At 33.8% G+C, this 111398-nt stretch overlaps 9 protein-coding genes, 1 non-coding gene and 1 pseudogene across 11 annotated transcripts; 6 read left to right on the plus strand and 5 right to left on the minus strand.

Annotated features, from left to right (window-relative positions):
• Positions 1 to 10512: 10512 nt before the first annotated feature.
• On the plus strand, positions 10513 to 10616 carry LOC127900468 (small nucleolar RNA R71). Its single transcript, XR_008052651.1, has one exon. It is a non-coding gene; the product is annotated as a small nucleolar RNA R71 (small nucleolar RNA).
• A 4883-nt stretch (positions 10617 to 15499) lies between these two features.
• LOC102621077 (transmembrane 9 superfamily member 2-like) lies at positions 15500 to 24291 on the minus strand (annotated as a pseudogene).
• A 6731-nt stretch (positions 24292 to 31022) lies between these two features.
• LOC102615294 (transmembrane 9 superfamily member 2) lies at positions 31023 to 34634 on the plus strand. The gene is made up of 7 exons (XM_052435039.1): positions 31023 to 31467; positions 31673 to 31713; positions 31847 to 32435; positions 32536 to 32673; positions 32777 to 32933; positions 33039 to 33523; positions 34202 to 34634. Exons 1-7 carry the CDS (start codon positions 31316 to 31318, stop codon positions 34419 to 34421), a joined length of 1782 nt encoding a protein of 593 aa, XP_052290999.1. The 5' UTR covers positions 31023 to 31315; the 3' UTR covers positions 34422 to 34634.
• Positions 34635 to 44004: 9370 nt separating this feature from the next.
• LOC102615776 (non-functional NADPH-dependent codeinone reductase 2-like) lies at positions 44005 to 57927 on the plus strand. Of its 2 annotated transcripts, XM_006492225.4 has the most exons (4): positions 44005 to 44435; positions 44551 to 44791; positions 45027 to 45206; positions 45341 to 45842. In XM_006492225.4, exons 1-4 carry the CDS (start codon positions 44074 to 44076, stop codon positions 45563 to 45565), a joined length of 1008 nt encoding a protein of 335 aa, XP_006492288.1. In that variant the 5' UTR covers positions 44005 to 44073; the 3' UTR covers positions 45566 to 45842. The 2 variants fall into 2 exon arrangements, with proteins under 2 accessions (XP_006492288.1, XP_052291528.1); XM_052435568.1 differs by lacking the exons at positions 44551 to 44791; positions 45027 to 45206; positions 45341 to 45842 and adding exons at positions 57036 to 57276; positions 57675 to 57927 and having other exon boundaries at positions 44021 to 44435.
• Positions 57928 to 65716: 7789 nt separating this feature from the next.
• On the minus strand, positions 65717 to 68413 carry LOC102616078 (zinc finger protein SHOOT GRAVITROPISM 5-like). The gene is made up of 3 exons (XM_025093034.2): positions 67906 to 68413; positions 67357 to 67756; positions 65717 to 66739 (listed from the first exon to the last, which is right to left on the minus strand). The coding sequence occupies exons 1-3, from the start codon at positions 68024 to 68026 to the stop codon at positions 65971 to 65973; spliced, it is 1290 nt and encodes a 429-aa protein (XP_024948802.2). The 5' UTR covers positions 68027 to 68413; the 3' UTR covers positions 65717 to 65970.
• A 5456-nt stretch (positions 68414 to 73869) lies between these two features.
• On the minus strand, positions 73870 to 76061 carry LOC102621636 (PHD finger protein MALE STERILITY 1). The gene is made up of 3 exons (XM_006492242.3): positions 75774 to 76061; positions 75342 to 75618; positions 73870 to 75256 (listed from the first exon to the last, which is right to left on the minus strand). Exons 1-3 carry the CDS (start codon positions 75895 to 75897, stop codon positions 73870 to 73872), a joined length of 1788 nt encoding a protein of 595 aa, XP_006492305.2. The 5' UTR covers positions 75898 to 76061.
• A 5351-nt stretch (positions 76062 to 81412) lies between these two features.
• On the plus strand, positions 81413 to 83553 carry LOC102616365 (protein BASIC PENTACYSTEINE2-like). Its single transcript, XM_006492227.4, has 2 exons — positions 81413 to 81591; positions 82369 to 83553. The coding sequence occupies exon 2, from the start codon at positions 82375 to 82377 to the stop codon at positions 83251 to 83253; it is 879 nt and encodes a 292-aa protein (XP_006492290.1). The 5' UTR covers positions 81413 to 81591; positions 82369 to 82374; the 3' UTR covers positions 83254 to 83553.
• A 1543-nt stretch (positions 83554 to 85096) lies between these two features.
• LOC102621931 (putative clathrin assembly protein At1g25240) lies at positions 85097 to 87357 on the minus strand. Its single transcript, XM_015525136.3, has one exon. It carries the CDS (start codon positions 87116 to 87118, stop codon positions 85916 to 85918), a length of 1203 nt encoding a protein of 400 aa, XP_015380622.1. The 5' UTR covers positions 87119 to 87357; the 3' UTR covers positions 85097 to 85915.
• Positions 87358 to 87830: 473 nt separating this feature from the next.
• On the minus strand, positions 87831 to 89089 carry LOC102622226 (two-component response regulator ARR22). Its single transcript, XM_006492244.3, has 2 exons — positions 88814 to 89089; positions 87831 to 88343 (listed from the first exon to the last, which is right to left on the minus strand). The coding sequence occupies exons 1-2, from the start codon at positions 89075 to 89077 to the stop codon at positions 88170 to 88172; spliced, it is 438 nt and encodes a 145-aa protein (XP_006492307.1). The 5' UTR covers positions 89078 to 89089; the 3' UTR covers positions 87831 to 88169.
• A 2304-nt stretch (positions 89090 to 91393) lies between these two features.
• LOC102622523 (mavicyanin-like) lies at positions 91394 to 92220 on the plus strand. The gene has a single exon (XM_006492245.4). It carries the CDS (start codon positions 91530 to 91532, stop codon positions 92091 to 92093), a length of 564 nt encoding a protein of 187 aa, XP_006492308.1. The 5' UTR covers positions 91394 to 91529; the 3' UTR covers positions 92094 to 92220.
• Positions 92221 to 101951: 9731 nt separating this feature from the next.
• On the plus strand, positions 101952 to 103048 carry LOC107174339 (mavicyanin-like). Its single transcript, XM_015525137.3, has one exon. The coding sequence runs from the start codon at positions 102275 to 102277 to the stop codon at positions 102830 to 102832; it is 558 nt and encodes a 185-aa protein (XP_015380623.1). The 5' UTR covers positions 101952 to 102274; the 3' UTR covers positions 102833 to 103048.
• Positions 103049 to 111398: the final 8350 nt, after the last annotated feature.

Raw genomic sequence — 111398 nt, forward strand, 5'->3', positions numbered from 1 at the left:
AGAGAATTCTATTAAAATGACGTACTTGGTATCTGGATCTGTATCAACATGCATCATGGGCTAAATAATCCTTATTAATGCCAATTAAATCATGAGGGGGGAATCCACACCTCATGAACCACGCTCTAATCAATATGGTGCTAAGGGCTTATCGTGCCAAATAATAATAACCTTGTACTAGAGGGCCGGTGAAACCAAGGCGGTACTAGACAAGATTAGTATTATTTGTTGACGAGAAGTCAAAACATCCACAAAAACTAGAGGGGAAGAGAAAATAAATTTACCAAATAAAACCCATGACACATGTTGAGACTTCACCTTCAACCCAAGCTTGAAAGAAAATTAGCCACTCATAATTGAACTAGGGGCAAAATGGGAATTTATTAAAATACGAAGAAAATACAAGATGGAGAAGGAATTACAGAAAATGGATCCCAAAAATGGATTCAGAGATATCAAATTAGGGGGGAGAGGCCCCCTTTTTATAGATACATGGAGTAAATCATTGCCATCGGATTAAAAACAGTTTGGAAGCTCAGGATTGCGCCACGTCATCAGTCAAGAGTCCACGGTTTGACCACGCGGATGAACAGTAACACGGTTTGACTCGGATGAACAGTAACACGGTTTGGTTGAAAATAATCCTGTGTAATGCATGCACCGTACGCGAGATTTTTCGTCTACTGATATGCTGCCACGTCACCATCAACAGTACATAAGAATTTTAGTCCAACAGGATCGTGACACCTCATCAGTCAATGCCACATCATCGGTCAATGCCACGCCATCATCCGTCTATGTGAACAGTGTCGTGAACAGTAACGTATACAGTACCGTACACGTGAATAGTACCGTACAAGTGAACAGTGCCATTTTTCCTTTTATGCTCCTCCTAAGGTTTTCGACCGTCCTGAGTTCAAAAGTGATGTCCGTTTTGCCATATGATTTCTCATTTATTGTGAAATGACTATGATGCCCCTAAAATACATAAAATACTTAATTAAAATAAAACACATGTAATTAAATCACAAGAAGGTTAAATACATAAAAGTAAGAGTTGTTAGTAAGACTTGAAATGTAAAATGATGGTTTTCTCCTTTATAAATATGCATTTTCTAACACTCAACACACCCCCCAACCAGCTTATTGCTAGTCCCTAGCAAATGAAGCGAAAATAAAATTCAAATTCAAAATGATTTTTTAAAAAAAAAATTTAGAAACACTCGTGTTTATTCAATCAGATTAATGATAGCAATCAAATAAAAGTATAAGCATTATCTCCAGTCTAAAGTAACATCACACCCACATCAACCATCCACATGAATCAGCCTAGTAGACTTTGTTATAGCTACTTTCAAGAATGACATGTCAAACCCCAAAATCTCACTGGAAGTAGTGACACTCTCACAAATAAATTAAACCCAATAAAAATAGTCACGCCAATGAATGATAATTGAGAGAAAATAATGAAGAAGTGATATCACATGCTCTCACCAAGATGAAATAAATATGCCCTCAGCTTAGAAATAATACGATCTCAAGTCAAATAAAATGTAAGTCAACCCACTTTATTTATCTTTTTTTTTTAATTATGCATCACTACATCTTTTTAGCCCATATAACTAGCTTCTACTTCAAACTATAGTTTCCTAAAATCAGGAAGGACTTTTATTAGGATGTAACGTAGGCTAGGGACATGGTTAACAAATAAAGGAAATAAGGAAAACAAAGTGTATGTTTGAGAAAAATGCAGAGAATTTTTTTTTTTTTTTGGAAGTTGCAAGGTGGATTTCACCTATTATTGTTATTTTTATTCTTTTGAAACAACAACTTTTGTTTTGTTGTTTTTTTTTTTTTTTGCTATAACTTCACTAAACAACATAATTATTTACATTTTCTCAAACATAAATAGGTGATGGAACTTATAAGTTATCGGGTAATACTCCAAATCGGAGTGGGTCAATATGATAAGTTGACAAAGAAAATATTTTTTTTTAAAGGCTCAAAAGGGTTAACTATGGATATTTAATAAAAGGGATGGCTAGAAAAGCTCAAACGGATCAAAGATGGCATTTCCATCGTCTTTTAGGGCTCTAAATAACCTTCCATATCTACTAGTTAGATGGGCCTCCAAATGTAGCAACACACTTTTTTTTTTATTAAGGGTTAACTCAAAAGAAATCTAGAAATCGTGTATACAATAATAAACTGTTAAGCTGTATAAAGAATGGGCAAAAGGGTTACTCTCCAAGAAAAATGATAGGCTCAAAAACTCACTTGGTACTTATTATGACATGTTCATTCCTTCAAGCAACTCATATATGTAGAGCTGGCAAAATGGGTCATCGGGTCGTGTTCGTGTCGTGTTAAATTTAGGTCGACCCAAACCCGACCCATTTAATAATCGTGTCAAAATATTGAGACCCAAACCCGACACGGAAAATAATCGGGTTACCCAATAACCCGTTTAATATCTATATATTGAACAAAAGTTACATCAAATATTTACACATTATCATACATACATACATACATAATTTATTTATATTATAAAATATACATATCTACCAATATATTACACATTTACACTATTGAGGTTTTAATTATATATATATATAATATTATATATCAATATTATAAAATATACATGTCTATCAATTTTTACACATTTACACTATTGAAACTCTAAATGTATGTAAAATTTTATAAATAAAACACTGTGTTTATATTCACCCTTTTAAAGAATAAAAAAAAGAAAATCATCTCTAATATTTGAGTTGTAATTATAAGAATATGTAAATTATTTTTAAATAGAAAATATAATCGAGTCATTGATCGGGTAAATGGGTCAAGAATTTTAACCCTAACCCGACACGGAAAAAAATCGTGTTGACCCGAACCCGACCCATTTAATAATCGTGTTAAATTTGACGACCCATACCCATTTATTTATGTTGTGTTCGTGTCGGGTAATCGGGTCGTGTCAAATTTTGCCAGCTCTACATATATGTCTCCGACATCAACATGTAGAGTAGCAAACATAATGTAACATCACTTAAGACCAAAGATAATACAAATACTAAAATTTAAAATTAATCATGTCACTCAATGTTAAAACAAATCACACATTTTTTTTTTTAAACAACATTCTACCCCCAACCTATTCTAAACATGAAAGGAAAATATGCATGCAGAAATGTGAAAATGATACATAAAAACTAATTAGAAAAGTTACACGTAAAATGATAGAAAACGAAAATGATTTTTTATTTTTTTTTAAAGAAGATGCGTTTCTAGAGGAACTACACTCCATATTCAGCCATCTTCGACTCAAAAGTTGGAAAATGTATATTTATAGAGGAGAAATTAAAAAGAAGAAAAATAAACATAAACACATAATAAAGAAAAAGAAAATGTTTGAATTTTTTTTTTAAAGTTTTTTTTTAATTTTTTTTTAAACGATGAAGATGCGTTTCTAGAGTCACTACACTCCATATTCAGCCATCTTCAACACAAAAAGTTAGCAACAGTTAGTTTCTACAACAAAAAATTAGTAAAAACTTAACCAAAATTCCACAATTGTCGACTATTCCCTCCCCCCAACCAGAACGAAACATTGTCCTCAATATTTGAAATGAAAGAAGTAGAGTTTAGAAGACATCACCTGGGTGGTGCAACACAGAAGAAAATATTTACAGGCGGAGAGTTAAATCTAATTTGTACTTCTTACTACTGCTACTGTTACCATTATTATTTGGACGCTCCAACACAAAGGTCCAGGGGTCTGGCTCCGGTCTATAAGCTTGTAACTGATCAAGTAGCTCATTAGCAGTGTAAGCACAAATAAAGAGTTTTTTCACATTAGCGGGAATGAAATAGTTTTTTATTGCATGGTTAAGAAATGCGATAAAGCCATCATAAAAGTTATTGACATTTAACAAACCGATGGGTTTTTGATGGATGTGCAGATGGGCCCAAGATGCTAGCGTGATAAGTGCCTCTACTGTTGCAAGATCTCCTGGAAGGAAAATAAAAGCATCAGCATGATTAAGCATTTCAGTTATTCTTTCTTGCATACCTGAGACGACTAACTCTTCTCCAGTTCATGAGTCAGACGAACTACCCAATGGTTTTAAAACTCTTGGGATGATGCCTAACACTTGACTTCCTCTGATAAAAGCTGCTTCTGAGACCATTTTTGATAACCCTCGATTACCTCCTCCATACACTAAGTGTAATTTTCTCGCTGCTATGCTTCGACCAAGATCTATGGCTGCCTCAACGAACTCTTTATGTTTGCCATATGTAAATCCAGAAAGCACACAAATGTTCTTGAATTGTCTATTGGGAGTAGCTGACATTGTGATACTTCTCAAAAATAATTTGTGAGTGCTTGACAAAAAAGAAATCACATTTAAGAGTCTTGGTGATAGTGGGTCATGGTTGTGTATAAGGTAATATGTCAGTGTCAAATAACGCGTAAAGCACGTCGCTCGCAAGTCAAAAAGAAAACAGTAAAATAAAATTATTAAAGACAATAATGCAAACAATAAGACAATAGTGAAATAAAATAACAATAAAGTAAAAGGATATTTACAGGTAGTTGCGACTGTGGCTCACATCTTCCTCTGGTTTTATGTCCAGAAACGGCTTGAACGTCCTCTATGGGTCGAGGATAGGCTTCCTATCCAGTTTTCTTATAAACTGGCAAACAGGGTCGTTTATAGTCAGATTCCCGAGACTATATCGTGCATGCTCTTTCTGAAATAATGGCCATAACTGGAGAATCGCTCCTTACACATATCCACTGGGATGCGTTTCAAGAGACAAAAGGATATCATCCAATGACTCCTTATTCAAGCCATCCCTAATGAATTGAATCTTATCTTCCCTGTTATCAGACACCATTCCTAAAGAACATGGGTTTTTATTGCAACTCATTCTAGCACACTTATGACAAGCAACAGAAATTCTTCGAGCTCGTCGTTTTCTTGCATAATTTCCTTTACCACAACCAAGCATGTATGCAATAAATTTTGGAGGTAACTCACCTGCCGATCGTACTTTAGCCTCGATTAACCAACGGATGTCAGTAGTTATGTTATTCCTCATGAGTAATCGCATACGTTCGGACCGAGCTTTATAGATCGTAAGGAGGGCATTCTGAGGAAATGAAGGGAATCGCTTGTGAAGCTTCGCTAGAATCTCGTTTCTGTCCATACCTTCGCCTCAGAATATCAGTTATTATGGGAAACTGAAGTAACCGATTTGATTGTTATGGAGTACCGTTATCCGCCACTTCACCGGAGTAACAAACTAAAGCACACAAATAGAAAAACAAATTAAAACACACAATTAAAATCGTCATCTTATTGAATTTACCTCAAGCTCCAACTGGATGTCGTAAACACTTCTTTCAATGTCTCTGAGTTGGCGTTCTAAACCCTCAACATAGGCTACTAACTCTGGTGGTTGTAGAGCCCAAATGCGTTGTGTTTTACAAAATTGAATCTGCCTTTTGAGATGAGTTTTGACACGTTGAAGTGGTTTAAGAATGTTCAGGAGGAATGGTCTAGGTATGAGACTCATGATTAAAAATGATAAGAGAAAACTTAATGGTAAAATAAACACACTTATGCAAAAACAATTTCAATTAGCAAAAGAATAATAATAAAAAGAAAGAAAGAAAGAAAAATCAAATCAACGAAAAGAAAAAAAAATCAATTCAAATTTGGTGGGTCACTCATATTTATTTCGGTGTCTTCTTCATATGGTTGGTACTCTAGATATGGCTTTAATCTTTGACCATTAACTTTAAACGTGACACCATTCTTTGGGTCCTTAATTTCAATTGCCCCATGTGGAAAAACAGTATGAACAATAAATGGACCAGACCAACGAGAGCGTAACTTACCTGAGAATAGGTGCAAGCGAGAATTGAATAAAAGCACTTTCTGACCTGGAGTTAATGATTTTCTCATAATTTGCTTATCATGGAAGACTTTCATTCGTTGCTTGTAAATCTTGGCATTTTCGTATGCATCATTGCGAATTTCTTCAAGTTCTGCCAGCTGTAATCTTCTTACTGAGCTGGCTTGCTGCATGTCAAAATTGAATTTCTTGATGGCCCAATTAGCACGATGCTCGAGTTCCATACGCTAGCCTTTCCATACGCTAGCCTGTAGGGTGACATCCCAATCGGGGTCTTGAAAGCCGTTCTATATGCCCATAAGGCATCATCAAGTCTTAATGACCAATCTTTTCTGTCTGGCCTCACCGTCTTTTCTAATATGTGCTTTATTTCTCGATTGGATATTTCAACTGGGCCACTGGTTTGCGGATGATACGGAGTCGCCACTTTGTGTGTGATTGAATACTTTGTCAAAAGAGCTTTGAATGCTTTGTTACAAAAGTGGGCACCACCATCACTGATTATTGCTCGAGGGAATTCAAAGCGTGAAACAATGTTGCTTTTCAAAAATGCTATCACCACCTTGTGATCATTGGTCCTACATGGAATTGCTTCTACCCATTTCGATACGTAGTCAACAGCAACCAATATGTATTGATGGCCAAAAGACGGGGGAAAGGGTCCCATGAAGTCGATACCCCATACGTCAAAAATTTCAACCACTAAAATTGGATTTAATGGCATCATGTTCCTTCGTGTAATGCTCCCCATTCGTTGACACCTATCACATGAAGAACAGAAAGTGTAAGCGTCTCGAAATATAGTGGCCAATAGAAACCACATTGTAAAACTTTAGTCGCTGTTTTCTTAGCACTGAAATGGTCTCCACAAGCTTGTTCATGACAGAATGAAAGGATATTCTGAATTTCACTTTCTGGGACACATCGTCTAACAATTTGATCCGCACAATACTTGAACAAATACGGGTCACCCAAAAGACATTCTTTATCTCTGCAAAGAATTTAGCCTTGTCTTGCTTGGTCCAATGCTCTGGAAGTTTACCTGTAACAAGATAATTAACTATATCAGCATACCAAGGTAATACTTCCACACTCATTAATTGTTCATCTGGAAATGACTCATTCAATATTAATGTCTCTGTAATTGTGTCAAAATAGAGACGAGAGAGGTGGTCCGCCACAACATTTTCTGTCCCTTTCTTATATTTGAATTCCAAGTCAAATTCCTGCAAAAGTAACACCCAACGAATTAGTCTAGCTTTTGCATCTTTATTTGTGAGAAGATATTTAAGAGCAGCATGATCTGTGAACACGATTATTTTACAACCAATGAGATATGATCAAAATTTTTCCAATGCAAACACTATTGCTAGCATTTCTTTTTCAGTAGTTGAATAGTTCAAATGTGCATCATTTAATGTCATACTAGCATAGTAAATAACGTGGGGAATTCGATCAACTCTTTGTCCTAATACTGCTCCTACTGCATAATCAGATGCATCACATAGTAGCTCAAATGGTAAGCTCCAGTTTGGGGCCTGAATGATGGGTGATGATGTCAACAACTGTTTTAATTTTTCAAACGCCATAAGACATGAATCACTAAAGATAAAAGGTACATCCTTAGCAAGTAGATTGCATAAGGGTCTAGAAACTTTGCTAAAATCTTTAATGAAACGTCTATAAAAACCAATATGCCCAAGGAAAGATCTTACTTCTCTGACTGTTTTGGGTGAAGGAAGATTAGAAATGAGATCCACCTTGGCTTTGTCAACCTCAATACCTTTGGTCGAAATGATGTGACCGAGAACAATATCTTATTTTACCATAAAATGGCATTTCTCCCAATTTAAGACCAAGTTCTTCTCAATACATCTTTACAAAACTAGTGTTAAATGATGTAAACATTGATCAAACGAGTCACCAAAGACAGAAAAGTCATCCATAAAGACTTCAAGAAATCGTTCAACCATATCAGAAAAAATGCTTAGCATGCATCGTTGAAATGTAGCAGGTGCATTACATAATCCAAATGGCATCCTCCTATATGCAAAAGTGCCAAAAGGGCAAGTGAAAGTAGTTTTCTCTTGATCTTTTGGTGCTATGGGAATCTGATTATATCCTGAGTAGCCATCTAGAAAGCAATAAAATTCATGGCCTGCTAATCTATCAAGCATTTGATCAATAAATGATAAAGGAAAATGGTCTTTACGTGTGACAGAATTCAACTTCCTATAATCAATGCATACACGCCATCCTGTAGTCACTCTAGTGGGTATCAATTCATTATCGGCATTGGTAACTACAGTGACTCCTGACTTTTTGGGGACAACTTGCACAGGACTGACCCATGAACTATCAGAAATTAGGTAAATGATACCTGCATCTAATAGCTTAAGGACTTCTGTTCTAACAACTTCTTTCATATTAGGATTTAACCGACGTTGCATCTCCCTAGTAGTTTTAGCATTTTCATCAAGGTGAATGTAATGCATGCAGTCTACTGGGTTTATACCTTTAATGTCTGCTATGGTCCATCCTAATGCTCCTTTGTGCTCTTTTAAAACATCCAACAACTTACCTTTTTGTTCGTCATTTAGGGATGATGAGATGATTACCGGCAGAGTACTTTCTTCTCCCAAAAATGCATATTCCAGAGTGTTGGGTAATGGTTTGAGCTCGAGTTTCGGTGGTGATTCTGATGATGGGATGAGTTTCTTCTCTGATGGTGCTAGTTGCTCAACTCTTGACTTCCATTTATTAGTGTCCATAGATGGTGCTGAGTCAAGCAGGGCGTTGACCTCATCGACCGATCTGTCAATATCAAAATCCAAACCAAAGTGAGTTAAACATGTTTGTAAATGATCATCACTAAGGTTTGAAACAAAAGTATCATCAACTAATGCTTCAATTAAATCCACATCAACAATTCCATCATCTGCACTGTGAGGTTGTTTGGCAATGTTGAAGATGTTCAGCTCCATAGTCATGTTGCCGAAGGACAACTGCATATTTCCAGTCCTACATTGAATGTGAGCATCCGCAGTTGCCAAGAAAGGTCGGCCTAGAATAATGGGGATGTGCTTCCTTAAATCCTGTATTGGTTGAGTGTCAATTACAATGAAATCAACAGAAAAATAAAACTTGTCTACCTGGATAAGCACGTCCTCCACAATACCACGAGGTATTTTCGTGGACCGATCTGTAAGTTGTAACACCACTGGAGTTGGGTGCAATTCTCCAAGTCCAAGTTTCACAAACACAGAGTAAGGCAATAAATTTACACTAGCTCCTAAATCCAACAAAGCATTCTCAATTGTGTGGTTCCCTATACTACATGAGATAGTGGGGGAGCCTGGATCTTTGCATTTTAAAAGAATTTTATGTTGGAGTATAGAACTAACGTTTTCTGTTAAAAATGCCTTCTTTTGAACATGCATATTTCTCTTTTTAGTACAAGGGTCTTTAAGAAACTTGGCATAAGATGGAACTTGTTTAATAGCATCAAGCAAAGGAATGTTAACACTTACCTGTTTGAAGATTTCGAGAATCTCACCTGTGGATTTTCCTTTCGCTAACCCCTGAGGAAATGGAGTTTTAGGAACATATTCTCGTGGGTTTGTTTCTTCTTTTTCCTCCGGTGGTAAGTCCTCAACATTCACAGGTACAATTTGATTTTCTTTTGTCACCGGCATCTCCAATTTGTTGTCGACTTCTTTTCCTTTTCGCAAGGTCATTACTGCTTTGACTTCTCCATGCTACTGTGGTGAACTGGTACTTGCTTCATGTACTCCTTTAGGATTAGGCACTGGTTGACTTGAAAATTTACCTTTCTCAACAGTCATTGCCAAGGTCTGAACTGAAGAAGCAAGTTGTCCCACCATCTTCTCGAGGCTTGAAACTGATTGAGCTTGTGAGTTGAAGCCTGCTCTTAACTCATTTCGTAGTCCATCAATGGTGCGGTTCTGTTGCTCAATCGTAGAGTAAGTAAGATTCTTGAGATTTTGGAATGAATCCTCCCATGGTCTGGGTTGAGAGTAGTTCTGGTTCTGATTGTATGGTCTAAATGGGGGCTGAGAGGCTTGAAGAATTTGAGAAATTTGTTGCATTGGTGGAGCTGGAGCTGCTTGTCCATTCTGTTGGAATCCTTGAGACCATGAAAAATTGGGGTGGTCTCTCCATCCAGGATTATATGTGTTGGAGTATGGGTTGTAATTCGATAGTTTTCTCATTACACCTATGGCATTGGCTTGATCTGAGTAAGAGTCATGGTCATGTGGCTCTGTTGATTTAGTAGTCGATAATGATGCTATTTGTCGAGAGAGACCTTCAATTATCGCTTTGACTTCTTTAATTTCTGAACTTGATTCGCCAATGTGAACCTCATTTACTCCCTTAATTCTTCTAGTATTCCTGAGTGATCGACTCCGTTGTTGGGAATTATCCGCTTGTCGCTGGAAGAATTCCCAAATCTCTGATGCACTTTTTGACATTAACTCTCCTCCACTTGTTGCCATTAGTCATTCTTGCACATTCGGCAATAATCCCTCCAAAAAGTATTGGCATTGGTGCCATTTCTCGTACCCATGATGTGGACACTTCAAGAGCAGCTCATTGAATCGCTCCCATGTTTCGAAAAATTGCTCGTCCTCTCTCTGTGTAAACTCTGAAATTTTCCTGCGAATAGCATTGGTTTTATGCACTGGGAAATATTTATTCAAAAATTTAGTTACCATTTGTTCCCATGATGAAATGCTATTGGCAGACAATGTATTAAGCCATGAACGAGCTCTATCTTTTAAAGAAAATGGGAATAATCTGAGTTTAACATCATCGTCTGAAAAATTTTCATATTTAAAAGTTTGACAAATGGCATGAAAATCATTCAGATGATTATATGGGTCCTCATTTTCTAAGCCATAGAATGTGGGGAGACAATTTAGCACACTAGGTTTTAGTTCAAAACTTCTAGCAGCTACATTTGGGTATCTTATGCATGATGTGCTCAAATTAGCTAAGGGACTAAAATAGTCCTTAAATGGCCTCTCTTGTGGTGCTTGTAAATCTATTTCAAATTTATTTTTAATGTGCTTTTGTGTGCGAAGTGTTTTCTCAAGTTCAAGGTCTATAGGTTCAAGATTAAGTAATAATGACCTACGACCATGCATGCAAGACAAATAAAATAAAAATAAAGAAGAGGGAGAAATTACGATAGTAACCTTATTGCGCTATTACAACCTTTCTATAAATATACACAAAAATAAATACGTGAAATAAATTAACTAAAAATTAAATTAATAAAATAAAATAAAAATTACAAAGAAAAATAAATTGAAAATTAAATTACAAAATGTTAAAGAAGAGAAAAAGAAAAGAAATACTAACCTTTATATGTAGATTCACTTTTTTTTCTTTTTTTTTAATTAAAAAAATACAAGAAAACAAATAAAAGAAATTATTCAAAAAAATTAATTTTATGAATTAAAATTACTTACCTCCCCGGCAACAGCGCCAAAAACTTGTTGTGCAAATTTTAATGTACTCGCAAGCGTACGAATCTATTGTAGTGTAGATCAATAGTGACGAGTGTCGATCCCACGAAGATGAGGATTTTAATTGTGTATAGAATTAATTTTACAAAATGAGTGGTTGGAATTGTGGTAGAAGTGATTTAAATTATCCTAAAATTGGAATTGAAATTGCGATAATAAATTCTAAAATTGGAATTGCAATGACGAGAATAAGTTGAAGCGAAATCTATTGAAATGACGTACTTAGGTATCTGGATCCGTATCAACATGCATCATGGACTAAATAATCCGTATTAATGCCAATTAAATCATGAGGGGGGAATCCAGTGAACCACGCTCTAATCAATATGGTGCTAAGGGCTTATCGTGCCAAATAATAATAACCTTGTACTAGAGGGCCGATAAAACCAAGGCGATACTAGACAAGATTAGTATTATTTGTCGACGAGAAGTCAAAACATCCACAAAAATTAGAGGGGAAGAGAAAGTAAATTTACCAAATCAAGCCCATGACACATGTTGAGACTTCACCTTCAACCCAAACTTGAAAGAAAATTAGCCACTCATAATTGAACTAGGGGCAAAAAGAAAATTTATTAAAATACAAAGAAAATACAAGATGGAGAAGGAATTACAGAAAATGAATCCTAAAAATGGATTCAGAGATATCAAATTAGGGGGGAGAGGCCCCCTTTTTATAGATACATGGAGTAAATCATGGCCATCGGATTAAAAACAGTTTGAACGCTCAAGATTGCGCCACGTCATCAGTCAACAGTCCACGGTTTGACCACGCGGATGAACAGTAACACGGTTTGACCCGACTTTGAACAGTAACGCGGTTTGACCCGGATGAACAGTAACGCGGTTTGGTTGAAAATAATCCTGTGTGATGCATGCACCGTATGCGAGATTTTTCGTCCACTGATATGCTGCCACGTCACCATCAATAGTATAAAAGAATTTTAGTCCAACAGGATCGTGACACCTCATCAGTCAATGCCACGTCATCGGTCCGTCTATGTGAACAGTGTCGTGAACAGTAACGTATACAGTACCGTATACGTGAATAGTACCGTACAAGTGAACAGTGTCATTTTTTCTTTTATGCTCCTCCTAAGGTTTTCGACCGTCCTGAGTTCAAAAGTGATGTCCGTTTTGCCATCTGATTTCTCGTTTATTGTGAAATGACTATGATGCTCCTAAAATACATAAAATACTTAATTAAAATAAAACACATGTAATTAAATCACAAGAAGGTTAAATACATAAAAGTAAGGGTTGTTAGTAAGACTTAAAATGTAAAATGATGGTTTTCTCCTTTATAAATATGCATTTTCTAACACTCAACAACATCCTCCTAACACTAGTCCCAATACTAGATCTAATGGGTTCTAAGGGGATCCCGAGGTCAAAGGCAGGATCGGCGAGCAGACTAGGCAAGAAATCTAACTCGTCGTCATCAATCTCAATGACATTCTCTTTGCCTTTGGACATTTCCTAAACTATAACCAGGGCAGTATCACCAAACACTACCCAAGCAAAACAGAGAGAAGAAATTTTCTACAACTATCCAAAACCGAGGAAATAGGAATAATACTTGAAGTTGTGGCCTAGCTGGATAGAGACAATGATGGAAGCTTTTACGCCGAGGGAGAAGAATGACTCAGTCGCCAGAGAGATAGAAATGGGACAAAAGACGAGTTTCTCTTTTTGGGGTTTTGGGTTCCCTAATGAGGAACAAACTCTTGGGTTGCCAACATTTAACGGCACAAATTCCAAGGGTTTCGTAACCATCGGTTTGAAATTCAAATGGAGGGATAGATTTCTGCCACCTCACCTCCTTCGCAATTAAATGCGACACGACTCCTCAAAGCCTTTTCCCGTCGTGCGCATGCTAGAACTGTTGAATTTCTATTGTTTGTTCACTACGTTACCCAACACCAGAAACTGGGGGACCAATGTTTGAGGAATATATTTTGACAAGACCAGCCATGATGAGCAAGTATCCGGCAACAACATTCCGCGAACATGTATATTCTGCAGAAGACAGGTAGCAGGTGAACACGAGCAGGAATATTCTGCTCGTTCACGAATGTACCCTCCACGGAGCCACAGTGGGAGCCGGCCTCATAATAGGAGGATAAAGCCATTCCTGCTAGAGGTTGAGGTGGGGAGATCCGGTGAATGACAGTTGGCGAGACGTGCACTCCTGCCCGAGAATCAAGGCACGAAGCCCATCCAGCCACGACTACGATAATGAAGCATCCACTTCCGAGAGTTGGGGAGGTGATGGACATGGATTGTGGGAAGGCCCAGATTCAAGGGAAGCCTATAAAAGGGTAACCAACGAAGGTAAAAAGGTTAGACTTTTGATATTAAAACTAAGACAAAAAAAAAGCTCTTGATTGAGAGATTGAAAACGAGCCATAAGATTAGTGGCCGATTTTCCCAGGAAAGTGAAACCTACATTTCTGACTTGAGCGTCGGAGGGTTTACGCCGGAAAAACAACCGGCGTGCTCTGACTTGTTTCTGTGTACGCAAGAATCTGTGGAGAAGAGGTCTTGCAAGGAGGGATCCTGGTCATGGTAGAACTAGTTGAGGAGAGATCCTGGTCTTGGACGAGCAAAAAACCAGAATCTCGCATCAACAAACATCAATGGAGAAAAACCAGCTTCTCTTGCGAGTTGTAAACCAAAATGTAAAGCTTCCGCCTCAGCCACATTAACGTCATTAGAATAAACACGAATGTCAATCCCTGCTAACATGAGTAAACTTTCACGATTGCAGATCACTGTCCCATAACTAACCATACCGTACTGAACATTAACAGTTGCATCGCAATTAAGCTTAAACTAACCAAATCAAGGACCAATAGGGAAAGAAACATCAGCACACAAGAAAGACCGTCGTAAAAGAGCATCAAACTGCCGTTGAGCGCAATAGGGAGAAACAATAGGAGAAAGAAACATCAGCACTCATGGAAGACCTTCGTAGAAGAGCATCAACTAGCTCTTGGGCACAAGATATAACTAAGAAAAAATTAGCAGCAGCCTCGTCCTACAAAATTTTGTTCCTCTGCCCCCAAATCTCCCACGTGAGCAAAACAAAGAATTAAAATTCATCTGAAGAAAAGACTGAACATATATTATCCCACATATCCCTGAAGAAAGCAAAAAATATCCAGAAAAAAGGGATAAATCCCACACATCAGAAGCATGCTTATAAACAAATAAGGCATGCAAGACTGACTCACCAAGGCCACCACAAAGTCTACGTCTTCCTGCTTCCATCCAAATTTGGTCTTGAATGGATTTGAGAGCACGCTTAGCTATATGATGTGCCGCTTCATTCTAAGACCTTGGCGCACAGCTAACCTCGATACTAGTATGATTAATGGACATCTAGGCTCTAACATGTTCAACGACCCATCCCACTTTACGTCTCCAATAAATATTATGATTCTTCAGATTCTGCATTTCATCTAAAGTATTTAAGTCACTACTCAGTCTTCGTTTCTAAAAATTTAGGAGTGGAGCTTCTAACGCCTCTATAAATACCTTATGAAGCCCACTTTTTAGTTTTTATAGCTCTTTCTTTCATAAAATTGAAAAAGAACAAAACAAATATAAATAATTTAATTAAAATTACTCGCTTAAAATAAATTAATTAAATTGTGAATATATTTTTCATAATAAAATTCATATTATTAGGGAATTTATTTTTTATTGTTTAAAAATTATTTTGATCTAATAAAAAAATAATTATATCATATATTAAAATATAAAGATAGAATTGATGATTTGTAAAGGCATTTTATCCTTTCATATTATTTCTTATAGCACCAGGACTACGATTATAAAAATAAAATCTTATACGAATATCAAAAGGGTGTGAAAAAGATTACTCAAAATTTAATTCAATTTGGTCTCAGCTAATAAATGTGGTACAAAGTTGGACAATTGACCTAATTATACCAGACCAGCAAAAGCCCAAGCACAAGAAACATCCAAAACAGAAGCGGGCGAATGAAAACTTCTAGCAAAAATCATAGACCTTTTATCAAAGTACGACGGAAGCGAGTAATATATTCCATCACAAATATGAAAGTATTTAAACAAAAATACAATGGGCAAGTTACAAGTAATAAGAAGAAAGCACAAGGTCTCTTAAACAATACATGAACAAAAATACTAAAATAAAATAGCAACATGATTAACTCTTAAAACCCTACACTTAACGCCTAACATGTGTGTGTAAGTCTTTGTGAGGATCTCTATCATCTTTCTCCATGATAAAGTCAAGAGGCCAAAAAGAACCAAGCCACTACTCACACTTGATCGATCTGTATATATGTCGGACAAATAGCAGAGAGGCTCAGAAACCAATCGTCCCAAGCATAAGAAAGAAGCCATAGCAAATACAAGCCATGTACCCAAAGAAGAATGAGGTCTGCATAAACCCAGACATATCTAAACATGCATAATAATAGTACAAGCAGTATGCATAGATGAAAACGCCAGTAGATCCACTACAAAGGAAAGATCTGTGTCAATATTAAGATTACAGATCAGTTTAAAGGACATTAAAGTTTATTCCAAGTTTGATTAGTTTGGAGAAAAAAACAAAATACATAATAAGTTTGCTAAGTAGATAAAATATGAAGACTAACTGTAAATCCCCTCTCCAAAGTGGTAGAGGCGTAATAAAAATCTGATGTAGCAATTCTAATCCCCAAGCTAGATTCACTCTATAGCTAATATAAAGACAGCTGGAGATACCGCTCTTATTCTACTATTGGCATCAATTTAAACATGATGAAACTCAAGTGTTGTGCTCATTATGTAAGACATGCCTACTTTTCTTATTCCACATGTTATCAAGTACGATAATCCAGAAGGTCATTCTACTCTAGCCTAATTTTGACAAACAACCCTAAAGTGTTTCCCAAATATTCACTATCAAGGACAACCCAGTGATATATATTAATACACACTAGTGCTTTCTAAGATAACCTAAATAGTGCACAAGTTAGTTGGTTAAATGAGTTAAGTCTCTTAGGGTGTTACAGGAGCTCTTCGGATCCTGTGCCACCACATCAGGGTTTGGGAACCATTCGATTACCTTCCAGGGAGGGGCGTAAGAGTGAAATAATAATTGATAAAGATATTGTAGAACATTGAATAACTAAGTTCTCAACCTTTCTACTGATAATATATTTTTAAGACAGTGATGCACACAATTTATGTCGTAGTGGAAGTTTACCTGAAATATTCAACATCAATCATATCTCATGAAATCCTAATAATCTGATAAAATGTTTGTTCCTCCAAATGTATTACTCAAACAAGATCAGGAAGAAAGTGGACAAAGGAAAACAAACCAAAGGTAAACTACTAAGGTTAAACTAACCAAACCAGGGAGCTGAAGTGTAGTAAAAGCATCTAATAACTGAAAAGTATACTTGAAAAAAAAAAAAGCTATCCTACAACTGTTGTAGTTAAGATCTAAATTTCCATGAACCTTCAACAACTAGGAAGCACCTCCAAGAGGTAGTTGGTCTACAAATATGAATAAATAATTTAACCTCAGAATTATATGGGTAATCTTTTAGTCCAATAAGTTAATCCCTACAGAAAGTCAATACGTCCCAAGGTGCAGACTACCAAACTCACTTCACAACAGAATATAGAGGTGATGAACACAATGTATTGAGATTGTACTTTATAACATAACCTAGCATTTGTTGAGTCAAAAGAAAACGATAGATAAATAGATATATTGAGAAATAGATATTGATATGCTTTCAAGACCTATGAACGAGAGAGATTACTGGTTGTAACAACAAAACAACTTTCATAGAGAAAAAAAAAATTAAGTCACTAGTTATCAACTATGACAATTGAAAGCCTTCAGTTATAAAGCATAAATGGGAAATAAGTAGTTAAACATGGGAAACAAAGTTACAAAACTGTAAGAAAAATTCATAATTTCATATTCTGATCATTAACCAGAGAGGGGGGAGATCAAGAGAGCTTATGTACCTCCACCACCATTCATGATCTTCAGCTGCAAATTGGAAGTAGGTCAAAGCCACAGTTATGAAAGTCGTGACAATTAGAAGAATGATGAAGACAATAAAGAGGATGTTGTATATTGTGTACATCATGTGGCCCCAAACACTAGCAAATATATAGTAAAGCTCAATGTAGATGGCACTAAATGGAAGGAAACCTGCCATTGCCATCTGAGGAATGGCACTCTTATACCAAGGCAGCGAAAGGATCTCTTGAGGGTACTTGGTTGTACGGCAAGGAGTCTGGAACTATGCCTTACTGTTTTTTTCCAGCAATACCACCCAACACAAGTAATGGTGATGTGACTAGTGTCCATATAAGAACTATCACTACAATTGTGCCAAATGGCAATGCTGCAGTCGCACTGTAAGCAATTGTAATAGTGTTAAGGAAGCAGAATGTCAAGAATAAAGGACCACAGAAAAGGTATTTGGTCAGCAACAGATTCCTCACTTGTCAAACCAACATTTAAGAATACATTAGTTCCCAACAATCAACTTTAGAAGCCTCAAGCTAGCAGTTGCAAACAAAGTTCATCCATGTGTACCCAATTTATTCATTCAAGCTGACAATAGAAAGAGGCTGTTGTATATCCTACAATCCCAGAAGTGAGAGCATATATGACCACCAGTGTTGTAAATAGAGCTCATCGGTTGTATGGATAAAATACACCCACAAGTGCAAGCATAAAAATAAATACGGTGCTGGAATCAAATGCAATCTAATTAGAAAGTGGGGGCTAATGGTTGGAACAGAAAAGGCATTATAACAAACTGAATGAAACTACATAGATCACAGTCTAAAAGATTCTTACAGAGTAAACAATTGTGTGCCATAACCAAGGGCTGCAGCAAACAACGATTTATATTTAGGGAACCGAAACACATCACCATGGATGTACTTCCATCCAGTCACTTTTTGGTCATCAGCAGCTTCCTCATCTTGGGCATACCTCTCAACAAATGAAATATAAAATACTTAATAAAGGAAAATGAATATCAGCAAATACAAGAATAAATCCCAAGAATGAACGTGTATAGACTTGACTTTGAAAAATAAATCTCACTTCATGAAATCATTCTTCAGAACCCGCATGAGAATCGTTGCAAGAAAACCAGTCAAAAGAAGAACCGTCACACACGAATTTATAATAGAAAACCAATGAATTTCCAAATGATGTGGCAATGAAGAAGACATTGAGTATTTATCCATCCTCTTCTAAAAAAGGGTGTCAGTTTCTTTCCATTTCACGTTGTACATGAAATCCACATCTATCTCCTTGTCCTCAGTCAAGTCCACCAAAAAATGAGGATCCATTCGTGTGCTAATCTCAATCACACGGTCCTTATTGTAAAGAATATCAAATTGGATATGCTTGTAAATAAAGTATTTGTACTCACTCGAGTGAGTCTTCCTTTCCTTGTCAACTTTACCAATGAAACCTCAGATAGGTAAGTCATCATAGTACATTTGGAAATAATAGTCCTTTTCTACTGCATTTCGGAACTGAACAACTTCTTCCTTGCTCAGCTTCTTTCTGCAAACAACAGCAGACTCCTTGTCATCTCTGAAGTTGAGCTTATATGGAGCACTCACGAGACGATCCCCATTCAGCACCTCACCAAGTGCTTCATTTTTCTCTTTAATTATGGAATCTGCAATACAATACAATTCAAAATCATCAATATAATAAACCAAGATAGGAAAAAGAAAGATCTTTGAGCTAAATTAAATATATAGTAATAATTGCAATGACCTCCCTACATGCTACAGAGGATGTTTCTGAGCAATTTTAATTAAACCTGAAGAAGTGAGAGGTATCTACATTTTAGTCAAACATTATTGGTCAATCAAATGTACCTAATGTTGTTTTACTCTTAAGCCTCTAACACTAATTGAAATGAAAAATAAAATTCAATTCTTTTAGCAACAATTAGAGCAAAAGATTAAGAGAAAGAACCTGGGGAACAGAATGGCAGATCGAAGTAGCGATAAGTTTTACTGAAATCAGATAATACAAAAAAAAACAAAATTAGCATCAAAATTATAGCTTTTTTTAAAGGGTATGTTTGGCAGGATATTGGCAGATATTGATAGACCATTTCCATTTCTGAAAGCAAGAATGTATGAAAACATGGGCTCGACCCAAAAATTAAAAGAAAAAAAATCGGAAGGGATCCGTATCTCAGATCCAAGGACAGAACTTAAAGACAGAACAAAGGGAAATAATAGAGTTGCCTGGGGTTGTGGAAAGGGCCAACTTTTTCACTTTTTTTCTTTTACTCTCCTTTTCGTTCCACTTTCGTAGTTTCTTCTTCTTGTCAGTTCGTCTTTTGGGGTAAATAAATTCATCCCTTTATTAATGTTTGATCCGGCTTGATTTGGTTCAATAGTTTAAGAACCGACTAGGTTTTTATTTTTAATTTTTTTTAACTCGGATCGGTTTTGTTATAGATCTAAATATAGATTGAATTTATTCTAAACTATATTTAGATCTATAATAAAAATTTAGATTTGTAATTATTTCAGATTCGTTATGGATTCATATTTTTCGCTATATAACTAGATTTGAAATAAAAGATAAAGATCTTTATCTGCTCCAAATTTAAAAAGAAAAATTAAAATCCAAATCTACTTTAAATCTGTCATGAATTCTAAATCTCAATAATAAGATAGCAATAATTTTTTAAAAAGAAAATTAAAGACTAAAACGCATTGGTAACAATTAAATTATATAATTTGTATAAAAAATATAATAAGTATTGTAGCTTCCACTTTTACACCAAAACAAACAAATAAGAAAGATAATAAAATATTTATAAAAAGTAATTACACGAATATGATCATTGTAATATTTTAATGTCTCATTTACCATCCTGAATATCCACGGCACATCATCATCATCATCAATATATCATTAAATAATAACATATAAGTTAAATATGATTTATTATTTTTATTAAGACTATATTTAACTAAATATATTACTAACATAATTATTTTATAGTTGATAGCCACCACTGATTAATGATTATACAATATAAATAAGATTATGAGAAAATGATAGGAAAAAAAAACTCAAGTCTAGAGATTTTCCTATCAATTAAAGGACTAATCCAAGCATTCAAATGAAGTGGAGGAGCGAGAGTAGGCTAAAGAGAAAGAAAGAGACTAAATTTAAGAGTGAAAAACTTAAAAAAATTGAGCCGGCTGTTCTAATTTTATTTTACACTTAATAAATTTTTGTCTTATTATCATTTAAATACCTTTAAATTTTAAAATTCTTAAATACATGTCATGCCCTACTATACTATGAATAAATTTTATTTTCATTTATAATTACATAATTGTTCAGAAATTTTTAAAATAAAATTAAATTAGATGGTGAGTGATATGGATCTAGATTTAGATTTTAAGATAAATCCAGACTTAGTCCAGATCTACCTTAGATCCACGTATCGATATCCAAATTCAATTCAAATCTATTTTAGTCCAGCCCAAATTCAAATGATTGGATTTGAATCGTATGGATCTTGGGTCAGATCTGATCCATTGTCGTTCATACTTATGAGTTATTTATTAAATAAAATTTTTTGGTAAATTAATTGATATGTGTACTATTATCGTATCCATGATGAAAATGGTGAGAGATGCATATTTATTTGTTGCACGACGTGTTAAGTACATAATGGTTGTCAAAGAATTTATAATTAAGCTCAATCCAATTAAAAAAGAAGAGAAATTTTAATTGAGTTATTTTTTAACCCATAAAATTCATTTAAACTCAAACCTAATACGTATAGGAGGGGAAAAAAAACATGACTCTCACAAATCAAGACATTAGTGTTAAAACAAACAAAGTGAGACAAATGCTCTTTATATGTATTTTAAATGGAAATTAATGAAAAATAGACAAATCAATGTTTGGTCGAGTAAAATAACGAATAAGTATTTGAACTCAATAAAAATATTATAAGAATTTCATTTTCATCCTCAATTATTTATAATTGAAGAAGGCGGTCTTCTCTTTTATGATATACATAACACATATTATGTAAATAATTGAGGAAAACAATCTTCTCCTTTATGGTACATATATATAATATAATTTTACCTATAATTCCATATATGATATACATATAGTAGACTTGTAGATGCATTACATAAAAATAGAATACATGTCCTATATAAATGCGTTACAAATTAATATTATTGAGTATTTTGGATCAAGTGCCAAATACTACAAACCTCTCTCTCTCTCTCTCTCTCTCTCTCTCTCTCTCTCTCTCTCTATATATATATATATATATATATTACACGTGGAAAGTGTATGAATTCAGGAAAAAGACAAAGGTAATAGTAAAAGGGGTTGTTATGCAGAATTTAAAATTTAAACTTTAATATTGCAATAAATAACCAATTTTAAAATTTATTTTAATTAATTCAGTACGTGGCGTTGTTACCAGATCGATGTAGAACTTAATCTGCCTTTGTGACCAGATCTGACTTAGAACAGATCAATATCACGCACGTTCTGTTTTCCAGCCGATATACCCTTTTTAAATTTCTTTACAATCTTTAAGCAGAAAATGTTTTTTTTAGCAAGCCTAGCAACAGATCTAAAGGCTCATAGATAGTATTAGATCTGGATCCCAGAAATAATACTCTGAATGGTTGGAGGGAGAAGAGAAGATACAACAGAAGACAGAGATCCGGTCTCTTTGCTTCTGAGGAACGTAACAATTTATACGGCAGATCTGATACAAATCAGTCTGCAAAGTATGCATAAAAATTTAAATTACTAAAATTTAAATGCTTTAAAATAAATTACGAAAATTAAATTGCAGAAATTTAAACATACAGAACTTTAAATTTATTACAAACTTTAAAAGAAATTACAAATCTTACATTTGATTTTCCTTGCTTTGTTTTTCTTTAAAGGAAAGTATTACAAAAGAAATGGGAAACTAATCTGAAGTCGTCTTCCGATTCCTGATTCCCAGAGAGAGAGAGAAGGAGAAGAATGAAGAAAGAAAAAATAGAATTCAAAATCTGAGGAGTCTAAGTCTTCCTCCCGATTTAAATACAAAGACTGGATCTTTAACTGTAGCGAGTCTGTAACTTCACAACTGTAGCGAAACTGTAGCTTCATCATTGTAGCGAAACTGTAGCTTCATTACTGTAGCGAAACTGTAGCTTTAAAATTATTCGGGTGAAGAGACATGTGCGCTCTCACTTGTGTCCAGAGGACTACCCGGCAAAATAATTACAAACAATTTTACTTTTACTTGTTTTTTTCAACGAGAAAGAAATAGTACAAATATTTTACAAATAATATTTTAGTGCTTTATTGGAGGGAAGATCCCGAAGCAGTCGTCTTCATTGTCGTCACCAAGAGATATAAAGGGCTCTGCACTTTCGTTGTCGGATGAGCTGGCAACAGATGGCTCAGATCTAGATGCAAGCAGCTGTTCCATGACTTTAAAATATTCTTCTTCTGTTTTGGCACTTGCCAATAGAGATTGGGCTTTGGATTTTTGGGTAAGGAAGGTTCCTTGGGCTTTAATATCTTTGATGGTTGGGTGTAGAAGGTTTTTTTAGGAGAGCCAATTTTTAATCATATTAACAGTCAATTTGGACTGTTCATCAAATTTTGACCACCATTTGACTTTAAAGGTTCTTTGTAAAATTAGTTGGGCATCTTGTGGATGGTATCGGAAGTTCCACATCCATACCCAGGGAAGAAAGAAATTTGTACAGAATCAGAGAAAATGAGGAAATCGTTTCTCAGATTCTGTAGGTACATAATGGGTTTTAAAAAGATTTAAGTACTGGATGGCATTTGGGTTGAGGATTTCAGGGCATGGGCCGAAATAATTCCACCACTGCTGGAACCAGTTTGGAAGGCTTTGGACGGTTATTTTTTAGTTGAAGAAAAATAACCAAGAATGGGTTTTCTTTGGGTTTTGGATAAAAAAAATGTGTTAAACCAGGCCTGTTGATAGTCCCAGTAAGAATAGGACAGGCAGTGTGGCAAATGCATTTGAAAATTGGAGGGGAAGGGTTTTAGTTTATGGAGTTGGTCTCCCTATTGTTTTGGGCTCAAAACCTTTAGGATAGTGGCAGTGGAGTAGGTTGGTTCTGTATGGGCTTCCGTAAGGAAGAAATGTTTAAATTTTACAGACTCAGTAGACTTCAAAATGCTTTGATAATAACACTGGGGCTTTGTTAAGTCCCAAGGTTTGAAAAACCATCCCTTAGGGAAAATATTTGAAATTGCTTGAAAAGGATCAGTGTGGTAAAAACCATCTTCCATGGATAAAATATTTTGAAAATGGGCTTTATCATACCAATCCGAAGTTTTCTTTGAAAGCTTTGTTTGGCAAAGAACAATCTGATATGATGAACTTTCTCCAGAAAGAACAACATTTTGTGAAGAGGCTTTAGAAATTTCTTTAGAAATGGATTTTTCTTCTTTAGGGGAAATCTGACTTTGAGAAAAGCTTTGTAATGCAAGCATAAGTTCAGGGGATTTAGAAATGGATTTCATCCATTCATTTACCTGTTCTTGAGAGGCGATGGCTTTAGATTTGGCTTCTTCGTCTTCAATCATATCGATCCATGATTTGATTGGCATGGCTGATGAAAGTAATTTTTCTTTAGGAGGGGAAGATTGGGAGGCTTTAGAAGGTGTCTGGGACACAGGGTCTTTGAGGATCCCTTTCCCTTTGTTGTTCCTTTTAGGCAGCATTTATATGTTTTGAAGGAATTCCCTGGTTAGAAAATCAGGGAGAGAATTTGTATTTCCTTTAATAAACTCAATATCAAAATTAAAAACACTCAAAATGACTTGCCATCGTGCAAAAATCTGTTTCGATGCAATGTTTTGAACATCTTTTTCTAAAACATGTTTTGCAGCCTTGCAATCTATTCTAAGCAAAAATTTTTGATTTAACAGATCGCTTTGAAATTTCGAAATGCACAGAACAATAGAAAGAATCTCTTTTTTTATAGTAGAATAGTTTTTCTGACAATCATTCCAATGAGCAGAAACATATTGTACTATTTGTTCTTTATTATTGTCAACTTGCTTTAGTATCCCACCATAACCTAGGTCAGATGCATCAGTTTCAACTATTTTTGGCAATGCCGGATTTGCAAGAAATAAACATGGAATGTTTTTAACTATGGTCTTTATGTTTTTAACAATTTTTGTATGTTCTTCTGTTAAGATACATTGCCCACCAAATGTGGAATTCGAACAGTCACAACACATGAACCACATGCAGCCACATGAGTCACGCACCTAACATGAAAAAAATCAGCACACCAACTCAATCCCACATTAACAAGGCAAGTTGCAAACCGTTGGAAACAAATATGGCAATCTGTATTGCTCTTGCCAAAGGCTTGCAACAATCATCTCACACAATCCCGTGACATGCACACTCACCAAAGGAAGATGGCCAGCCATTATTCAAGTCTATATTCTCTTCATATCTTAGCCAACGGCTAGTCAACGACTAAGTTTAGAATTAATCCCATAATTTCTGTAAAATGTTTCTTCCATATATAGTTCCTCTACTCATGTATAAATACCCAATCTTGTTCCTTAAGAAGGGAAGTCAATAAAAACTTTTAATCCTTTTCAATACTCTTGAATTTTAGCATGGTATCAGAGCTTATGGCTTCTTCATCCAATATCTAAACCGAGGCCAAACTCTCCATGCAAACTATCCACCAATGTGCCAATCTAATATCTATTAAACTCTCCAGTAACAACTATCTCTTATGGAGGTCCCAAGTCCTTCCCCTGATCAGTAACCTAGGACTCAACAATCACATCTCTGATGACTCACCACCCCAAACAATTTCCAGTAATGGAAAGTCTATTGCCAACCCTGACTTTTCAGTTTGGGCACACAATGATGGGTTGCTTCTTACCTGGTTACGTGGAATGATGATGGAAGACGTCCTTACACTGGTAGTTGGAGGACAAACAGTGAAAAAAGTTTGGCTCTCCATTGAGGAAAATATGCTTCCAGCCACCAAGGAGCGAGAGTCTTGGCTTAAAGACAATCTCTTCTCCTTAAAGAAAGGCTCCCTGAAGCTTGATGACTTCTTGAACAAATTTAGAGGACTGTGTGACAGTCTAGCTGCCATTAGAAAGCCCTTGACGGACGATGACAAAGTCTTTCAATTGGCACGGGCACTAAGACCCAAGTATGCCGACTTCAAAACGGCTATGCTAACCAAGCCACCTTATCCAAGTTTGAAACTATTCCTGTCAGCCTTGCAGAATCATGAGCAGACTGTGATCGCTCAGAAGAATGATGGCAAAGAAGCGGATCCACAGCAAGCCTTCTTTGGGCAACGTGGACGTAGGAAAAGTTTTCAATGACAAGGACAAGGACGCGGCTTCAACAACAATCTTCCACTTTTCCCAGGACAAGGACGCGGCTTTAACAACAACTTTCGTGGAAGAGGAAATTATCCCTCTAACAATGGGCACAACAATATGAATCAATCTTTCAATATGAATCAATCACCCTCTAATAACTCTCTGCCGCAACCAAGGTTCAATAATAATGGCCTAAATCCGCCACTTGCCCCAAAACACTACAGTACAGAACATGTTGATCAACGAAAACACAATTCCAAATCAAGTATAATCTGTCAAATTTGTGGTAAAACTAACCACAATGCTGCAGTTTGTAGGCACAGGTATAACTACTTTACCCCTGAAGAGGAAGCACCGCAAGCCCTCGCAGCCATGAATCTGCAAGACGAGAATGACCCACAACTTTATGCTGATTCAAGTGCTACTGCCCACATGGTAAATAGCACTGGTAAGTTAAAGAAATTTATACCCTATGGAGGTTCTGATAAGATTTTTGTAGGGAATGGCCAAAGCTTACATATTTCTCATATCGGTGATACCACACATGGGAAATTAAACTTGAAAGATATTTTAGTTGTTCCCAAACTTAAAAAGAACCTCCTGTCAGTAAGCAAACTTGTGGATGATATAAATTGTTCTATGGAATTTAACTCTCTTAGTTTTGTTGTAAAGAGCAAGGAGAATCAGGTACTGGCTCATGGAACTAGGCAGGGGGACTTGTACGTGCTCAATGAAGGAGGATACTTAGCTTTTCAAACAATAAGAAGAAACTCAGAAAACCAAGACTTGTGGCATAAGAGACTTGGCCATCCAAGTCCTAAAATATTACAAGTCTTGCGCGCTAATGGGTCTATCAGTATAACTGATTGGATTAAGAACACTAGTATTTGTGTTTCATGCCAATTAGGCAAAAACTGTAAACTCCCATTCAGTTTATCAAATAAAATTTTTGATTTTCCTCTTGATAAAATTCACTGTGATTTATGGGGTCCTGCTCCAATTGCTTCTAATCAAGGTTTTCGTTACTATGTATTGTTTGTGGATGATTGTACACGTTATTGTTGGTTATTTCCCTTCAAATCAAAATCTGATTTTTTTGAGTGTTTTCTTAAATTCCAAAAACAGGTGGAAAATCAGATGGAACGAAAGATCAAAATTTTTCAAAGTGATGGCGGAGGAGAATTTAGCTCCATCATTTTCCAACAACATCTTCAACAGTCTGGAATCATCAAACAAACTTCATGCTCTTATATTCCTCAACAAAATGGAGTTGCCGAAAGGAAACATAGACATATAATGGAGACTGCCCTTACTATGTTATTTGAATCTTCGTTACCATTAAAATATTGTGTGGAGGCTGTTTTAACAGCTGTATATCTCATTAATAAATTGCCACAAACAATTATTAAGATGCACACACCTCATGAGTTACTTTTTAAGGAAACTCCCAGTTACAATGAAATTAAAGTTTTTGGTTGCCGTTGTTTTCCCTCTCTAAGGGATTACAATAAAACGAAGTTTGACAAAAAAACTCTCCCTTGCATTTTTTTTTGTTACAGCCCCACTCACAAGGGATACCGCTGTCTTTTTACATAAAACAATCGAATTTATATTTCTCGTCATGTAACATTTGATGAATTATGTTTTCCTTATCAAAATCTAAAAGATTCTTCTCCTGTGCAGGATGCTTGTAGCGTTCCCACTACTCCAAATGTGTCACAATGGCTCCCAACAACTTGGACAGAGTCCTTCAACAACACTTCTCTTGGGCACACTAAAGTTGCTAATCCAAACTAGGGTAAAAGCTTGTTTAGTCCCTATATTATGAGGTTAGTGTCCATTTAGTCCCTGTATTTTTAAAAACACCTCAAAATGTCCCTGCTACTAAATATTGACACTTATGCCATTATTTTTTATTATTTTTAACTTGTTTTTACAATATTACATTTTTACAATAATGTTTCTTTTTTGGATATTAATAAAAAATTAAATTATCAAATTAAACTCAAAAATAAAATAAAAACAAAAAAGGTATATATTAATTTTTGTGGAAGCTCACGTATGTCTAAAAAATTAATATCGTAAAAAATTACATTATCAATTTTTTAGAAAAATTAATATTTTAACTCAAGAGTGTGTTTCACAAAAATTAATATATATTTTTTATTTTATTTTATTTTTTGGTGTTAAACTGGTAATTTATTTTTTTATTTTTAATAATGTCTAAAAAAATTATTATAATAGGGTTATTTTTTTTCTTTTTAATAATGTCTAAAAAATTATTATAATAGGGCAATATTATAAAAATAAGTTAAAATGAACAAAAGATAATGGCAAAAGTGTCAATAATTTAATGGTAGGGATGATTTGAGGTATTTTTAAAAATATAGGGACTAAACGGACACTAACTTCAAAATATAGGGACTAAACGAGCTTTTACCCTCCAAACTACATTGCCACATCTCCAAATACGAATGAACCATTGTCTCCCACTCCAAACAAAGTTGTGATAATTGAAGACCTTCATGAACCACCCACTTCTTTACCCGAAAGTCCCTCTACAAATTCACCTCAAAAGAGCCCCTCATCCAATAACAAGACTGCTGCTTCTGCCGATAATACACATATCCACACGACCCCCGAACAAACCTTAGATAGTGACAACCGTGCTCTATCTGCCTTAAACGATCTCTCAGGAAAGTTGTTCGTTGAACTAAATATCTCTCCTGTCAAAACAACAGAATCTCTAAATATGCATCATATGCTGACACGCAACAAGCTCAAACAAAATCCTACCTTAGCTCTTCAAACCGATCATGCCATAGTGACCGAACCAAAAACATTAAAATCTGCTCTTAAGCATCCTCTATGGCTACAAGCAATGGCCGAAGAACTTGCTGCCCTCCATCAAAATAAGACATGGACCTTAGTTCCTCGACCTCATGATGCCAATGTTATTGGTTCGAAGTGGGTTTATAAAACCAAGTATAGAGAAAATGGTACAATAGATCGGTTAAAAGCCTGTTTAGTTGCGAAGGGGTACACACAAGTTCCTGGCATTGACTTCAACGAGACTTTCAGCCCCGTCATTAAGCCAACTACCATAAGGCTTGTCTTAGCACTTGCAACTAGTTCTAAATGGCTTATCAAACAGCTGGATGTCCGAAATGCCTTCCTCATGGTCAACTAAAAGAAATTGCCTATATGGAGCAACCACCTGGCTTTATGGATCAAAACCTTCCTGACTATGTTTACTTACTCCACAAGTCCTTATATGGACTCAAATAAGCACCATGTGCCTGGTTTGAATGTTTATCATTAGCACTTCTAGAGCTTGGTTTTACAAGCTGCAAAGCCGATCCTTCCCTCTTTATATTTTCATGCTAACGATATGCTTATTTTGTTGTTGGTGTATGTAGATGATGTAATTATTACAGGAAATAATCCCGATAGAATTCAATCCATCATCAGTCATCTCAGCACTCGGTTTGCATTAAAAGACTTAGGCTTATTGAGCTATTTTTTAGGGATCGAGATTCGGCGCTTTCCAGGAGGCATTTTTTTGTCACAAGCCAAATACACTCGTGACTTATTAACCAAAGCTGCTTTACTAGATTGCACCCCTAATCGGACCCCGATGGCTGTCAAAACCCAACCATATGATGACGATCAAGAACCCATACACGCCACTCACTATCGTTCCCTTGTCGACAGTCTACAATATCTCACATTCACCAGACCAGACATCACTCATGCTGTCAATAAAGTTTGTCAACACTTTCAGAGCCCTACTAAACAAGACCTCGAGGCTATTACAAGAATTTTGCGTTATCTTAAAGGCACTCTGGACTTTGGACTCTGATTCCTTGAACAAAGCTCCAATCAACTGTATGCCTTTTCGGACTCTGATTGGGCTGGTTGCCTTGAAACAAGACGTAGCACGACTGGCTTTTGTGTTTACCTTGGGGCAAACTTAATCTCATGGTGTAGCAAGAAACAAAGCACCGTTGCACGCTCCACTGCTGAAGCAGAATATCGGGCTTTATCTTCCACTACCGCTGAACTAACTTGGATTCTTTCTTTATTGCAGGACATTAGAGTCTCACCATCACACATTCCTCACCTTCTTTGCGATAACACGAGCGCCATCTACATGACTCGCAACCCCGTGTTTCATGCGCGCAGCAAGCATATCGAAATTGACGTCCATTTTGTTCGTGAAAAAGTATCTCAAGGCCTCCTTAAAGCCACGCATGTTCCCTCCTTGCAGCAAGCTGCAGATATCCTTACCAAACCATTGGGCAAAGATCTTTTCTTTCTCTTTCGACACAAGCTCGGCGTTCACTCTATGACCTGGCCGACCTTGAGGGGGGCTGTTAAGATACATTGCCCACCAAATGTGGAATTCGAACAGTCACAACACTTGAACCACATGCAGCCACATGAGTCCCATCTCTGAGGACAGCAAGAATGGAAGTATTTAATCATTCTTTAGTTAAGGGTTTTATGCCGACTTGAATTAAACCGATATGAATATAATTGAAATTCTTTTCTTTTAATTTCTTTAAAGAATGTTCAGAGAACAAGTGAATTGTTTCAAAAGGTTTTGAAAGTATGATATCTCGTTCTTCTGTCTTTATAACACAATCAGTCTTTAAAAAATCAAGTTTTTTCATTTTATAAATCTTATCTTTAGAAACTTTTGGTAAATCTCAATTGTCAATTGCTTTATTAAAATCTTCAATAATGAATTCTTCTGAATTTACCACGTGTTTAGAAACACTAATATTCTCGGAAGAAGAACTAGAGAAAGATGATGTTCTATGCAGTAGAGGATCCATGAAGTTTAAAACTTTTTTTAAAAAAAACCTATATGAATGACTATAGGTATGGTTTTATTGCCCTATACGAAAATCTTTATCCTAAGACGGGACTTACTACCAATAAAAATTCAACAAACACACTGATGTTTAATAAAAAAAAATAAACAACACAGATGCTTTACCAAATATTACAATTACTTTCCCCCCTGGCTCTATATATATATATATATATATCTTTTGGGCTAAAAAAGATAATAATGAATCAGCCCACGAGTTTTAAATTTCCATCACGAAATCTGAAATTCGCATTGTACAATTGCGAACCAAACGCAGCCTAAGCAGCTCGATTTTCTATCTATAATCGCATTTTCTATTTGCTCTTTCTGCCTTAACAAACACTCTTGACATACATCTTAACAAACACTTTTGTTTCTTAATAATCACTCTTACTCAGATCTTTGAGTCATTTTATTTATAAATCCATGTGCGATTGAAAATTGCACTCCTCGTTCTCCTTCCTCAGGAAAATAAAAGAAAAAATTCCAAAAACAATGAGCGATTCCTCTTTTCGAATTCTTATTATCGGGGTTTTGATCGCCTGTAGCTTGACCCATGTGAGATCTGACGCCTCTGATCACCGCTACAAGGTCGGTGACGTCGTCCCTCTCTACGCCAACAAGGTTGGCCCTTTCCACAACCCTAGGTAACTCTTATCATTTTTTATTCTGTTGGTTTTAAGATCTGGAATTGGATCCGTGAGATCCTTCTTTGCCAAGGGCCTGTTTGGATGCAAATGCGATTCATGCATTCAGGTGTTTAGAGTATATTATCATTAATCCTGCCAAACACGCCCTCAAGAATTCTATGCTATGATTCTAATTCTTGTTTATTATAATTTGTGATTTCAGTGAAACTTATCGATATTTTGATCTACCATTCTGCTCCCCAGGTTCTTCCTCTTGCCCCTTTTGCTCTAATTTTTGTGTATTAGTAAAACCTCGGGGAAGGGACGATGGAATTATTCCAATACTGCGTTATGTAGGTGTTAGAATGATTTTCGGGTTGTTTTTTTTGAATGGCAGATGGAATAATAAAAGAGAAAAGGGAAGCACTTGGTGAGGTGTTGAATGGGGACCGACTTGTTAGTGCTCCTTATAAACTCAACTTCAGAGACGAGAAAGACTCTGCTGTTGCGTGTAGAAAGAAGTTGTCCGAGCAAGATGTTGCTCAGTTCCGAAGTGCAGTGGAAAAGGACTTCTATTTCCAAATGTACTATGATGACTTACCCATCTGGGGGTTCATTGGCAAAGTTGACAAGGAAGGAAAGACTCATCCGAACGAGTATAAGTATTTCCTTTACAAGCATATCCAGTTTGACATTCTTTATAACAAAGACCGTGTTATTGAGATCAGTGCTCGAATGGATCCTCATTCTTTGGTGGACTTGACAGAGGATAAGGAGGTTGATGTGGAGTTCATGTACAGTGTGAAATGGAAGGAAACTGACACCCCTTTTGAGAAGAGGATGGAGAAGTACTCACTCTCTTCTTCGTTGCCACATCATTTGGAAATTCATTGGTTTTCAATTATAAATTCATGTGTAACGGTTTTGCTTTTGACTGGTTTTCTTGCCACGATTCTCATGCGAGTTCTGAAGAATGATTTTGTGAAGTGAGTTTTGTATTTTAAATTTCTTACCTTCATTTGCTTATCTACTGATATATCTTTTCTTCCTTAAGTGTTTTACCATGTATGTTTAATTTATTGATAGGTATGCCCAAGATGAGGAAGCTGCTGATGACCAGGAAGAGACAGGATGGAAGTACATCCATGGTGATGTGTTCCGGTTCCCCAAATACAAATCTTTGTTTGCTGCAGCCCTTGGTTCTGGCAGCCAGTTGTTTACTCTGTAAGGATGTTTTACACTGTTGTTTTTTCAAATTTCATTCAGTTTGTTATGATGCCATTTTATGCCAACCATTGATTTTTAATTGAATTGCCTTCATTTCCAGCACTGTATTTATTTTTATGCTAGCGCTAGTGGGTGTATTTTATCCATACAACCGAGGAGCTCTATTTACAGCACTGGTGGTCATATATGCACTCACTTCTGGGATTGCGGGATACACAGCTGCTTCTTTCTACTGTCAGCTAGAAGGAACAAACTGGGTATGCTTGAATTAACTATGTCTTGGGCTATTATAACTTCTAGCATGATCTTTCTAAAAACTGGATGTTGTGAAATAATTTATCTTCAAATTGTTGGTTTGACAGGTGAGGAATCTGTTGCTGACTGGATGCCTTTTCTGTGGTCCTCTGTTTCTGACATTCTGCTTCCTGAACACTGTTGCCATTGCTTACAATGCGACAGCAGCACTGCCATTTGGCACAATTGTGGTGATAGTCCTCATATGGACATTAGTCACATCACCTCTACTTGTGTTGGGAGGTATTGCTGGTAAAAACAGCAAGGCAGAGTTCCAAGCTCCTTGTCGTACGACCAAGTACCCTCGAGAGATCCCACCACTACCTTGGTATAGGAGTGCTATTCCTCAGATGGCAATGGCAGGTTTCCTGCCATTTAGTGCCATCTACATTGAGCTTTACTATATTTTTGCCAGTGTTTGGGGCCACAGGATTTACACAATATACAGCATCCTCTTTATTGTCTTTATCATTCTGTTGATTGTTACTGCTTTCATAACTGTGGCTTTGACTTACTTCCAACTTGCTGCTGAAGATCATGAATGGTGGTGGAGGTTTGTAAACTCTCTTGTCTATTTTGATTTTTTTTCCCCTTTTCCTCTCTTTAATAATCACAATGTGAAATTTTGAACTTGTTATTTCTTGTAGTTTTTTTTTTGGTCTCTTTTTGAATGTTTATTTCCGTTTTTGGTTTGATAACTTGAGGTAGTTTATTTCTCTCAGCAAGCTTTTTCCTCTTTTAATCAAAATGTGGTGTCTCATAATTAGTGATTGAATGTTAGATCAATTTTGTTTTGACTTCACCAAAGTTGGTTGCTATCTCAATGTTTTATTAGGTTGGCACTTATATATCCTCTTTATATACAGACGATCACTTACCTGTGTATATTATGTTATACCGTTAGCATATTAATTAATTTTTAGTGGTTAAGATATTTGGTTCTCAACCAAGTGTTCTGGGATCAGTTTGGGATGTCTATTTGAAATTTATCACATCCCACAAGTTTCTGGGCTATCAAATTCCAGTGTTTGACAATAGCCCATAGTTGTAGAAGTCGATCAACTGGTTTGAGAGAATGAGGTGTGTTTGGGTATAAAATAAGTGAATATCTAATACATTACAAATTTATGTTGTTGGTTGGCTTTCCAAATTAATTTAACTTGGATCAATTTTCAATTGCTACCTTCATGTTTACTTTTTGGACTAATTTTGGGTCTTGAATTTTTCACAGGTCATTTCTTTGTGGTGGATCTACTGGTGCTTTCATCTATGCGTACTGCTTGTACTACTACTATGCACGATCAGATATGTCAGGTTTTATGCAGACCTCATTTTTCTTTGGGTACATGGCTTGCATCTGTTATGGCTTCTTCCTTATGCTGGGCACAGTGGGTTTCCGTGCTTCACTGCTCTTTGTTCGACATATATACAGGTCAATCAAGTGTGAGTAAGGGCTTGTTCTTTTCGGTCCATTAATAGTGCTCACAGGGTTTAGGAGTTATCTTGTTGCTAGTTTGTTCATGTTTTTATTAGGGGACCTTGTGTTTTTTTTCCCTCTTATTTTCTGTTTAGAGCTATACTTGTAACTTGCCTATAAATAGGCCCTCTGTTTTTATTTGATGTAGTAGACTTGATATTTACAAAGAGATATGTTGTTCTTTTTACTTCCTATCCATCCCTCGATTTTCTCTCTCCCAAGATCCAACTTCTATGATCTATCCTCTCCTCCGTTGGGCTGGTTCTTAAAACTTTCTCTAGGTTGTTTATTATGAGGTGCATTGCTTTATCCATAATCACCCGGTTAAGCATATGTAACAAAATATCAATGTAATTATATTTTTATATTATAATTAAACATAATTAAAATCTGAAGGCTTTATGGATGAAAATTTAATGCAAACTTTTTATCCAATTTGAAGGGCAACATCCGTGCTTTTATCCCCTGGCTTTCGGTTTGCTATTATCAAAATTCTCAGGAGACTACTACTTGAATTAGGAATCGTATGTCCTCGAACCGATGTCAAAACGGAAATAGGAAATCTTCTCTATATAAGACTATCAAACTAGACACAGAAAAACATTAAACTCAATACTAAAACTTTCTGATACAACGTTAGTTAAATTAATATTCTCATGATGGCGGAACATGGAGTTTTAGCGAAAGAGACCCCTGAGGAGTCATCAAAGCTGGGGACATTCATTAATGTTCTTAACAAGGCCTGTGAAACAGAATTAGTATATTCCACAGAAGATCATTGTGAAGAGTTGGAAAAATACAAATACATCCTGCGGCGAGCGTTGATTGAATTCAAGCAGCTCATTAAGGAGATTAATACTGCTTATGGTTCTACCACCCAATACGGCGGCAGCCGCTTTTTTAGTTGTTTTTGGCTCTCGCTGTTGGAGTTGGAACTGAAATATTCCTTTATTCGGTTGGTACCCTTTATGAAGACAAGATTGGATGTACCGCACGACGACTTTGTTTCGGCCGTACACGATGCAGACATGTCAATGGAAGGTTACTGTCAGGATATTCATGCAAATTTCAAGGAAAAATTTATTGCACTAGGTCCTGAGATGATTGAATCGCTGGACGAGTTATTCCAGGATGATTGGCCTTGTTCTTTGGCGGGTATCGCTCGGTTTCTATTGAGAGAGTGGGCGTGTACTATACGAGTGAGAGGAGGAGATGTGATTGTTTGCCCTTCTAGTTCTGCATTGGTGACCATTTCATCAGACGCTATAAAAGAGAGTTGTGAAACTGGGATGGAATTAAAGAGATGGATGGACGAGAGAGTGTTTCCTCTGTTGTCAAACAAACTTGCTGAATATGCAGGAAACGTCACTGTTTTCATTGAAACAGAAGAGAAGACAGGAGAGCTGGCGTTTTTGTTGGAGTCAGCATGCCCTGACCCTGCTGTTGCTGCCTGAATGAAGCATTATTAATCTTCAAAGTTTACAGTAATTATTGGCTGGGAGTCATAGTCGTAGTGGTGGCTATAATAAGAAAGAGTTTAGGAAGAAATTTTGCTCTTTTGAATTGGCGATTAGGTTCGTCTTTAGTTTTAATCTAGTCCTAATGTAATAAGAGTACTCAAGTTTGATATATATGTTGTTAAGGTCAAGAATAAATTAATCAAGGATAGATTTTTTTAACTTGATTGTAGACTTAGATCCTCTACTAATCTTTTAATTTTTACTACTCTTTCTATAATCTTTTTATACGTATGGAAATTATGTGTAATACCCCAATTCTCTCTAAGGGTATTTAAATCTTTTTTTAATGATCTTTTTACCCTAGTATAAAAGGGATAATATGTCTTTCCCATTATAAAAAAGAGAGGGAGAGAGAGATCGGCTGAGGAAAAAAAAAAGGAGAGAGATGGATAGAAAAGAAAAGCAAAAAAGAAGAATAATAAAGTTTTCTTCTTGGTTTTGTCATGAGCAACACATGAGATCAAGTTACATCATTTGAATTGGATATTGTTGAGAGAAGATTTAGAGGTAAGTTTTAATTCTTTGTTTTTATTAATTTGTTATGGAGAAGCATGATTAGATATTTGCAACAGAATTAAAAACCTAAGATTTTACAAGAAATATGTTGACAGAGCATTATTACGAAAATCATAGTTATTTGTACAAATTGATTTTTATTTTGATTTTTGGATATGTTAAACTAGACCTCTTCCAGAATGTTTGAAAGTTTTTCCAAGCCAATCGGATAAGATTTGAATTAATTATGATTTTTTGAAGTCAAGTCTAAAAACTTAGAAATTTCTGATTTCAGTGGAAAACATTGATTACGAAATTATTTTTGCCGTGGCTAGACTTCTTCAAAAATTATGAAATTTGGACCAGGGATTTTCATATATGTCTATGTGATTCCAAAAATTTTCATGATTTATGGTAAAATAATAAATTGTTTTGTATTTTTAAAGCAAGCATGTTCAGAATAAAAAACTGTTTGATAGAATTGATGATGTTTGAAACCTAAATTATTTTCAATAGTTTTTGAAAGCATTAAGCTATGAAATTTTTAACAATAAATTTCCAATATGTCAGAATATGCTCTGTAAAATTTGAGATTTTTCCAATAAGGTAATAATTTATTAAAAATCAAAGAACATGAACCGCTCTGTTTTGAGGACCGAATATTGAGGGTACTTGAGGTTGAGTTTAGGAGCTATTTAAAATAAGATATTTGAGAACATTAGAGTTTATGATTGAGATTTGATTATATCTTATGAGGATTTTATTAATAATTTTTAAGTCGATGATATTAGTATGCATTTGTTACATGAAAATGCTAAGAGGTAAGTAAACTAGACTTTTAAATGAATTACAATAAATAATAAATATGTTTGATTTGTCTGAAAAACCTATTTTTGATATAGACGAATATGAGTTTATAAGTCTCTGCCCATGGTTAAGATTTGAATTTATAATTAATTCAAATCTTATCCGACTAGCTTAGAAAAACTTTCAAAACATTCTAGAAGATGTCTCGTTTAACATATCCAAAAATCAAAATAAAAATCAATTTGTACAAATTATTATGATTTTCATAATAATGCACTGTCGGCATATTTCCTATAAAATCTTAGGTTTCTACTTTTGTTGCAAATATCTAATTATGCTTCTCCATAACAAATTAATGAAAACCAAGAATTAAAACTTACCTTCAAATCTTCTCTCAACAATATCCAATTCAAATGATACAACTTGATCTCATGTATTGCTCATGGCAAAATGAAGAAGAAGATTTTCTTTTTCTTCTCTTTTTCTTTTCTTTTCTCTCTTTTTCTCTCTTTTCTCTTCATCTCTCTCTCTCTCTTTTCCTTTATATCCTTTTTGTTTTCCTCGGCCGATCTCTCTCTCTCTCTCTTTCCTATAATGGAAAAGACATATTATTCTTTTTATACTAGGAAAAAATTACAAAAAAAAAACTTAAATACCCTTAGGAGAATTGGGGTATTACATTATGCACTTAATTAGTCATCATTGATTGGCTCCTTTTGATTTCCTTATCTATGTTACTCCCCATTAAAACTATGTTTTGGTTAAAGAAGCAGAGCATCTATATATATGAACCCTAACAAATTTGAGAGATAAATTTCCATATTAAATCATAAATTAAAATTAGGTTCATGTTTGACATAAAATAGAAAAATAGTTGAGAACTTATATTTCTAGTAAAAGGAGGGAGCAAAAAGAAAGAAATTTTGGGAACATTAGTTATAATGCCTGTGGGTCTGTAGCGCCTACTTTAACAAATTTTGTGAACGTAAGATAAGAGCACAAATAATGGCATTGATCTATTGGGTGCTATCTTTTGGGTTGAAACAAAAGATTTGGAATTGGAATCTTGCTCCCATCCATGATGAGAAATTGAGTTATCATAATGTAAATTTTTTTTTTTTAAAAAAAAAAAGACAGTAATTATGGAGATTTTAGTCTCTTCATTTTACAAGAAACAAAAGTAATGATAATTAGGGTAAACCCTTTAATTCAAGATTTCACCCTATTGATAAATCCAACCTCAAATCTAGGAAGAGAAAAATGAAGTTGAAATCTTTTAATGATTGCTCTAAAGTTTGAATTAATATCAACATCACCCCTAAGATTTTGCATAAGTAGAGTTCAGGTGACATTTATTGGCAGGAAGTATCATTTTTTTAATAAAAAAATATATATGTTGAATAAAGTCAACTTTAAAAATTCACAGTTGTTGTAAATATAGATAGATGATACAGGAAGTATAAAGAGGACAACGCAGAAGAAGCATTATGTTAATAATGTATGAGAGAATTATCCCATTCAAACTTTTGGTAACAACATTACAAAGTCTAGCTCCCGTATTTATAGTGCTATTCGTCCAATCATAAATGGTTGAGTTTCAGAACACATGGCAAAATTATCTCCACGTGTGGGCATTCTTTACTACATAAATTTCCATACATAATAAGCTTAGTGTTGTGGACGGCAAGTTAACGATCCCTTGCGGTACTCCCGCATCCCACGGTACGAGAGTAAACCTAAAATAATTGACCATCACGATTGCAATTCGTAATATTAGTCTTCCAAAAATAGCAGTATGCGTAGCTTATTAGCTAAGGTATCCATCAGATCATAATAGACTTACACTAGCTGGAAATATCAAACAAACACTTGTTCAATGCAAATCTTACTTAACTGACCAAATCAGCCAATCACAATGGTGGATAGCCACTAATATCACAACAATAACGAGTCCCGTAAATTTTTACTAGATAATGAATTAAATAATAATAAAAAGTTATGACCTCACAGATTACGAGATAAACAGTTGAAATTAAAAAAAAATACAATAAAAACGAGCTCCAAGATCGGACAATATATATAGATATATATTGCCGATTTCGGTCAATAATAATACCAGTCACATGAATAAATTTTACTCAAAATTAATTCAAATTAGACATTGATTCAGCCTCATAATCTACTTTTTTATAGTGAGAATCTCATCAACAGTAACGCGGCAAGTGGCGGAAGCGTAGAGCTTGTTTTGTAATTTATGCAGAGCCTTTTTTTTTTTTTTTTGGGTAACACATCGATATATATCAAACAAGGCCTGTGAGGCTGATCCATTTGAGAGAGAGGACGTGCTGTGTGCAGACAAGAGTCGAAGGAGAAAAAGAAGAACTAATTTTTTAAATTCTTATTTTTATTTTTTAATTAATGAGTATTTTGAAAGGTTCAACCCATTTTTTCTTTAATTAAAAATTAAATGTTGACAAAAAAAAGTATTGCCCACCGCCTCTGAAGGCCGGTTGAAAATAACAGTTTTACTGCATTTTTATAAATAATACATTTTAAAATGCCAAACACGCTGCTCATTTATTTCAATGTCAAAAAAGGGGAATCATTATTCACCCAAAAAAAAAACACTACACCAACTATGTATAATATTTAAAATTCGATAACAAACGTTTTTTCAGTATTCATAAAAATAATTTCCAAGGAAGTGAAAAAACTTAAATGAAAATAATGCCGGATGAAAGCTTATTGCCTCAAAAAACAAGGTCTTTATTGTAGTATATTTTAATGAATCAAACTACCAAGTTAGAAATGCCAATGATTTACGGTGATCTTCTTATTAAAGATTCTCTTCTAAGTTTTAATATCAAACTTTATATCTGCGTTGAACGCAAGACCTCATATTAAATCAGACAAGAGTCTCTGCACATGGAATATTTTTAATTTTCCTTACTCGTGTTATTTGTTAATCCATACATATATTTTCTTAGTTTTCATTTTCTTGGTTAGTTACATGATTTTATTTAGAATCCGGCTACAATAGAAATGTTCTACCGTATAACAAGAGCAAAGTTACAATATGTATTTTATTATTTATCAATTTAATCGTATAATTATGTAAGAGTGCTCTACAGTGGAGCATCGCTAACATAATTATTACTTTTTGTTTGACATGCATTGATTTCAACGGACTTTTTAAACTTTCTCAGGGATTTCAATAAGAGTGGTTAGTGATTTCCACTTTCTCTACTAATTAATTTGGGACAAAACTACTTTGCAACCGTTGTACCAAACCCCAAATTTAGTATCTGCTTTAAGAGTCCCTATTGTTTTTTGTAAATAATAAAAATTTTAAATTTTAAAAATTTTATGTAATAAGCCCCAATTAAAATATAATAATTTTAAATTTTTAAAAAACTTATTTAGTATTTTCTGTAACAATCCCTATTGTTTTCTATAAATAATAAAAACCATATGTTTTAATAATTTATGCAATTAGCCCCAATTAAAATATAATAATTTTCAAATTCTAAAAAATTTATTCTCTTTTATCTCCTTCTCAAATCAATTTGTCCTACCTTAAATCTTAATTTATTCCTTATCAAACATATAATTCTTCTAAAACATAAAAAAAATAAGAGTCTTCTAACTACATAAATTAGAATAATTTCTAACAAAACCTCAAAAACATAATACTTGCATTTTCTCAAGAGGATATATATTGTGTTTATGTCTTTTTATTTACCATTGTAATAAAGAAAGAGTTATATCTTACTTTCTAAAACAAGATCTAATCAATTAGAGCCTGCTGAATGCGATTAAAGATGGTGGGATAGGTTTACTTTACTAAAATTTAATCTCAATAAGGTGTTTGGTATGAATAAGTAAACTACAAATAATATAACTTAGGCTACCAAATTATCATGTGATAATGATTTTTTTTTCTCTAAGGAGACCCTAAAATGAGCTTTCTAGACTAAATTTTTGTCTTATGATGACAACAAAAAATAAAAATGTTACGTTAGAAGCCTAAAAAGTTAGTTAATTTTAATTGTTTTTTAAAGGTATTCTCCCATAATCTATTAATTCATTCTTTAAAATTTAAAATTTAAGTTTCATTCTTTATAATTTTAAATTTAAGTAATAGAATAAATATTATACAATGCATTTGTTTTCACATTAAATAAATAATTGATCAACTTCGTACATGTGATAAGGTATAAATAATTTTACATAATTTTAAATTTACATATAGAAATTTATTATTTTGCAAATATTATTTATAAACTCCATAATGAAATTTAAACAACTGTCCAACCATTTATTTAATATTTATTTATTTTTCATTTTGATATTGTCAAATTTTTTATAAAACCTTATCCAATTTACACTAAAAACAAGATAATAATATCTCCTAATCATTTTTTTACTCAATTTTAATGTTATATACTTTCTCAATATTATGGATAATTAATTATAGAAGTAGACATGGAAATGATAGTAATAATTAGAGAATTACAAAATATTGATGTACTTGTGGAATAAATTAAGGGATTCGTCTTTCTAGAGTTAATAGACTTTGTTGTATTTAAGAGGTTGTGGCTCTCATGGATGCACAACTAAATCATACATTATAACCACCCAATATCAATAATAAAAAATGCTCTCAAAATTCCCTATATCTTCCTTATTCGTATTATTTAATAACTTAGTCAATAAATAAAAATATTTACTAAAAGAAATTAAAAAAAACAACTAAGATAAAAAAAAAAAACATGAAAGTCTAAATATGAATCACGGGTTGCACGAGAAGTGGAGATGAGGATAACCATTGATGGGGTGGGACGGTAAAATAATATTATTATTATTATTTCTGACATTTTAGAAATTTAGAGGGACTCCAATGTTAATTACCTAAGAAAATACATCCTACCGTTGCTTTTACTTTTGCAGTTCTTTCGTTGGATCTAACGGCTAGGTCACAAAAAGACAAAAAAGGGTGGTACCATACCACTGAGACAACTTAGCTGGACCCATTAATTTGGCGTTATTCCATGTGGCTTTGATTTGAATTTAGTTGTGACTTGTGAAGTATCAATTTCGATTCATTTTTTGTTGCTTTCCTTGCGTAAATTCAAGTCAATACGCGGTTGCAATAGACAATGCATTAGACTTCATCCTTTTCGTCTCAACCGAATTATTTATTAATTTTTACATTACAATTTTTTTAACGGAACAACTGCAAAAGGAAAAAAAAAACAAATAGAAGAAGAAGAAGAATTTGACGAAGAAAAAGAAGAAGATTAAAGGACAGAAGAAGAAGAAGAAGACAAAGAAGAAGAAGGAGAAGACTACAAAAAAATATTTTTTAAAAAAAATTCAAAACTAAATGTATTGATTTACGGGATTGGTTAAGTTACATTTCATGAAACTAACAATGCCCCCAAAACATGCAAAAAATTATAGCATTTAAGTGGGGTCTACTTAAACTTTGCAAGAGCTGTAAGCCTGTAAGTTACACGAAAAAAGACCGTTGGGTTGTTCATTGTTTAATTAAATATTATTTAAGAGATTAAAAATAAATTTTTTAGGGTTTATGGCAAGAGAATTATATATTAAATAGCAAGTATGCTGCATGAATATTCATAATTTTTATATTATGTTAGTTTGTAAGAGAGAGTCCATATTAATAATTCATATGATGAACATTTTTGTAATCAAATAATTTATCAAAATAAGAGTGTTCATAATAATTTTTAAAATACCAGTAACTTCACTCTTCAGTTTTCATCATTGCCATAACTTAATGCAATTTCAAGAACCAAAAGAAATCAGTCCTAATGATACAAATGAAATTTCAAATAATATTATAATCCTTTCTTAATCTGAGCTATTATGAATTTGTAAAGATCTTGAGCTATCCATCTTTTAGTGTAATGAATAATTAAAATTTGGCGTCAATTTGGTAATGCAATAATTTTTTAAATAATTGTTGTTAGTTATACTATAGAAATAATCAGATGTGAAGAGAATTAGTTAAATACTGAGTAAAACTTACTTTTAAAAGTGCCGAGAGTTTTGAAAACGGTTGTATGTGTTTGATAAATTTTACTATTAAATTGCTGTAAGAGTGTAAATGACTAAATTGAATATAATATTGAATAAAATTTATTTGCATATTTATAGACATGTATATAAAATATTTTTTTAATTGTGTAAATATTATAATTAATAACCAAAGTAAATATTTTATGTTATTAGTGTTCTTTATTATCTTGTTATCTCAATATAATTGATGATAATAATAGTAATAATCTCTTTGAAGTTAACAATTTTATTTCTAAATTAATAAGGATAATTTTGAATTTTTATAATATACTTAAAAATATATATGAAATTATATTAAGTATAAAATTGATTTTTAGAATCAATATTAAAAAGTTACTACTTCCTGATTTTTCAAAATTTACTTTAGGATGAAATGATCTTCCTAAAAGTGATTTTTTTTAAAAAAATGATCAACCAACAAAATTAATTTTTATTATTTAAAAATTACTTCTAAACCTCTCAAAAATAATTTTAAAAAAATCCTTAATTATTTTTATTTTTTAATTTATTAACCACTCATCACAAAAATGAATTAATTCAACTTGAAAGATCCTAACCCAGCTTCATAATCCACTTATATGTGTGCTTATATATATATAATGAGAAGCTCATCACCAGTAACGTGGCAAGTGGCGGCCCTTTTGCCCCCTAAGTTATGGTATATATACACACACATACATAAGTGGGCACTGCAGCGCTATGAGCCAAGTGCACCTTGATTCCTCTTCGTTGAAAATGAAAACAATGGTAAGCATCCCAGAGGCTCCTTTGGGCTCCACCGGCAAAACCATACCTCTTGTTGGCTTCGGCACGGCCCAATTTCCGTTCGGAGCAGCCACTGAAGCAGTAAAAGAATCCGTTGTGCATGCAATAGAAGTCGGCTACAGACACTTCGACACCGCCGCAATATACCAGTCCGAGGAGCCTCTTGGGGAAGCAATAGCCCAAGCGTTGCGTCTTGGGCTCATCAAATCACGCGATGAGCTCTTTATCACTTCAAAGCTTTGGTTCGGCCGCGCACACCGTCAACTTGTCCTCCCTGCGCTGCAAACTTCTCTCAAGTAACTAAATTAAATTAATTACAAGCTAGCTCATTGCCTAGCTGCAGGCATATATCATCTATGGTTTAAGGTTGACTGATTGGTTGCTGACGTTATTGATAATTTATTTTTGCAGGAATCTGGGGTTGGAGTATATTGATTTGTATCTGATTCATTTTCCGGTAAGCTTGAAGCCTGGAACAGGGTTCCCATACAATAAAGAAGATATTGAGCCACTTGATTATGAGGGTGTTTGGGAGGCCATGGAGGAGTGTCAAAATCTCGGCCTCACTAAATCCATTGGAGTCAGCAACTTTGCTTGCAAGAAACTTGAGAGGTTACTTGCTACTGCAAAAATCCCTCCTGCTGTCAATCAAGTGAGTCCAATAATCTTAATTAATTATATGTATTTAAAAATTAAAACAGAGCCGTGTAAATATGTTTTGTATAAATTAATTAATTTAATTATATGTATTTAAAATGAAGCTGAATCCCTCCGGCTGTCAATCAAGTGAGTGCAAGTTCTGCAGTGCGTCGGACAGCTAATTTAAGTTAAAAATATTAATCATGAAAATATGCATATAAAATTTTGTTTTCCTTTTATTTGGGTAGGTGGAGTTGAACCCAGTTTGGCAGCAAAAGAAGCTGAGAGATTTCTGTGAGAAGAAAGGCATTCATATTACAGCCTACTCGCCGTTAGGAGCCAAAGGAACAGTATGGGGAACTAATCGAGTCATGGAATGTCAGGTGCTGAAAGAGATTGCAAACGCTAAAGGAAAGTCTGTTGCCCAGGTATTTTTTTTTACCCCAAATTTTTATCCGAGTTTGACAAACATAATTTGGTTGTAAATGCACACGTGGCATAAGATCGAAGGGCATCTTTAATGTTGATCTTGATTATAAGGTTTATTTTGGTGTGCTTGAAGGTTTCTTTGAGGTGGGTTTATCAGCAAGGAGTGAGTTTGGTCGTGAAAAGCTTCAATAAAGAAAGAATGAAAGAAAACCTCGACATATTTGATTGGGAATTAAGTGCCGAGGAGCTGCAAAAGATCGAACAAATTCCACAGTATAGAGGAAATCGCACTGAGGTGCACGTGTCAGAGGATGGTCCTTATAAATCCTTGGAGGATCTATGGGATGGAGAAATTTAATTAATTTAACAATAAAGACGCAATTAAATCATTAAATAACTTAATTTAACGCATAGTTTGTTCCGAGTGACACTAGTTCATACTATGTCTAAATACCTGCGAAGACAATCGTGTTGCAGTTTTTTTTTTCTTTTTTCTTTTTTTTTCCTTTCTTTCCAGGCTCTATGTGTTAATACCCCATACTTGTCCTAATCTTTTCGTTTTTAGACTTTTCACATGAATACGTATTGCATGTTTATCAATATTACATTATAACAAATATTATTTTTTAACTCTACTATTACGCTTCCATGGCATAATAATTTAAGTAGTTTTATTGCCACCGTTTCAACATGCGCCGCCACTGCAGAAAACCGTTTGTGGCAAGGTGAGAAAGTTCTCATTTAGTCAAATTATTTAGACCTGTTAAGTATGAAGATTGGGTAATTATAACTTAAAAAAGTTGCGATATTATAGTGTTTGGTAAAAATTAACTATTTTAATTTAAAAATTAAATAATTTTATCCACCACTTATATGATAAAAAACTTATAATATTTTTATTACTTTTGTTAAAATAACATTCAAAATTATAATATTTTTTTTCCTACAATAGCTGTAACTTAAAAGTTATAACATCTCAATATAAAATATGACTTTAATTTTACCTTCTGATATTCTGATTGAAGTTCTCAATTTATGTTGTGGTTGAAAAAATTATGTGCGCTGATCTGAATCTCATAATGTAAATTTGCTAACGCAAGATTTGTTCTCTGTTAGGCAAAACATTCTTAGGCAGTTTTGACATTCTAAATCTCGCATTTTGAGCATGAAAATAAATTATCTGAGCATACGTAAATAAGACAAATAAAAATTATAATTGTCTCCTAATTTTTTTAGCTTCCTAACCTTAAAAGACTAGTCACTTTGGTCAATAACACATATACAATATATTGTTAAAGTAAGAGTAATTCTTTTTACATCTGTTTAAAATCCTTATATAATTCCGTTTTTAGTTCTATTACTATTAGAAGTTACATTAACGGACAATATGAATTTAAAAAAAAATAAAATCTTTACCCCTACAGATTATGAATCCTCCCATCTTCAAATCCCAATTTATGATATAATTATTTTTGTTTACAAATTCAAAATAGATTTGAGATAATGAAGAAATAAAATTACCTAGTGATAAGATTTTTATTTTAAAAAATTATATTTAAAATTTGATTTACTCCATTATAATGTTTAATCGTTTTTCTAAATTTTTTTACAATAGTAGGTGCAAATAAATGGTTTCGCAACAGTATAAAAGGGTTTTGATTGCAATTAAGATCCGAAGCCGAAAAAGGCCCAAAATGCAAGCCCATTATCATCAGGAGCTCTCGATAAATGAAGTTCTCAAAGGTTTCCAAAAGCCCAATGGCAAGGTCATGTGCAAAAGGCTCCCATTTAAGTCCCTTGCCCGAAGAGAAACACTCGACGGTTCTCAAAATGGAAGGCTGGTTTGTGGCATCTGTTTAAGCTGTCTCACAGCAGGAACCGTGAAGCCAATTTGCAGACGTCAAAAGGGGGGTTTATCATTAAAATTATAGTATGTCAACTCGGAAGTGATGCTGAATTTAGAAGTATTTCATAAATTTTGAGTCTCATATGCAATCCGACACAAATTAAATCACTTTAAACCTAAAGAAGAGAGTAAATAATTAAAGTATTGTAAAGGGTAAGCGAAAATAAATATCTTACGTGGTTAGATAATATTGATATATATTCACAACTCTGAAAGGTAAAAAAAATTGTGTAGCTGAGATGGTGTTCCCCACACTCTATAGATAGGATGCACAAAATCTTTTATGTTAAATAATATAATTTCATTTAATTAATTTGCGGGTTTCAATACTGAGGTGGTGTATTCATCTCATATAAGTTTTCTCTCCTTTGAAAGAAAACAAATTATAAACTTAATTTTTTTTCATTAACAAAAACCAAGAATTAAAACTTACCTCCAAATTTTCTCTCAACAATATCCAATTCAAACGATACAATTTGATCTCATGTGTTGCTCATGGCAGAACCAAGAAGAAGATTTTCTTTTTCTTTTCTTTTCTCTCCATCTCTCTCTCTCTCTCTCTCTCTCTCTCTCTCTCTCTCTCTCTTTTCCTTTATGTTGTTTTTTTTTCCTCAGCCAATCTCTCTCTCCCTCTCTTTCTTATAATGGAAAAGACCACAAACTCTTGTACAAACTTATTTTGTACAAACTGACATTGTATTAATTCATTGGTTGAATAAAAATATAAAATAATAAAAACAAATCATGTGGGACATGTGATATTTAATTCAATCAATCTTATCATGCCACATCAGTTTGTACAAAATAAGTTTATATAAGAGTTTGTAGCTATATCATTGCTCTTATTCTTTTTATACTGGAGAAAAAAATCACTAAAAAAACTTAAACACTCTTAGGAGAATTAGAATATTACATTATGCACTTAATTAGTCATTATTGATTGGCTCCTTTTGATTTCCTTAACTATATTACTCCCCATTAAAACTATGTTTTGGCAAAAGAAGCAGAGCATCTATATACATGAACGCTAACAAATTTGAGAGATAAATCTCCATATTAAATCACAAATTAAAATTAGGTTCATGTTTGACATAAAATAGAAAAATAGTTGAGAACTTCTATTTCTAGTAAAAGGAGGGAGCAAAAAGAAAGAAATTTTGGGAACATTACTTATAATGCCTGTGGGTCTATAGCGCCTCCTTCAACAAATTTTGTGAACATAAGATAAGAGCACAAATAATGGCATTGATCTATTGGGTGCTACCTCTTGGGTTGAAACAAAAGATTTGGAATTGGAATCTTGCTCCCATCCATGATGAGAAATTGAGTTATCATAATGTAAATTTGTTTTTTTAAAAAAAGACAGTAATTATGGAGATTTTAGTCTCTTCATTTTACAAGAAACACAAGTAATGATAATTAAGGTAAACCCTTTAATTTAAGATCTCAACCTATTAATAAATCCAACCTCAAATCTAGGAAGAGAAAAATGAAGTTGAAATCTTTTAATGATTGCTCTAAAGTTTGAATTAGTATCAACATCACTCCTAAGATTTTGCATAAGTAGAGTTCAGGTGACATTCATTGGTAGGAAGTATCATTTTAAAAAAAAAATTATGTTGAATAAAATCAACTTTAAAAATTCACAGTTGCTGTAAATATAGATAGATGATACAGGAAGTATAAAGAGGACAATGCAGAAGAAGCATTGTGTTAATGTATGAGAGAATTATTCCATTCAAACTTTTGGTACAAACATTACCAAGTTTAGCCCTCGTACTTATAGTGCTATTTGTCCAACCATAAATGGTAAAAGTTTCAGAACACATGGCATAATTACAAAACTCACATTATCTCCACGTGTGGGCATTCTTTACCACAAAAATTTTCATACATAAAGGGCATGTTTGGTTATAATATTAAGGGGTATTAAAATACTATTTACATTAGCTTAATACTAATATCATGATTGATAAAATTTTATAATGGATTAAGAGGTATGCTAGTGGGGCAAACTGCCGCATTAGCTTTTGTGCTTTTGCATTTGCTGCTTCTTCTTTTTTTTTTTTTACTTTTGCTTTTGCTTTTTTTAATAATAATAAAAAATAATATAACTTTTTAATATAATATAAATTTTTATTTTCTTTTATTTTTATATCATAATTATTAATATAAATTGATTTTTTATTATTCATATTTTATTTTTATTATATTAAAAATATTACTAAATAATGTATTATTTAATTATATAATAATTAATATATGAAATTAATTAATAAGTACTTAAATAATATATATAAATAAGAATATAACTTGATATTACATTATTTAATTATATTATAGTAATTAATATATAAAAATTTAATATAACTAATAAAAATATTTATATATAAATAAATTTAAATAATATTAATTTAAATTAAATGTTATGTTGTCGATTATAAGGTTATAAGCTTCAATTTTTATGGAAAAATTATTTTTTTAATATTTATACTAAAAAATAATGTTAAATTTCTAAAATTTAAGACTTTTATATTTTATATTTTTCTAGGTACTAATAAATATTATTTTCTAAATATATAATTTAAGTTAATCAAAAAATAATAATACAATACAGTGTAGCACCAAATATTATACAACATTATTATAATACAGTGTTAATGCAATATAACATAATATAATACACTAACATTAAAATAATATAATACAATATAATATAATATAATGTGTCAAACACATCCAAAAAACTTAGTGTCGCGGACGGAAAGCTAACGATCCCTTGCGGTACTCCCGCATCCCGAGAGTAAGCCTAAAATAATTGAGCATCACGATTGCGATCCGTGATATTAGTCTTCCAACAAATAGCAGTAATGCAGTATGCGTAGCTTATTTGCTAAGGTAATAAGGTATCTATCAGACCTATTTGCATCAGAATAGACTTACACTAGCTGGAAATATCAAACACTTGTTCAATGCAAATCTTACTTAACTAACCAAATCGGCCAATCACAATGGTGGATAGCCACTAATATCACAACAATAACGAGTCCCATAAATTTTTACTAGATAATGAAATAAATAATAAAAAAAAAAGTTATGACCTCACAGATTACGAGATAACCAGTGAAATTTTTTTAAAAAAATACAATAAAGACGAGCTCCAAGATCGGACAAAAAAAAAAAAAAAGAGTAGCTGTTGCCGATTTCGGTCAATAATATTGGAGAAGATTTCCCTTCATCATTTGTTTTATCTTATTTTCCTACCTACTACGTTGTCAGTAAATATACAAAAATAACAGCCGCGTCATGTGATTTATTTATTTATTTTTAAAAATTTTGTTTCATGTATTTTTTAATATTTAATATATAATTAATATTTTTATTATTTTTATTTTTTAACTTATTAATGACGAATAACTTTTACTCAAAATTAATTTAATTTGACCATGACTCAGCCTCGTAATCTTCTTTTTTTATTGTGAGAAGCTCATGAACAGTAATGTGGCAAAGTGGCGGAAGTGTAGAGCTTGTTTTCTAATTTATACAGAGCCCTTTTTTTTTTGTGGGGGTAACACATAGATATATATCAAACAAGGCCTGTGAGCAGTGACGGATCTAAAAAAATAATTTACCTGGAGTTAAATTATATAATAATAAAATATATAAAAAATTAAAATTTTAAATATATAAAATATTTGCTAATACATTTATAATTATTCTCTACGCATTTTCATATTTTAAAAATATTTTACAATAGACTCACTATCAATATTATTAAATTTATTGTTTCCTATATTAACAATCAAACTATCATTTATCCCATTCGATTCCAAAGATGATTATTTATGAGTTTCATTAATGAAAACGTTCGTTCTAGTATTATTATAGAGATTGGAAGAATTAATCATATTTTTGAGAATAGAAAATATTTTAAGTGTTGGACTATTATTATTTTTAATTAAAATATAAGTTTTTATAATTCTTAAAAGTTAAATTTCAAATTTTATAGGGGCTTATAATTTATAGTGATTATTTTAATAAATTTTTTATGGGGACTAATTAGAAAATTAAAATATTTTTCTTTTTTAATTTAAAATTTTTTTTGGCCAGTGGGGAGCTCAAGCCCCCACTGGTCGCATGCTACATCCGCCCATGCTTGTGAGGTTGATCCATTTGAGAGAGAGAACATGCAGAAAAGAGTAAAAGGAGAAAAAGAAAAACTAATTTTTTAATTAATGAGTATTTTGAAAGTTTCAACCCATTTTTTCTTTAATTAAAAATTAATTGTTGAAAATAAAAAAATAAAATTTTTATTGCCCACCGCCTCTTAGGGATAGCAAAATCCTCCACGGGTTTGGGGCCCCATGGAGCCCCACCCCAAATGGAAAAAATTTTGAATAATTTTTGGGGAATGGGGTGGGGAGTGGGGGAAAAATAATCCTCAAATTCTTAATGGGGTAGGGTTTGGTTTTGTACTCCCCACCCCAACCCCACCCCAATCCTCATTATATATAAATATGTTTTTAATTCTTGTTTAATAATTTTTATTTTATCAATTATAATGTCAATTAATTTTTTTTAAATTTTTATGCAATATAAACAAGATACGAATGAAAGAAAATCTTATAATATTTTTCAACTCTGAAACATTGTTATATTTTCTTTTCTCTTTTAAGGTGATACGCTCTTTAAATATTTTTCACTTTTAATATCATTTTAAGATATTGCTTCAAACTTTTAGATTTTTTTAAAAGAATTTAAATACTTTATAATATGATGATGATTTTATTTTAAGTCTCTAATTTTTAACTTACTAAAATAATATATTTATACATATTATAAAATAGATAAATGAGGAATGGGGTGGGGATGGGGAAATCATTCCCCACATGGGGATTCTCCATCCCCACCCCACTAAATTTACTGGGGAATGGGGTGGGGAATAGATGCAAAAATTTCTAACGGGGTGGGAAATGGGGTAGGCCTCCCCACCCCCACCCCACCCCATTGTCACCCCTCTGAAGACGAGTTGAAAATAACAGTTTTACTGCATTTTTATAAATAATACATTTTAAAATGCCAAACACACTGCTCATTTATTTGAATGTCAAAAAAGGGGATCATTATTCACCCAAAAAAAAAAACACTACACCAACTATGTATAATATTTCAAATTCGAAACAAAAGTTTTTTCAGTATTCATGAAAATAATTTCAAAAGAAGTGAAATTATCATTGCACCATTTTTTTTATCTTATGTTCATCCAATTACTACAAAATTCTAAAAAAATTTCTGCACCAATTTTTTTTTTAAAATATATATCAATTAGTCACTTTTGCACTAACACAGTTAAATAATTTAAATGAAATAATAATTTTACCCCTAAATAAATTAAAAGACTATTTTATCTTATACAAACTTTGAAAAATAAAAAAATTATAATTAAAAAAATACCCCTAAATTTAAAAAAATAAATCCAAAATAGAGGTGCTCAGTTGATTTTTATTAAATTTAGATTTTGTAAAATTTTAATAATTATTTTTATTAAAAATTATAATTTTTCAAAATTTTAATAAAAATAACTGAATTTATTTATTAAAAAATTATAATTGTGTAAAATTTTATTAAAATAACTGAAGTTATTTATTAAAATATAAATCCCAAAATTTTATTTATTTAGGAGATTTTTATTAAATCTCAAAATTTAGTAATTATTTTCATAATTATAATTTTTTATTAAAATAAGTTTTATTAAGAGTAAAAAATCTAATTTTTGGATTTATTTCTTTATTAAATGTAGGGGTATTTTTAGAATTATAATTTTTTTATTTTCAAAGCTTTTACAAGATAAAGTAATCTTTTAATTTATTTAGGGATAAAATTATTATTTTGTTTAAATGTTGTGTTGAGAACATGTTAGAATTTTATGATAGTTGGATGAACATAAGGTAGAAGAAAGGTGGTGCAATGATAATTTTTCAAAAATAAAATGCAAACAATGCCGGACGAAACCTTATTGCCTCGAAGACAAGGTCTTTATTATAGTATATTTTAATGAATCAAACTACCAAGTTTCATGTGCCAAAGATTTACTGTGATATTCTTATTAAAGATTCTTTTCTAAGTTCTAATATCAAACCTTGTATCTGCGTTGCACACAAGTTTCTGTATTCAATCGGATAGGAATCTCTGCACACGGAGTATTTTTCATTTTTCGTACTCGTGATATTTGTTAATCCAGACATATTTTCTTGGTTTTCATTTTCTTGATCAATTATAAGATTTTGTTTAGGATCCGACTATAATGGAGATGCTCCACCATATAATACGAGCAAAATTATAATATATATTTTATTATTTATCAATTTAATCATATAGTTATGTAGGAGTGTTCAACAGCATAGCATCTCCAACATAATTATTACCTTTTGTTTAATATGCATTGATTTGAACAAGTTTTCTAGGGATGGCAATGGGGGCAGATATAGGTTGGATCTACTCTGCTTCAGATCTAAATCCATAAAAAAATTAAGATCCGTATCTACTACAAATCTGTCATGAATCCATATTTTTTGCTCTATATCCGGATTCAAAAAGAAATAAATATCTATATCTGCTCCAAATAAAAAAAAAAATCCAAATCTGCTCTAGATCCGTCATGAATTCTAAAACTCAGCAATAAAAAAGTAATAATTTTTTAGAATGAAAATTGAAGGCCAAAATGTATTGATAACAAATAAGTTATATAATTTTTCTAAAAAATATAATAAATATTGTAGCTTATACTTTTACACCATAACAACAAATAAGAAAGATAATAAAATATCCTTCAAAAGTAATTGTAGGAGTAAGATCAATATAATATTTTATTATCTCCTTCATTATTCTAATATCCATGACACACCCACCCTTATTCCTACAACATTAGATAATGACATATAAATTAAATATGATTTATATTCAATACTTTATTATTTTTATTATGGCCATATTTGACTAAATATATGAATAACTATATTCCTTAAAAATTATTTGGCTAATAAAGTAAAATAAATTGACAGGTTATATTACTTGACTTGCAATTTGAATATTGCATATACATGCTTTGGGGCTGGCTGATATTTAAATGTACAAAATTAACTTTTACGTTTTAAGAGTTTAAATGCGTGATAAATACCACTAATATGTTATGAATAAAATTTATTATATTATAATTCCACAATTGTTAAGAAACTTTTAAAATAAAATAAAATTAAAAGATGGGCGGATATGGATATGAATTTGGATATTAAAATAGATCTAGACTTGCTTCAGATCCGTCTTAAATCCAAATATCGATATCTAAATCCGATTCAAATTCATTTTAAACCGACGCAAATATGATCCGATTGAATTTAAATCATGTGAATGTTAGATCAGATCCAATCTATTGTCATCCCTAAGGTTTTTTAACTTTTCCAGGGATTTCAATAAGAGTAGTTAGTGATTTCCTCTTTTTCTAGTAATTAATTTGGCGTTATTTCATGCGGCTTTGATTTGAATTTAGTTGTGACTTGTGAAGTACCAATTTCGATTCATTTTTTGTTGCTTTCCTTGTGTAAATCCAAGTCAATACGCGGTTGCAATTTTGTCTTTTGCATTCAATTTGGCCTATTAACAATGCCTTAGATTTGACCTAGATTTGATCCTTTTCGTCTCAAACGAATTATTTATTATTTTTTGTCTATTAAAAGATGTGTTCAAAATTGATTTTTACATTTTAATATTTTAACATAACAACTGCAAAAAGAAAAAACGACAAATAGAAGAAGATGAAGTAGACGAAGACAAAGAAGAAGATTAAAGGACAGAAGAAGAAGGAGAAGACTACAAAAAATACTTTCTATTTTAAATAAAAAGTAATACAATATACTAAAAGTATTGATTTCCTGGATTTGCTAACTCACATCTCATGTAACTAAGAATGCCTCTAAAACATGCAAAAAGTCATAACATTCAAGGGGGATCCACTTGAACTTTGCAAGAGCTGTAAGTTACATGAAGGACTCATTGTTTAATTAGCTATTGTTTAAGAGATTAGAAATAAATTTTTTAGGGTTTATGGAAAGAGAATTATATATTAAATAACAAGTGTGTTATATGAATGTTCAGAATCTTTATATGTTAGTTTATAAGAGAGAGTACATATTAATAATTCATATGATGAGCATTTTTGTAATAAAATAATTTATTAAAATAAGAGGTACTCAGAATATTTTTAAAGTACAAATAAATTCACTCAAACATAATTTAGTTTTTTTTTTCCTTCTGAAACTCACTCTTCAGTTTTTATCACTGCCATAACTAAATGCAATTTCAAGAACCTAAAGAATATAGTCCTAATGATACAAATGAAATTTCAAATAATATCATAATCATTTCTTAATCTGAGCTATTATGAACTTGTAAAAATCATGAGCCATCTATCTTTTAGCGTTAATGTATAATTAAGATTTAGGCCCAATTTGATAATTTTGTAATTTTTTTAAATAATTGTTATTAATTATGTTATAGAAATAATCAACTATAGAAAGAATCAGTTAAACATTTAGTAAAATTTACTTTTAAAAATGTTGTGAGTTTTAAAAGCAGTCATATGTTTTTGTAAATTTTACTATTAAATTATTATAAGAATGTAAATGACTAAATTAAATATAATATTGAATAAATTTTATTTATGCATTTATAAATATGTTTATAAATTATTTTATTATTGTGTATATATTATAATTAATAACCAAAATAAATAGTTTATGTTATTAGTTTTATTTATTATTTTGTTATCTCAATATAATTGATGATGATGATAATAATAATCTCATTAAAGTTAGTGATTTTATTTCTAAACCAATAAGAATAATTTTGAATTTTTATGATACATATGACAATATATATACAATTGTTTTAAGTATAAAACTGATTTTTAGAATCAATATTAAAAGCTACGACTTCCCGATTATTCAAAATTTGTTTTAGGATGAGGTGATCTTGGTAAAAGTGATTTTTAAAATTTTTATCAGATACTAAAATTAATTTTTATTTATTAAAAATTACTTATGAGCTTTCCTAAAATAATTCTAAAAAAACCCTTAATCACTTTTATTTTTTAATTTATTAACTACTCGTCATAAAAATAAATTTACTCAAACACACACACACACACACACATATATAGCTACAAACTCTTTTATAATTTTTTTTTACAAACTTACATGACATGTTTTAATTATTTAGATTAAATATCTCTTGATTCGTATGATTTATTTATTATTTTATATTTTTATTCAATTAATGAATTAATATCAAATTAATTTGTACAAAATAAATTTATTTAAGAGTTTGTAGTTATAAGATCGGTCAATGTGTTTATATATAAGTGGGCACTGCAGCCTCGTATGCCATGTGCACTTTGATTCCTCTTCTTTGAAAAATGAAAATGAAAAAAGAGGTAAGCATCCCAGAGGCTCCTTTGGGCTCCACCGGCAAAACCATACCTCTTGTTGGTTTCGGCACGGCCCAATTTCCTTTCGGAGCAGCCACTGAAGTAGTAAAAGAATCTGTTGTGCATGCAATAGAAGTCGGCTACAGACACTTCGACACCGCCGCAATATACCAGTCCGAGCAGCCTCTTGGGGAAGCAATAGCCGAAGCGTTGCGTCTTGGGCTCATCAAATCACGCAATGAGCTCTTTATCACTTCAAAGCTTTGGCTCGGCCACGCACACCGTCAACTTGTCCTCCCTGCGCTACAAACTTCTCTCAAGTAACTAAATTAAATTAATTACAAGCTAGCTTATTGCCATTGCCTAGCTGCAGGCAAGTATCATCTATGGTTTAAGGTTGACTGATTGGTTGCTGACGTTATTGATAATTTATTTTTGCAGGAATCTGGGATTGGAGTATATTGATTTGTATCTGATTCATTTTCCGGGAAGCTTGAAGCCTGGAACAGGGTTCCCATTCAATAAAGAAGATATTGTGCCACTTGATTATGAGGCTGTTTGGGAGGCCATGGAGGAGTGTCAAAATCTCGGCCTCACTAAATCCATTGGAGTCAGCAACTTTGCTTGCAAGAAACTTGAGAGGTTACTTGCTACAGCCAAAATCCCTCCTGCTGTCAATCAAGTGAGTCCAGTAATATTGATTAATTATATGTATTTCAAATTTAATTAAAATAGAATTGTTTAATTATGTTTTAAAATGGAAGTTGAATTCCCTCCGGCTGTCAATCACGTGGGGCGGTGTCACTATGTTGCCATGTTCAGCCATATATTAACACTTGGAAGGAGAAATACATAATATTAAGGTTGGCATTAAGTTACGTTGAGTGTAATTTGCGCCTCTCACAGCAACAGTATCCGGTCTCATTATTGGTACTGTTGTTGTGAGAGGCCCATAAGTTACACTCAACGTAACTTAGGACCTCCCTAATATTAACGTTGAAATCAAACTGTACGGTATAAAATATTTCTCCTATGGCAGCTGATTTAAGTTAAAAATATTAATCATGATTATTTGGGTAGGTCGAGTTGAACCCAGTTTGGCAACAAAAGAAGCTGAGAGTTTTCTGCGAGAAGAAAGGAATTCATATTACTGCCTACTCGCCATTAGGAGCCAAAGGAACAAGATGGGGAACCAATCGAGTCATGGAATGTCAGGTGCTGAAAGAGATTGCAAACGCTAGAGGAAAGTCTGTTGCTCAGGTAATTTTTTCTTTTTTTCAAATTTTTATTCGAGTTTGACAAACATAATTTGGTTGTAAATGCTCACTACGTGGCACAAGATCGAAGTGGCATCTTTTATGTTGATCTTATTGGGAAAAATCAGGTTTTTAAATTTTTATAAAACCTTTTGAGGACCGCTCTCATATAATATATAGGAATACGTAATCCAGAAATCGTACCTTGAAAATCTGAGTTGGGTTTTTCCGCTGAAGTGATTTAGGCTCCTAGATCACGATCCGCCACCACCACTCCTGTTAAATCACGATCCGTCACCACCACGCTTGTTGGATCACGAACTGTCACCAATGATCTTCCAGGTTATGACTCAGGTTCGATCTGCACTTGACGTGTGGGCGCCTTTATCACTACCAAAGCAACTAGCACGAGAAAATTTTTCTCTCAACAATGGAGAGAAAAATCTTATTCTCAGATCTGTATCAAGTGGCTTCTTTTTTTTTCTTTAGAGAAAAATAAACCTTATATATTTCCCTTTAGTGAAAACCCTAGGCTCCAAATAATGCCCTAAATAAAACTCACGTTTATTTACTTTTTCAATAGGGGACCTACCTTGTAAAATAACATAAGGTCCCTTATACAAAAGCTAATTAAATGGAGCCTCCCACTAAATGATATATTTAGACTTTTGACCCAAATCGCTAGTTATCTTACTTATTAGTCCAGTAGTGGTGCAGTCAATTAAATGAGCTAACCCGGGGATCATTTGGGAACATACAATAGTGGCTACAATAATTAGGCTTGTAATTAAACTAGCCCAATTATTTAATTCCAAATCTACTCCACTAAAAGATTGGAACTGACTTCCATAATTGTATGCTCGAATAATAATTCGTCCCAAGCCACATTGATTTCTTTACTGCACAATCCTTTGTACCACATCGTTAATTAAATTGATATCTCAACTGTCCAATCAATTTAATAACATCTTATTCCTTGATCTTTACTGGTTTTCTCTAATGATCATTTTCAACATACTAAATATGTTGACACACTCTGGCCAGAGAATTCTATGATCAAGTGCCGAAAACCCATCAAGAGATGTGTTGTACAAATTCTATATTGTTAATCCATAACTTCAATACTCATAATTGCTCCCACCAAGATACCGGGTAATCTTGACCACAAGGATGTGTCGTGCCCATTGGTAACTCAAATGGAATAACAATTACAATCATGAAATCATAATTAACTCAAGATTAAGATTACAGTAAAATCAACGCCTATGAGATTTAATAAGTCTGACAGTTATTACAAAGTTAATTAAATCTCATATGTGATCCTGTTCAATGTAGTCGTACTACATCAATAAATTCATACATGATTAAGACAAATCATTCAATGAATTTATTACAGTCTATACCTAAATAAAGTGCCCAACTTTATTTATCAACTGCGAACTAAATTTATTTAATCATAAGATAACTTGTATTTATGTCTTCTGTGAATCCACATGGTGATCACATAAATACATATAATATGATTAAATGGACTTTAATACAAGTATTAATGCAATTCAGATATTTGAATAAAATATCTCATTTATTTTATTAATCAGAAAAATAATTTATTACAATTAAATAAACACATATGCTTTTAAAGAGCATATTTTCCCAACAGATCTTGACTATAAGGTTTGTTTTGGTGCGCTTGAAGGTTTCTTTGAGGTGGGTTTATCAGCAAGGAGTGAGTTTGGTCGTGAAAAGCTTCAATAAAGAAAGAATGAAAGAAAACCTCGACATATTTGATTGGGAATTAAGTGCCGAGGAGCTGCAAAAGATCGAACAAATTCCACAGTATAGAGGAAGTCGCGCTGAGGTGCACGTGTCAGAGGATGGTCCTTATAAATCCTTGGAGGATCTATGGGATGGAGAAATTTAATTAATTTAACAATAAAGATGCAACTAAATCATTAAATAACTCAATTTAACGCAAAGTTTGTTCGAGTGACACTAGTTCATATTATGTCTAAATACCTGCGAAGATAATCGTGTTGCAATTTTTTTTTCTTTTTTCTTTTTTTTTTCCCCTTCCTTTCCAGGTTCTATATGTTAATACCCCATACTTTGTCCAAATCTTTTCGTTTTTAGGCTTTTCACAGTAATACGTATTGCATGTTAATCAATATTACATTATAACTAATATTATTTTTTAATTCTACTACTATTACGCCTCCATGGCATAAGAATTTAATTAGTTTTATTGCCGTCGTTTCAACATGTGCCGCTATTGCAGAAAACCGTTTGTGGCAAGGTTAGAAAGTTGTCATTTAGTAAAATAATTTAGACATGTTTAGTATTAAGATTGAGTAATTATAACTTTAAAAAGTTGTAATACTATCGTGTTTGGCAAAAATTAATTATTTTAGTTTGAAAGTTAAATTAATTTTATCCACCATTTATATGATAAAAAACTTATAATATTTTTATTATTTTTGTTAAAATGATCATTGAAAATTCATATTTGCTGTATATTATTAATTTTTATTTTATAATTACAATTTTTGTTTCCTACAATAGCTATATCTTAAAAGCTGTAACACTTTAATATCAAACATGCCTTTAATTTTGCCTTCTGATATTCTGGTTGGAGTTCTCAATTTATGTTGTGGTTGTAATCATTATGTGGGGGTGATTTGAATCTTCATAATGTAAATTTGCTAACGCAAGATTTGCTCTCTATGAGGCAAAACATTCTTAGGCAGTTTTGACAGTCTAAATCTCACATTTTGAACATGAAAATAAATTATTTGAGTCTACGTAAATAAGACAAATAAAAATTATAATTGTCTTCTAACTTGAACTTCTTTACCTAAAATTACTAGTCATTTTGGTCAATAACACATATACAATATATTGTTAAAGTAAGAGTAATTATTTTTACATCTCTTTAAAATCCTTATATAACCCCGTTTTTAGTCCTATTGCTATTAGAAGTTACATTAACGGACAATATGAATTTAATAAAACTAAAATCATTACACCTACAAATTATGAATCCTCCCATCTTTAAATCCTAATTTATGACATATTTTTTTTTTACAAGTTCAAAATATATTTGAGATAATGAAGAAATAAAACTACCTAATGATAAGATTTTTATTTTAAAAAATATATTTAAAATTTGATTTACTCTATTATAATGTTTTATCCTTTTTCGTAATTTTTAATAGTAGTAAGTGCAACGAAGAAAATTACGGGGTTTCGCAAGAGTTTAAAAGGGTTTTGATTGCAATTAAGATCCGAGGCCCAAAAGGGCCCAAAATGTGAGCCCATTATGCACTCGACAAATGAAAGCTCTTAAAGGTTTCCAAAAGCCCAATGGGAAGGTCATGTGTAGGGCTCCCATTTCAGTCCTTGCCCGGAAAGAAACACTCGAAGGTTCTCGAAACGGAAGGCTGGCTTGTGGCATCTGTTTAAGCTATTTTACGGTAGAAACTGTGAAGCGAATTTACAGATGTCAAAATAAAATTATAGTATGTCAAATCGAAAGTGATGGTGAATTTAGAAGTATTTGATAAATTTTGAGTCTCATATGCAATCCAACACAAATTAAATCACTTTAAACCGTAAAGAAGGGAGTAAAATAATTGAAGTATTGTAGAGGGTTAAGCGAAAATAAATATCTTGCATGGTTAGATAATATTGATATATGTTCACAACTCTGAAAGGTTAAAAAAAAAATAAAAAAATGTAGCTGAGATAGTGTTCCCCACACTATAGATAGGACGCACAAAATTTTTATTTTAAATAATATAATTCCATTTTAATTAATTTGTGAGTTTCATTACTGAAGTGGCGTATTTGTCCGACCTTTAAAAGAAAACAATTACTTTACGTGGAATCAGGATTTTGTTTTAGTTAGGGTTGTTGTGCATAAATTATAAACTTAAGTAGCCTATAACATAAAATTAATAAAATTGAGAAGGCCGACCGGCCAACAAGGCAAAATTGATACTGTAGGACCATAATGGGGAAATTATTTACAAACTTAGGTAGGCTATAGAAGAGTAAATGTAAAAACTAGGGAGCCATACATGAAAATGTACAGAAGTTTTTTAAATTTCAATACAGTCACTCAAGTTTTTTTGACATAATAATAATAATAATAATAATAATAATTACGACATATTTCAGCCTCCCGTGTCTAAGCCAAATAAACTTCAAGATTATTTTTTGGCAAAATAATTTTATACGTACAGGGCTTTAAAGGTCTTATAAGTATCATTTTTGAAACCTTAGAACTCCATCCATCCCTTTTCCTTAATTCAACGAACAAAACAAGTAATTTAACTTAATCTTCTAAGGACGGTATTATAAAAACCACATAAAAGACTAATCAATATTTTCTCACATGTTTTAGGATAAAAAAGATCTTTTTAGAGGTAATGCCACTTTTCAAAATATTAGGAGATTGGAAGCATTTGTTCTAAGGGTTAATTTTGATTTACCCCTAATAAATTGATTATCTTCAAAATATTTATTATATTATTGTACACTTCAACCTATCCTTAATTACCATTGAAAATATAAGAGCAAATGGGGCTCATTGAAAAAAAAAATCACAGCAATTATTGGTCGTAAATTGAGTTTTCCAAGAGTTTGAAGATATTCAATTTATTAAGGGGTTAAATTAAAATTAATCGTGGTTTTAATGTAAAAGTATATATACAAATTTGTGAGAGAATACACTTTCATAAAATTATAAAGACAACATTAGAAATTATCCTTTATTCTTTTAGATACATCTTTAATTACTTTTGAGAATTAAAAAATAAAATTCACTTGGTTAGATGATTCATGATTCTTTCTCTCTCTCTCTTCTTTTTTGTTTTTTTTTGGGTGTCGAAACTGTACATGTGTGCATAGCTTTATGAAAGTAGGGTAGTCTTTTTGTATCCCTCCTTTGCTTGCACTGCATGTGGGAAGAGATTTCGTAGCCATCAACTAATGGAGATTAGGGCATAGCGACAAGGTCACTTTTTGTATATATTTTTATCGAGTTTTCATTCTATGGGTTGGGGGGATATGTTGAGGGCACAACTTTTACCTGGCTGTCAAAGCTGAAAGCAGAAACCTTTTTCTCTCTTATTATGTAGTTTTATTACTCACCTTTTCCCCCTCTGTTTCAAAAGTAGTAAACCCCTCCACCTACCTTTTGCGCAAGCAAATATATATATATATATATATATTAACAAGTGTATCAATGATGTCTGTAATGTGATTGAGAGATCAGAGTATTTTAATAATATATGTAATTAATTTTCCACTTCAAATGAACTCCAAACACTTCACCTTATCAAATTAACCCAAGAATTAAGCCCCTTTAAAAAATAAATAAATAAATTCAGAGACAGTGCCCACGTGGTCTTGATTCATTTTGGTACCACCACTATATAAAAAATCCATGTTCTCGAACTCTTTCTGTCACTTTTGTTTGGCAATTTATCTAAATTTTGCACCCTAAAAACCACTTGCAAGATCTTGGCAGATGCAGAATGCGCCATTAATGAGGATTCGACCGATCACAATTCACAAACCCCACCCAAATGTCATTCACTCATCCCCTAATGTTTATATATGGTATTGGATATATATCCATATTTTTATAAAAATCTTTTAAAATGTTGCTTTCTGTAATTATTTGGACAGCATCCTTTTTAGCAATATATGACGTTGCAAATTCCATTGTGATACGTAGCAATTAATGGTACTATTAACATTCAAGATTGTGGAAGCTGGACATATATCCATCCATCAATCACGCTGTACCACATATCTAATAGACTGTCCAGATTATCAAAATACTCTCTTTTGAGATTAGGCAAGATGTGTGTGTGTGTGTGTGTGTGTGTGTGTGTGTGTATTATAATTATAATTGAAAAAAAAGAAAATTGGTCAGTCACGATGTAGAAGCACAAAGCATGTACAATTATTTACACGATTGTCCAACAATTCACATGAATTTAAAGAGAAGATAGTTATTTTAGCTCAAATTGTAATATTTGAATTCATTGATAGTTATTCGTATGATTTACATAATAAAAGAGAGTAAAAATTACCTGGGTTAAACTAAGTATAAAAGTCCAAACGAAAAGTTAAAAAGAAATTAAGTCATATAATTAAGAAGTGTAAGGTTACACATTATGAAAGATACTTTGGTGCGGATGATCCATATTTGAAAAGAAAAAAAATACACAAAAATAAACTCGCGTGCGTTAAAAGATAAACAGAAATGTTGAATGAGAGTTCGTGGTTTATGTTGTTTTAGCCCGGTCAAATCACTAGATAGCTTATGTTATTTCGCTGATTTGGTTCATTTTAAATTCAAACCCTTCAACTAAATGAAACCAGTGGACACAAAAAGCAAAATATAAATAAATAAATAAATAAATAAAAAGGGCTGCATTAAAAGGTGAAAGAAAGATGAGCACACACATGGTCCCAAAAATTGCAAAAAGGCAAGCGAGAAATGGAAACACTTTTTGTGCACCTTCATTCTGACTTCGCTTTTGCTTTGGTTCAAATCGTGAAACAATATCAACAAACCAAACACAGCCTTTTACACTTATTATAAATGTATAAATAATCAAAGCAAACCAAAAACGCATGTATGTGTATATAAATATATATTTCCTCTTTTCTTTTGAACGTGAAAATGGATTCAACTGAGAGTAATTAAATTTGTATTGGCCTTTAAATTGATGAAAGAGTCATTGTATCTGAAACCCTCTCTGTTTGCAGACTCTGCTGGAGCTGCCTCTTTCACACATTCTGATAAAGTAGTGTTACTGAATTTTGAGAGAGAAAAAATGTTTTTTTGGTGGGTTCTGAAATTTTTGTGTATTGTTTACGTTTGAGAGGGACTATAGCAAGCCTGTAACCATTTCAACTGTGGCACTGAAAAACATGGCGTTTTTATAAGCATTTAAAGAGACAACAAATGCTATGAAAATGACATTGCCCTTTTCCTTTTTACACTCACTCTATTTCTAGGCTCTATATATTTTCTTTTCTCTCTCTCTCTCTCTTCTATAGCATTGAATTTGAGTTGAAATACCATAGGTCAGCATCTTTGAATGGTTCTTCCTATATTTTAGCAAAATGGTCCCGGATAGGCTAAAGATGTTGAACAAATCTATATAGTCCATGGGTCATTCATTTATGCTTCATTGGAAAAGGTCCTGATCTAGCTTAGCATGCAGCTATATATAAAAGAACATAATTTGAAACCTTCAAACTACGATTTTCTTTTTTTAATTTTTATCATTTGGGTATATAAAAAAAAAAAGCATTATAAGTCTGAATAGTAGGCAGCATCATATATATTGCAAATGTACGAACAAGAGGGTTTATGCTTTTAATTCTTAAGTATCTTTCAAAGGGTACAGGTTCATAATTACTGTATTAAAGCATTTAGGTTTGCTCCCTCAGTGTTTCATGATTGCACTTTCTGCTGAAACAATCATTAAAAAGAAAAATAGATGACCAAATTAAAGTTGCATTAATTCAAACTTAACGGTCCAAAACAAAAAGAAAATAGTTCAAAGATGGCAGAAAGGCATGCATTTTTATGTATAGAAGTGATTATGCTGCTCTAGGATTCTTCTAATGATTGATATTTTCTTTTCTACGGTAAGTAATTTTCCTCATGGGGCGAAGAATATATTCTTTCATTTTCTATCAAGTGTTCATCATTATATGTTGTCTCCATTCTCATTCAGCACAAAAGATAAAATTTCAAGCTAGAGGATTTTACAATATCACTATTCACTTCACTGCGGCATCACCAATATTGAAACCCATTATAAGGCTCTTGCTTCTACATCCACTAAAGAAATGAATTTATATAAATCAATTGAAGAACAGCTTACAGCCCCATCTAGCTACTTGAAATCTCCACAACATACTTATTTGGTCAGAATAAGTACTTGCAATAAGGCAAGAGAAAATGAACAATCATACACAAAAACAAAGGTTATATAAGAAGCCTGTTGAAATAATAAGGAACTTATCTTATCTTTTTTCTTTTTTCCTTTTTTTATTTTGAGAGTATATGGTTCAAGACAATTTCTTCATCATCACTCTCCTTCTCCTTCGGTAGTTGCTGAGGACATGTAACTCATGGCAAGAGAGGTTTCATCACAAGGAGGCGCCATCGATGTTGATGCTTGAAATTGATGCTTGCAAGCTTGGCAAGTAACTTGCATGATAGTAGCACTGATCTTCTTTGTAGCTTGCTCTTTCAAAGCTAGAGCCTTTTCAAGTTCAGATTGTGCTTGTTGCCTAATCCTTTTAGCATTTGCAAACTCAAGCTCGGCCATCTCTATCTGCCTCTTGGCTTGCTGTCTAGCCTCTTCAGCATATGCCTTTTCAGCCATGGCTAACTTTAGCTGCTCGTTAGCAAACTCTTTCAATTTTTTTGCTTCCAACGAAGGCTCGCAGGCAGTTGCATCCGAACTGATGAGCTTATTTGATTCACTGTTTTCGCCGCCGCTGTCACTTGACCCAATAGAAAGCTTCAAATGGGTTGCATAGTTTTCATACGAAGTTCGTGTTGCATTGGAGTTCGATGATGATGGTAGCAGCTGAAGCTCAAGATTGTGTTCTTGTTGATGATCAGAGATTGAAGCATTGCTTCGACTAGAGTACAAGAAAACGGGCTCTCCGGGCTTTTGCAACGGCAGTCCTGGCAAAGCTGGTGGTATGCTGAAATTGGCATCACTCGATGGACTTGTACTTGAAGCAGTTCTTGATGAACAAGCCGGCTGAGCATGCATTGCCTGCGATTCAGGCTGCTGGACTCGCCGCATAGTGCAAGCATCTTGGTGTTCAATGAAACTTTCAACCCTATAAAAGACAAAAAAAAAAAAGAAGAAAGAAAAGAAAAGAAAAGGTTGATTGAAAGTGATGATGGAATTTTCTTATTGCTTTTAATAATCAAATGACCAAGTAATGGAATGGAAGCAATAAAGATTTTTCAGGCTAGCACATGTAGGGTTACCAAGAAACAAACAATATAAAAATGATTAAAGATCTGTAGAATAGATTATGCGACTACGTTTACTATAAATATTAAAATAAAGTAAAAGAGATTATGAAATGGGGTCTGTTTGTGCAAATGCGACTGTTTAATTTGTTCTCTGTGGAACTGGCTTTTATATGGAAACTGTTAGAATTATTTAGAAATAGTCATGCAGCTAGTACTGCCCCTTGAACTTGGATTGGCTGGCATATGTAGATCACACCACACAAGAGGCAAGAAAACATGAGGTCCAGTGTACTAACGAAAATCTTTCTTGGATTTAGAACAATTAATTACTCTAGCTCCTTTAAAGATAACAAAACAGAAGCTTTAACTTAACTAAGAGCCCTGGTGAATCGAGATTTTGGCACGATTTCGTTAGGATCTTAGGGTTTGATTGAAAGAATAAAAAAGGGGATAAATTTAGGAGAAAGAGAAGGACCTGGAAAACACTCGGCCACAGTCACAAGAATGGCCTCTAGTACCACAAGTTTTGAGATGTGCTTTGTAATCAGATTGAACAGCATATCCTTTATTGCACTTGTCACAAACCCACTGCTTGTGGTTGCTGTGCTTCCTTCTAAAGTGCTTTTTGATACCAACAAGATCTCCCAAAGCATGACAAGGGTCATGGTGCAAGCAGCTTGGCTCTGGACAAACAAAAACCCTCTTCCTCACTTCTTGTGTTTCTCTCTTCAGCAACTTCCATGGCACCTTGTGCCTTCTTCTATGCATTTGCAGGTTTTGGTCTCTTTGAAACCCTTGGTTGCAGATCTCACATACATATCTGTCTGATTCTAACAAGGTCTTGGGTGATAAAGAAACCACCTCTGCATCCGGATCTATGCGTGTGTGTGTATAAATATTATATATATATATATATATATATATATATATCAAACAAAAAACGAAAAAACAAAAATTAAAACTTGAAAATTCACCTTATTAGAATTGAACCCATATACGATAGAAAACTGAAAAAGAAACCTACCTGGGGTGCCTGCTGGTTTTCTTTTCCTTTTGTTATGAATAGCGAGAGCACCATTTTCTGAAGAGGAGAAAGGATCAGAAGATGAAGAAGGAGCAATAATATTGATGTTGTTTTCTAACATGGGGTTAGAATTTTTGTTGACTAGCAAGGCGATACTACAAAGTGGTGGTGATGCAGGAATAGCGGCCTTTGTTTTTCAGCTTTACTGATAAAAAGAACAAAATGGGTGGAGAGGAAGGGGGGAAAAGAGAAAGAAAAGAAGAAAGCGTTTTTTTTTTTTTTCCTTTTCTCACTTTAAGTTCTTTTCACAGAGAGAGAGAGAGAGAGAAGATGAAGAGGGGGAGAGGAAGCAAAAGCTCTTGCTTTCTTTCTGCAATCAGCTTTCTTTAATCTTTTAAGCTTTTAAGCTCTTTTAAATTAAAAATAAAAATTGGAAGCTTTTTTTTTTTTTTTTTTTCATTGACTCCTCACCCTTCTTCACCTTGTTTTAGTGTTTGTGAGGCTAAGTAAGTAGTCCAAATTTTTTATTATTTAAAAAATAAAAAGCATTTGTTATTTTACCTCAACAAATACTCTACAGAGAGAGATGCTGTAGCTGACCCAATCAGAAAAGCTTGAAACTTTAAGCCCAGTCCCACTCTCACAGATGGTATTTGGACAGAAACAACAAAAAAACATCCATTCCCATAAGAAAACAAACAGTCATTATTCAATCACACACTGTATAACTTTGCATGTATAACTGCAGGCCCAGTGTCACCTCTCTCTCTCTCTACTCTACTCTACTTTTACTCCACTGCACGTGACCTCACTTCCCCCTCACGTGACCTTATTCCCCCTCCCCCCTCCCTCCCTCCCTCTCTCTCGAACTCAAAAGTAAAATCTCAAAATGATGAGTACTAGCTTACTGCATTTGTTTAATCATTATACTGAAGTAAACCCTGATTAGTTTTTTTCACATTTTCTTTTTGAATTATCGGCTTTTTCAAAAGGTAAAGGAAGCACGATTAGTCACTTTCAAGAGCGATGCAATCATTTCTTAAAACCAAAGAAAACGTTAACAAAAAAAATATTTTACTCATGATTTTCATTTTTTCCGTTGGGGTAATCAAATCTAGGCACATATTGCCTCGTACGTTTGTTTCTCTAGATTAGGCTTCAATTTTTTTTTTTTTTTTTTTTGCGGTAATTAAACTTGTAGGTGATCAATGGAGAAAGAAGAGAAAATGAGTAAATAATTTTGGGGCCAATTTCAAATGCTTTGACAATTTTTTTGTTTAAACATTTTCTTTTTTGCTTTAGACTAATTAGCAGTATGGTTGGATTGTAATTGATTATCAAATAATATTGTTACACTTACAATCTTATAATGTAAAATTTGTGTGTAACTGTGTGTGAATTTTGATGCTTGGGTCCTCGCATATATATCTCCTCATGGAAGTAAAATAATAAAATGAATAAACCACTTAACATATAACAATTTTTTTTATAGCGTTGCACCATATGTTATGGTTGTTTCTCGAAGATTGCTTAGTGTTAAAAACTTAATTTTATCCTGATTTAAATAGGAAACATGAATACAAGTGGATTTTGTAGTCCAATAAGAAAACTTGTATTATGAAAATTAAGGATGGGTAGGTTGGAGTCCCATCACGAATAAAAAGTTAAGGTTAAGATTTTAGTTCCTTTCTTATTAATGAGTAGTTTATTAAAATAAACAAGGTAAAATAAGAGCCACACTCACTAATTTATTAGAATCACCATCAACGTAAAAACATTTCATTGGAATGATTGCAATAATAATAATGATAATAATAATTATAAATAATAATAATAATAAATATCGTCCTAGATTTTATCTCTAAAAAATTTTCTCCGTTACTTATGCTGTTAGCTATTTTAGTGGGGTCATTGCCAACTACATCTTTCATTTCTTTCCAAATGAAAACTATTTGGCTTTTCCGGTTATAAAGAATAGAACATTACTAATTGGAAGCCTTCATATTCCTCTCCTATTATATTGCTAATAGAAAATACAAATGCTCAAGCACAAAAGAAGTAATTGCTTCAAGACAACAATAAGAAGCTTCACTGAAGTTACTACTCATTAAGTACCGCAATTTATTATTATTATTATTATTATTATTATTGGTTGTTGCCCATGAGAAGAAGAGAAAGATTAAAGAAGTTTCATAAGTAGTCTTAACTCTTGTTATAGATACTTCTATGGTACGGTATATTAATACTTGATCGTATGCGATATTCATGTTTGACCTCTGTTGACATTCACAGTGAAACCGCCGATGATTATAAAGTTCATGAAAGAATATTAATTCTATTCACATACCCAAATAGTTAAATAAATAAATTAAATATTTGACGATTTTATAGTTTTTTTTTTTAAAAAAAAAAACGAATAATTAAACAAAAAGTAGAAGATGCTTATACCTGATGTCGAGCTGGAAAGAATGGGAAGATGGGATTCCCACACATGCTGCTGAATCGAAAAAGGTAAGTAGGCGGCAATCATCCCTCCCAAGTGCTGTAGATTCCAAAATCTAACAAAGTTTTTTCTTAATCCAAAATTAGACATTGAAAGCAGCCCCCATTGGAACAGAAAAAAAATTGTGTGGACTTAGGCTAAAAGTTCAATCAGGTTATGCTCATTTCAATGTGGCTTCAACTTTACTCTTCAAAATTCACCCATTTCTGGTGAAAGCAACCAACATCCAACAACACCATAAAGTTTGTCCTTGTAATATTTTACTGTCACGTCCTATTTAGTTACTCATATAAGGATCAAGATTCCACCTAATCAATGTTTTTTTTTTTTTTCTGAGTAAGATATTAGGTCTTTATTGATCGTTATTTAAAAAAAAAAAATTAAAAGAGAACAAATTTTAATAGTAAACAATTAATAATGCATATGCCACGAGTAATTTTTTTTAATTACATGAGATTAATATTGATATATTTACAATTAGACAATTAAGAGAACTAGTTTTACATTAAATTTTATATAGTACTGCTTAGATTTTAACAATCTCTAATATTTGAGGGAACGTATGCCCTATTCATATTTTGAAAGGGAGAAAATTGCCTCCACCAAATTATTTTTCATATTATACCACAATCAATTCTTAAAAGTTGAAGAGAGCTAAAATTATGAGAGAGTTTTAGTTTCCTTCATACATACCAAGTATATTCTTAATCGTCTAGGCTCTCTAAAACTGCATACTAGTTGAACAACAATCTATATCATTTGTGGGAAGATAGTTGAGCTCCCCGTCTACAATGATATGTGTTTTCCTCTAAATATTAATGAAGAGTTGATTGAGTTATTTGAAATTCGAATATTTGATAAAATTAGCTTAAGGAACTCTTAGTCAAATGTAATATTCGAAAAACAAATCTGGCTAAAATATATTTTCCTTGGATGATAGAGGTTAGCTTTTCTACCAAAGGGAATCATATCTGTTTGAATAATGGTTGGTTATTATTGCAACTATTTATAACGCCCACAACTTCAGTCATGTTTGTTAATGATCCTTTTTTTTATTTTTATTCTTCTCTTATTTTTATGTGACACGCCAGCTTCTGCTTTTGTTTGCACAAATATTATTCAAACAATAAAAATAACAAGATTCGGATATGATTTTTTTTATTTTCGTAACCAAGAGGAGATTAATTTTGAGAATAATTATGAAAAATCCGAAACATAATTCATGCATCCCTCAATAATGTCATGATGGGCTCTGCAAAGCAATGGGGCCCGTTGTCATTGCACTGAAACCTGAGGCCTTTGTCTGGTTTAGTTTTGTTGGTATCCAAAGACATGAAGTCATCCATAAATTGTACTCACTGAAACCCAAAAAAAATCAAGAAAAAAAAAATTATAAACAAAAGAATTAGATTACAAGATCCCATGACAAATAATATATGAATATATATATATATATTCGCTAAATGCTCCACACACAAACACCAAAGCGTTGGCTTGCATTTGCGGCATAAATAGAGAAGATTTGTTTGTTTGTTTGTTTCTCTAACCTTCATGGAACTTTCACTTTTGTTTTCTAGGCAATTTTTGGTTGTTTGTTTTTGAAAGAAAGGGAGAGAGAAAAAGAGAGAGGCTGACAATTTGTTTGGTGGGTAATGTCAGAGGCTCTGAAAAGCAAACGTGCCTTGCGTAATAATAAAAATAAATAGCCAAAAAGATTTAAAAAAAAAAAAAGAAAAGAAAAAGGTTACTTAAAACTTAAAAGGCCAAAAAAAAAAAAAAAGTTGTAAAAGGAGGAGGACGATAAAGTAAAAATAAAGACAAGACAAAATTGCTTGGTAACATGATAGCCGAGTTCCCGGAAAGTCAATAAAGTACCCTTCAAAAGTTTTCAGCTGATCAAACTTCACAGAGACAAATATACCCCATTCAGAGACCCTTATTTTAACTTGTGTAAGAAACATAAACCACTCCTTTCCCAAAAAAGATAAAAAAAAAAAAACCATAAACCATTTTCCTATCCTCTCTATCAAAGATTTGCAGCAGGCTTGGTAATATACAGTCCGGTTCGGTTTAGGTTGAGAATCGAACCGAAATCAAAACTGAAGTTTAAAATAGTACCAAAATATTTCAGTTCGGTTCAAATTGGTTTTGTTTTATTTAGTTCCCAATAAGTTAAACAATCTTGATTCATTCAACAATTTTTTTCAGAAAAAAACCCAACAAATCTAGTAATCCCAGCTCACAAAATAAATATAATTAAGGAAAAAAATAATTCAAGGAACAACAAATGAATATATAAAAAGACAAATATTGCTCAACGCAAGTTACACAACTCACAACACGACGGCAACGGCAGGCTGGTGACGACACAACCGACAACAAGTGGGAGGCGAGGCTACGAATAATGAAAGCCAAGGCTGCAACGACACTAGTGCGACAGGCTAGCTGAGGCGATGATGATGATGATGATGACAGCGAGATGAACGGCAGAAGGGATGGCTGACGAGTAACAGTGGTGGATACTGTGTGCCACTACCCGCGCGAGTGAGAGTCTGAAAGAGAGAGAGAGTGAGATGTGATTGCTTAGATTTAGATTTTAATTTTTAGATTCTTTTTTTTTTTTCAGTTTACTTGTTTATGTTTTTAATTTGAAAGAAAGATTTTTAATTTTATTGAAAAAAACTAATCGGTTTATGGGTTCAGATTGATATTGAGTCGAATCGAATACAAATCAATTGGATTTTTAAATTATGATTTGTTTGATTTTTGTCCTTATAATCAAATAGAACCTAGAAATTTCAATTTCAACCGGTTCAATTCAGTTAAAAAAAAAATCAAACCAAATATGCACCTGTAATTTTCAATCTAAAAGAGTTAAGAATAATGTTAAACATCTCAAATTTTTTATTTTAAATTTTATAATCATTAATTAAGTGATTGATAATTTTTTATAAAATTTAAATAAATTAATTTTATTATCTTATCAACTAATCGATAAATACCATATTATTTGAGATAATTTTTTTTAATAAAAAAAATTAAAATATATAACATTACTCAAAGTGCTAATACCCATTGACACACCAAAGACTCACTTTTTATCTTAATTTTAAAATTCTTTCTTTCAGTGTTTTTGTTGGATCTGTAAATAACCAATGGGCCTGCATCATGGGCTGGAAATGGGCCAGAAGAATGCGGATCCTAAAGAAAGGTGTGAGATCTCAGATGCACCCTATATGTTCCTAATCACAGCCATTTTCTCCAGCTTTAATTGTTCATGAATCATCATGACCTTGATTGACATTCCAAATTCGATTCTACAAGCAATCGCAAGCCAAAAAGGCATAAATTATGATGAAGAGAAAATAAATCTAAAACTGGATGCTCTTTGATGCCGAAAAAGTATGAATCAACATTCTTTCTTGTATTATGGCTTTATTATTTTGCACATTGTATATGGGCTATGGTAAAGAAGATAGATGTACAATCTCTTGCTCGCACCGATTGCAAAGAAAAATATGGGGAATTTCCTCATTGTTAGGAATGCGAGCACACCGTGTGTGCTGCCAAACTTCACAAATATCGCAAGAAACCATTCTTTCACCATCATCCTCGTCAGCACCGCAAGCACATTCTACAACACAATTTACCATCCCATTTTCATATATTTGGCCATAAACAATTCCTCTCTCGCTGTTGCTTCCTTCAAAAACAATTCTTCTACCCACTTCAACAAACCCACAAACCAAATCTGTGCCAGTGGCATTCACATTCACTATTGATTCGATCACGAAACTCCTCAATCCCCAATACAATTCTCTAAAGTTCCTTTGCACTTCTAGCTTAAGCTCATCAAATGTGGCATTGTTCTTTATTGTGACACATTCGTACGGCTGCATTGCGCTATTGTTTCGTCCTCCATTTGGATTTTCACTGTCTCTTAATATAACCGTGCAATAGAGCTTTAATTTCCCTTCCAGGTCCAATCCAGGTTTAGTAGAAGAAACCTGGTCTCGACAACATTCTTTAACAAAGTATTTGGTGTCAAGAATTATCCTGGAAGCCACTGATATCCCACTGAAAATTCCTGAGCTCGTTGCCGGCTTTTGATCATGCAAAATAAGCTTGTACAAAATGCGCACGTCCTTCATCAATTGAGCCACTGAAATCTTGTACCGAGTCTTTGTCTTTGAATTGCCGAGCACCAAATCCTGTTCAGGAAATACATTGGAAATATCTTCCAAGCAATACTCAAGAACTTTCGTCACAGGATTCAAGCTGCGGCGAACCAAATATTTCCCCACTATGTGGTTTCCAAGAGATTTCAGCACGAAATCTAGCAATCCTGTGTCACCAACATAAGAACGAGCAACATCCCTAACTTCTTGCCTGGAAACCCACCTGGATTCAGCTCTTTTCAGTGATTCAACGATCACTCGAGTAGCCATTTCGACTCTCTTGGCAGACCATCTACAGTTAGTTTCCACTAGGATTCCAGGATTGTAAGAACCAAAATTACAATTTTCTTTCGGAAGCCTGGACTTGAGGTCCAGCAAGAAATGGAAAAGATCACCAAGCGTGGCCAAAAAATGGTCCGATAGTGTCTGATATCTTGTGAAAATGAGTGGAATGTCTGGATTCAAATGTCCGAGGTGATTAAGAAGCAAGCACAGAGGCATGCCCCGCATTGCTTCTATTGCTTTTTGGTACATGGGTTGAGTAACACCAAAGCTGCCACGCCCAAATTTGTAGCCCCAATGACCAAACCATGACTGGCTATATGCAACTACATGAAGAAGCCTCAATTCCATGCCTTTCTTCCTTGAAATGTCATACAAACTCACTTTCCTACCATGTAAATGATTATAAATTTTCATCAATCTTATCACCAAAATGATAAAAAAAAAAAAAATTCATAACACCACGATCAAACCTTGCTTGTAATCCACTACACAAACGATCCCAGAAATCCATGATCTGGTGTCCGGTCAAGTCCGAACCCGTTTCAACACCATTGACACACAGCAAATGCCCGAACCCGTTTGAGTGGAAAACACCATGCATGGCATGGCCCTGTAGTTGCATTAAATTCGACAACATACCAGCATCTTCACCTTCATTGCCTTGGAAGTTTAAATAAGCAGCAGCCATGTTCTTTGAGGGCAAAATAAAATGATACTTCTTAATACAAACCATATGGTGTCCCCAGCCTGTTGTATGATTCAAAAACTTAAGTGGTGCGACATAAACAAATGTTCATAATGAAATAGAACACTTAATATATAACTATTAATAAAGAGAAATAATATAAGAAATGCAAAATATACGGACGGCAACAATATTAATTAAAGAATTAGGACATCACCAACGTAGCGGCAGTGCTTGCATTGATGATCCATTGACGCCTCAACTGGTTCCTCGATGACAAATAAAAAGACATGGAATGGAGGATGGCCACGGACTTCAAGTTGAAATGACCAACATGGCATTCCAATACATAAATTTCTGTGTATTTGTCCAAATTCTAGAAGAGCTTCCACGTTATGCCTAAATGCCTCATCAAACTCAACTGGGTAACCATTGTCACCAAATTTCTTGAACCTAAACACCCTTGATTCTCCTCTCTTCCTCTTCTTACTGTCAAAATTCGACATCCCGATAGAGATTAAAGAAGAAGAAAGAGGAGAACAAAATGAAGCTAAAGAATCAAGGGAGACCTTAGCCTTAGATATAATGGCTAGTACTTAGTCACACACTTAGTGCCAAGAAATTAATAAAATTGGATAGGAACGAAATGACACCATGCATCAATCTTATCAAATTGAGATATGGATGGGTCACTATTTGCATGAGTTCTTACAAAATAGCCTCCCATGCAAATCTATCGTGCCTATGTATGCAATGACATGCATTTTTTAATTTGATAAATGGTATCATGCTTTGATCATGCTACCATTTGACCAATTTAAATCATTTTATGGCCCGGAAAATTCTGTGGTCAGCTGGGTTATGTTGATTTATTTTTTAAGAGAATGATAAACGCAACACTTCTTGGCTAACTACTCGACGAAAATAAAGTTTTTATTATCAAGTTTTCGAAGCTTGTTCTATGAATCACATACATTACATTAATTTAACGAATTTTCTGAAATTCAAAAATTAGTTTAATAAACTAACTAACGAAACAATAAAGAGAACTAATTTATAGAACTTTCTTTTTCGATAACTTGGTCGTTTTGTTTTGAAAGAAAGAGGCTGATCACAATTTGTCTTCCGAGTTCTGTTAAGGTTTGAAAAGCAACGAGGCTTGAGTAAGTCGTAAAGTGGCAAAGGCTCTACTTTAGAAGAAATTTTACTATATATTAGAGATTTTATATCACAATCTGATGTGGAACTACGAAATAATAATATTAAGACATATGGCAATAAAAAATTTAAAATATTTTATAATAATTCCCTCTTTTCATTATCCCCAAGATTTTCAAAGTAAGAGACAAAATATTAAAATATTTTGTAATGGCTGCTGGTATGGGTGTATAGAATTTTTTTTTTTGGGGTGAATTGTTAATTAATTTAATACCAATTTAATTTGCCTAAAGAATGAAATTAAAGAAAACAATACATAATGCACCGAAAAAAAAAAGCAATATAAGTTTTTGGTCATTATCCTTGGTGTTGATTTGGCTTCAAAATGGGGCTGGAACTGTAAATTGAATTTTCCACTTTGCCATTCGCCTCTTCCCTAAGGTTCAAGGAATGAATGAAGCTATGATTGTACCCGGATGGAGATGATGGTCTCCCTTTGATGTCTCCAAGCTGCCCATAATAGAATAGAATGGAATAGATAGACGAAGCAGCTAATTAATTTGAGTTATTTAAAGGAATGGGAGGTGTAGGATCTGTACGTATTCCCAAATCGAAGCTTTATACCACAAGATAATGGAATTTCATGAGGTTTCCCCAACAAGTAGAAAGAGCAACAACAGTGGAAAAATGATGCAGTAATTGGAATGTTTGACACTAGAATTCCAGGAGAGTTTGAAAGTTTTAATAAAAATGGCAGCACTCATATTTCAAAAATCATCTTCCGTCAACAGAAATCTTCTCCTTCCTTCGTAGTGTAAAAATAAAAATAAAAATAAAAAATAAAATCATCTTCATCAATTAAAAAAAAAAATCCAAATGAACATGTTTAAAAAATGGCAGCGACTAGAACAAAGATGATAGATAAGATTTAGGGGGGAGAGAGAGAGAAAGAGAAAGTATAAGATTTAGTTAATTAGGGGGGGGGGGGGGAGAAAAATTTAAGGTTTGTTACTTTCGAAAATTAAAAATTTTTATATCAATTTTTTTTTTCAGTTTCTATTGCCACATGTTTAGAAATTATTAGTAATTAGTATCATATCAGATTATGACATGAAACCTCTAATGTACTATAATATTTCTCTTAGTTTAGACTGTTTCATTATTTGACAGGAGTAGTGATATTTGAATTTCTGGAATAATTTCACAAGCCCCATTTTTTAATTAAAAGTAAAGAAAAATAAAATAAAATTAGCAAACGTCTTAACTAACTCGGTGATGGTTTTTTTTTCTTTTTTATCAATACTCGACAATGAATTAAAAGGTATTTCATTCAGTAATGTCGTCAATGTCATCTTAATATTAAATTAGGCCAAAAATTAAAAGAATTTTAACCCATTGCGACAAAAGTAGGGAAAGGGACTCATAATCAGTCAAGCAAGGAGCTACCAAATTATCATAAGAGCCGGGCATTACGTGCATATATGTATGCAGTTGCAAGAATCACACAGGATGCAAAGGATTTCAGTTTTCACGATCATAGGCAAATCCTTATATATGGGTTACAACGTGGGGAATGTGCACGCGTATAATGATAGACATCACAATGTTTTAAAATAATAAAAATTAAAAAGCAATTAAAAATAAAATGTTGTTTAATACAATGATTAATTTGGTGATGATGTTGATGCCTCAAAAAAATGAGAGAGAAAAGGAAAAAAAATAAATAAAAAGACATGTTTATTTTTATTTTGTTCGTAAGGATATTTTTGAAGATAGATATAATAAATTAAAAAGTTGGGGCCATTGAGATAAATCGAGAGTTCAAATAGATTGATTGGTACTATTGCCACCCCTAAAAATTCTTCATAAAACCCCGCTTCATAAGATACTCGTTTGGTTATTTTTAAAAGTACAACATCTCTAATAACACCTATGTCATTTTGTCGTTGCCACCCCAAAAGTTCCTCATAAAACCTCGCTTCTTAAGATACCCCATTTGGTTGTCTTGAAATATACAATATCTATAATTACACCTAATTTATTTTGCTATTGCCCGCCCCGAAAAATATCTCATAAAACCTGGCTTTTTGAGATACCCCATTTGATTATTTTGAAAAGTACAACATCTCTAATAACGGCTATTTGGTTTACTATTATCACCCCAAAAAGTTCCTCATAAGCCCCGGCTTTCTTAAGATACCCTATTTCGTTGTTTCGAAAAGTACATCTCTAATAACACTCATTTTAATTTCAAAAATAACTCTGCTCGTTTATTTTTACAACAAAATTTCAGAATATATATTTTCTCCCTCTAGAAAGCTGTTGACACTTTCACTTTCTACATGACTTCCCCAAATTTAAACAAGAACAAGAACTCCAAAAAATTATAAACATCTAGAGTTATTTTCCATTTATTCTTCAACCTCATCCTTCTCTTTTACATAGGTGCTTCTTTGAAAAAAAAGTAGTTTGATACAAGTTTAAATACTGCTTTGTTATTGAAAATCTCTTGAACAAGACTACTTAATTTTGCAGGACATTGAAGAAATGAGGTTTATTAAGACATCTTTTGCGTTTAAATATAATTTCTTTAGAGTTAATATGCATCTGCGTTGAAGAATTGGATGTAAAAGGCATCTTGCCCCCACACCACCCCACCAAATATAATTGTTAGTAGGGTTAAAATAAAGTGAGGGATTTTTATAAGAAGTTTGTAAGGTAGAAAAGACGTAATTAATTGATGAAAGAGAAGATATGAGTATGAAATAGATTGTTTTTAGAGAATAAATTTTGGTAATTTTTATAGTGAAAGTAGAAACAACTTTCAGATAAAAGCAGGAAAAGGAAAAAAAAATCTCATTCTAATACTTTTGATTTTAAAAGAATAGGATCATAAACATATTTGACATGTTATTCGTAGAGAAATTATCTAATAAGGGATTTCTTATTTTGTTAAAGTAAGTGATAAACTGGAAGGTAAGGAAAAAAAAAGTATGTTAATGTAATGGGTTTTGTCTTGTAATGTATTAAAATTTATATTATATTTCTTTTAATTTAGTCCTAACCACATATGAAGTAGAAAATCCTTGTTAGAGGTGGACTCATAATAAATTTTTGTTAAGTGTATATTCACCACAATAAAATACTCATATATGATAGTCATTACAATCAGAAAACTAATCATACGTGATATAAATTTATTAGATAAATATTCTAAAATTATATTGTTGTGAGCTTTTTCTTGCAAAAAATAAATAAATAAACTAGTACAAAAGAATTGTGTGTCTTTGTTTTAGACCTTTAAAAGTTGTAGAATGGATTTAATCATTTAAAAGGAGTCAATTTTTTATAAGGCTTGGAAATAAGACAACCTTTTCATTACAACTAATCAACAATCTTTAGTGACCTTTAAATCTCGAATAACTTATCCACAAAATCTCAATCAATTGCATTATATTCTTTGCTTGTGTTTGACTTTATGAAGAGTCCGATAAGAAATGCTTGCTTTTTTGCTTTCTTTTCCACAACACTTCAAAAGTTTCCCAATGTAGAGGAATTTTAACAAACTCGGAAAGCCCATGGTGGAAAGGCATGATGCATTGACACCAATGCCCACTATTTTAACCACAAAGCCTATGAGGAACTCAAAATCCATTTACAATCTCAGTGGTAAAATATGTCTTGTCTATAAGTTTACTAATTCAAGCCCAACCCAATATTATATATGACTTTCAATGCTTTTCAACATATTTATTGTAGTTTATTTGATTAAATTGATGTAAAATTTATTTAATTTGAATTTCTCAAAATATTTTTTCTTATAAAAAACAAAATAGATTTTTTTTTTCAATTGTTAGAAGCTCTTTTTTTTTTTTAGTTATTGTAGAAAATTTTGCTGGTAGTAAATAAATTCTTTTTGACCGATAGAATTAATACATAATTTATCTTATACAAATAAATTTAAATTTGTATTTACTCTTTTACTTGAAAATATTAAAGCACCTATATATAGTATATCATTTAAGGCCTTTGAATTCCAATCCTCCAAGGTAAATTTTTATCATTCATATCATGAAAATTCAGCTCAATCGATTGCCCAATTTGGGTTTCCACCCTTTTGAAATTATTTATTGCTCAAAAACAATATACCAATAAATTAACTTTCTATTTGAAGAATATTATATATCTTACCAAAAAGTAAATGACAAAATCCGAAAACTAAACAACATTTTTTCGATTGCTTTTGAACATTTAATATTTATTGATCCAAAATTTCACCGTAACAGCTAACAACTCTCCAATCTTAATCCAACTTCAGTCAAGCAAGAAAAAATATACATAAAACAATGGTCTTATTTGACTAATTGATTGGAATACCATGGATGTCCATGTCATGAAAAGATAAAAATCCCCAAATTTGTCAATGATGTTAAAAAACAAAGAAAAAAGAATTAAGTGGGCACCTCAAATTTGCTAGGGAAAAAGGATAAGAATTAGCCCCCTTTTGTCTTTGTTGCTGTTTGGCAAATAGGATATGGCATCTGTGCCCTACAACACAATACAACATTGCTTTTCAGATAAATAGATAATAGATAAACTCTCTTGGATTTTCTTAATTTTTTTTTTAACAAGTTGATAAAATAATAAAAATGAAAAATAAAAAATGAAAAAAATATATAAAGAGGTATACCAAGGCTTGACAGATACATATTTTTAGGTCTCTCTCATTCTCTTTCTTTCTCACTCTCTCTCCTCTGTCTTTCTCTTTCTTAGGTTTGTTTCTCTCTCCTCTCTCTTCTCTCTCCCAATCTCAAAGGTTTCTCTCTCCTCTCTCTTCAGAAGGGCAAAACCCTAAAGAGCCGTTTACAACACCCCAAGTAAGTTTTTTCTCTCTCTCTCTTTCTTTATCCTCCTCTCTTTCTCTCTCATCCGCCCTCTTTCTATAATTTGAATATATGGGTCCTTTTGTACTGTTAAAACTTCCATTTTTATACCTATTTTTTTCTTTTATTTGTTTGTGTTCTTATTTACATGCTTACATATTTGGAATGCTATTTTCTGACATGAACATGCTAAGATCTATGATTTTGAGTCTCAGATTCGGGGGAAAAATGTCTAATTTGTAGAAACTTTTCAATTTTGGAGGCTATATATTGCAGATCTGCCGATGGGTTTTCATTGGGGTTCTGTTTGGTTACGGGGAAAATGTGGGAAAATAGGAAGTGGTTTGAATCTGAAAGATACCGTTTTTCTAACCGGAGTCTATTTGTTTGCCATTTTTGTTCATTTGGGATCATTGAAGTTTCCATTTTGTTGTGGATCCAAGAAAATGGAAACTATATTGACATTTTTGGATCTCCATTTTGGCTTTCTTAAGGAAATGCAACTTTCATGTGGGTGAAAACTGTTTCCTTTGGCTGATTTTTGTAGCTATGGTTTTTTTAAATGCTAATGTTATGTTGGATCCGAGTTTGATAAATATTTTCTTCTTGGATTTCACTTCACATTTTAGAACTTTATTTGATGTCTTGGCTTTCAAGCCTCTGTTTTCTTTTGCATTTTATTAATATGAGGCTGACATCTTCAATGCTAGATCTGTTAAGATTGTGAGAAAATCTAATTTCTTGCACCATATTGTTGCTGTAAATTTGTAGCTTTTCATGGATGATGATGCGTTGAACATGCGCAATTGGGGTTACTATGAACCGTCCTTTAAAGGGCATCTCGGTCTGCAGCTCATGTCGACAATGCCTATGGTAGACCGAGACACCAAGCCTTTTCTACCTGGTCGGGACCCTAATATTATGATTGGTGCCAATGGTGCCTTTCATCCTCGGGATTGTGTGGTTTCCGAGGCATCTATTCCCATGAACTACATGAGGGATAGTTGGATCAGTCAGAGGGATAAGTTTTTGAACATGCTACCTTCGAATCCTACTTTTGGGGTTCTTCCAGAAACTTCTGGAGCTCACTCCTTGCAAATGCTACAGCCACCACCCAATATGTCAAGGGATGACAGATTGGCCCCTGATAGAGTGGCACCCGACAGAATCGTGCCTAAAGTCGAAGAACCAGTTGTCAAAACTGAAGGTGCTCCACTAAAGAAAAGGCAAGGTGGGGGTGCCTCAAAAACACCGAAAGCTAAGAAGCCTAAGAAGCCCAAGGATAATAATGGCACTGCTGTGCAGCGTGTGAAACCGGCTAAGAAGAGTATGGATGTCGTTATAAATGGGATTGATATGGACATCTCGGGAATTCCTATTCCTGTCTGCTCATGTACTGGAGCTCCTCAGCAATGTTACCGATGGGGATGTGGCGGTTGGCAATCTGCTTGTTGTACGACAAATGTGTCAATGTACCCTTTGCCAATGAGCACAAAAAGGCGTGGTGCAAGGATAGCTGGACGTAAGATGAGTCAGGGGGCATTTAAGAAGGTCTTGGAGAAACTTGCAGCTGAAGGGTATAATTTTGCCAACCCAATTGATTTGAGGACCCACTGGGCTAGACATGGTACCAACAAGTTTGTGACAATCAGGTAGATTTACATTGCCTGTACCAGTAGTGGAACCCCTTTGGCATTTGGTCTGTGTCACCTGTATATATTTCTGTGGCCTTTTGCGGGGACTTGGCTGGTACTACTGGTACAGGAATTTGCAGTCGTGGTACATGTTCTTTTAAATTCAGACATATGGGATCTTGGAAATTGTTGTTTAGATTTCTTTATGCTTTTGTTATAAGGGTAACAAGTAATTTCTAGTCACCAAGAATTAGAATGTGGATGAGTTTTTATTTCATGGATTTTGGATAACATCAATTCACCTTTCATTTAATCTTTTCAAGGGGCAATTTTCTTATGCCATCTGTTCTTTTACTGAGCTGTGAGATTACATAGTTTGATTCTTTTCTGGTAATAGTATCTGACGTATTTAAGTAATGCATAATTCAATTTCACGTGGCATTTTACTGTGGTTATTAAGTGCACAGATTTGGTCTCCTTACCTTATTATGATGAGTTCTTTTTAAGTAAGAAGTTTCGAAAACTTTTTAGAATGCAATGTTTTAATTAGCATCAAACTTTCTTAGTGGAGTTCTACTGCAGAACAATTTTGCATTTAACCATGCTTGGAGTACAGGTAACAATAATCATCTATAGACAATTATGAGCCCTTAGATCTAATCATAAAACATGGTTGGGCATTTGGCAGAGATAGGAAGAGTCCTGACATGATTTAACTATTTTGCAGTCTATAGAATGTTCTTCAATTTTATATAATCTCAGGGCATCTGATGTAATAATTATTTGTTAGTCCCTAGTCCTTGCTGTATGAGCCATCTTTTGATGAAGTATCAATACTGGCAGTTTCTATATCCCTTGGACCTCAATGCCCCATCTCTATCATTGTTTAGTAGGTTGAAGCAGATGCTAATGTGATATGGAAAGTGGAAACTATCTTTGGCCTTATATTATGCTGAAACCTTAAAAAGTAAATCAACCAACCAAAAGTTGAACATTCGTGCTGCTTACTTTTTTTGGAAATGTATGAAGTGTCACCTGTAACTTCAAAGTCTCCAGTGCAGCAAATTTCATTTGTGACATTGGGAGCAAGATCAAGTGGTGAGTTTTGGTCTAATGAATCTTTTGATGGATAAATTAGTTGCTAGGTAATTGGGGATTATTTTAACTACTTGCTCAGGCATTGATAGATGTATTTTTTCCCTTCACTAATTTCAGGTTAGTCTACTCAGTTCTGAGATTTTTGCTAGTCTAACATTAATTTTTTTTTTCCATGTCAGTTCTGAAATTTGGGAGGTAGTCTAATATTAACATATTTTTTTCACTTATACTTGTTATGTCTTTTCTGAATGTATATGAATCTTTGGTGGGGCCTATACATTTCTCTTCGTTGGCATTATGATTATCCATCCTGTGAGCTTTAGGCTTGGTTTCAGCCATAGATAAGGGAAACATGCTGTTGATGTCGTTAAGTATTTCTAATTCAATGATCTTGAGGCAATTTTCAGTGGAATGTTGAAATATCGGGAGTCTAGGAGATTATTATATCAATAGGTCATGTTTTTGTTGGACGACTCAGCATGGGGACACTATTTGGCCAAGTGTCCTTCTAATGCTTGCTGATGAAATAATCCAGAGGTGCTTTGAAGGTTGGAATAGGAGTTTATTGATCGGTTAAATCTTTGCCCTATAGTATTTATGCTCTGCTGTATGTCTCCCCTTGGAGGGCAGAACGTAGGTAACTGTCTTGGATGTCATTTCTTGAGATGCTACTGCTGGAAAGATGCCAATGACTGAAGTTTCAATTGAGGGGTCTGCGGATATGCTACTATTGTGTGGTCTCCTTTCAGAATGGGAATTATCCTTCATATTTTGTCTGGGCTTTTAGTAATGCCAAATTGACATTCACACTTGGATTGGTAGTGTAGTTACAGGATAGAGGTGTCAATTGGACTGGCTAGGAAGCAAGGCTGGATTCATACAAATTGACCAGGACCTATCAAGGGCTTGGCATTTTCATCCCTTCTTTGCGGGGGTTTTATTTTTATTTTATTTTCCTTTTTTATTTATTAAAATTTCAAACAATCCCTCAAAGTTGCATCATAAATATTGTCAAATAATTTCTGTTGATTTTTTTGTTTTATTTTTGAGAAAATTAATTAATTTGAATTTTATGCTGATTTTTGGATCATAAATACATAGGTATATTATTGTGAAATGCGCTTGTGTACAGCTCAAACTCAGAGCCCAATTCCACTTTCATATCCACGTTGACTAATCAACATCGTGCGGTACAATAACATTGTCTTCAATCTTTCTTTCCAAAAGTCAAACGTAAGAATTTTTTTTCTCAAGAAAATAAAAAAAGAGACAATTATACACATCATTTTTTTTAATGTGTAAAATTATCATATATGGTAAGTGGTAACCTGCATCCATATATCATCTCAATCATTGCAGCCAAACCAGCATCAGAGTTAATTGATCAGCATTCGGGGCAAAAAGCAGAATTAGACAAGAGATATAAGAAAATAAGATAAATACTAACACTTAATAATTTCTAATAGATTTTTTTTTAAAAAAATAATCTATACAATGACCTGAAGTATGTATGAAGCTCCTCGACGGGAAAATAAAAATTAGCAAAATAATCCAATTAAATGACCTTCGTTGTTAAATCAAAACTACTAGAAAAGAATTAAATCTGGAAGATCATTCTTGTACGCAGGTACAGGTACAGGTACAGGCACAAGGGGAAGTATATTTGCAGAGTCCAAAAATGGATTATTATTATTTCTTGTTTCAAAATTTTGATGATGATTTCCTTCATTGCCCTCATCAAAAACTTCCCATTTGTCTGTTATTATTGTCGTCAAAGCTTTATTGTTATTATTATTCTTCAATTTCTCTTGTTCTTGATCACTCACCGCTATGGCGTTTTCTTTTTCTTCGTCCGCAAAATTATCAAAAAATTCTTTGCTCTCTGTATCTTCATATTTCGTCTCTGCATCTTCTTCTTTGCCCTCTGGATTAAACCCATCAATGATTCGCTTGAGATCTTCAATGTCTTCTTCAGGAATCTGGATGACTTTGGGTATCTCCATCATATTCAGCACACCAAATTCTCTGCAGAATTCGAAGTACGAAGAAAGTTCTTCGCCCTGTTCTGTTGCCTTTTGAAGAGCCTTAAGCGCCATTACAACCTCAGGTTTCTCCGCTGAGTAAATTCCCAAAAGAACCCTGGCGACCCCACTGCAAATCCTGCTATACACGTCGTATATTTCGATTATCAGACAATCCATAGCTTCAAGAATCAGAGCCACCCTCATGCTTTTAGATTGTGGCTTGATTTGAAGCAACAAGTCCAGCAAAGATTGCCATTTTTGCAGCTTAAAAATCTCTTGTACCATCGGTGCATCGTTGCGTCTGCTTTGTTGTTCATACAAAAAGGCAGACCTATGATCAAGAAACGCATAGTAAGCGCGTATAAAGTTATTGAATCCCCATGAAATGCTAGGCCTCGTATGTCCATCTTGGAAACCGGAAAGATCAAATGGCAGCCGTCCGATCTTTTGCACGGCTGGGACCTTACAACAGAAGACACCATGCATGAGAATCAACCCTTTGAGCGCAACAATCCAGCTTTTGGTCTTCTCCATACGCTTGGACAAGGCCCACACAAGAGGTTTCAAGCTAGACGGCGTCGTTCGGATCCATGCAAAGACTCTCTGAGCGTTTCTGTAATCGACGTGCAACTCATCGTGGCTTGTGGCCTTGATGATTGCGGCTTCGAGATTAGGGTTACGGTATGAAGACTTTCTTGAAAAACTGGCCGCCCAGATGCTGTTCTGGTCCTTGAGAGCACCGGCGGCTCTTTGCCATAGCTTCATTTCCTGTTGTTTTGCCCCCAGCAGCTTGTCCCATCATTGCATTTTCCCTTTTTTAGATTTAATTCCGCTTCTTTTTCGCGTCTTGTTTTGGTCTTTTTTTAGGTAAAGAAACTAATTTTCAGTAATTGGACGTGTAGGTTTATGAATGCCAAAAATTGCCGTCCAAATTAAGCATATTTATGATCAATTCTGCTGTACGTACCACTAATTATTTAATAAATTAAATTAGTTGTTTAATAATTAATTTGGGAAGAAACAAATTAACAGTTTCATGATTCTTGTTTCATGGTTATTAATTTACAGATTTAAATAGCTCTTATTGTTGACTTTGTCAGTCATGATTACCGTTTATAATTGTTTTTATGATTATTTGTTTTGATGATTATCTGTCGTGCACATGCTCAACGTACACGGTTTTAAATACAAGAAATATTGGATTAATTGTTAAGGAACACGCTCGGATAAATAATTTCTTGAAGAATAATCGTGGCTTATCTTTTGTTGGCTTGTTGCGACGGTGATCATAGGAGGATTTAAATAAAACAGATTACATTTCAACGTGACCGCTTTGTTGGAGGAGGCATGCATGCATGTTATAGCACTTGTTATGGTCTAGCAATCAAATTAAAAGACAAATGAATATTAAAACGCATTTAAATTAATAACCAAAATTACAAATAAAAAACAGGTTTTATTCTTTATAGCTTTATATCAGAAGGTCATAGCGGACATAGACTGGTGACCAAACAGAAACTAAAATAGACCTTGACCAAACACAGACTTAACTTAGACCCTGACACCTGCAAAGAAAGAAATAAAATAAAAAAGACTTCGCACAAAAACTTTATTCTTGGCTAGGCAAAGTAAAGCTAGACTAAATAACTTCAGCTAGCTCTTACTTGGACAAACACGACAAACACTAGATAGAAATCATCTGCAAAACAAGACACCCATACATTGACTCATATATAAGGTCTAGAAAATCATGAAGCCATGAAATTCATTGACCGATGAGATCGAGGATGATATGGTGTCGTTTCTTTGATGATGTTTAGTTCTTTTGTAGCTCCTCCAGCAGCGGAACGATCTTGGCCATAGTGAGTGGCTTTGTGTAGCAAAGATCAAGACCAGCTTGCATGAAAACCTCCCTCTCAGTCTCTGAGTTGCGAGAAGTGACCCCCACAATTTTGCTTTCAACTTTCATGGCTCGCATTGCTTTGGTTGCCTGTTTTAATCATACCGCAAAGGAGATATATAGGTCAAGGCATGGCTAACTTGATCTTTTTGGGGAAAAAAAAATTCACATTATTGTACCACGATTCTTACCGTCGAAACATAGTTCTTAAGGGATATGTAAAGTTAATTAGCTGATTGGGATCTTATTATTTCATTTTTATCATCCTCAATGGCTTATTTTTCTATCAACAAATTAATATTGAATTCACGTGTACGTAGTCATTAATAATCATTTGTTCAAATTTGATAGATTAAGTTCATGCACAGTAATTTGAATCAACAAATTTTCTTAAATATAATGCAAGTCATCAACACCTTATCATATAAAAAGTAGTTTTGTAGCATGGCTATGACTGGTCTATTTCAATATGAATAAAGTTTTAAAAAGAAGTTATTTCCAATAAAAAATTAAATAAAAAAAATTAATAATAATATCATGGTACTAATTAATATATATACCTCAATTCCATCCATGACAGGCATTTCCATGTCAATGAACACAATATGAAATTTGGCCCCAGTACGGAATAGATCAACTGCTTCTTTTCCATTTTCAGCTACTTCAACTTTAAATCCAACAGATTTCAAAATCATTGAGTGGATTCTGCGAATCATTGGATCATCATCAACCACAAGGGCAAAGTAAGGCCTGTTCTTAGACACAGGGTTTTCTGAGATCCTCGCTTTCTTTGAACTGGATGCACCTTCTGCTCCAATCATCATTTTTGCAACTTAATTTTCTGCAGGGATAAAAACTAAATAAATCAATACATTATAGTAATCTTCTTATCAATGCAAAAAAATATAGTTTCAGTCATGCATGAGCTTGTGTTTGGAAGCAGTCATGATTTAATGGGATGATGATGTATTAGCTGAAAAAATAATTCAAAGTGGTGCATATAGCTATTTTAAAGGGGGGAGAATTTTAATCTTTTAAGTAAATACAAGTACTATGTTGATGCTAAAATGATAATTATCGTAGTATGGAGAACATATACAATGAGAAGATTTAAATAGCAAGACGTAATAAGAACTCAACAAATAGAAGCTAGTTTGAAATACCTTATTGCTTGCTTAAGAATAATACTCTTTGCAATGCCAATATCCACAGCTAGTTAGGGTTTATATAAGTAAGAAAAGGTGATAGCTTTCTTATCTTGCATTTAAGAAAGTAGGATGTATTTAGATTTTGCAATTTGTAGCTAGATACGATGCTTATTGTTTAGCTAATAACTGACAATTCTTATAAGATTGAGAAAAAAGGTCGTTGAAAAAAGAATGTAATATGAGATATAGAAATTTAGATTTTATATCATTTAAAAATTCTATTGAGATATGGAAAAAAATTAAAAAAAAGTTATATTTTTCCGAAAGTTCTGACAGAACTATTAAAAGTATCACATCCAGATATGCAATTAAGAGCGCAATCTATTCTGCAGATTCGGACATACTCATTAATCGTTATCATGTGCCGCTCACAGTTTATTAGTAGATAAAACTGTGGTCCAGTATATATTTTGACTGTCGTTTATCAACTCTTACACGACTATAAAATGTTTAATCAACACGTCAGACAACCCTTGCGTCAATATAACGGTATAATCGAAAAATTGTACAACTTTTATGCTGGCGTAAAGGATTCAAGGGATTTAATATTCTTTTTAGAAAAATAGTTAAATTTTCTTGAAACAAAATAATTTAAATTTTCTTGTAGCAATATAATTAAAAAGAAGTCAATGCTAATCTTCTTTATTGCTTTTATTTTATTTTTTCTCTAATCTACGATAGAAATAATATATTCTCTCACTTAAATTTAGTTAAACACATTAACATACACATTCTTTTGTACATGTTTTTTTAAAAGTAAGAAAATAAAAATACTTGAAAACTACTCGATCAGGAACTTAATGTCGGTTTATATATCTTTATTGGTATAATTTCTATCTTTTTAGTTTTTATACCATTTTTATATGCATTATAATCTTTAATAACTAAGATGGTATAATTTAATATTTTATAGTTTTTTTCTAGTATTGACATGTACACGTTACTACTATTACAAATATATTAAATAGCCTAGCCCATACATTTATTGGGAAACCCTAGCTAAGTGCAGTTAAAAAAATTTTACTCTCCTTTCAAACAAGAGCAATGATTCTCCACCTTAAAAATAAGGTGAGGAGATACACACCACTCGACCTTTTAAGGACTCTACTTGGTTCCCTCTTCATACTTCATAGAGTCTAAACCCTAAGAAGCAAAACAAAAACAACAAACAGCAAATGCGAGAAATTTTACTCAAAAAGTAATTTTCCAAGATATTAACTACGAAACTAATACACTGCACCAACGCTTAGTTCTATATACAGAATGCAGCTCATATTGACTTTATTTCACGGATAGACAAATTTACAATGTTGATGGTGCCATATGCTTTGCCATAAGCCTAATAAGGGCAATTTTGAAATTGTACCGAAATATTTTTACATTTTAAAAGGAAGATTGACTGTTTCCTTACTAAAATTAATATACGCTACTTATTCCTTTACTGTTTTCATAATACCCAATAACCTTAATTATAAAATATTACCCTTATTTTTAAAAATATTTTTATTCATATTTACTACAAGTTAAATAAAATATGTAAATTGAAATTAAAATAAAAAATTTAAATACTAAAAATAATATATATAGGTTTTGGTGTGAATAAAAAATTAACAATAATATATTTTTCTTGTAATTTTTTATTTTTTAACTTTTATTTCTTATAATAAATAAATATTATATATTTCCAATATCAAATATCAATTAAATAAACCATTTACTCCTATTTTCTTTTTATTTTTTTGTGCCAATAGTATTATTGAATACTATAAAAATAATAAGGCAATAAGTAGTACATATTAACTTAAATAAAGGAAATATTAAAAAACTCACATTTTTAAATAGGTTGTATATTTAAAAATGAAGTCTCATCAGCGAATCCAATAGCTTCTTAGAAGATATTAGTCCAACAAAATCCAGAACTTGATAGGAAACCCTTTCAAGCCAGGATTCGGAATAGCAAAATTTTTCTACATAAGGCACTAATCACCTCGCTACTCTCTTGATTTCTCGCTCTCTTATATCGATCTTCTAATTTTTCCATCCTTGTTGAACATTTGGTTGATCACGGATGGCTTTTACAAAGAAAATACTAGCTTTCTTGCTGCTGGCAACACTTGTTCGCGTGTCTCTTGGTGCTGTTCACAAAGTTGGTGACGCCGCTGGATGGATTACATTGGGCCACATCGATTACAACCAATGGGCTTCTTCCAAGAACTTCCATGTTGGAGACACAATCGTATTCGAGTACAATAACCAGTTTCATAACGTGAAGCAAGTGACCTTCCAAGATTTTCAATCTTGCAACGGAGCCTCCCCCATAGCGACCTTCTCCAGTGGCTCTGACTCTATCACCCTCAAAAGGCCAGGCCACTACTATTTCTTGTGCGGTGTTCCGGGACACTGTAAAGCAGGACAGACACTTGACATCATGGTTACTCCAGCTTCTCTGCGCCCAAGTGCAAGTCCATTATCAGCTCCTAATTATAGTTCATCGCCATCGTCATCGGGCTCAGCATCTTCACCGGCACCTTTGCCGAACCCATATCAGAGCAATGCTTCTTCTCTCCAAGTCCTTTCGGTTTGGCCTGCTTTGATCAGCCTTGCAATTTTTGTCATTGGTTTCGCATACTAGGCAGAATTTACACTAATTTACCTTTATTTCTCTTTAATTAGGTCTTGTATTAGCTTTCTTTATATTCATCGCACCGACGTGGTAACTCTTAAATCAATTAATTATAAAAAGTGAGCAAAATCAATAATTTCTAATTCTTTTGTTGGCCAAGCACAAGGCGGGAGATACATTTTGTTTCTTCCAGTAAATCTTTTAAATTAAATCAAAGTTAATCGACAATTTCCCGCGAACAAAAGATACAGAATTTTCCTATATTGTATCTATGTTCTGTTAAATACGTGGAAAGTTTATATATGAATGAAGGTGATTAATATATGAGTGGGAAATTTATATATTAAATGTGGGGGTACAAACATAAAGAGTACTTAATTTGGAAATTTTAATATAAAGAAGAAGAATTTATGTATGAATGAAACTGATTGATTGAAAATATTGATTAGCAGGGAGAAGAAAGTTTTGGATGCTCATTCAATTGGTATATACAATTTCATCCATTTGATTCTTGGATAAATAAATAAATAAATATTAAAATAAGTATAATTAATCAAATGGGCTCTAATTTTTTTATATATTATTTAAAATTTAAACTCACATCCTCATAATTTATGTAGAACTTAGTATTTTTTATTTATTTTAAATCACCAATGAGGTGGTGGGTTAGGCATAGACCCCTACCTGTAATATAAATTAGCAAATGATAAAATACATGCGGAGAGGGATATATGTAGAACTTAGCATTTATTTTTGTTAATTAGAAAAATTTGATTCACCTATAAGTTTTTCAGTGAAAAAACCAACGGTCTTTAAAGCGCTCCAAATAATAATAATGTTTTAAATCCAAAAGCTAATTGAAAAAAAAATTAAGAAAAAAGTATAGAAATGGGAAAATTAAAAATTCCCTCTCTAGATTGGCTGAGAAACACTTACCCTAAACTGAATGAAACTGCTACACACTTCCTCCTACTTTCAAAACATAACACTCTTCCCCAATGCTAACTTCCCCTACTACAATCTGCTTACTTCTAGGAAGAAGTCTATAATGCCATTAATTCAATTTAAGTAACTTTGAACTTCAAACAGGTGAAGAAATGGAATATCTCTAAGTCAACACTTGAATAAAACTGTACGAGAGAACCCACCCATAAATGGAAACAAAAACCATATTTTGAAAATAAAACTAATTCACTTCATCTATCTTATAAAAAAAAAAAATCAACTCATCTATCATCTTGTATAGGGCTAATGTGAATTAGTTGAACCACGTAACCATCTTTTTTTTTTGTTTTTACAATTCTTTGATTCATTTTTTTCCTTGATTGCTTCTGTAAATCATCATCTTATGTAATCACTCTATCTTGTTCAAGCTTCAACCATATCTTCTTTACAGCATCTTGCTGATCTTGATTCAGGATCTTGGGCGGTACCAAAAGGCAGGGGCGGATGCAGTATGTGACTAGTGGGGGCTCAAGCCCCCATTGGCCAATAAAAATTCTAAAAATAAAAGTGAAAAATATTTTAGTTTCTAATAAGCCCCCATTAAATTTATTAAAATAGTCACTATAAATTATAAATTCCCATAAAATTTAAACTTTAACTTTTAAGAATTATAAAAACCTATATTTTAATTAAAAATAATGATAGCCCACCACCCAAAATATTTTCTATTCTCAAAAGTAGAATTAGTTCTTCCAGTTTCTATAATAATAGTAGAACAAACATTTTCAGTAATGAAACTCATGAAGAATCATCTTTGGAATCGAATGGGATAAATGATAGTTTGGTTGTTTATATAGGAAACAATAAATTTAATAATATTGATAATGAGTTTATTGCATAACATTTTTAAAATATGAAAATGTGTAAAGAATATGGGTTATTTAGCGTCAGCCCCCACAAGTTTCGACCATTTGCGCTGCGCACCCACAAGTTTCGACCATGTGCGCCGCGCACCCATTGCTGTTAAAATAGCTGTTATCTGTTACGGTGGAGGGGTAAAAATAGAAACAAATGAAGAAATATTTTAAAATCTTGTACTTTGAAGATCCGAATACGAGCTGTCATTTCAACCTCTGTGACTTCACTCTTCCTTCATCATGGCAGTGAGCTTGCTTATACAAGATGCTCAAGTAGTGGAAATTGGAGGGAAATCGAAGACAAAGAAGAGCAAATGGCGGGAAAAGCATCCATCGTCACCCACGACAGTCATATATATTAAGGAGATAAAGTTATTACATTGTGTTATTCAGAAAATGCACTAAGGAAACAGATGTTTGAGAGCTGAACCAATCACACGTTCTTGAAGAAGCTTAAGTGAGTGAGAATACTTCTTTATTTAATTTTTGGTAGCTATATTGATCTGCATTTCGATTCCAGTAATTATGTTTTGTGATTTGAATCTATAGAGTTATGATTATAGATTTGATTGTATTATAGATGGTTATGGCTCAATTCTGTTGCTATTGGATATTTGGTTTGTTGGTCATTGATTATAGCTTATTTGGAGAGTGTTGAGATGGTTGTTGATAGTTTGTTAGGCCGATGTGTGTAATCGATGAAATTAACAAGGGTTTATTTGTTTAATGGTCTGGGTAAATGCTATGATTTAATGAATTGTGTGTGCTATAGGTTTTAAGTTTTTATGTTGATTGAGATTTATATTTATTTCATGAAAAAAAATCTCTGCATTATAAAGTAGGTACTGTCATTACAGGAATAATGGATGGAGATGATGATACCACTATGTTTGTAACTTACAAGGATAAGACACATAACCTTGGTATTGTTGATCGAGACAAATTCAGTAGGGTGTCTGTGATCAACAAAGTTATGGTGAGAGTGTATGGAAGGAAGATGTTGTTTGATGAGAGGTTTAATATGAGTATTTGGCAGCCGTGGGACTGTAAGAAAGCACAGATTGACACTGATACAGACCTCATCTCGCAACTAAAAGAGCACAACCATCATCTAATCTACTACATGCAATTATACCTTGATAAGATACCCCAAAACCATGACTCTACAACAAAGAGAGTGTTATTTGAATCTTTTAAACCAAACTCATCTAGAGATCCAGACACCAACAATCCAGCAACCTTAAACCTCAATGATCCAATTACATTACCCCTGCATGTGTCGACAAACCCAATTGAGTTTTCAAATGAAAAACTCTTGCCTGAATTAAAAGCTACAATTCCAATCACTGTCACCACCAATATCATGAAATCTTTGGTTGCATCCGATTCCATTCAATCTCAATCCAATTCACAAAAATCACCACTTCCTTTTATAACCAAGATTCAGAACAAAATTGATGCAAACTCTGACCTATTTGAAGATTTTATGGACACATACTTCAGGTCCCCTACACAAAACCAAACAACAATTAGAACACAGACCGAGGCAGTGACCCAAACCCAAACCAGTGACACAGAGCATACAGATGAAGTCAGTGATAATAATGGTGACAATACTTCATGTTACACTCCAGAAAGTCCATCTCAGCAGCTCCCACAAAACTTTGCCCAATCTCGAAACCTATCTCTTTTGTTGAATGATTGTCCATCCTCTCACGAAGAGACAGACAAAGCATCTGAAGCTGCCTTTATATCTCTTGACCAAAATGATATGGTTTCCTTCCTACAAACTCAGAATCCTGAATCCCAACCTATTTTTGCTTCTAATCCTTTCAACAATTCATCTGACCATGGTAACATACTCAACTCCAAAGCAGCAGTGGGTGCTGAATATGACTTAGACGACAATGTTTTCAGTTTGATTGACGGTGATGAAGATCCAGAGCATCCATTCGGTACTCCTAATGTCATTAAGCCACTTACAAAGATTGTGTTGGAGTCTAAAATGGCTTGTGTTGTTTCTGATGATAGTGATGGAGATTATATCCTATCTGATTATAAAAGTGGTGATGATGACTGTGGCCTTGTTTCTGATGATGAAAGTGATGGTGTTTTGGCTAAAATGGAGGCTGTTATTAGAGAGAACTTGTACATTCCAAGTTGGGATTTTGTGACTTTCAGAATAGGGATGTATTTTCGAAATTTTAGAGAGCTTGCATGGGCAATCAGGCAGCATGCTGTTGAAAACAAATTTAAAGTGTATAGGCATAAGTTTGAAAGGGCTCGAATTACTGTTGGTTATGCATACTACAAATGTCCATGGTTTCTACATGCTGGCAGGACCAGATTTGGTAGTGTTTACCTATTGAAGAGACTGCATAATGTGCACACATGTTCACGAGAGCTGGACAATCCTGAATGTACTGCTGAGTTTATAGTTGTGAAGTATGAACAAACCTTTCTAGATCACCCAGACACAAAGGTTGATTTCATTATCGATGAGATGAGAAGAATATATAGTTGTAAGGTTAATAGGTTCAAGGTGTATAGGGCAAAGAAAATGGCATTGCAAAGAGCAGGTGCAGATCATGAATCAAGCTACAGGCTGATCAGAAGTTATGCTCAGATAATACTAAATAAGATGCCACAAGCTCTGGCCTTAGTTAGTGTTATTCGGTTCTCAGGGGAGCAGTCTCAAACTCATTTTGATAGATTTATCCTCTCATTTCCAGCACTTAGAGATGGTTTCAAAGCTGGTTGTAGACTATTCATTGGGATTGATGGCTGCCACTTGAAGGGTCCATATAAAGGTGTAATGTTGTCAGCTGTAGCACTTGATGCTAACACTGGAATATTTCCAGTTGCTGTATGTGTTTGTAGTGTTGAAAGCACAAGTACTTGGACATGGTTTCTAGGTCATTTAAAAACATTTCTTGAAGATGCAAGGCAGCTAACTTTCATATGTGACAGGCAGAAAGGAATCCAGAATGCTTTGGCCCTTGAGTTCCCAAATGCTCATGTGAGGTTTTGTGCGAGACACATTCTTGCAAACTTGAAGACAAAGCATCGGCATACAAACTTCAAGGCTTATTTCTAGGCAGCTGCAAGGGCATGTAACAGTAGGGATTTTGATGTAGCAATGACTAATTTGAAGAATATAGATGAGGGTGTTTACGAGACACTAAGAAGGTTGCCACCAAAATTCTGGGCTAGACATGCTTTTGACAACAGTTGTAAGAGTGACCACTGCACAAATAATATGACAGAATCTTTTAATGCATGGCTTGGTGTTCAAAGAAAAGTCCCACTGTTGAATATGCTTGAATGGATGAGGAAGAAGCTAATGAAGAGGCTGGTGAACAGAAGGAAAAAAGCTGAGGCTTGGGAGTCTGAGATTCCAAAGAGGATTTATGATAGGATGATGAATAATTTACAGATTGGAAGTCCAAACCCTGTAGCTCAAGGTAGTGAATGGCTATATGAAGTAGACCACAACCACAGGACTTATATAGTTGATCTACAGCACCATGTATGTGACTGTGGTCACTGGCAACTATGTGGCATCCTATGCATCCATGCAATGCCATGTATCTTTCATAGTAGAAAAGAGTTAGGACAATTCCTTAGCCCATTATTGAAGTAGGGGAGCTATTTGAGGACTTATGCTGGAATGATCCACCCCATTCCAGATAAATCTTCATGGCCAATTACACCAGGTGATGAGATTTATCCTCCATTGGTGAAAAGGCCTCCTGGGAGGCCAAAAATGAATAGGAGACGGGAAGCTGATGAGGTTCCTCCAGAGAAGAAGCGATATATGATGCAATGTAAGTGCTGTAAACAATTTGGCCATAACAAGAGAGGATGTCCTATTAACCCCTTAAATGCAAACAAACGTACAAAACATTATAAGGTCAGTGCAGTTTCTGTGATTTTTACAGTTGTCTTTGTGTAACGTTGAACCTTACTTTGTACATTTGTGCCTGCCCACAGACCAATCTAAAACAGTACATGACAAAGACAGGATCAACAGCTCGAGGTATGATTTTGTAACTACTCATGTTTATAGCTGTTAATATGCAATTGTTAACTCATTAGTCAATAATTCAAATGACCAAAAAAAAAAAAAATATCAGGTTTACAAGATAGGCTAGTGGGTCCACTGTCAAGTGTACTAGGCAGGGGGTCCACCACTGTTATTCACATGCAGCCATATGAGCATGTGAGGACAACAGTTGAGGTTCACGAGCCTAGAGAGATGTAGCTGCCACCACAAAAGACAAATGCATTTAGGAATCAAGAAGGGCCATCAGGTACTAAAAAAATGAATCCTCAACAGATGGCAAATATTGAAGTTAATGCTCCATGGTTGGGTGTACAAGGCAGGAAGATAATGGCAGTTGGTGGAATTAGTTTGAGGGAAAACCAGACTACTAACAAAAAGAGTGAACTGAACAATATTGGCAAAGGGAAGGCACCAGCCTTCCCACCTGAGATGGTTAGGCATTGTTTTATCATTTTAAGATTTTGTGATTAATATTATCATTAGGTAATGAAAGCATCATGTTACTTACTCTGTATTCTATTACTTATCATAATGCAGTGATTGGTGAATGCATTGGAGACATTGGCAGCAGTAACAATACCAAGTAGTGGAGGTATATAAGCATTTTTTGACACCTTTCACAATGCCACAGTGAACCAGCTGAAGCTTTTGTTTTTGATTGGGAAGAAGAATGCAATGGTTAGTTTATAGTTGAAATTCTGGAGTTGGTCCTTTTTGGATGTGTAATGTTAGTCTGCACATGGAGCTTAAATATAAACTAATGCTTAGGTTATGTTGCCAGGGGTTTGTGGCATTATGAAAGTTGTTGGCAAAGTATATATGTAGGACTTACATATAGGTAGACCAACATTGTTTTTTGTTTTTTGTTGGATACATTGCTGTGTAACCATACAGGTGATTAATACACCATTTCAGATGCTGCCAATATATATTACTCCATGATATATTTTATATTATTAACTACAATGAATATGAGCAACTGTTACACTTAATTTCTCTGCATTTTCTAAAGCTAAGCAACCATTTTGAAAACATTTTTCATAACTTACAGTAAATGATAGTTGTGAGAAATAATAAAATAACCATTGTGATGAATTGATACTTTTTCAGTTGATAAAGAAGGATTTCAATTGTGACAGTCCTCTGATCAAGGTCAGCCATTGTCAATTTCATAATATTGTTGTCACTGGTGTCAATACCTTGCTCTTTAAACGGGTTCATTTGTCTTGTAAATTCTGCAATCTCCTCTCTAAATGGCATCCACCATCTAAAGAAACCACATGCAGGATCATTAGGACAACTATAGTATAATCTGTTGGGATTTGACTTAGATTCTGATATTTTAATAGCTGCCCTGACTCTACAATAGCAAACTTTGTTGTGGAACTTGAAAATTCCTCCATTGATTAAATTCTTTTCTGAGTCGGGTTTTGATTTTGATGAACTTAAAGCAACCCCGGAGCAGCTAGACATTCTTCTACCAATGTATATGTTGACTAGGTTGTAAATTCAGTAGCTGGTGGTGCTTCAAGTGATACTTCTAGTAATGCTTCTGGTTGTGCTTCTAGTTGGGCTTAATAATGACAGCTTGAAGCTAAACAATGACTGCTGTTTGTAGTAATTTAAATATGGTGGAGTTTGATAGGCATGCTGAAGATGAGGAATTGTCATGTGCAATATTTATAGCTAGTGGAAGTGGCATGCCGTTATGTTATTGTTGCAAAGGAACTGTAAATCAAAGACTTGTTCTGCTTATATAGCCGTTACAATGCACAGCTGCAAATGCTTTACTGTAATTAGATTGTTATTTAAGGGCAATAATGTCATCCTAATAAATATGGGCAATTTCATCATTTTCCAAAATCACAAACGGTACAGTAACAGATAACAGTTATTTTAACAGCAATGGGTGCGCGGCGCACATGATCAAAACTTGTGGGTGCGCAGCGCAAATGGTCGAAACTTGTGGGGGCTGACGCTAAATAACCCAGAGAATAATTATAAATGTATTAGCAAATATTTTACATATTCAAAATTTTAATTTTTATATTTTACTATTATCTAATTTATCCCCCGGTGAATTATTTCTCAAGATCCGCCACTGCCAAAAGGTGCTTTGCTTTCTAGCCCTTCAGTTAGTACAATTGGCTTTACTAATCTTCTATGGTCGGCAATGCAAATCTCTTTTCGGTGATTTACTAATTGTGTCACCTAATTCTCAAAGAAATAATGAATTATCCATTAGATGAGTAGAACTCCTTAAAACCATTTTTTTCTTTCTTTGGAGTTGGCTTTTTTTTCTTTTTCATTGTCTAGCACAGAATCGTCCAATCAAATAAATAAAAGTTGGCACCATATAAATGATTTGGAATTTTTTATTTAAATTTATATTGTAGTGATTGTTGTTGTGTAAAATTACTCAAATAAAGTTGAAATATAAACTTTGTATTATCAATTAATATAACTGTTAAGTGTATTTTTTTTATTAATATTTATCTCTTTTGATCCCTATAAATAATAATTTTAATGATCTTTTTAATATTTTTCTCTTGTTCTCTTTTCTTGAACGTTAAAATTATAAAAAATAAAGATAGTCAAAGAAACAAGATTCATGAATCAGCTTGCCCATATCATTATTGTTATATTTATTAGTGTTTGTATTTATTATTACCATATGAAAGTTTGTTGCGTGTAGCTCTCTCTATTCTTCTGATTCTTCTCTGTATAAATTAAAGCTGACAGCCAGAAGTGGAAGACCTTTATTCATCTCATTTTCTTTGTTTCCTCCAAAAACATTGATTTTGGCTCTTTGGTATTTGGCCCTTGTTTTTGGTCAAATTAAGCGAAAATTTCATCTGGATTCTTTGAGTTTCTGGATTTGGGGACTTGGGTTTTATTTTTTTCATCCATTTTCATATAAAAATCTCATCTTTCAATTTTAGATACTCGATATTAGATAAATTTTGAAACTTTATACCTGGGTATCGAACCAAGAGCCAATACGTAGAAAGATACGAGTTCTAATTGAAATTTAGTTCATTTCTTTGAAAATTTTGTTTTGTCCTATTTATATTAAATATTTTTACTTTAGAGCTCATAAACTTTGTAGATTCATCATTCGGATCCCTATTGAACCAAAATTCCAGTTCTACCACTAGTAAACCCTTATAAAATAAATAGACATCCAATCTTAATCCCATCATGAGTTCATTGATTTAAAATTTTAATCAATATAATCAATTTAGAAAATTTACTAATATGAAAATAAAAGCAAAATTATAGGTTATAATACTAAAGAGAAAATCTTTGTCATTGTTAAATTGATCTAACTATTTTATAAATTCAAACTCTTCCGAGACCCATCTTGGGGGTTGATCATGTAACGTAAACGTAAACATGCCACGTATTCATTTTACTGCTAAACTGTCCTTTTTATTAGCTCATGTTTGAGTGGCGGATTCGCAAAAAAATAATTATTTGAGAATCAAACTCTCAAATTATATTTGATAATTCTCAGTGTAATAGGTCCAAAACAACTCAAGTAAATTATATTTGATAATTTAAACGTAATTAGGGAGTAGATTATTGGAGAATCCATTGCAAATTCGAAACATACTCTTTCCATGGTTGGTTTTGGGTTTTGTGCGGCATGCTCAAAACTGCATTGTAGTCATTCTTAGTGCTAAATTTATTTAATTTATTTTATATTTTTAGGTTTAATTTTGAGTTTTAGAAAAACAACAAACCATTTTAAAGGGCTTCAAGTAATATCAATCATGTTAGTTTCTCAATGGAAAAACTAACGGATTTGAAACCAAGATGGGTTAACAAAATAAGAATGATTGATATGTTAAGAAAACTAAAAACGTAACCAAATAATGGAAGTTTTTCACTTCGTAATAGTAAGGCAAAAACTTGACATCTCACGAATCCGACAGCTTTAAGAAAAAAAAGAAACATCGCAGCTTCCTAAATAATAATCCTTTACAAGTGTGGAAACATCGTAGCTTCGTTAATTAAACGAAATCCTAAACCTTATAGGAAACCTTTTCAATCCAGGATTTTGGAGTTAAAAAAATTCCTATAAATAAGGCCAAACACCGTGTCTTTTGCCATACATTGATTCACTGATCATCTGGCTCATCTCTCTTAGATTTCTTGCTTTTACATTGATTCACTGGTCATCTTGCACTTCTTTCTTAGATTTCTTGCTTTTGCTTAGCTAATTTTTCCTTCCCTTTCGGACATTTGATTGAACGCTGATGGCTTTTACGAAGAAAATACTAGCTTTCTTGCTGATGGCAACACTTGTTGGCGTGTCTCTTGGTGCTGTTCACAAAGTTGGTGACTCCGCTGGATGGACTACATTGGGCAACATCGATTACAACCAATGGGCTTCTTCCAAGAACTTCCATGTTGGAGACACAATCGTATTCGAGTACAACAACCAGTTTCATAACGTGAAGCAAGTGACCTTCCAAGATTTTCAATCTTGCAACGGAGCCTCCCCGATAGCGACCTTTACCAGTGGGTCTGACTCTATCACCCTCGAAAGGCCAGGCCACTACTATTTCTTGTGCGGCGTTCCGGGACACTGTGAAGCAGGACAGACACTTGACATCATGGTTACTCCAGCTTCCCTGCGCCCAAGTGCAAGTCCATTATCAGCTCATAATTATAGTTCATCGTCATCGGGCTCAGCATCGTCATCGGCACCTTTGCCGAACCCATATCAGAGCAATGCTTTTTCTCTCCAAGCCCTTTCAATTTGGCCTGCTTTGATCAGCCTTGGATTGTTTGTCATTGGTTTCGCATTCTAGGCAGAATTTACACTAATTTACCTTTTCATTTTATTAGGTCTTGTATTAGCTTAATAGCTTTCTTTCTATCCTTATAATGAGATGGTAACTTTTAAGGTTTAAATCAATTAATTATAAAAAGTGAGTAAATTTAATAATTTCTAACTCTTTTGTTAGCTTTCTTTCTAAACCTTGCAATTAGCTGCTAGCTTTAAATCAATTATTATGAAGCGAGTAAATTTATGCTGTAACTTCAATTCTTTTGTGGGCCATTATTATTGGTGTTGTGAAAACTGGTGAACCAAATCGGAAATGAGTGATACGGCATCATGTGTTTGCGTTTTGAAGCTGGATTCATTTAAGCTAAACGACATGAGATATGGCATTTTGCGGTGTGTGAACTATTCACATTAAGGCTGGGCATCAGATCAGATTCGAATTTGGTTTCAAATCCGATCTGATATAACTTGTGTCATCCGATCGGATTTGATTCAGATTGGATCAGATCCAGATCGATTCGAATAATCCGATGAAATTCACAGCTGCAATAATTCTCCATAAAAAAAAGAGAAAATACAAAAGCACAACCGCACAAAATCCCTAGTTTTATCTTCTTAAACTAGCAGTAACCAGCAACCACAAACCAAATACAAACTAAATGCACAAACCAGAGAAACCATAAACCAAACGTCGATAACCAGACCACGACTTGACCCACACTGTGACCCACGCTGTCGGCTACACAACCCAAATGAACTCAGCTGCATCTTGATCGATGTAGCAGCCATGACATCTAAGCTTTGCCAGACGGAACGACGCCACGAAGACACAACCCATCGATCATAGCCGTATCTTCGTCGTCATCAACGTTCAGCTTGCCATCGAAGTTCCAGATGACTCGTGCACACCATCAATTACGATTTTGAGACGAGTAGTTGACATTACTTTGATGATTTGCCTTAATTGTGTTGTTTTTGTTAAGAGTTTTAAACTCTTGTTTTAGTTATTTGAGAGATTGAGTGTATTAGGATTCTGGGTAGTGGGCCAAAATATTATAATACTTGTAATCCTCATTTTACTAGTGAAATATTTTACCTCTGTCTTCGCCCGTGGACATAGGCTAAAAGCCGAACCACGTAATTTCCTGGTGTCCTCTTTTGTGCTTGTTGTTTATTTTTCTTTCAATTTCACTTTAGCTGCGTGTCTGCTACACCTATCAATTTCTTAACAGTGGTATCAGAGCTATTGGTTGAATTTTTGGAGTTGGGTACTATTCACGTAAGGGGTACTATTCACGTATACGGCATTGTTCACTTATATGATACTATTCCTGTATACGGTTTATATATACAGTACTATTCATGAGAAACGGTGGGAGTGATTCAAGAATTTTGTGGTGCAAAGTAGGGAATGGTGGTGTGAGTAGAGCAACTGTGTGGTTTTGTACATGTCTAGGAAAGTTCTGTCACAAAGGCGATAAGAACCTAAGGAGTCTAGGTTTTAAGGGGGACTGTTGTGACCCCTCCAGTCTTTCCTGTGAACTTTCCTGGTGTGCATATTCACACATATTCACAACTCTTTGAGGTGATACACTTGTTTGTGTACAATATTTATCAACAAAATTGTGGCAAAGTATGAAATTGAGAAGTTTAACGGAAATAATTTTTTATTGTGGAAAATGAAGATGAAAGTTGTATTGAGAAAAAATAATTGCTTGGCAGCAATTGAAGAAAAGCCCATGAAGATAACCGATGACAAGTGGAACGAGATAGATGGCAATGCCATTTCTGATATACACTTGGCACTTGCGGATAGAGTATTATCTAGTGTGGCAGAGAAAAATATAGCAAAGGAAATATGAGATACTCTCACAAAATTGTACGAGGCCAAGTCACTACACAACAAAATCTTCTTAGATGAAACTCTATATTATTCGAATGATGGAATCTACAATGGTGACCGATCACATCAACACTTTGAAAACTCTATTTTCACAACTCACGACATTGGGTCATAATATAGAGGAAAATGAACGTGCAGAGCTTCTACTTCAAAGTCTACCAGATTCGTATGATCAACTCATCATCAACCTGATGAACAATAATCCAGCAAACAATGTAGTTTTTGACGATGTTGCAGCCTCCGTATTAAATGAGGAGAGCAGATGGAAAAATAAGAAAAACAGACAAGCAAGTTCGCAGCAAGCGGAGGCGCTATCGGTGACGAGAGGGAGATCAACGGAACGTGGCCCCAGTGGGAGTCACAATCATGGTAGATCAAAATCTAGAAGTAAGTAGAATGTTAAATGCTACAACTGTGACAAAAAAAGGCACGTCAAGAAAGAGTGTTGGAGTAACTAGAAGAGAAAAGAGGGCAAAGAACTTGAGTCATCGAATGCTCAGAGGTGTGTAGCAAGTACCTTGGATGATGGCGAAATTCTCGACAGCGAGGTAACAACTGTTTCAGAAGGCAGAAAACGACTATATGATGTCTAGCTTATAAACTCAGGAGCTACCTGGCACATGACCTCTCGGAGAGAATGGTTCCACACATATGAACGTATCTCAGGAGGATCTGTATATATGGGTAATGATTATACCTTAGAGATCGCCGATATTGGTACTATCAAAATAAAATTTTTTGATGGTATAATTCGTACAATTGGGCAGGTACGACATGTCAATGGTCTGAAGAAAAATCTGTTGTTTTTGGGACAAATGGATAGTCATGGGTACAAAACTCATGTAGAGAATGAAATTATGAAGATTGTTAAAGGCGCACTTGTATTGATGAAGGCAGAAAAGATTAGTGCTAATCTATCCATGATTAAAGGAGAAACACTACAGGAGGTTGATCCGTGTGTCGCATCAAATGGAGAAAAGTCAACGATGATGTAGTATCTCAAACTTGCCCACATGTCAAAACAAGGTTTGAAGATTCTCTCTGAGCGAAAATTACTTCCAAGGTTCAAATCAGTAAGTTTACCATTTTGCGAGCATTGTGTTACAAGTAAGCAGGATAGATTAAAGTTCAATTGATCTATTGTTAGAAGTAAATGCATTCTAGACTTGATTCATTCTGATGTTTGGGAATCGCCGGAGATATCCATGGGAGGTGCAAAGTACATGGTAACTTTCATTGATGATTATTCCAGGAGATGTTGAGTATATCTAATTAAGAAAAAGTCAGATGTATTTCCAATGTTTAAAGAATACAAAGCGCGGGTAGAACTCGAATCTGACAAAAGGATTAAGTATTTGAGGACAGATAACGGTGGAGAATATACAGATGACGAGTTTCTTGCTTTCTGTAAATAAGAAGGTATTCAGAGGTAGTTCACGGTGGCATACACTCCTCAAAAAAATAGAGTGGCGGAGCGAATGAACATGACTCTTACAGAAATAATAAGAGCTATGTTGAGGACTGTTGGTCTACCCAGTTCATTCTGGGCAGAAGCAGCCAAAACTGCATGTTACATAGTAAATCGGTCGCCATCTACAGTTATTGGGCTGAAGACAGCGATAGAGACGTGGACTGAAAAGCCAACTGATTACTCCTACTTACATGTATTTGGATGTCTTGTGTACGTGATGTATAATGCCAAAGAAAGAACAAAGTTAGATCCAAAATCTATGAGGTGTATCTTCTTGGGATATGTTGATGGAGTAAAGGGGTATCGTCTCTGGGACCCCACTGCCCACAAGATCGTAATCAACAAAGATGTTATCTTTGTAGAAGATCAACTGCAAAGGAGAAATAAAGATGATAGCACTGTAAAAGAAAAGTCAGAGACTATACCGGTGTATGTGAAAAATAATCTGGAAAAAAAAGATTCAGATTCTTCTGAAGCAGCACCAGAGCACGAGGAACAAGAATCAGTCGAGTCCGAGGCTCTAGAAGTTCGTCTGTCAACTCGTGAGAGACGACCGCCAACGTGGCACTCGGAGTATGTCACAGAGATCAACGTTGCATACTGTCTTCTAACAGAGGATGGAGAGCCATAAACTTTTCATGAAACTTTAAACAGCCCAGATGTTGCTTTGTGGATGACAATGCATGAAGAAATTGAAACTTTACATAAGAACAAAACATGGGAACTTGTATCATTACTACATGGAAGAAAAGCCATTGGTAACAAATGGGTCTATAAGATCAAACGTGATGGCAATGATCAAGTGGAGCGATATCGTGCGAGATTGGTGGTGAAAGGATATGCTCAGAAGAAGGTATTGACTTCAACGAGATATTTTCTTTAGTGGTCAGAATAGTCTTGGCGATATGTGCTACATTTGACTTACATCTTGAGCAGTTGGATGTGAAAACTGCATTTCTTCATGGAGAACTCGAAAAAGAAATTTATATGCTCCAACCAGAAAGTTTTGCTGAAATAGGAAAAGAGAACTTGGTTTGCAGGTTGAACAAATCTCTATATGGTCTCAAACAGGCGCCGATGTGTTGGTATAAGAGATTTGATTCATTCATCATGAACCTTAGATACAACAGACTCAATTCAGACCATTGTGCATATTACAAAAGGTTTGAAGATAGTGATTTCATTATTTTATTGTATGTGGATGACATGTTGGTAACAAGCCCCAACAAAGATCGAATCCAAGAATTGAAGGCACAGTTGCATAAGGAGTTTGAAATGAAGGACTTGGGACCAGCAAATAAGATTCTAAGGATGCAAATTCACCGACAGAAATAACAGGAAGATTTGGCTTTCTCAGAAGAACTACTTGAAGAAAATCTTACGACGCTTCAACATGCACGATTGTAAGCCAATTTCTACCCCACTTCCAGTTAATTTCAAATTATCCTCAAGTATGTGTCCTAGCAATGAAGCATAAAGGAAGGAGATGTCTCGAGTACCGTATGCATTAGCAGTGGGAAGTTTGATGTTCGCTATGATTTGTACAAGACCAGACATTGCACAAGTAGTGGAAGCAGTCAATCGATACATGGCGAATCTGAAATACAAGTATGCAACCCAAGAGGGGGGGTGAATTGGGATTCTAAAAAATTATTCAATTTATTAAAGAAAATCTTAATGCAATTATAAATCAAATTCAAAGCAATGACAATTAAGATGATCACAATATAAAAAGATAAGAGAAGAGGGATTCAAACACCGAGATTTTTACGTGGTTCGGCCAACCTCGCCTACGTCCACGCCTCCAAGCTTTCCGGGCTTGAGGATTCCACTAAGCAAGCCTCCAAGACTTCAAATGCTTACACTTGACTTCCAAGGTGTCAATGGACCTTTACAACAAGAGATTATCCCCAATCTCTTAACCCAAGTGTATCCCAACACTTACAATCACTCAAAGTAAAAGATTACAAACTGTTTTGCCTCTCACAATATATAAGATTACACAATGATGCTTAATATGTGAATAGATGAAGCAAGAATGTGTTCTAAGCTCTATGAATATTGAATTCTCGAATATTAGCTCAAATGGTCGTGTTGTGATCAAGCTTCTTTGAATTTGAATGAGCTTATTTATACTTGGAGCTGAAAATCTAGCCGTTACAAACTGTCGGATAGAAAACGGTTCGCCGTTAACCATTAACGGTTAACCGTTTAGGCTGGTCAAAGTTATCGTTGGGCCAATTTTCAAATAAACGGTTTGCCGTTTAGGATTAACCTTTCGCCGTTAACTTCCAGAGACCTGCAAGATAAACATTGGTTATCCGTTTACACTAAACGGTTAAGGACTTGCATGAAGTGGCTTCTCTGGATATTATCGGTTGACCGTTTACAATAAACGGTTCGCCGTTTATCTCCAGTAACCTGCAAAACAATTTAGCCTTATCAGTTTTGGTTAATCAGTGATTCTGGACGTTATCGGTTAACCGTTTTAAAATAAACGGTTCACCGTTAGGTTCCAATAGCCTTCCCATCTTTGGTGTTTTCCGTTATTCATAAACGGCTAGAGCTTAGGCAATATGTTGCTCTCTGGTGCTAATCGGTTAACCGTTTAAAAGAAAACGATTTACTGTTAATTTCCAGTAACCTTCCCATATTTTGTGTTTTCCGTTTTTCATAAACGGTTAGAGGTTTAGGAAATGTGTTGCTCTCTGCCTTTAATCGGTTAACCGTTTTATATAAACGGTTCACCGTTTATGACCAGAATTGCAATTTTAAACAAGTTTTTGTAGAGAATCTCTTTCTAATTTGAAAATCCATCTTTTATGAAGAAATAAGGCAATGATTAAAAGGGCTCTCATTTATTAAGAAATAGCTCCAATATTTTTGTCAAAAACCATATAAAATTTGTTATCATCAAAATCAATATTATTAACATATTCATGTTAACAATCTCCCACTTTTTGATGATGACAAATTTCATTCAATGTTTAGCTCCCCCTTAATATGTGCTCCCCCTACATGTATGGCCAAATTGAGAAATGTGGATAAAAGGATTTTTGCTTTTAAATCTCCCCATTAAAAAATCTTAAAAATCTTAAAAACCAACCGTAATTATCTCCCCCTTCATCATCAAAAAGAAAAGAGGAAATAAGAAATACGCAAATCCGTTAAAGAAATTACCCAGTTTTTGCAAGCGAAAATTTTGGCAAAGTTTCCCCTTAAAAATGATCAAAACCACTAATACAAAATGAGATAAACACTTCTAAAAATAAATTAACATCAACTTCTTCTTTCAACAAGCCAACAACTCCATGAACAAAACATAATAACACTTCAATATCCACAAACATACCAACACTCCAATATCAACAAATAAACCAAGTCTACAATATCCAACAAGCAGTCAATCATAAATCATCAAACATCTAATCATCAAGAACATCACACACATATGCATCAAAATCCAAAAAAATAAACATGCTGGCAACCAAAATGTAAAAATGTATGTGCGAAAACAAAGCTCAGGAACTATGGTGGTGGAGAAGATGTGCTCCCCGGATCATAGCCGAAATAGCCGAGAATAGTGCGCTGTCCAGCAATAAGCTCAAGCTACTGATCAAGGCTCTACCGCTGGAAGATCTAAAAGTCAGAACGCAGCTGCTGGTGGTCACGGGAAATAGTGTCCAACCGATCAAGAATCAGCTGCTGGCGCTCCGAAATCCGCTGAACATCAGTGATCAGCTGCTGCACGGCGTCTGAAGCAGGAGGCTGAACTGGAGCTGGAGGTGGCATAGAGGCAGATGGCTGCTCGGGAACAACAGAAGGCTCTGGAGCAGGAGGCAGCTCGGAAGAGGAAGGAATGTCAGCATCCATCATACGCTCCTCAAAGTCTGAGTCAGCTGGAGGCCGAGGGACAAAACGACGACGCGGAGGAGAATGATGAGCTCCTAATCTAAAGTCAGGAAGCTGATCGGAAGGATAGATATCATTGAGCATCCGATCGTCCTCTGCAGCAATCAAGGTATCCCGGTTTTTGGAGTTGCTTGTCTTTATCCACACTCCATTCTTCCTGGAGAATCCAATACTGGTCATGGCCTCGGGACCAATCTGTCGAGTCTCCATATGTCCAGTATCAATAAGTGGCACCTCAAAGCGTCGCAGTATTTTAATGATGATACTGCCATAAGGAAGCAAGCGGTGGTTGACCGCTGGAGTACTCAACATATGTCGCACAATAATATACCCGAGGTTAATGGGACGGTCTGTAAGAAGGCTATCCAATAGGGCAACGTCCAACCTCGTAACCTCATCTGAGTGACCCTTCCTAAGAGTCACTATGTGCTGTAAAATAGAGTGAAGAATACGAACTTGGAGAGGTAAAAGTTGAGACCGAAAATGAAGCATACAAATCTCATCCGATAAGTCTCGACGACGACATATATTTCGGACGCCATGAGTATGAGAAAAAGTATCAAAGGAGAGGGTTTTCCTAGAGGTGTAAATATCAAGCCCTTTACAAGAGATACCTAGAAAGTCAGCTAAGTCCGCATCATCAAATTCTATGGGTACACGGCCTACTTGAGTGACTATCCTATTTGGGCGAGTATCGGAGATTTCCATATTAGAGTAAAAGACTCGCACTAGATTTGGATAGACTCGGTCATCAAAATCAATACCAGATTCCCAAGGCTGAAGCATATCCCGAATACTTCTACCACATACAACCAAATTACGGAAATCATCAATGTCAACAAAGAAGGATTCAAGTACCTTTCGACCATCGAAGCGTTCTTCGAACCGCTTGGAGGCATAGATTTACGCCTGGGATTTCTCCGAGAGGGTTCAGCCATGGAAACACGTAATGGGATGAAAGTAAACCGATAAAAGGTTTAAGAAAGAGTAGAGGATGTGAGTAGGATGTTCAATTTGGTTGAGAAAGGTGGAAATCGGATTAAGAACGAAGAAACTCGACCCGCGACAGTTAGGGTTTAGATTTGGGATTTTTGAATTTTGGGCTCGATTTGAAGTTTTGAATCGGTAGAAATGTTCTAAAGGTGATAAGAAATGATTTTGAGGGTTTGATTTGGCACGGAAAGCAAGAAAAATGAGGATTTGAGGACAAAGAGACCTTCGGCTGCGCAACAATGGAGGAAACAGTGAGAGGGTAACTGGAGAAGGAGAAGAAAACCTTTGAACAGTTTTTATATTTCGCGA

The sequence above is a fragment of the Citrus sinensis genome, chromosome 2 (assembly GCF_022201045.2).
Source record: "Citrus sinensis cultivar Valencia sweet orange chromosome 2, DVS_A1.0, whole genome shotgun sequence".
Lineage (NCBI taxonomy): Eukaryota > Viridiplantae > Streptophyta > Magnoliopsida > Sapindales > Rutaceae > Citrus > Citrus sinensis.

What these genes read in the sequence shown, in the direction of transcription:
- LOC102615294 (XM_052435039.1), top strand. Translation starts at nt 31,316, where the DNA reads ATGAGCGATTCCTCTTTTCGAATTCTTATTATCGGGGTTTTGATCGCC. An exon ending in AGCTAGAAGGAACAAACTGG is followed by an intron (nt 32,934 to 33,038) that starts GTATGCTTGAAT and finishes TTGGTTTGACAG; the next exon opens with GTGAGGAATCTGTTGCTGAC. An exon ending in GATCATGAATGGTGGTGGAG is followed by an intron (nt 33,524 to 34,201) that starts GTTTGTAAACTC and finishes AATTTTTCACAG; the next exon opens with GTCATTTCTTTGTGGTGGAT.
- LOC102615776 (XM_006492225.4), top strand. Translation starts at nt 44,074, where the DNA reads ATGAGCCAAGTGCACCTTGATTCCTCTTCGTTGAAAATGAAAACAATG. An exon ending in GCGCTGCAAACTTCTCTCAA is followed by an intron (nt 44,436 to 44,550) that starts GTAACTAAATTA and finishes TTATTTTTGCAG; the next exon opens with GAATCTGGGGTTGGAGTATA. An exon ending in TCCCTCCTGCTGTCAATCAA is followed by an intron (nt 44,792 to 45,026) that starts GTGAGTCCAATA and finishes TTATTTGGGTAG; the next exon opens with GTGGAGTTGAACCCAGTTTG.
- LOC102616078 (XM_025093034.2), bottom strand. Translation starts at nt 68,026, where the DNA reads ATGTTAGAAAACAACATCAATATTATTGCTCCTTCTTCATCTTCTGAT. An exon ending in AAAACCAGCAGGCACCCCAG is followed by an intron (nt 67,757 to 67,905) that starts GTAGGTTTCTTT and finishes ACACACGCATAG; the next exon opens with ATCCGGATGCAGAGGTGGTT. An exon ending in TGTGGCCGAGTGTTTTCCAG is followed by an intron (nt 66,740 to 67,356) that starts GTCCTTCTCTTT and finishes TGTCTTTTATAG; the next exon opens with GGTTGAAAGTTTCATTGAAC.
- LOC102621636 (XM_006492242.3), bottom strand. Translation starts at nt 75,897, where the DNA reads ATGCCATGTTGGTCATTTCAACTTGAAGTCCGTGGCCATCCTCCATTC. An exon ending in CAAGCACTGCCGCTACGTTG is followed by an intron (nt 75,619 to 75,773) that starts GTGATGTCCTAA and finishes ATCATACAACAG; the next exon opens with GCTGGGGACACCATATGGTT. An exon ending in TGTAGTGGATTACAAGCAAG is followed by an intron (nt 75,257 to 75,341) that starts GTTTGATCGTGG and finishes TTTACATGGTAG; the next exon opens with GAAAGTGAGTTTGTATGACA.
- LOC102616365 (XM_006492227.4), top strand. Translation starts at nt 82,375, where the DNA reads ATGGATGATGATGCGTTGAACATGCGCAATTGGGGTTACTATGAACCG.
- LOC102621931 (XM_015525136.3), bottom strand. Translation starts at nt 87,118, where the DNA reads ATGAAGCTATGGCAAAGAGCCGCCGGTGCTCTCAAGGACCAGAACAGC.
- LOC102622226 (XM_006492244.3), bottom strand. Translation starts at nt 89,077, where the DNA reads ATGATGATTGGAGCAGAAGGTGCATCCAGTTCAAAGAAAGCGAGGATC. An exon ending in CTGTCATGGATGGAATTGAG is followed by an intron (nt 88,344 to 88,813) that starts GTATATATATTA and finishes TGATTAAAACAG; the next exon opens with GCAACCAAAGCAATGCGAGC.
- LOC102622523 (XM_006492245.4), top strand. Translation starts at nt 91,530, where the DNA reads ATGGCTTTTACAAAGAAAATACTAGCTTTCTTGCTGCTGGCAACACTT.
- LOC107174339 (XM_015525137.3), top strand. Translation starts at nt 102,275, where the DNA reads ATGGCTTTTACGAAGAAAATACTAGCTTTCTTGCTGATGGCAACACTT.